At 39.7% G+C, this 144,179-nt stretch overlaps 5 protein-coding genes across 11 annotated transcripts in view; 1 reads left to right on the top strand and 4 right to left on the bottom strand.

Annotated features, from left to right (window-relative positions):
* Nucleotides 1-1,305: 1,305 nt before the first annotated feature.
* On the top strand, nt 1,306-18,370 carry LOC129709719 (palmitoyl-protein thioesterase 1-like). The gene is made up of 9 exons (XM_055656248.1): nt 1,306-1,464; nt 3,648-3,757; nt 4,925-5,052; nt 5,148-5,218; nt 6,648-6,750; nt 11,472-11,562; nt 13,977-14,075; nt 15,612-15,683; nt 16,730-18,370. The coding sequence occupies exons 1-9, from the start codon at nt 1,344-1,346 to the stop codon at nt 16,850-16,852; spliced, it is 918 nt and encodes a 305-aa protein (XP_055512223.1). The 5' UTR covers nt 1,306-1,343; the 3' UTR covers nt 16,853-18,370.
* Nucleotides 18,371-21,450: 3,080 nt separating this feature from the next.
* On the bottom strand, nt 21,451-56,966 carry cap1 (CAP, adenylate cyclase-associated protein 1 (yeast)). Of its 3 annotated transcripts, none has more exons than XM_055656245.1 (13): nt 56,836-56,966; nt 48,804-48,912; nt 46,926-47,026; nt 45,552-45,629; nt 38,455-38,598; nt 36,756-36,841; nt 34,981-35,086; nt 32,898-33,087; nt 29,960-30,132; nt 29,153-29,276; nt 27,798-27,880; nt 25,884-26,024; nt 21,451-23,627 (listed from the first exon to the last, which is right to left on the bottom strand). In XM_055656245.1, the coding sequence occupies exons 2-13, from the start codon at nt 48,901-48,903 to the stop codon at nt 23,544-23,546; spliced, it is 1,410 nt and encodes a 469-aa protein (XP_055512220.1). In that variant the 5' UTR covers nt 48,904-48,912; nt 56,836-56,966; the 3' UTR covers nt 21,451-23,543. The 3 variants fall into 3 exon arrangements, with proteins under 3 accessions (XP_055512220.1, XP_055512222.1, XP_055512221.1); XM_055656247.1 differs by lacking the exon at nt 56,836-56,966 and adding an exon at nt 56,789-56,807; XM_055656246.1 differs by lacking the exon at nt 56,836-56,966 and adding an exon at nt 56,657-56,793.
* A 5,242-nt stretch (nt 56,967-62,208) lies between these two features.
* LOC129709720 (RNA-binding protein 24-like) lies at nt 62,209-72,773 on the bottom strand. 3 transcript variants are annotated; one of them, XM_055656250.1, is made up of 5 exons: nt 72,647-72,773; nt 72,248-72,408; nt 67,608-67,731; nt 64,401-64,452; nt 62,209-63,316 (listed from the first exon to the last, which is right to left on the bottom strand). In XM_055656250.1, exons 2-5 carry the CDS (start codon nt 72,404-72,406, stop codon nt 63,061-63,063), a joined length of 591 nt encoding a protein of 196 aa, XP_055512225.1. In that variant the 5' UTR covers nt 72,407-72,408; nt 72,647-72,773; the 3' UTR covers nt 62,209-63,060. The 3 variants fall into 3 exon arrangements, with proteins under 3 accessions (XP_055512225.1, XP_055512226.1, XP_055512224.1); XM_055656251.1 differs by having other exon boundaries at nt 72,617-72,753; XM_055656249.1 differs by having other exon boundaries at nt 72,248-72,652.
* Nucleotides 72,774-78,284: 5,511 nt separating this feature from the next.
* tekt2 (tektin 2 (testicular)) lies at nt 78,285-94,511 on the bottom strand. Of its 3 annotated transcripts, none has more exons than XM_055656252.1 (11): nt 94,101-94,511; nt 92,768-92,829; nt 92,026-92,201; nt 86,413-86,538; nt 84,460-84,665; nt 82,728-82,871; nt 81,909-82,023; nt 81,223-81,330; nt 80,193-80,336; nt 79,780-79,859; nt 78,285-78,630 (listed from the first exon to the last, which is right to left on the bottom strand). In XM_055656252.1, exons 3-11 carry the CDS (start codon nt 92,179-92,181, stop codon nt 78,417-78,419), a joined length of 1,293 nt encoding a protein of 430 aa, XP_055512227.1. In that variant the 5' UTR covers nt 92,182-92,201; nt 92,768-92,829; nt 94,101-94,511; the 3' UTR covers nt 78,285-78,416. The 3 variants fall into 3 exon arrangements, with proteins under 3 accessions (XP_055512227.1, XP_055512229.1, XP_055512228.1); XM_055656254.1 differs by having other exon boundaries at nt 94,055-94,511; XM_055656253.1 differs by having other exon boundaries at nt 93,858-94,511.
* An 8,079-nt stretch (nt 94,512-102,590) lies between these two features.
* LOC129709722 (protein argonaute-3) overlaps nt 102,591-144,179 on the bottom strand; it is a 112,453-nt gene continuing 70,864 nt past the window's right edge. The window contains exons 7-20 of the mRNA XM_055656255.1: nt 141,021-141,108; nt 138,361-138,508; nt 136,988-137,107; nt 135,570-135,692; nt 134,398-134,427; nt 132,157-132,290; nt 131,825-132,009; nt 129,918-130,077; nt 125,476-125,566; nt 120,746-120,940; nt 120,038-120,172; nt 119,780-119,881; nt 116,517-116,716; nt 102,591-114,302 (exon numbers count right to left, since the gene is read on the bottom strand). Coding sequence (XP_055512230.1) covers nt 114,194-114,302; nt 116,517-116,716; nt 119,780-119,881; nt 120,038-120,172; nt 120,746-120,940; nt 125,476-125,566; nt 129,918-130,077; nt 131,825-132,009; nt 132,157-132,290; nt 134,398-134,427; nt 135,570-135,692; nt 136,988-137,107; nt 138,361-138,508; nt 141,021-141,108 — 1,820 coding nt within the window. The 3' untranslated portion in view covers nt 102,591-114,193. The remainder of the gene's footprint in view (nt 114,303-116,516; nt 116,717-119,779; nt 119,882-120,037; nt 120,173-120,745; nt 120,941-125,475; nt 125,567-129,917; nt 130,078-131,824; nt 132,010-132,156; nt 132,291-134,397; nt 134,428-135,569; nt 135,693-136,987; nt 137,108-138,360; nt 138,509-141,020; nt 141,109-144,179) is intronic.

The following is a 144,179-nucleotide window of genomic DNA, read 5'->3' on the forward strand; positions in this document are numbered from 1 at the left end:
AGAAAGAACTGCAGATGCTGGAAAAATTGAAGTAGACAAAAATGCTGGAGAAATTCAGCGGGTGAGGCAGCATCTATGGAACGAAGGAAGAGGTGACATTCCGGGTCGAGACCCTTCAGACGTTTGTGGGGGTGGGGCGGGAAGAAGAAAGGAAGAGGTGGAGACAGTGGGCTGTGGGAGAGCTGGGGAAAAGAGGGAGAAAGCAAGGACTACCTGAAATTGGAGGTCAATGTTCATAACGCTGGGGTGTAAAATACCCAAACAAAATATGAGGTGCTGCTCCTCCAATTTGCGGTGGGACTCACTCTGGCCATGGAGGAGGCCCAGGACAGAAAGGTTGGATTTGGAATGGGAGGGGGAGTTGAAGTGCTGAGCCACCGGGAGATCAGGTTGGTTATTGTGGACTGATTTGGGGAAACTATTGAATGTATGTACAGCCTCCGAGAATGTCGGATGGAATTTTGTATGGATCTTGTATATAATTATTTCTCGTATAAAGTATATTTTGAGAATTTAAAAAAAGTTATTGTGGACTGAGCAGCGGTGTTGGGCGAAGCCATCGCCAAGCCTAGAGCAGCTGACACCTAGAGCAGCGATGCAGTAAATGAGGTTGGAGGAGGTGCAGGTGAACCCCAGCCGCACCTTCTTCTTCTCCTTGCGCATGCCGTGCACAGCCTAAAGTTGGAGGACAACTTGTTCTATTTGATCTTATTTGTTTGTGCACACCGGGTTGATTGCATTTGCCGAAACAGGGCGGACCACGTGAAGGTTGCAATCTCCCACCCCACCTGCCGCACCTGGAAAGACTAGTTAGGTCCTTGGATGGAGTCAAGGGGGGAGGTGAAGCGACAGGTGTAGCATTTCCTGCGGTTGCAAGGGAAAGTACCAGGGGAGGGGGTGGTTTGGGACGGAATTGACCAGGGAGCGGTCTCTGCAGATCATCGTTAATTTTATGTTTAAGAGGGAACTGCAGATGCTTAGAATCGAAGGTTACACAAAAAAGCTGGAGAAACTCAGCGGGTGCAGCAACGTTTTCGGGCTGAAGAAGGGTTTCGGCCCGAAACGTTGCCTATTTCCTTCGCTCCATAGATGCTGCTGCACCCGCTGAGTTTCTCCAGCTTTTTTGTGTAACCATCGTTAATTTTATGCTCATCTCTCATTCATTTGATCTATATTTATCGCCGTCTATATCTCTAGTTTCCCTTTCCCCTGAATCTCAATCTGCCTGTCCCACTGCGTTTCCAGAGACGCTGCCCTGTCCCACTACGTTTCCAGAGACGCTTATTGCGGATCTTTGACGCTGCCCTGTCCCACTGCGCCGCCGCATCACATGACCCGGCAAGATGGACGCGCAGGCAGCAGGGTTGTCGCTGCTGCTCCTCCACTTCACCTCCGCTTTGCAGACACAACCATGGACAGTCCAGAACAACACGCAGCTGCCCGTGGTCATATGGCACGGCATGGGTAAGATAAACGAGGTCGCGGTCTAAATTGCGCCCAAATCGAATGTATTTAGCAAAGGCGCTCCCTGTCTCTGGGAAGGACACAGAGTGCTGGAGTATCTCAGCGGGTCAGGCAGCGCCTCTGGGGAACATGGAGAGGTGCTGGTCCTGGTCCTGGTCCGGACCCTTCTTCGGACTGTAGATACAGTCTACAGACTGTAGAACTGCAGATGCTGGTTTACATCACACAAGACACAAAGTGCTGGAGTAACTCAGTGGTTCAGGCAGCAACTTTGGAGAAAAAGGACAGGCGACGTTTCGGGTCGAGATCCTTCAGACTCTTCTCCAGAAGGGTCCCGATCGGAAACGCCACCTATCCATGTTCTCCAGAGATGCTGCCTGACCCACCGAGTTACTGAGCACTTTCTGTCCTTTGTGTATTAACCAGCTTCTGCAGTTATTTGTTTCTGCATTCTCTGCGAGTTAAGTCTACCCGGAAACGAACCGTCTGTCTCTTTCGCTCTTTACTTCAATTCCATCATATAACATATTTTATCGCAAAAGTGTTTAAAACGTTGCGTTATATGCTCGATATATGCTTTAGAAACGTTCTAGATATCGGTCTATTATAACTGTTACGGATATTTTGCTCAATGGGAGCATTAAACCGTTTTCTGTGAGGCTGTTTTGTTCCTTTAAACTTCCGCCTTAGAGTCAGGCAAATCCTATTAGAGAGTAATCACGCGTGGTGACAAAATACAAGGGATAGCTTCAATGTAGGGACAAGGAAACTTAATCTAATTTTTTGCAGCATCCAAAAGATTAATCTGCAAAACAATTGCTCCTTTTAAGTTTTTTGATGTGGCTTTGCTGCATGTGAAACCAAGTGAACATGCAAATAAATTATAGGAGCAGAATTAGGCCATTTGGCCCATCAAGTCTATGCCACCATTCCATCATGGCTAATCTTTCTTTCCCTCTCAACCCCATTCTCCTGCCTTCTCACTGTTACCCTTGACACCCTTACTAACCATAGATATCTTTGGTAGAATGTAAGTATTTCAGTTTATTTATTTTTGGGTTGCTGATTAAGGAAAAGGATATGAGGAAGGAAACATCAACCATGTTTTTCCCTTGTCCATGTATCTGTACACTGTAAAAGGGTGGTGAAAGGAGAGGATGATGGCACCAAGGTTGATTTGAAGCATAAGCGAGTTTAGTGACTCAGTCAATCCTTCAATACGAATCGGGACAAAGAATTCTTTCCAAACTGGCTCATGACATAAGTTGATTCTCAAATCCAGGAATATACTATGTCTTGATTAAAAAAAAACATAGAAATATGCTGGACTTGTAGTATGGAAGGATATAATATTACAGCAAAACTGATCGTCTGCTCAGGGCTCCGATGCCAGGCTAGCACAATTGTCAATGTGCCTTGTTCCTTGTATTGATAATGCAACACACTTAATTCACCAACAAAATGCAAACTACTGGAAGAACTCAGCCTGTCAAGTAGCACCTATGGAACAGACAGTGTTTCAGGTCGGGTCTTGCATTAGAACTAGGCAGAATTGGCTTGACCCAATCCTTGACGATCCCTTTGCTTCCACAGATGCTGCTTGACCTGCTGAGTTCTTCCTGCAGATTTTTTTTGTTTTTGCTCCAGACTTCAACATTTGCAATCGCTTACTCTTGCACAATTTTTTTTCCAGTTATTTCATAGTCAAATAGTAAAACTGGTGAATTAAAGGGGGTGTGGTGATCATGTCCTGTTGAGTGAGATGCTGAGTTATTGATATCTCTGAATAGTTGGATAGTTGATTATTGGAGTTTTATTTTATTTTATTTTTGACACTTGCATAACTAGTCAAACTGTTCCTTTGGAATATGCATGATGCTACTTGGACCAATTGATACACTTCAAACGATCAATCCTGCTTGAAGTGTCCATTCAACATTATTAGAACAAAGAATATGTAATTGCAATAAACAGCATTGCTGCATTAAAGTGGAAGTGACAATAACACTAATGAGGAAGATTGGAAATGGTTATGTTGATGCTGTAATATGGGAGGAAGTTTGTGAACTTTAGATAAGCCATTTGGAATGGCTAGTTTCTGCAATTTTTAATGAAGACGTATGCAAAATTAGCTCTGGTGATACTTCAGTACAGTCCTGAACTGTTTTGTACAAATTAACTAGGTGACAGCTGCTGCAATCCTCTCAGCATGGGATTCATCAAGAAACTGGTGGAAGAAAAAGTTCCCGGAACTTATGTTTTGTCTTTGGAAATTGGGAACGGTATTACAGAGGTATGTTTGAATGAGAGAATGAATTGTAAATGTAGTCCAATTTCTTTGAAATTCTTTTAATGGTCATGATATTGGGATGGATCATTAAAGATCCAGAGACAAAATTAAATCTTCCCATAGTAACTAAATGGTTTAAGTTCCATTAAATATCTTGGAAAGATGTTTTTACAATAATATGACAGGTTGATTAATTTAATTCATGGTTCTTGTTTAATCTAATCTGTATGTGAATAATGCTGGAGCCATTAGCATACTTCTGAACTCCTAGCAAGCCATACAAATCTAGGGCAACTTGGGAATGTCACTGAATACTTCAGTAAATAGATTCAAGAACAGTACATGGTGCCATAACTGGTGGCATACGACGTTGAAGGACGAGCAACAAGTGAAGGCTGCAAATTAGAAGTGATGATCTAGTCCATTTCAGATGTTTGCAGTAGGGTCTCTGTTCCTAATCCCAGTCCAGCTATCCCAGTACAAACTTTTCAATAAGATATCTGTCCGCTTAGTTGAGATGGAGCTCAACTGTGTTTCCTCATTTAATAGTTCAATGCCCAGTCCCATTCAACTGTGCTTTAAACTGAAGTTCTTTAGTATGACCACGTAATTCAGATACTAGAGTATTCACTAAATTTTGCTCAAGAGTCTTTCTTGGAGTAAAATTTTAATATACCTGGTTTTAACTGGTCTTTACAAATATCTGTTACTTGAATTATACTAGATATCTGTTGGTCAGGGTTTGATTGTGGGAGATTTAAGAGCAAAGTCTTGATTAATGGTAATACTGGACTGTGGAGTCCAGTATTAAAGGATATAGGTTTAAGGTGAGAATGGATAGATTTAAGAAAGCTGGTGGGTAATTGCTTCATGCAGAGTGTGGTGGATGTATGGAACAAGCTGCCTGAGAATTGGTAGAGGCAGGTACAATGGTGATGTTTAAAAGACATTTAACCAGGTACATGGATAGACATGGTTTAGAGGGATATGGGCCAAAGCAAGCAAATGGGATAAGCTCAACTATAAAACCATGTCAGTGTGGATATGTTAGGCTGACAGGCCTGTTTTCATGCTGTATGACATGATAATCTAAATGTGGATTATTCTTCTCTACGGTTACAATATAATCCTTCATACAGATCTCTAATTTTGACCTTTTTCTTCAAAAAGGACGTGGAAAACAGTTTCTTCATGAATGTAAATGACCAGGTAGAGCTGGTGTGCAATATATTATCCAAGGACAAGATGCTGCAGAACGGATATAACGCAATGGGCTTCTCTCAAGGAGGTCAGTTTCTGTAAGTATCCTATCAGTTAAAAGTTTAAAAAGCAGCTGTTTGGTTTGTTATTTATTTCACTAAAGAATCTAATTTTGTATTTCTACCCATCACAGAAGGGCTGTGGCACAGAGATGCCCCTCTCCTGCCATGAAAAACCTCATCACATTTGGAGGCCAACATCAAGGTAATATTTAAGGGCCCTATTCATTGGCATATTTGTATGAAAAACGTATTAGAGTGAGAGGTTGCAAAATCCTATCATTATTACATCTGTAGGGGATACTAGATAGGTAATTATAGAACCCTGGTTAGATTATTACTTAAAATTGTGCTACCATTCTAATGTTTTGCATTCATTGTTGTATTTATTTATTGTGATCATCATTATCATGTATACTATTTATTCTGAGCTTAATGTGAACAGGGAATTTCATTGCACCCTGGTGTAAATCAGCAGTAAACTAAGACAGTAGGGCGGCACGGTGGCGTAGTGGTAGAGCTACTGCCTTACAAAGCCAGAGACCCGGGTTCGATCCTGACTACTGGTGCTTGTCTATGCGGAGTTAGTACATTCTCCCCGTGACCTGCGTCTGTTTCCTCCGAGATCTTCGGTTTCCTCCCATACTCCAAAGACATGCAGGTTTGTAGGTTAATTGACGTGGTATAAATGTTAAATTGTCCATAGCGTGCGCAGGATAATGTTAGTGTGTGGGGATTAGTGGGCCGAAAGGCCTTTTTCCGCGCTGTATCTCTAAACTAAACTAATGTGAAATCTGAATTAGAATGCAGCTAGAATATTGTACATTGACCGAGTGTCCCCATCTACAGGAGGAGAGGATCTGCAGTTCTTGCTTTGGAGAAAGTGCAGTAAGCATTCACCAAATTGATTCTGAGAAGTGGGTTGAGGAAAGTTGCCTTTTAAGAGAGAATAAGTAGGCTTGGGCCAGTACAATCTTGAGTTTAAAAGAATTGGAGGTGGTTTCATTGGTACTTAGAAAATTCTCAATAGGATAAATACAGGCATTTGTTTTCCCGTGGTTGTGGTGAATTGAAACTGGGAATTGGTCACACAAAAAAGGGTCCTCCATTCAGGACTAAGATGAGAACATGTCTTTACCTGGCAGTAGTGAATCTTGGGGAATTCTATATCCATGATTACTGTGCGGAGGTTTAGTTAACAAGCAGATTGTAGACAGATTAATATACTTTTATTGGATGTTAGAATTGATCAATGTGGTGTTACTTTGGAAAAGTGGTGCTGAGATAAAAGGTCAGTCTTGATCTTATCTGAACAATGCAACAGGGCTATATGGCCAACTCCTTGTTATTGATTTTGTTCCTACTGCAAATTCAAATGTGTTCGGCCCCTAAACAGAATGCACCTGGCTCATCAAAAAGCTGACCCTCAGCATCCGAGAGGCAGCCAGTGTGTCAGATTGGCGTTGAGAGGCTGGTAGGGCTTGGAAATCTGCTGCAGAGACTCTGCCTCGACAAGCTATTACAGTCTGTTGCAGGCAGATTCTGACTTCAGGTTTTAAATGCTGAAACTAAAATAACTTTGCATTTTCCTTTCAAACGGTACTAATTCTATTTCTCCTAATCTTTCTTCACAGGTGTCTATGGTTTACCTCACTGTCCTGGAGAAAGTTCCCATGTCTGCAATTGGATAAGAAAAATGCTGAACTGGGGTGCATATTCAAGTCCAATTCAAGAGCAGTAAGTAATAAGCAAAGAATGGGGCTAAGGGATTAAAGCCTGGAATATATTAGAAGTTTTGAATTTGAGTTGGTAAACTTTGACAACAGTTAAGAGGCCATTAAAGGTGCAGTGAAAGTAATTTAAGGGCACTGGAGGAATGTGATGTTGTGATCCTTGGGTAACGGGTAAACATTCGTTGACTGGTTCCACTTTTATTTTTTAGAATTGCATGGGAATTGCACATAACATAGAAACAGAAGATAGGTGCGGGTGTAGGCCATTCGGCCCCTAAAGCCAGCACTGCCATTCAATATGATCATGGCTGATCATCCAAAATCAGTATCCCGTTCCGGTTTTTTCCCCATATCCTTTGATTCCCTTAGCCCGAAGAGCTAAATCTAACTCCCTTGAAAACATCCAGTGAAATGGCCTCCACTGCCTTCTGTGGCAGAGAATTCCACAGATTCACAACTCTCTGGGTGAAGCAGTTTTTCTTCATGTCAGTCCTTAATGGCCTACCCCTTATTCTTAAACTGTGAGCCTGGTTCTGGACTCCCCCAACATCTGGAATATTTTTCCTGCCTCTACCCTGTCCAATCCTTTAAGAATTTTATATTTTATGTTATAACATTCGTCAAATGTCATTACTCTAACATTTCAGATTTCATTATGAAACAAATCCATAGTCTATTTATTTACATTTCGATTTCTGCCCAGGTCCTCAGCCCCTGATTGTGACTGTTTGCAATGCATGAGCAAGTTTGATAAAGCAGAGATGAGTAATTATTCAGATCAGCAAACATGGCTACACAACCTAGACCTGATTATTTTGAAAGTTATTTTCAGGCTACAATGAAATTCTGCATGGAATTGTTTAATCCTCAGTTGGCAGCTTTCAATTTCCTGGTCCAACCATGGATGTCCAATCTAGCTACATCTCAGTCCCACACTAGGATATCCTTGCAGCCACAATTGCTTCCTCAATGAAGGCTCAACCAGTAGCCCTTCACCGCCATTTTTATTTACCTGGCTGAGCTCATTCTTACATTGAATAACTTCTCCTTTACCCCCACTCACTCTCTACATCAGAGGTAAAATGTAATCTGCATGGGTCTAAAGTAAGCCAGTATATTTTTGGAGTTATTTAAGTTAAGATGGAGCTCCTTCCTTCCTTAGCACACTGACCAGATTGTTGCTGCTTCCTGCACTCATGCGGAACTTAATTTAATTAGTTTTTCTGCCAATTTCCTTTCTGCCCTTGTTTTGATGTGGTCCATATCTGACTCTTCCCATTTCTTGACTTCTCTATCTCGGGAATGAAGGTAGGCTAATAACAATAACACAGCAGGCCCATAGACACCACAGCCATCTTGACTATAATTGGTTTCCCAAGTTTTTCCTATTTCATTGTTGTAATGAAGCCTTCTGCACCAGTGCCTTGGATGGCTCCCCTTTTCTTTAACCATGGCTTACACTCTACAATAGTTGACAAGAACCAAGTCACTTTATTTCCCATGATACTTTCCCTGTCATCCCAGCAGAGCAATGAGGTGCAACTTATTTTAGCCTTCCACCCTTCCACCCCAGATGTTCAATGGATCAACCCCATTATTTCCGCCATCAGATGCAACTCCCCTCCAAGCATTCCAAAGGGATTGATCACTCTGACCCCCTGGTTCTAGCATCTTCATGAGCCATCTCCTTTTCGCAATACTTTTCCCGTACAACCTCTGGGAGGCAACACCCGCTCTTCACCTTGTCCCTTCCCAACACAGAAAAACCCAAAAAGTATTTTTTAGGGGCGAAACAGCAATTACCAGCACTTATGCTTGTTATTGGTACTACAATATGGGCTTTTATCTTGGAGAACCCGTGCTGAATGAGTGGCTGTTTACAGCATATCTCTTCAATCTGCATCGACAACCAGAATTTCCAATTGCCTTTTTAAATCTTCATCGCACATCCACGTTAGCTCCCACACAGTTCCAATCAAGCCCAAGAACAGCACATCACCCTCTATGAATGTTTAGAAACATAGAAACATAGAAATTAGGTGCAGGAGTAGGCCATTCGGCCCTTCGAGCCTGCACCGCCATTTAATATGATCATGGCTGATCATCCAACTCAGTATCCCGTACCTGCCTTCTCTCCATACCCCCTGATCCCCTTGGCCACAAGGGCCACATCTAACTCCCTCTTAAATATAGCCAATGAACTGGCCTCAACTACCCTCTGTGGCAGAGAGTTCCAGAGATTCACCACTCTCTGTGTGAAAAAAGTTCTTCTCATCTCGGTTTTAAAGGACCTCCCCCTCATCCTTAAGCTGTGACCCCTTGTCCTGGACTTCCCTAACATCGGGAACAATCTTCCTGCATCTAGCCTGTCCAACCCCTTAAGAATTTTGTAAGTTTCTATAAGATCCCCTCTCAATCTCCTAAATTCTAGAGAGTATAAACAAGTCTATCCAGTCTTTCTTCATAAGACAGTCCTGACATCCCAGGAATCAGTCTGGTGAACCTTCTCTGCACTCCCGCTATGGCAATAATGTCCTTCCTCAGATTTGGAGACCAAAACTGCACGCAATACTCCAGGTGTGGTCTCACCAAGACCCTGTACAACTGCAGTAGAACCTCCCTGCTCCTATACTCAAATCCTCTTGCTGTGAAAGCCAACATACCATTCGCTTTCTTTACTGCCTGCTGCACCTGCATGCCTACCTTCAATGACTGGTGTACCATGACACCCAGGTCTCGCTGCATCTCCCCCTTTCCCAATCGGCCACCGTTTAGATAATAATCTGCTTTCCCGTTTTTGCCACCAAAATGGATAACCTCACATTTATCCACATTAAACTGCATCTGCCAAACATTTGCCCACTCACCCAGCCTATCCAAGTCACCTTGCAGTCTCCTAGCATCCTCCTCACACCTAACACTGCCCCCCAGCTTAGTGTCATCCGCAAACTTGGAGATATTGCCTTCAATTCCCTCATCCAGATCATTAATATATATTGTAAATAGCTGGGGTCCCAGTACTGAGCCTTGCGGTACCCCACTAGTCACTGCCTGCCATTGTGAAAAGGACCCGTTTACTCCTACTCTTTGCTGCCTGTTTGCCAGCCAGTTCTCTATCCACATCAATACTGAACCCCCAATGCCATGTGCTTTAAGTTTGTATACTAATCTCTTATGTGGGACCTTGTCGAAAGCCTTCTGGAAGTCCAGATACACCACATCCACTGGTTCTCCCCTATCCACGCTACTAGTTACATCCTCGAAAAATTCTATAAGATTCGTCAGACATGATTTACCTTTCGTAAATCCATGCTGACTTTGTCCAATGATTTCACCACTTTCCAAATGTGCTGCTATCCCATCTTTAATAACTGACTCTAGCAGTTTCCCCACTACCGATGTTAGGCTAACTGGTCTGTAATTCCCCGTTTTCTCTCTCCCTCCCTTCTTAAAAAGTGGGGTTACATTTGCTACCCGCCAATCCTCTGGAACTACTCCAGAATCTAAAGAGTTTTGAAAGATTATTACTAATGCATCCACTATTTCTGGAGCTACTTCCTTAAGTACTCTGGGATGCAGCCTATCTGGCCCTGGGGATTTATCGGCCTTTAATAAGAGTTCTAGGCACTTGGATTGAATTTAGTTTTGGGTAAACAGCCATTCCTATTTGTGAGAAAGAACAACATATTTCTGGTGTGAAGTCACCACCTGTAAGAGTTCTGGCATATTGCTTTGTTCTATTGATTGGCCATGTCTCCCTCTGTTTGCACTCTACATAGCTACATAGATACATCAACAATAGGTACAGCAGTAGCCATTCGAGCCAGCACCACCATTCAATGTGATCATGGCTGATCATCCACAATCAGTATCCCGTTCCTGCCTTCTCCCCAAATCCATTGATTCCGCTAGCCCTCAGAGCTCTATCTAACTCTCTTTTGAATGCATCCAGTGAATCGGCCTCCACTGCCTTCTGTGGCAGGGAATTCCACAAATTCACAATTCTCTGTGTGAAAAGGGTTTTTCCTCGTCTCAGTTCTAAATGGCCTACCCCTTATTCTTAAACTGTGGCCCCTGGCTCTGGACTCCCCCAACATCAGGAACACGTTTTCTGCATTACCCTGTCCAATCCCTTAATAATTTTATATGTTTCTATAAGATCCCCTCTCATCCTTCTAAATTTCTGTGAATTCAAGCCCAGTTGCTCCATTCTTTCATCATATGATAGTCCTGCCAACCCGGGAATTGATCTTGTGAACCTACGCTGCACTCCCTCAATAGCAAGAATGTCCTTCTTCAAATTAGGAGATTAAAACTGCACACAATACTCCTGGTGTGGTTTCACCAGGGCCCTGTACAACTGCAGAAGGACCTCTTTGCTCCTATACTCGACTCTAGATAGATCAGCTATGGTTAACAAACATTCGTCATGCTCTGACAGCAGCAACATTGCTTGTTGTCATCTGGATAATTTTAGCCTCCACCTGATCGCAAAGAATCCTTTTCTTACCCATTTCACAACCTCTTTTCTGCAACTTTATAATATAATTCTCATTTTTCCAATTATATGAAAAATCATTGACCTGAAAGATTAACTGTTTCTCACCCCCATATATGCAGCCTGACCTGTTTGCGTATTTGCATCAGTTGTTTATATTTAATATTTCTAACATCTGGATTTATCTTACTTGAAAGTCTGATTGTTTATTATTGCTTTCCTGACAGCTTGGTGCAGGCTGAATACTGGCATGATCCCTTGAATGAAGAGCTCTACAGGAGCAAAAGTGTTTTCTTGGCAGACATCAATCAAGAAAGGGTAGGTATTATTGGAATAAATGTTACCAATTGTCTACCTCAACTGCGTTGTTAGGCATCTTAGACCATGAATTGTATTCAAGAAATGTTAGTAGAGATGTGGCATGTAACCTGTAGTGTTGCCACTATGCACCGCTATATCAGTATTCCAGATAGCCTGTCTTCTCATTGAGTCAGTTTTACTGCACTGCACTATATTCAATATCGAGTAGTGTCAAGACTCGAGAATGTTTCAATTGTCATAGATCAATTAATTTCTTGCTGCAACTTGCAGGCATATTAGTTTAGTTTATTGTCACGTGTACTGAGGTACAGTGGAAAGCTTTTGTTGCATGCTAACCAGTCAGCGGACAGACAATATATGATTACAATCGAATCATCCACAGTGCACAGATGTATGATAAGGGGAATAACGTGAATAACATTTAGTGCAAGATACAGCCAGCAAAGTCTGATCAAAGATTAAAATATTAAAATGCACCAGCATAAATATATACAATTATCAGGCATACTAGATAAATCAGACCATTTTATTTATCCAAGCCAAAGGATGTAGTGCAATCTTAATAGTACAAAGCCCTTAGTATTTCAGTGCCTAGGGAGGGTTGTGCAGAGTGATTAATATCTTGAAACTGGTTCAGAGCAGATTTACTAAAACCATAGCTGAGATGGGTGGAATGCCTTGTAGGTAAATATTGGACGAGTAGTATCAATGAATTAGAGTAAGAGGGATTGATTGAAACAAAGAATTTGAAAAATTTAGAGGGTGTGTTTCCTTATGTCACTCTTTAAAAATAAGAGTTCACCCATTCAAGTTGCAATTTGTTTTTCCTGAGGACATTATTTAGAACTGTAACCATAGAAAATAGGTGCAGGAGTAGGCCATTCGGCCATTCAATATGATCATGGCTGATCATCCAACTCAGTATCCTGTACCTGCCTTCTCTCCATACCCCCTGATCCCTTTAGCCACAAGGGCCACATCTAACTCCCTCTTAAATATAGCCAATGAACTGGCCTCAACTACTTTCTGTGGCAGAGAGTTCCAGAGATTCACCACTTTGAGGCCTTTGAGGAAGAGACTGAGTTTTTAAGAAAGATTCTTGATAGGCCAGATGGAGAGTGGGCATAAATGCGAAATTGTGGTTATGTAGGTATGTTACAAAACTTACCTTCAGCGGCGCTGTAATTCTGCCACTGACAGTGTGAGCGATATTGGCGTGTTTGAGGGGGGGGGGGGGGGGGGGGGGGGGGGGGGGGGGGAGGGGTTAAAACCGGGTTTTTTCCCGACCTGGTCCTGAATTATATTTGTTGGAGCGCAAGATTTTGTTAAAGAATCGTTCCTACGGCCATTCTGTGTGTTTTTAAAAAAAATTCACCCGACAAGTTAATCGCTGGAACGATTTTAAAAGTAGCTTCTGAAGCCGTCAATGTCGACAACTGGGACGGATTTTATGGAGGACCAGGTAAAAGAAAGTAGTTTATTATTATGTATAAAAGTGTTTCTTAAGATGTGTTTAATTCACATTTTAAGTTGTGATACGGTGATGGTGATATTCCCCTCCCCCCCCCGAAGAACCGGCAGTGTATTTGCTGCAGATATAGGGGTATAAATTCACCGCAACCTCAACGTTCTAAATGGTCCCGTTGCAGAAAATCCCACTCGCAAGCTGATTTAAATGGCCATTAATTTACAAGTATTAAACATTAAATTCCTTCCAATTGGCCTATAAAGCCATGACTATGAGATTAAAAAAATTATGTTATATTATGAATTCTTGCGTGAATGTCATTTGGACACTTAGGCCATTTAAAAGTGTTAAATCTATTCTTAAGAAATGGATAGATGTTTAGATCTAGTAATTGAATTTTGTAATTAGCTACAATTAGGTAACTAACTAATTATATGCTTTAATTTCAAGTCATCCAAGTAAAATTTCTTTCAGTTCTCTTAAATTTTAAGAAAGTTATCGGCCTTTAAATGTTCTCGATCACAGCTTTTGTGTTAAGTCAATGAAAAAGCATTAGGGAACAAGATGCCAATTTCCGAGTATGAAAATGGCCATAACTTTTTTTAATACTGAAGATATGAAAGTGAATTAGGTGTCAAATTAAACTTCATTTTATGCTTTATCTGATGGGATAAATTAAAGACTTGATTTTTAAAATCTCAAAATTTTGTAACATTGCTAGGTTATGGTCAGATTAGTCCTAATTTCATTAAATGACACATGAGAAAGAAGGACTGAATTTTTGATCCCAATTTGATTGCAGCAGTTAAGTTTCAAAGTGCACTGGCGCAGTGAGGAGCAAATTGCACTTGCATGCCTGTATCTGGGTTTAAAATGAACAAATTGCAGCTGCATAGCTTTATCTGGGATTAAAAGAAGAACACACTATTGCTATTTGTTGCAGGGCATCAATGGAAGCTACAAGGAGAATCTGATGAAGCTGAATAAGTTTGTGATGGTGAAATTTTTGAAAGATTCTATGGTTGTTCCAGTTGATTCAGAGGTGAGGATGGAGCCTTTTGACTTCTACTGGTAGTCACCATTATAGTTAAAAATGTGGTTTTATCATATCATTCCCATGGGCAGTTTTTGTTTTTGAATGTTTTGTCATTTTTCCATAGCTGCATTGAAACTAGCTGTGGGAAGTTTCCATACATACAAAGATAGACCTTTTGCAATGTAAATAAATTAAACTGGCCTTAGTCTTTTTTCCCCCTCCTTATCTCCCCCCCCCCCCCTTCTCCACAAAAAAACCCAATCTAATAGACTCAGACATTGGTCAGCTATTCATCTCATAAGCTCGGTATCTAACGTTTTCTCGATAACCAACCATTTTGTTTACACTTTTCCTGCTACTCCAACAGTGAAAACCCACATATGTTCTCTTTATACCTTAATTGAGCCCATTTATTCAGCTGCTGCTTTCTACCTCCCATTAATCTCAAATGTTGCTTTTCCTAGTTTCTCCTACTTTTAGTTATTAACTTCCTGATCAGTAAGGATGTCAAAGTCTACGGGGAGAAGGCAGGAAAAAGGGGTTAATGGAAAAATGATCACTCTCATCCATTCTCAGTAAACTGATCAATTTAATTTTGTCTTTGAAGTGATCGTAAATAGTTCTCTTCCCTAATGTAATGTCATTACCTTAAGAAATCTTCCCCAGCACCGCCGACAATTTCCCCTTTCTCGTATCATGACTCTTTATCCATCTCTCTCATTGCCTCCTCTTTGAATTTCTCCAGACTTTAGCATCGAAAGGCTCCAACAATTAATAAAACTTTATAAAATTGTAAACATTCTGTTTAATGGGACATTTTCTCGCATTCATGGCATAATTGACATGCGTGCTTTGAGCTACTTTTCAGACTCCATCATCTCTCCCTCTACATCTTCCAGGTCTTTCTCAATCTCTTCTCCAAACATTTGGTTACACCTCCAATTGCTGCCATCTTTTGTCTTTGCATTTGTAGGTTCAAATATTCCTTGGTATATTCCATGGTATAGTTTTCTCCTCGGTTACCATACTATACAAATCACGAAACACTTATTCTGTGCTTTTTTGTTGTTTTTGTTCCTTTATCTCCATTTACACCATTTCTGGTTATATATTCTGCTTAAGTGGTGTAGGGGGAATGTGTAAAGAAAAGTTATTGCAAAACATCATAGTTGGAAAGGGAGTTTCAGCTAGTTAATTCTCGGCAGACACAGTAATCTGTTACATACAAGGCAGATCTTTTGTGTGTCAGTGTTATCTCTGTTTAGCTAACCTGGAGCTGAAATGCTTTCTATTCTCCACCCTCAACTGCAGATATAGCTAATGAGCTGATGGTTCAGGTTGCCCAAGAAGTGGCGGTATCCATGTTAAACAGATGAACAGTTTGAAAGCTCCACAGTAGGAGCCATTTGAAAGATCTATTGATCATCTTGGAAAATATAGGAACAATTTTTAAATGTTTGATTCCGTTACTGAAAAGTTGTGACGCATGGTCAAATAACCTTACTGTCACTTTAATTAAAATTTAGTTTTAATCTCTTCCAGTGGTTTGGTTTCTATAACGCTGGCCAGGCCAAGGTCACGTACACCTTACAGGAGAGTGATCTTTATCATGAGGTAAGAATCACAATGTTACTTGAGTAATTTATAGAAGAGGCAAATTGGGTAGATGTCCTCTCCACCAGCAGACCTTTGGAGATGGTGGAGTAATAGAATGTTCCCTTCTGAAGTCTTTATTTGAATTTGATTCCAAAATTGTGTGAAATGGATCTGATTAGCATCAAATCTGAATTAAAAAAGACCTGCAAATAGTGTGATGCCCCAAGATGTTGAATTGAAGGCAAACTGTGGTCAGAGATGGAAAACTGGCTTTGAAACAATCATAAAAATGGATTTCACGTATTAGAAGGGAAAAAATGAGTAAAAGTGGGAGTTTCCGAAATAAATAAAGATAAGAACAGCATTGAAACTTTAAAATGATTCCTATAAAATAAAGCTAAGATACTAAGAAAGGCACTAGTAAAGCCAAGAGAAAGTTAGCCAAAAAATGAATGATAAAATGTTTAAGTGTTGGGAATGGGATAGACCTCTGGCAAGATGTCAGAACTGCTGTGTCCAATAAGTTGCACTGTCACCTGATCTGTGGGGCAAAATGTTGAAACATTTTATGACCACATAACTGACACCACTTCTCTCTGCCCGAAGGGAGATGAATGGGTAATTTCCTCTCATCAAACATGAACTAGGGAGAGGATTGTGGACATAGGTTTTAATTTCACCATTCAATGAAAAGGAGGGTATTGTATATGTTATCAAAATAAAGACAGAGTGGCTGAATGGATGATTCCAATACATCTACATTTTCTAATTGGAAAGTTAGTGGATGCACTGTTCCGGTAGTTGATATTGGGCTACTTCTATTAACCAGACATTATGATCTTGATCAGCTGAACTATGAAGCATTATCTAATTTGATGAACTTGGGGGGGTGTGGGCAATGTATAACATTAGACCTTTTTCCATGAGGACTGTAGTACTTTTGAACACTTAAAATTATCCAAACAGTTTTACAAACTTTGATTTTATCATTCATTGTTGATTTTTTTTAAACCTGGTGGTTTTGCAGAAACATCAGAGTAAATACATTTTTGTTTTGCCTAAAGGATCGATTAGGATTGAAAGTGATGGACAATGCAAAGAAACTGGAATTTCTAACAGTGGATGGGGATCATCTTCAGTTCTCAGAAGAATGGTTCATTACCAACATAATTCCTTATCTGAAGTGATTCTTTTACAAAGCTATTAATTTTCAGCTAATTGAATTGTAAAGCACTGGGCTACTATCTGTGTTTAAATTACAACGCTTTGCTTATAACAAAACCTACTGCAGTTTTCGGAAGCAGAGCAAGCACTTTGACTCCCTCAAGAATGAGGGCTTGTGATTGTCAATTCTGCTTGGCAGGCATGAATTTTCAGTCTGTTCATTTTAGAAGCTGAAAATCTCAGTGCTGACTGCAGACAAAGTGAGTCTGGAAATTCATCTGCATTTTCCTTTCACATCTAAAGAAAATCTATGGCTATCTAACGGCAAGTTCTTCTTGATCATCTAATGTTTATATATATATAATGGTGTGACAGCGCCCTGACTGCAGTCTGTCCGTCTTTTCTTTCTTTTTGTCCCGTTAGTTGTATGTTTTTGGTTTTATTTTGTAGATGTGTATATGTGAGAGAGTGGGGGAAACTTTTTAATCTCTTCCCTGGACGGGGACCCAACCGTTTCCCTGTCGGGTCTCCATTGGGCCTAAAACCATGGAGCCGGCGGCCTCCTACCGGAACCGACCTGAGGGCTCCAGTCGTGGAGCTGGCCGACTTCAGAGGTGGAGAGCTGTGGTGGCGCGTGGCTGCGACCCGACTTCGGAGGCTGCAGGCCCGGTGGACGGTAACATCGGGAGCTTGCAGGTCCCTGGTGGGAGACCACCTTTCGGAGCTCCCGCAACTTCACCCGCCCGAATAGCAGGGTCAAAACGACCCGGAGCGGGGCCCTAACATGGGAAGAAGAATCCAGAACAGGGAAGAGACTAGAGAAACAAGACTTTTGCCTTCCATTACAGAGGTGTTTGGAGACTCACTGCGATGGATGTTTATGTAAATTGTGTTAATTGTGTGTCTTGGTTTTTTTTTAATGTTATGACTGCAGGAACAAAATTTCGTACAAACCAAGTTTGTATGACAATAGATGGTATTCTAATTCTTCTAAAACGCATGCACATATACAATGAATAAGAACAAATGTTCAAACAGCTGCCAAATGTTTTTAAACATACCAAGAAATGAGACTTCAATGTTGTAATTCATCACTGAATTACTACGGTTTAAGTTAGCATTTCAAAGCTAGTCTTGTGCCACGGGGTGTAGATTAGTGTACTATAATCAAAGCAAAACTTGGCAGTCAGAATTTCTGTACCTTGTTATCCCTCAGCTACTGCCTCACCTGTTTAATTTTATAAACTATTGAAGCAAAATGTTTCTAAAGCTAAACATAAATGTGAAATAAGTAGATGTGATTTAGAATGCTTTTTCATAATTGAGGTATTCAAGAATATGAAAGTTTTTCATACTTCGCACTGAACAAAAGCATTTACTTCACTCAAGTACAATGGTGAGCTGCGTTATTGAATCACTTACCACATGTTCCATTGCAAAGGATGGATAAATTATGTACGTGATCTACGCTAACCTGGAAGTGAATGAAGATTAATTATATTGGTGTAAACAGTGCAAAGATTAAAAGCTGATTTAATGAATTAAGCAATTCTACAAATTCCTTTGTTCTTGTTAATAATTCATATTTTTCTTCTCCAAATAGTGCTTCAGTGGTGGGTTTAACTAGACATCATCATTGCTTTTGTCAGTTCCTCAATCGGCACAGAGTATCAGATACTTCTGAATCTTGACCTACTTTAAATTTAGACCCAATGCAATTCAGCAAATTAAAATTTCTTTAGGAGTGTTTTTGGTGCAGGGTGAAAATACACCATTGCCAGATCTAGAAGGGATTCAATTTTATCAAAATAATTCTTTACACATTAACCCCAACAAGATCCCCAAATCTGAGGAAAAAATAGAACACCAACAAGACAATAGTGATGTATGTTCTGAATTCCTGTTTGTGGGAATCAATCCATGGGTGATAGAATTGGCATTATATCTGAACTACCAGGACAGCACTAGTTAGTAAAACATAAAAATACTAATTTAAAATGTGATAAACCTAAATTGATTTAACTTGGATGAACAAGCTGAACTATATCCATAACTAGGTTTAGTGTTAAGAATGCCCTTCAACAACTACTGAGTACATGTATCTTTGGAAATATAACCAAAACTAACCTGCAAGAAACCAGTAGCTATTTCAGTGGGATGACATAGAAGCGCAGCGGTAGAGCTACTGCCAAAGATCCGGGTTCGATCCTGACTACAGATTAGTACGGGTGTCAGGGGTTATGGGAGAACGGGGTTAAGAGGGATAGATCAGCCATGATTGAGGGATTAGACTTGATGGCCTAAATGGCCTAATTCTGCTCCTATCACTTACGATTACATGTGCTTGTCTATGTTCTCCCCGTAACCAGCGTGGATTTTCAGATTCCTCTCACACTCCAAAGGGATACAGGTTTGAAAGTTAGTTGGCTTGGTATCAATGTAAATTCTCCCTAGTACATGTAGAATAGTATTTAGTGTGCAGGGGTCGCTGGTCGGTGTGGTCTGTTAGCGCCTGTTTCTGCATTATCTCTAAACTAAATGGGGGGGAAAGTGTGAATGTCTATGGCACTTGAAAAATATCTAAATTAGTATTTGATGCCCATTTCTGGCCTAATGCACACACTACCCCATATGAACTCTATTGTTGCATCTTCTGTCATCAATAAAGTTTGCCATTTGCTGGAATTCATGGCACAATGCCTGCTTTATTTGTTTCTGATAATAGCAAAGGAAATGCTTGTCACCACACTAATGCTAATGTTAGGAGGACTGCAGAAGATATTCACCAGCGTGGTATGGTTATGAGAGACTGGATATCTGTGGAGGCCAGGTTAGTGGATATGTTTTAAGGCAGAGCTAGATAGATTGTTGATAGGTGTCAGAGGTTATGGGGAGAAGGCAGGAGAATGGGGTTAGGAGAGAGAGATAGATCAGCCATGATTGAATGGCAGGGTAGACTTAATGGGCCGAATGGCCCAATTCTACTCCTGTGACATAGATAAGCTGAAATAGTTCTCAGTGGAGCACAAGAAGCTGAGGGGTGATCCAATGGAGGTTTATAAAATTATGAGGGGCATATATAGGATAGATAGTATTTTGCCAAGCATAGGAAATTCTAAACAAGGATAAATGTTTTACGATAAGAAAATATTTAGAGGAGACCTGGGGAACAAGTATTTCCACAGAGATTGGGGGTGGGGTATATGGAATAGCTGCCAGAGGCAGTTTTAGGGGCAGGTATAATCATCATCATAGTATTAAAAACGATTTGGACAGATGCATGCATAGGAAAGGGATATTGGGCAAATGCATGAAAATAGGTCTCAACTGGAATAGCCAGGTTCAGCTAAAGCAGCAAAAAAAAAACAACAAGTACATTATGAAATTTGGAGCAGGGAAAGGAAACCTATTCCTAACAGCTTTTCAAAAAAGAAAATAGACCAAAAGTGAGAAATGTGATAAAATCACTTTCACATTGCAAAGGAATGGATCACTGCCAACATAATTATTTGCTGAAGTGATCATTCTACTGAGTCAGCAGCTATCATATAATAAATAGGTTCATACATGTAATTCCACCCTTTTGATAAAAGCTCATTTCAAATTACAATCTCTTTGATCGATTGATAAATCCAAGATACAACAAAGATTTAGAGGAACCATTGGACATAGAAGATATGTCTTTGGACAGAACCTTCACAAAGTGGAAAGTCTCAAGATAATTTCAATGTTACAAACCATTTTACAACAGCTCCTTTGTAATCGAATCACAATCCTTTACATCCTAAAGCAATCTTACAGACTCCGCAGAGCTGATTAGCCACAACATGGTAAAATCATTGAAACCAGTCTCCATGGCTGCTTGGAGATACAAGTTGATACATCTATTTGATTCCCAATTGTGTTTACATATCTCTTCATTTTAGATCTGGCTTTTTCAAAGAAAAAACATTACCAAAGCTTTGCGTTTTGCCTTAACATCAATGTCCAATTTTGAAGATGTTCATAAATAATATATTTGAACCATACAAATTTAAAGACCAAGATCAGACAGTATTGCCCTGAATACAGGCAGGTTGCGATCTTAGTAAACTGCAGCTTAATGTAACGTTAAAGTGTTACCTGTGCATGTCAAGAAGCTATAGCATTGAAAAACAAAACAAATTGAGTTTAACTTTTTTCCCCCCATAAATTCTGAGTGGGTATTTATTTAATACTTTAAATTTTCGTGCAACACACCTCTTGACAGTGACTGTTTTATAGTTTCTTCTTACAAATAAAAATGAATTCATTATATTGATGGCGCCAATGATCGCTTACAGCGAGGATCATTGACATTGGTTAGCATTTTGCTGAACAAAGCTTGCTATAAAAGGATGTAGTTGATTAATGCTGTGTCGTTGAGACTGCACACATTCTTATTCAAGTTGATTAGCTCTACCAAATAGGAACCCAATTGATATACAATATTAATAGCTTTTGATTACGCAATTATTGTTAATATAATTTCTCATAACAGGTCTACTTATAAAGAAGCTCATAATTTCAATTCCTCCACCCCAGGTTTCACACCCATGGACAGTGATCTATAACGTTGAACAAATGAAGAAAACAACACAAATTGTAACAATTTAGAAGCGAGTTGGCAAATTTTATTTTGCAGTTTAATTCCTGATTTACTTAAGATAGCATAGTAACCATAAGTAGCAAGAACTGAGTTTGATCCCCCTTGTACATAACCGAAAAATTAGCAAATTGATACTGGAACATTGATATCAGGTTTAGAAAATACAATACAGTAATTTATCACAGCAATAGAGGCTGTTAACATCATTCTGCGGGTAATATCCTGCATGATGGAGGGACAATAAATTGTTAAGAGTACAAGAATTGCTTTGAGCAAGTTCACTTTAAATGTAAAAAGTCAAATGCATTTCTCAAACTAATGGCAATCAGTTCAGTTTAATTTAACTTAATCTTAATTAAACTGCTACAATAGTTAATAATTTACAGTAGCAGCTTTGCAATCCAACTGTAGCCATACGTAATCGCAGCATATTCACTATCTGGTAAATTCCCCACCTCTCAATGTGCAAACGTACTAAGATTGCAAAATAGCTCCACAGATCTCATGCATGTGAATACACCATAATCAAGAGTCCAGCGGTCCATTTAGAAATTAATATACATCTTGTAAGGCCCCAATTATTTCCCCACCTATTAGTACAACGTTGATATCTTTGAAAAATAACTAAAAATTAAGCTTTGAGCCACAGAATATGAAAACAGAAGCACTAAAAAGGAATGCTTTAACAATCTGGCATAAATGTTCTATTATATACCAGTGGAACATTTTAAATTGGAAAAAAAAGTGATCATACATTGTGCAACCAGTGCTGAAATGTTAATAACTAGAGAATATTGTTTTTAATGTCTACTGAAACTCAAATTAACATTGTATAGAGGAACCAATGAGTAAATAATGGGCATTGGGATCATTTTTAGACATAAATTTACAGAAGAAACCCCCAAAACATCTGAAAGAAGACACCAAAACCTAATATTCAATATAATGATGCAAATCAGATCTTTTATCCAAATCAGCAGGAATTAGACCCTGAGAAAAGATGAGCAAAGTTTAATATATTTTTGGAAACAATCGAGGACAAACCACATTAGGGTCCAAACCGCATCTTACAACCATGCTAGAAATAAAACCCAGGCCAATGAAGTTGTCAAAGTATAATTGTGTTAAAGTGATGTGCAAATGATAAAAATTAAGAAACAATGCAGTGTGCATGTTCACTGGAAATCCGCATTTGGTTTTGAAGCCATGGAATGTTTTACAGCTACAGATAGTAACCCACCCGTACCCACATCTAATTTCTGCAGGAATTAGACTGATATCGTTTTTAGAATTTCAAGTATAGATCACAAAATTGGAGAGCTATATGCACAAAAATAAATTCAGGATCTCGACCCCTCACAAGTTTTGATCTGGTTCATGGAGGGAAGTTCTTACCCAAGAATGGGTAACAATTGTGCACGTTAGACTCTATATAATTTCAAAGGATAAAAAACAATCTTAGTAGTGCAGTGAAGAGAATTCCACCCTTTAAGTCAAAAGCACAAGCAGTCCCAAAGCCTAATTAATCAAAGCAAGAGGCACAGGGTAAGTAGAAATTCAAAAGTAATTGTAATTGCGTATTAGAACTCATCTATGCCTATTTGGCAGGACTTAAGATCAGTCTGGGATACTTGCATTACAAATTTTAGAAATAATTTCTTTAAGCCAGTGTGAGAGGAAATAGAAAAAGCCCCTCTCCTTGCCCAGCACAATTAAGAGCTGAGCAATGTTATTCTAGTAAATTGTATTTTGGTACACTATACTCACTCATAAAAGCTCTTTCCAATTGTTTCCATCTCTACATTGTTCTAACCCCATAGATTCACAAATATACACTGCTAGATTTAACAAGACAGCAGTAATCATCCATCTGCTTTCGGCCATTTCATACTGGAAAGGGCAATTCCAGTATTGAGGTACATGGCAAACCAGAATAGGTAGCTCTTGAGTAGAGGGATAGGCCAAAAAAAAAAAAAGGGGTGAATTGTGCAGAAAGTTAGCTTGTTGCTTCTACAGATTAATCAGGCTCATGACTAGCAACATCATTAAGACCATGCCTGTGGGTTAAAGTCCCCAGGATCCATCGCTTAACAGCTGATTTCAGTAATTGTAGTCGCCAATCTCTGCCCATTCCAGACAGACTTAAATTGTTCTGGGACAGGGTATTCCACCTGTAAAACAAAATTAAAAATGAGTGAACAATTACTAGAAAAATACTTGATTTTAACTACACAGTTTCACGAAGAAGAATTCCCCTGGCTCCGAGTATGTCCTACACCATCCCAGCATCATGGCATTTCATTTGGCTCAGAACACACATGATTAACAGATAAAAAGCCACTCACTTATACTGCCATTTAGATTTGGGTTTTAAGTAAAACAAGCTTAACCACACTTATTAAGTCTCCTTGCCTAGATTAAGGGATAGAATTTTACCATGAAATTCTAATACCAATTAATCTGATGTTCTTCAAATTTTTGGAGCTTCTGTTTCAGCATGGAGCATGTCCATTAATTTACTTTTTAAATATTTCTGCTTGTGTTCCAATTCTGGAGCATGTAGAAGGCTCAAACGGAACCTAATGCTCAAGTATAGGAGTCAGGATGCCACATTACTGTTGAATAAACTACTGCTTAGGTTGCACCAGTCAGTTTGATTTGGAGCATTGTGTGTCATTCTTTCAACCATGTTATATGAAGGATGTTTAGTTTAGAGATACAGCGCGTAAATAGGCCCTTCAACCTGCCGGGTCCGTGACGACCAGCTATCTCCACACATTAACACAGCCCTACACACATTAGGGACAATTTTACACGTAAACCAAGCCAATTAACCTACTTTGGAATGTCGGAGCAAACTGAAGATCTCGGGGAAAAAACACACACGGTCACGGAGAGAACGTACAGACAGCACCCGTAGTCGGGATCGAACCCGGATCTCTGGCGCTGCAAGGCAGCAACACTACCGCTGCGCAACTGTGCTGCCCTTAAATGTGATGTGTTTAAAACAGGAGAAGCAGAAAAAAAAAAAAAAATCAGAGAAGTGCTGCCTGGACTGGAGGGCTTGAATTATAGACTGGGACTGTTTGCCCAGAGTGAAAAAGTTTGAGGGATGACTTTCTAGAGGATTATAAAGTTATGAAGGGCATGGAAAGGCTTGATTATCAAAGTCTTTTATGCAGGGTACGGAAATCTAAAATTGGAAGGCACGCTTATGAGGTGAGAGGGGAAAGGTTTAAAGGGGATCTGAGGGACAGGTTTTTCCACACAGAGAGTGTGACGGGTACAAGGACCAATCTGGCAGATAAGGTGGCAGAGACAAGTGCAATTACAACATGTAAAAGACATCTGGACCATCACGTGGATAGGAAAGATTTAGAGGGACATGGGCCAAACAGAGGTCAATGGAATTAGCATAGAAAGGCATCTTGGTCACCCTGGATGCGATGGACCAAAATGGCCTGTTTCCACGCTGCAGGACTATGAATAAATTGCTTCTTCAAAGTCTCTCTATGGACCTGCTCCAAAGACCTCTCCATAGATTATGGTGGCAGCATAAATTCTATTATTTCCCTCAACTCCATTTCTTTCAAACCTCACTATGATAAATCCATACTATTGCCCGCTTATGCTATCACATCTAAGAGTTTCATTTACCCCAATTTTTGTTTCAGCATAATTACTTGTAGCATATATTAGATTCAGTTCAAGACTAATGACAGTACTGTTCCCTCTCTTCACTCAATTTATTTTTAAAAACCATTCAACTCTAAACCTACTTTCCAACCTTGCCCCCCTCATCTCATTTGTTGTTCTTCATGACGTCACGTGCAGAACTACTTTCAAGTTCCTGACTAAATCAATAAAATGTACTGAAAATTTAATAAAGACATTCAATTACAACAATTGCATCTAGCTGTACAATATGACAATATCAGTTATAGTAAGCAGAAGTCGTAATCTTTGGCATTTCACAAGCAGATCAATTTAGGCAATTATGCTGCACGTTTTGTCCTTGTTAATATTCAACATCAAATGGTCTGTGGACGATGAGGTGAAATTGACTGGTTCACCTTTAAATCTTGAGGGCCTACTGAAATAGAAGTGTTTCTGGCCTAATAAGAGTCAAAACGTATTAATCTGAAATGTCCAAAAGAATTAACTATCAGCAAGGAAACACAAATCAATGAACATGGATTACATTTTGACATGCAGGCTCCTTCCCCATTGTAGCAATGTGGTCAAATAAAAAAGAGTATTATTCCAAACTGGCTTTCTTAATATATCACATTTGCAATGCATTAGAGGGACGAGGAAAGAAAGATAAACTTGAAAGCAATAAACCTTTGCTCATTGTGTTCTATGGGATACTGAGTCACTCACATTAACATTTAAAAAAAAAAAAGACTTGAGTGAATTGTACTTACAAAGTCATCCTTGTCAGGAATCAATATGTTCATCTCAGAGGACTTGGCACTGACAATCTCACAAGCGAGAGAATCCTTACTAAGGTAGATATGGCAGCCATCGGTCTTATTAACGGAGATAGTTGGCACATTACCCAAAACCTACAGAAGAAAAATTACAGAACCACATTGAACATGGGTTTTGCACAGACTGCAACGTACCAATGAGAAACAATCAAGAAAGGTGGCATATTTGAAAATGTAAAACTGAAGACAACTAAATTAGCTACAAAAGCTTCTGCGGTGTAAAAAAAGGTTGGTGAGTTTGGTTGTGCATCTACTTTATTCAATAGAAAATTGAAGTTTTCCTTTATTAACGATGAAAATAAGACCTTCAGACCTGAACATTTTGCAAACTGATATATTCAATTCAAAAATCAGCAAAACAAAATTCCCACTTTAATTTTTACCCTGGATGTTTGCAGGTAAAATGATTCTGTGATTGGATCACTGCTACCTGCAAATATTTGATGCTATACGTGCATGCTATCATCACATTGTGTAACTATTGCGGATGTGACCCACTAATGAAAGGAACTTCGAGACGATATTGGATCATATTTAGTTATAACTACATAAGCTTTAAACTGCATATGTAGGAAGTCACTATCTTTCATCTTTGGGCATGCAGCAGAGACAAAATTGGAGATAAAAGCTAAATCTGAAGACTAACATAAATACATTATTTTCTCATGATGGCAGTTGGTCCTCTTTGCATTGCCAAGCAACATTTATCTTTCATAACATTCTTTACTTTTAATAATAAATCAATGACCCAGATTTTGATTATATTGACAATAGAATTTTAGAGTTTGCATATCCAGTTAAACAGAAACCTGCAATCCGCAATAAGTGATGTTTGCTCCTTAGTTGACTGCTGTCAGAGATGGCTATAAATTGATGAGAACTTAAAGCTATAAACTAGACACTCCCTGTGACATGCCCCTCTAGTACCGATGCAAGACAGTCATTTCAAAAACATGGATCAAAGGAGTTGTGGAAAGCTGAAGTTGACTGCCACCAATATATTTGTGAGTACTAACATCATTTTAATGACATGTGTTGATCCCTGGGAAGAGATTGATCCCTGGAATGGTGGGACTGTCACATGAGGAAAGATTGAAAAGACTAGGCTTATATTCACTGGAGTTTAGAAGGATGAGGGGGAGGGGGATCTTATAGAAATATAAAATTGTAAATGAACTGGACAAGCTAGATGCAGGAAAAATGTTCCCTATGTTGGGCGAGTCCAGAACCAGAGGCCACAGTCTTAGAGAGTGGTGCATCTGTGGAATCCTCTGCCACAGAAGGAAGTTGAGGCCAGTTCATTGGCTATATTTAAGAGGGAGTTAGATGTGGCCCTTGTGGCTAAAGGGATCAGGGGGTATGGAGAGAAGGCAGGGATGGGATACTGAGTTGGATGATCAGCCATGATCATGTCGAATGGCGGTGCAGGCTCGAAGGGCCGAATGGCCTACTCCTGCACCTATTTTCTATGTTTCTATGTAATAAAGGGGATGTCATTTAAGACTGAGGTGAGAAAAACCTTTTTCTCCCAGAGAGTTGTGAATTTATGGAATTCCCTGCCACAGAGGGCAGGGGAAGCCAAATCACTGGATGGATTTAAGAGAGAGTTAAATAGAGCTCTAGGGGCTAGTGGAGTCAAAGGATATGGGGAGAAGGCAGGCGGTGCTGGCTCGAAGGGCCGAATGGTCTCCTCCTGCACCTATTTTCTATGTTTCTATGTGTTGGAGGGTGTATATAAATATCAGTGAAAAAAATTAAATGAATTGATTTTCACCTCCAACCAGTTCACATCTAACATCAAATTCTTCCAAATAGATATGGGTACAGTAGCTATGTCGTTTCAATTACCTGAATTTTCACATCTTTAGAATTAATGACCTCCACAGTTCCAACAACATGTTCAAAAACAAGACCCATCTTTTTACAGTTATCTGCAAAACAAAAAGAAAGGATATTCATCAGGCTATACAAAGCTAATTATAAATATTAAGAACATTCACTCTCATTTGCATTCAGGAAGTCTTCTATGTACAGTGTAGAGGCTTACACGTATAGAGGCAAAAGCATTTTTGCATAATCTTCTGTGATTACATGGTTGGACACATTCAAGCAATGTATGTTAAGGTGCATGGTCGCAACTCTAATGATATACTGAAGAATGTCAGGTAATTCAGCAGGCTTCATAATTTTACTTGAGTAGCTCAGTTGTTCACTGAATAAGTATGCAGATGTGCAGGGAGATTTTCAATCACTAATGTAGCCCAACATTGTTGATGTAAACTTATGTATAAAATGAACTGGTATCATATTTGACCAGGGCGGCACTGTGGTGTAGCGGTAGAGCTACAGCGCCAAAGAGCCGGGTTCGATCTTGACTACTGGTGTTTGTCTGTACGTTCTCCACGTGACCTGCGTGGGTTTTCTCTGAGATCTTCAGTTTCCTCCCATACTTCAAAGAGGTACAGGTTTGTAGGTTAATTGGCTTGGTATAAATGTAAAAATTGTCCCCAGTGTGTAGGGCAGTACTAATGTGCGGGGGGATCACTGGTCGATGCGGACTCGGTGGGCCGAAGGGTCTGTTTCCATGCTACATCTCTAAACTAAACATGAAGAATACAGTAAAATGCATTTTTACATAAATATGCAAATGTTTTATATTATACTAGAAAGTTGCAAATAAAGCAAAAAACATGTATTACAAAAGTCTAGGAGCACAGGAAGCTAATAAGGCATGAAAAAGATAGAAAACCAAACTCTTGGGAAAAAAAAAGAATTGTAACATCTATTTGATATTTAATTGGGAGCCAATCAAGCAAAATATTAGTTTCAACAAGAGATAAGGTGAGAGGGCAAAGTCATGTAGAATGGAAATGAATGGTTAACTCAGGCTCAAATATAGAAACATAGAAATTAGGTGCAGGAGTAGGCCATTCGGCCCTTCGAGTGCCAAATATGGCACCAGAGTGCCTAGCTCAGCTTCAGTTTCAAAGGAAAGGGTGCAGTTGTTGGCTACAAAGCAGAGTTTGTGATAGGGACCAACATGGGAGGAAAATCACATTGTCATACAGGTCTATTAATTGGCTCACTTGATGAAAGCAAAGCAGATTATTACATTTATTTTCATTGATTAGTTTGGTGGTAAAATGTGTCTCAGGCTCTTAAAAAGTAGTTTGAAGATTCCATCCTTGCACATTTCCACTTACCGATGGTGATGGAGTTGATCTTCCCTTTGATGGTAAGAGTAGATTGCGTACATTTATAGACATATACAACCTGCTTCAATACAGTGTCCTGAATAACCAGGTTACTCGCATTCATTTGGTGTTCCTAGAAGCAGAGCACAATGTTAAACCATTTCACAAATAAGGTGGAAATACAGTTCATGCGGTAAAGAGAAAACTTAGTTATTCAATTCATGCATAATCGCTGGCTAATAATTCAGTGTTGCACAAAGACGCTTCTCAATTGTAAAAATATGACATTCTATCCAGAGGATATATCTGTAGACGCAGAACTCCAGATTACAAGCTCCCAAAAAAATGTTGATGTGCAACAATGATTGCCCGACTTATTTTCAGTTCAAGCCTAATCGCTCCTCAGTGAGGGGGAAGTTCCACATTGTCAGTCACCCCAGGGTTGCTCAGTGAAATAGCCATTGTTGAAATGTGTCCATTTTCCCCATGGCTAATTCAAATTTTAGTCCCATCCTTCCACAGGCAAACCTCCAGTTGTTGAGTTACTAGATGATCAGACACAGAGACTGGACAACTTTTCCACATAAAACTGTTCCTACTCACTTTATCCTGCACTGGGCAACTATCACACCCCAGACCCCCCACCCCCCCCTTCTACTCCCACAATCCTCAAATACAAATCAGCCAGAATGTAAAATCTCTCGACTCTTTCACATCAGCTCTTCCACACCACCCACTTCCCCCAAGCACAATCATAAAACCTCTCGCTATTCTAATGCTTCATTTCCAGGATACTGAATAAACTTTGTGACTCACCACTACCCATTTCTTGCCTTCAAGTTTCAGCACGGGTGGTTCTTGTTTGGCTGCTGGCTTCACTGTTGGAGTAGGCGTTTTGAATGGCTTTGGACCAGAAGCAAAAGGTCCAGCTGAAGTTTTTAATGCAGGATTTTTGTGGGTTTTATTGCTATCCGGTACATGCTTCAGCCCTGAGTTAACAGAATTTATAATTAGAATACTTAAACGACATTTGGACAGGTATATGGTAAGTTTTAGAGTGATATGGGCCAAACCCAGGTAAATTGAACCAGCTCAGAATGACAACTTGGAAGAGTGGGGCCATAATGTCAGTTTCCATGTTGTATAAATCTATGACTGTTTACAGCAGAATCAAGTTGTGCTTTTCTGGAACATTTTAGTTCATCACCTGTTTAATGCAGCAGACTGATAAACAGGTATTTAGAAGAGGAGAGGGCCAGATTAGGGACCATTTGGGGATGGTTGAGATAGTAAATAAGTACTCAGGATATCATCCTTGACCAAGGAAGACACTGCCAGATGTCATAGAAGAGGTGGAAGTGAAGACTGCTAAAAATTGATAATGGCCTGTTATTCGAATAGCTGAATATAAAGGAAACGAGTCGATGTAGATGGGATCTCAGGCATCGCGAGAGAAGGGAGGACATCGTAAATGAAGTTCATTTTCTTCTCATCATTAGAGGACAGTGTCCAGCGATTGCAGAATTGAAGAATCATCGGTATGATTCAGAATCTCCATTCAATGACTAATTCAGTTAAGTGCCAGTCCCACTTTCACGACTCAATTCATGACCTTTTTTACCCGTGGACATTTTTCATCATGTTAGAAAAACACCCCGACCTACTTGATGCCACAGTGCCTACGACTAGCATCACGACCTACCTACGACCTTGTGACGACCATGCTGCGAGTACTAGTCAAGGGCAAACTCGGCAGAGGTCGTGAAAGTGGGACATGCCCTTTAGGACAACCTTAGTTTAGCATGCAGATACAAGGAACTGCAGGTGCCAATTACAAGAAAAGGCATAATGCACTAGAGTAAGTCAGTGGGTCAGCCAGCATCTTCAGGGAACACGGACAGGCAATGCTTCACATCAGGACCCTTCTTCAGACAGTTGGGGGGGGGGGTGGGGGAAAAGCTAGAAGGTGGGGTCAGGATAAAGTCTGGCAAGTTATAGGCACATATAGGTGAGGATGAGGGAGTAGGAAGCTTGATTGGCAAATTGATTGGACAAAGATGAGGAAAAAAAAGTGCAGACAGAAAACGAGGAAGACTACGATAAAAATGTGGATTTCAAATATGTCCGAAATGTTACACCTGGAAGACATGAGATTCCTCCTAGCAGACAAAGCAGACCATTTCCAAAAGATTTGGTGTCCATTTATCGACTTATTACAAGTATAGGGTGCAACACAATTTTGAAAATAAATGGTTTGAGGACCTGGTGAGGGGTGTGTAAAGGTAAGAAGTAGGTATATCCCTTTTATCTTATTTTACTTTCTTATATCTTTTCTTTCTTTTTTGTTTCTTGGTTTTTTTGGGGGGTTTTCTCCTTGATCCTTTTTTTAAGTCTCTTTTTCAGGTTTTACGTTTCTACAGGTCTCTCTTGATCACTCTCACGCACTTACTATCCTATCTAACTCTCTCTACTTTCCTTCTTTTTAAGGTTTAAAATAAGAAGTGGTACAGGAATTGTATTATGTTACCCTTGGCTTATATAGTTGTAATGTACATTACTTCTAATAAATAAAATATATAAAAATAAAAATAAATAAAACGAAGAAGCGTAAAGAGAATAGGGTAATCGCTAATTACTCCTAGTAATTAATTACCACTCAAGGATGGCAATTGCTAATTACTCCCAATGCCGTGTGCTTGTGTGTGCGGACAGGACGCCGAATTCATTTTTGCCGAAGGACGAGAAGCCGAAGCCAATATGCCGAAAGGACATGACGTCGAACAGCTATGACGCCAAGCTGACATGTCCATTCGGAACTTCATGTCCATTCGGGGTTGGGGTTATCTATTTATCATTTTGGCTCCTTGTCCGTTCGGCGTCATAACTGTTTGCCGTTTACTGACAAGCCCTTTACAAAGTCAACTGTGCGATTCCTCCCACTTGAATTATTTTTAAAGGATCAAACAAGAGCTCCCATTTGAAATGCACTTCTATGAGAGTTGTCAGGATCAACCACTTTCTCATTAAATTCCTGTTAGCATATCAGCCAGCTATTGACCACTAATATGAACTGAATTCAATTTCGTTAACATTATTTTAAAACAAATGTTAATTTCTCAAAAGTACAAACTCCCTGGTTTGGTGTAGAGAACACAATCTTGGATTGTTAGCTCATTAGATTTGTGAATAAAGAAATAAATTTTAATGCTAAAATTGTCAGTTTTAATAAATTAAAATGATTGGGATTTTGCAAACTGCACCCACAATTTATGTAGGGAAGGGTGTAGCAGAGAATGAAGTGGAAGAAGATGAGGACATTTAAACTTTTATTTAATCCAAATAGTCACTTAGATACCTAGTTACTGTTCATTAGACTTCCCATAAAGATAATGGATACTGCATTTCCCCCCCAAGGAAGTAACCATATCTTTACCAACAAGATCGATACAAAATGCTGCTGCAGTAACTCAGTTAAGTCCAGCATTGTGTCTGACCTGCTGAGCTACTCCAGCATTTTGTGTCTATCTTCGGTGTAAACCAACATCTACAGTTCCTTCTTACGCTCTTTACTAAAAGTTTTGTTCAAGATAAATTCTCCTTTCTATCCACCCTAGCCTCAAAAAGGGATATGCTTTGGACAATCTTTCCTTTTTCGGATCCAACTGTCGAAGAGTTCAGAAATATCGGTAGATATTTTCGCTTGTTTTGCTTTTAGAATTAAGTACCAACAACAAACTCGCTGTACATTACTTACTACTAGTAACATCAGTTCCCTTATTAAGGTCAGCAAACAGAGCCGTTCGTGAAATCTCTGTGTCGTCTGTAGAAACCACAGAAGCACGTGCAGGTGGTGGTCCAGGAGGTGGGGGTGGTCCAGGAGGTGGGGGAACAGGAGCTCCTCCAGACGGTGGAGCAGAACCAGCAGAGACAGTTGCTATCTTACCCTGAGAAGATGAAAACGAGACAGAGATATACTTTTCCATACCATATGTCAAGATAAAACTGCTGAGATAAGATTTAGAAATGTCACCATATCAAATCCAACAATTTCTTGCACTTGATAATAAAGAGTCTTCTAAATAGATTTTTTAATCATATTTGTAACAAATTAAAAGAGCCCTTTTGACCCATCAGGTCTTTCTTTGCACGTTCCCCTGGTGAGCAAATCCCATTCCCCATTGTCTTATTTCCTTGAAATCTTTCAATTTATTCTCTATCAAGGATAAGAAAGTTTTATCCTTTGGGCCAAACTCGAGAAAATGGGACCATCTTAGATGAGGCTTTTTGGTCGGCATGGGCCGAAGGGGGCTGTTTCCACGCTGTACAAATCTGTAATTCTATCCCATTAACTCGCCTTTGAAATGTTTCCATTAATCAATAATAAGGGATCATTTACAGTAGCAAATTAATCGTTGGGACGTGGGAGAAAACCCAATCACACAAGGAGTGAATACACAAATTGTATATGGACAGCACCCTAGGTCGGGATTAAACGCTGGTCCCTGCAGCTGCAAGGCTGCTGCACCACCGCCACAAAAACCTTTAACCTTTCAAATTCAGACAAAATTCAGACTCCTGGACAAAATTTGCCTCAAAACCCTCTAAATAAATATTCTATCACCCTTAAATTTCACAATTTGGGATTAATGGTGGTACTGGAGTGGGTGGGACGTCAAAGGAAGATAACTGCTGATCAATTAAGTTTAATGCTCACATTTTCACTACATTCGCCAATTTGAATTTATACCCCCTTATCAATAATACACAATGGAAATGAGTTTTCCTTATTCATCATTGTACCTCACAACAAAATTCCCAGCTACCCTCATTATTTCCTGTTCAAATCCAACCTCAATATCCATCCCATCTATTAGTTTATTTGGCCCATTTAAAGTTCATTGGAAGTTGGATGAAAATGAGGATTGAGCTGGACATTTGCAAAATACAGAGGTCGAGCATAGTTAATGGTAATTTTTATTGTGCAATTGTTAAAATTATACATCATTGCATACTGATATGAGTAAAGAAAACTAAAGCTGATTAAAAGGCACTTCCAATGAAATCCTGGGCACAATGAAAACAATTGAATCTGTGTTTGTTTCTGTGATTAATAAACTACTCTACACAAATGCATGTCTTGGAAATAGGCAATTGAGAAAATTATGTTAGAGCCAGACCATCTGTTGGAAGAAAAAAAAAAATCTAGTAACAATTATTCTTTCCCCATTGTTTTCTATTTATCATTATTAAATATTTATATTTTTTGCTCCTCACAGGACCCTATTAAGAAAGAATTGAAAGGTAGACACATACATCTGGAGTAACTTAGAAATGGATCCTGGAGTTACATTTTTTTTACATCTCACCAATTTCAACCTCGGGTAGCTTATTTCATACATCATACCTCTTCTACAAATGGCAATTTGTGCATAGTTTACGTTGAATCTTTGTTGAGAAAATAGTAACTCCCATATTCTTCAAGTTGAATTCAAAGTATTACAGATTTATAAATAATCTTATTCCAATTAATAATATTTATGCAATTTATTGTACTTTCCAATGCTGTCATGTCTGGAGGGAGAGAATATATCCCCGGGGAATGGCCAGCTCCCATTTCACCCAAGCTTCCATTACCTTCAAAATGGCAAGTATAAATCATTGGTTAGCAAAGACTACATTCAGCACTGCAATATTCGCAGACACTGGCACAACTGTAACAGGAGCCGATATCAATGACCTGCATCATCCTGGAATGTACAACTCCATATAGTAAAGACACAATCTAATGAACAAAACAATTAAAAACAGAATATTAAAAAAAAAAAAAAATCACTCACAGCTTTGTTCCACGAAACCCCCGTGGTGTGGTTTGCTTTGATGTAGGCCTGAAGTCCAGACCAGAAACTTATGTAGGCCTTGACCCACTCCACATGCTTCTTGTTACTGAAATGTTAAGATGATGTTCATTAGTCTAAGTATCACTGCTTTCTGTGCACCTCTTTCTTTTTGTGTACCTCTGTATGAGATTTATTACATTTCTCACAAAATATGTCAGGGTAGCAAGAAACAAGGGGAGCTTAAGTCAAAAAAGGGTTTATGGCAAAGGTAAAAGGCACCAAGACCTGAAATGGAAGCCATCAGATCTTCCCATAACTATCATGCTGTATCTATCGCTATCTCCAGATCAATGCTGGCTTCCTCTGGAGCTGTTGCTTATGGTGAGGGAAAAAAAGTCAGAGCTTTGGAGTTGCAGTTGTTAGGTGGGAAGAATATGAACAGAATGAACTTTAACGTCTACTTTTGTTACCGATGTACCCTACCTTCTCTTCGTAATTTAGTGAAAAATGTGTCTTTCATCACGGCAGCTCACTCAAACTCCCTCTTCCCCCTCTTCTAGTGTTGCCTCACTTTTACTCTAACTTCAGAGGTGTAATTTTCAGAAGCAAGTGTGGAGTAGTCTGTTTGCACAGCAGGCTGAAAGCATGGTAATTGTTATTTGTGAGACAATTTAAAATGGTTTGTATACATAAATTGGGTAGAGGCAACATGGACATTTATTACAGATCATCCATGATCTTGTTAAATGGAGGAACAGACTAGAACGTTTAAACTTAATTTATCCTAAAAAGACAATCAACTTGCACAAACAAGCAGGAATTACAGACAATTTTAGATAATCAAGAATCGAATGATATTTAAAAAAAAGAAAAAATAGTTGTAAGGCGAGATTACAACGTTGCTGCCATTTTGATTTCAAGATCAATGTAAAAGGTTAAAACAAAAATCTGGCTCTCCAGTTGTATTTATTCACAGGATGGGGACATCAGAGGCAAAGTTACCAAGTAAGCTAATGCCCGAATTGGTCTCTGAACTATTTGGGTTACAAGGTCATTTCAGAGGCCAGTCACTGTGCCTCAAGTCACACAAAGCCCAGGGCAAAGATGATAGATTTTTGTCCGAGAAAGTCATTATTGAATGAGATTGTTTTTTACTTCCTCAGCATTTTGATAGTTTCATGGTTAGCATTTGTGATACGAAATGAAACAATTGTTTTGGCATCCCAGAGAGAGACGGAAACATTTTAAGATTAGATAATTCATTACAATTCACAAGAAGTTGTTCAGAGCTGCACTGGGAATAAATTGATCACCAACAAAGACTCAAGTAGTTGGTGGATGTAAATGGAAAGATGCTTCATGCATTGGGAATTTACAGGAGAAAAATACCGCATATTTTGGAAATATGTTTAAAACAAAACAGAAAATGTTGGAAATATTCAAGTCTAGTGGAATTTGTGGAAAGAAATGATGCTATCTAACGTGTTGAATATTTCCACAATTTCCTACCTTTCCAATTTTATGACTAAACCAATCCCAATTTTTGATTGCAATTACAGAAAGCATCAACTTGAAAAACATCTGCATGCAAGTCTGCATAATTTTTTATAAATCATACTTGGCACAGAAATTAAGTACAGCTGTGAGATTTGCAGCTAAATTATATGATTGGGATGTTGAAAACATGCAAAATTTTATGCAGTTTTCAGAAAATGAGACTATGAAAGTATTAACAGATTCCATTAAATGCAAAAGAATGTAAATGGTACTCATACGTTTCTTTGTACTCCTTCAGGACCCTATTGGTGTAAAACATAGCAGCATCTGTCATCTCTTTAACATAAGGGCCAGGTTTTGGAGTCTACAAAGAAAAAGTAATTTCATTAATTTCAATGCCTCTGATTTTATTATTCTTATGTCAAAATTATTTCTGCCATCAAGATTTCAAAGAATTTATCAAATGCACATTTCTCAAACACTTGCAACCTGCCTTTATTTGCATAGGAGCCACCAATGCCAAGCAAACATGATTAACATTGTCATTTTCACAGGAGCCAGTTACAAAGATGTCACAGATGAAGGATTCCAACCCAAAATCTTGATCTTCCATTTCCCACCAGATACTGCTCGACCCACTGAGCTCCTCCAGTAAATAGTCTGTTGCTACAGATTCCAGCATCTGCAGTCTCTTGCGAGTCAGTATTTATGCTGACTAGTTTAAGCACTTCAAAGTTACTCTCCCCTCATGAATCTTATCTTTGCTGATTTACGGTAGTGTAAGCATCAGGTTTTAAATTCTTAGGGGTCATTAGGACCCGAGTGTTGGGAGATTCTACATATTTATATTTATACAGATGTATATGCCAACAATTACGAGGCAGTTTCTAAAAGGCAACATCAGGAAATCTGCACCATACTTTTTTTGATTATTCAAAAGAAATGTATCCTGCTGACAGAATTAAGTTTGCTCCATACTAGATCAACAATTGCATTACTTGAACACATTCCAATTCCTTTTGGAGATATCCAACACCACAAATAGAAGGTAAAATTCAGCACCAACAATACCCAAATGCAGCTACAATGTTAACAATTTGTTTTCATTGTACTCATTCTCCTCTTCAGGCTGGGCAATCTCTTCCATCTCATATATTACCCAGCAAGTGACTCCACAACCGCTAACATAATCGCTGTACACACGTTTCAAGTCGAGACCCTTCTTCAGACTGATAGCACTGACTATCAGTCTGAAGAACGGTCTCGATCCGAAACTTCACCCATTCCTTCTCTCCAGAGATGCTGCCTGTCCCGCTGAGTTACTCCAGCAATTTGTGTCTACCTGCGATTTAAACCAGCATCTGCAGTTCTTTCCTAAACATAATCGCTGTGCCAGTTTGCAACACAGCACTGAGTAGTAAATCAAAAAGCCAAAAGTTCACATACAAAATAAAAGCTCCTTAACAAGAACACAGTAGAAAATAATGTACATATGCCATAGTTTTTGCTGTGTTCTTATTAAGGAACTCGCTATCCCCTGGGAAATGCTGCATGTTTAAATGAACAAGCACATACTTATGGAGACAATACTTATCATATTGTAACAGGTACACAAATGCTACCAGTGCAGATCCCACTCCCAGCAGCTGACTACACCTCCCCCAACGCAAATTTGGTTCTATTTGTCTTTTTTTCCTTTCGAGCCAGCTTCCACCTATCATCCACCTGCCTCTGTCTCCAACTCCATCGCTCCTGCTTCTGACTACATTTGCCTGTAATCCTCACCCTTCCTTGGCCCACCTATCATCTACTGGCCCATCTCACCCCTCCCCATCTTAATACCAACTAACATTCTTCTTCATTCTCATTCCTGTTGAATTATTTCAACCCAAAGCATTGACAATTCCCCTTCCCTCCTATTGATGCTGCACAATTCCTCCAGTTGTTTGGTTGTTTTTTTTGCAGTAAAATACTTACAATTGCCAGCCATCCAAGACCAGGAATGCTTTCACTAATTGCTGATAGATGATTAAACTGCTTGCTTCCACGATTTTTCTCTCTGAATTCTTGGATCTGCACAATTTTATTGGACAGTGGCTGCAGTAGTGCGGTCAATTTAGCCTGAAGAGACAAAGCAAATAAACATTCCTATAATTGCAGTAAACATTGCAGAATGTAAAAGTCTAAAGTTTACGACTAAAGTTTCTGAAAATGTTCTCTTCCCGAATGTGTGTAATGTCAATGTCAAAACACATTAATTTATTTCAGTACTCGGAAAAGGTGGATACAGAGATGGATGGAAGTGGGAGAGACTTCAACCTTCAGGGGAAAAATAACATCATTCATAGCATCCAGCACAGCAACAGGGCCTTGTCAGTATGGTATGCAGGCTGCTCTGCTGCAGACAAGAAGGCACTCCAGAGAGTGGTAAAAACAGCAGAGAGAATCACTGGCTGCCCACTGCCCTCTCTGGAGGACATTGTCACCTCATGCTACCTCATCAGAGCCACTAAAATCATCAAAGACTCCACACACCACCTATTTGAACTGTTGCCCTCTGGCAGGCGTTACAGGTCAGCCAAAACACGCACCTCCAGACTCGGAGACAGTTTCTTCCCCAAAGCAGTCTTCACACTCAATATGAAAAAACACTGAGCATTATTCATGCTGCACTCTTCCATGCTGCTACCCACCTCGCACTTTACTATCACCATGTGCAACACTGATTATTTATTTATCATGATACCTAGTTTTATACCATTGTTTTTAAATGGTGTCCTGTGTTTTTATGTTTGTATATTATGCACCAATGGAGTGGCAATAGTAATTTTGTTGTATGCAGTAATTACAATGACAAATAAAGGCAATTTCAATTTCAGTCCAACTTGACTTCTTCATCCAAGCAAGTTTCATTTGCCCGCAGTTGTTCCAGGTACCTCTAAACCTTTCTGATGTGTCTTGTAAATGCTGTTAGAGTACCTATCTCAACTACCGCCCCTGGAAGCTCATTCCATATACACACCACCCTCAGTGAAAAAGTTGCCCCTCAGGTTGCAATTAAATCTTGCCGCTCTCACTATATACCCATGTCCTCTGATTTTAGATTCCCTTACCCTGTATGTGTATCCACCAAATCTATGCGCCTCTATGACTTTATACATCTCTATAAGATCACCCCTCAGCCTCTGCACTCCAAGGAATAGAGTCCTATCCAGCCCAACCTCTCCCTACAGCTCAGCTCCTCTAGCCCTGGCAACATCCTCAATTCTTGTCTGCACTCTTGCCAGCTCAATTACATCATTCCAATAGCAGGGTGAATGAACACACTACTACAAATGGGGCTTCACCAATGTCTTGTGGTCTGTAACAATGCCCCAACTTTTATATTCCATATCTTGACCGACAAAGGCAAATGCCTTTTTAAAAAAAAAACCCATCCTATCTACCAGTGAGCCTCTTTCAGAGAACTCTGTACCTGTACTCCTAGATCCCAAAGTTCTTTAACATTCTCCAGGACCCTATCATTCACTGTGAAATCAGACTAATCACTAGTTTGGAAAACAGATTGTTGTTTCTGGAGTGTCAGAGGCTGAGAGGAAACCCAATAGCGGTATATAAAATTATGAGCTGCATAATGTAGACCGTCAGAACCTTTTGCCTCCCAAGGTACAATGCCAAAGACTAGACGTAGTTTTAAAGGTCAGCAGGGAAGGTTTTAAGGAGATGAGTGCAGGACATTTTTTAATCTTTCCTCCCTCCTCCCCACCACCACCACCAATGGAGAAAGTTGAGGTGCCTGAAATACACTACCGGGCCGTGTGGGGGGCGGTTGGAAGCTCCCTTACTCTATCGTACTGAGATTGTCAGCAGCTGTCAGTTGCAATCTCACCTTTCCGTGAAAAGGGGGGGATCAAGTAACATTTCACAAAAAAACTAGGATGATATAAATGTCAGAGTTGCTGTGGTTTGGAAAACATGCCAGACTGTGTTTTGGGACGTCCTGAAAAATGTGAAGGGCACATAAAAAAATATTTTATTTGCAGTAGATTAGTCGAGCTCAATATTTGGCCTAATCAAGGGCCGCAAACCAGATCCCATGAACGTGTTTAACATCTGATAAAGTTAAATACAGGGAATTGCCTGCATAAATGCATCAAAACCCAAGTAACTTTTCATCATTACTGTAAACTTTCAGTTAACGACTAAATATATTTGTTATCTTCCCTTTTAATGTTATCGATTTCACAAAAAGTTCTAAATCGGTAAAACAGGCATCAGTACATGAAATACTCTCATCAAAAATGGCAAAATAATTCTCTCCATACCCTTTTAATGGTTCCAACAAATATTGACTTTAACATAGCATGGTGAGTACTGTGAGAAATACACAGTAAACGATAATACATTATCCATGATAAAAGGAGCACGATGCAACTCAAACCATGCATACTACAATGTGTGAAACACAATTTATGTCAACTCTGAGCTTTCATACTGCCAGGTGTACAGCAATACAAATAAATCTGATTATAAATGTCTGGCATTGGGCCATATTATTATTCTCAATAGTGTTCATTTGCAAGAATCTCATTGATTCTGCTTTCAAACATCTTGCCCAACCCCCCATATAGAGACTAGTTTGTAATAAATGCAACAGATTTTTCAACATTTCATGAGCTTCTAGAAGCCACTTTGAATTACTGTGGAGAAAAATCAGATCGCATTTTGTACTTTCTTTCTGCTTTGAGTTCCTCACAATCTTCTTAAATGTTTTAAAATTATACTGTAATTGCACTATTTTCCTGCAAACTCTCCTGCAAACAATCAAATTAGAACTACAGGTTTATTAAAGCCAACCTATTCAAGGGCCACCCTGGTCATTCTCTCTTCTCTCCCACCTCATCAAGCCAAACATACATTTGTCTATAATGGGTGAACCCTTATTCTAAACTGATCTCGATTCTACATTCTCCCATTAAAAACATTCTCTTGATCTCTCTTTCCATGAAATGCCAACAAATACAAACCCAATTTGCTCATTCTTTCCTCATGAAACAACACCTTCATCTGGGGGATTAATCTGCCAAACATTTTCTGGACTGTTGCCAATGTAAGCATATCACTCTTTGCAGAACTATACACAATAGTCCAGGTGAGGTGATGTCAACACCCTAAATTAAACTGAGATATTTAATATCAGTTGTTGGGAATAATTGTTTTTAAATAAAACCACAACGCTGATTGTTGACACTTCTTTGCATTATCATTAACTGGTGGGCCCAGGGTCACATATACCACATTTTAAAGTCTTCCATTAATTTGCTGTCAAACTAGCTAACACCTTTGCAAATATTCGGTCTCACCGTCTCTGTCCAAATATTTACTTCTACTGTGAAAATAATCACTTTGCACTAAAGCACTCATTAGGAACCATTTGAGGAAACCTTATACTTTATAATGCACTTGCAAAATTAATGCTCTTTATCAATGAGAACATGAAAGTTGTTGACAAAGGGAGACTTGAAATTAACTGCATCAGAAAGCAATTTATAGACAATTATGACTGCAGAGCATCATTAGCAGCTATTTTTAATCTTGTGTGGCACCTCAATTAGTCTCTGGTGGAAACCTATGCGAGGACAAACAACCAAACATCTCAGCATTACTGCACATTAGGATTTCCATAACACAAAAAAAATAGTCTACAAAATACTTCAATTACCAGATTCCCTATGAAGTATAAATTGAAGCAAGACACAAACAGCTGGAATAACTCAGCGGGACAGGCAGCATCTCTGGAGAGAAGGAACGATTCCCCGCTTCTGCTGTTGATTCCTCATGCCAAATAAATGAAACACTTCAGAAAAAAAATCAAAAAGTAATAACTGCAATTCAGGAGTTTCATAGCTCCAGCAATCCGACTTCTATCTACCCACTCCCTCTCCCAAATGTGAGAGTCGTACATTCTACCAATAACCAAATAATTAATTTCCCTGTGTATCCCATCCCAAAGACATTTGGGTTAATGAATTAATTGGGTATTTGCCCTTAGTATTTGAGGTAGATTTTAGGGAGGGATCATGTGGAGCATAAAATGGGATGTGTATAAATGGCTGCCTGATATAAACTCTGCGGGCCAAAGGGCCGATTTCTGTGCTATATGAATCCTTACTTACACAGGCTAATGCTTAATCATTGAAGTGCTGGTTTAAATAGTGCCCCAGAATGTCACCTATCCAAGTTCTCCAGAGATGTTGTCTAAACCAGCACCTGTAGTTCCTCGTTTCTCACATTTTCCAATAGTCACACTTTGTTGCCTTTATGAAGTTGATGACATATGATATATTGTGGTTCTGCATCCACAGACAGATTTTTAGTCCCTCAGTTAAATGCTGATTTATCTGTGATCCTAGATATCCATTAACTCTGTTCAGCATTACTGGTTAATACACTCAACATCCTGGCCTCAGGTACAATCATTACTTAGATGACATAGAGATGCAACTCAGCACATTGGGTCCATGACAGCTCCCAAAAGCAATCGCAATAGTCCCATTCTGTTGCCTCGTTTCCCTAGAGCTCGGCAATTTGCTCCCTCTCTCTCTCCCCTAATCGTCAGCTTCCCTGTAATGGTTGCCACTTTGCTAGACGGTAGGTAAAACAATGAACCTACCAGCAAGTCTTTGGTAGGTTGGAACACCAAATCAAAACACACAGTAACAGGAAGAAAATGCAAACTCCATCAGGACTGAATACAGGCAACACTCTCTCCAAAATGTTAATTGTAGAAATATTATAATTTTGGCAATGATTTCCCAAATTCAGCACAGCACAAGAATCAAATTGACCCATCATGGTCAAAGTGACTAATTGTATGCTGAATGGCCTGAGGGCAGGCAGGTTAGAAATTTAGATGTGTAAATTTGATTAGTGCTACACATTTGAAAAGCTCCCTTTACTGAAGAGAAATACAATTCCAACTATTTTATGGGCACCAATTGGTATACACCCAAAATTCAGGTCAGTTCATGTTGTGCATCTGTTGGAATTTAGTACCAGGCACATGTCAAATGACATCAGGGTTTTCTTGGAAATACACGGCAGAAGCCATGGTCCTGTCCCAAAAAACATATTGTGATCCAGTTTATCATGCAGAATTACAAGATATGCAAAAAGTACATGCACCAGTCATATGCTCAGTTTGTATATTTCTACATCATTATTTGAGACAATTATTAAGGCAGGTGGTGAATACAGTCTCCATTCACTTTTAAGATTATGATTGGATCCGGTGGTGATAGCTTTTCCAGATTTACAGATGATGCAAAACTCGGAGATGTCGTGAACTGCAAGGATAAAAATAATCCAACAAAACAGGCTGTTGGAAACTAGTAGCAGATGCAAGTTTAATGCTGCAAAATGTGGCGTTACATTTTCATAGGAAAAGCAAGGATAATCAACATAAACAAAGTGACACAATTTTAAAAGGGGTACAAGATCAAAGTGATGCATATTGTTCACTAAAATTGGAGGACACATTGAAAACACAGATTGAAAACACAGTGAAATGCACATATAGAATTCTGGGCCTTATAAGCAGAAGCAGAGTGCAAATGTAATTCATGATAAACCTCTGAGACACCACACCTTAGGAAAGATGTAAAGGTTTTGGAGTGGCACAGAACAGATTTATCAAAATGGGTTTGCTGATGAGATTGTGAGAATATTGATGAGAGATTTGAAAATACCTATAAATAGAGAAAAGCTATTCCTGTTTGGCATAATTGTTAAGAGCCAGAGGATGTAGGATGAAGAAATTGGCAGAAGACTCATATTTGGAAAAATACAGTAAGTGATTATGGTCCAAAATCTTCCGCTTAGGAAGTTGTGGAGGCTGATTCAATTGTGGTATTTAAAAGTGAGCTGCATAAGGATCAAAAAGGAAACACTTTGAAGGAGTTTGAATTTGAAGGTATCGCAAGGCTCGGTGCTGGGACTGCAGCTATTTACAATATACATTAAAGATTTAGATGAAGGGATTAAAAGTAACATTAGCAAATTTGCAGATGACACAAAGCTGGGTGTCAGTGTGAACTGTGCGAAGGATGCAGGGTGATTTGAACAGGTTGGGTGTGGGCAGATGCATGGCAGATGCAGTTTAAAGTGGATAAATGTGATGTTATCCACTTTGGTGGCAAAAACAGGAAGGCCGATTATTATCTGAATGGTGTCAAGTTGGGAAAAGGGGAAGAACAATGAGATCTGGGGGGTCCTTGTTCATCAGTCACTGTAATTAAGAATGCAGGTACAGCAGGCAGTGAAGAAAGCAAATGGCATGTTGGCCTTCATAACAAGCAGAGTTGAGTATAGGAGCAAAGAGGTCCTGCAGTTGTACAGGGCTCTAGTGAGACCACATCTGGAGTATTGTGTGCAGTTTCGGTCTCCAAATTTGTGGAAGGACATTCTTGATATCGAGGGAGTGCAGAGTAGGTTCACGAGGTTAATTCCCGGGATGGTGGGACTGTCATATTTTCCCTGAATGCATTCAAGAGAGAGTTAGATAGAGTTCTTATGGATAGCAGAGTTAAGGGATATGGAGAGAAGGCAGGAACGAGGTACTGATTGTGGATGATCAGCCATGATCTCATTGAATTGTGGTGCTGGCTCGAAGGCCCGAATGGCCTACTCCTGCATCTATTGTCTATTGACTAAAGGGAGAGGGCAGGAGAGCTAAGATTAGCTGAATTAATCATATACGGATACTGGCTGAACAACTTCTAATCTTGTGTGTGGACTCGATAAGAAGTGCAACACTTAAGTAACACAAACTGGAACCAGAGCCAAAACCTTCCAGCTCAGGCAAGACGTTCATCACTGAACAATAGCTGACACTTACTAATGGCCTGTTGATTGCACAGAGAAATCTGTGCAGTACAGCTAAGCAAAATTTGACTACCTATCAGACACATATAGTATCATCACATCACATTCAAAACCAATTCAAATGCAATGGTAATAAAAACAATTAAAATACAATTACTGCAACTTGACAATTATTATAGAAAACAACCTACCTCTGGAGGTTGCTGACATTGGGAAGCTGTTACCAGAAATCCTCTCTGGAACTTTAGAGCTTCATTCACCATGTTAGCCTAATTGGAGAAGAAAACGTGTTGAATACATAGCAAAATCATTTCACCCACACAAACCTGAGTTTAGGTTCAAACAGAACTGTTTTGATTCATTATTTTCACAATTAAAATTTGCCTAAACTCCATGCAAAAGCAATCATTCAATATTCATTGATCTTAATTAACAGATTCTGCCAATTGCCCGATCAACTCACAGCCAGTTCAGAGTAATTGCATAACTCACTAATTTTATTGTGACCAACTCACCTTACATTCCCATCAATGACCCCAGATTCTAGAACTATATATCCACCAGGGGCACTTTATGTGCGGCCAAATAGCTCACTGTCTTCACCTCTTCCTTTCTTTTTCCCACCCCCACGTCAGTTTGAAGAAGGGTCTCGATCCGAAACGTCACCTATTCCTTCGCTCCATAGATGCTGCCTCACCCGCTGAGTTTCTCCAGCATTTTTGTCTACCTTTGATTTTTCTAGCATCTGCAGTTTTCTTAAAGATTTCCTTAACATGTACATTTATGTAGATATATTTGAAAATTCCAAAATAAGGCCATGGGCCAATGAAACAGGTAGATTGATCTGTGGATAGCAAATCAGCAGATAACGGAAATCAAGTGTACAGTGCACCAATACTGCAATTGTTTACGATAAGTGAATCGTTAATTAGCATCAATTTTTCTAGTGGATAGTGTTGATGACATACCATTGACTGAAATGGAGATAAAATTGTACATTGTGATAAGCGGGGTTGGGAAAATTCTGTAACATGGACATTCTTTCCACATTGCTTTTATGACAGTACCAATTTTAAGACCACAGGCTCCAATAAATATCTTATACCACAGCAAATCAAATCATCATAGATTCAAATATTGTCCACAATACTCAATCACAGTGGTATTGTGGGCATTTTACTGCAAGTATGTTTTACTTTACATGCAAAGTATTACCTATGTTTTAATTGTAAGCAAGTTGCATTGGTTTTTCTTCTCCCTGACATCAAGCAATTCAAGAAATTATTTTTCTGGATTTCAATGTAATTGAACTGCAGACTTCCTGACAAATTGGCTTATTTATAACGACAGGGTCAAAGCAAAAGGTTTAAAAACAATGTTTTAAATAAAGCTAATCATGGTGACTCCACCACACTTTTCATCCTTCCTTACTTTATATAATAACACAATACACAAAATCAATCAATATGAAAATAGATGCTATGGGTGAGCTTCTTCCTCATCATTATCCCATTATCAGGAATATTGTGACATAGCTACCTATAATGTAAAGACAAAGCACTCACGTGTGTTGCAACATCGCCACCAATTTCTATGCTTAGTTTATAATATGTTGCCATTGGCCCAGCAAGGAGCTCATCAAATGCTTCAACATAGGGAGCAACCTCTGTAAAGAAATAAAAATATTGTTAGAGGTGACGAAAGCAGCATTGTCGTAGGTAGACAAGTAATAATGCACAAAAGTAGATGTTACAAAATGGAGGATAGTTACATAATATGTTATAGAATAGAGAACCAAGTGGGTTGTGGTTTTTGACCACATTTCATTTCCGTGGGCTTATGTACATAACTGGCAAGCTAGGCCTCCGTTATTAGATGCGAGGCAGTTTGAGCACAAGATCATAGAATATAGGATTATGATTCTTGTTCAGGACAACAAAATGTCTGGTTTACATTAGGGCGAGACCCAAGAACTGTTCATCAACAGTCCATAAGATGGTAGGAACTTTTCTTGTAAAACGCCTGGATGGGTGTGCATATAATATAGGTTGATATTACTGGTTTATAATAAACTGCGTCGAGCTGGAAATAATGGATTCCATACAGTTGGTTGCCAGAGATTTGTTGCAACTGACTCAATATATAGTCGTACAGCGTGGAAACGGACCCTTCGGCTCAACTTACCCACACCGACCAACATGCCCCATCTACACTAGTCCCACCTGCCTGCTTTTATCCCATATCCCTCTAAGCCCATCCTATGTATCTGTCTAATTGTTTCTTAAATATATAAACCTTGTGGCCATCATTCTTATGTCCAAGACACCTCACATGCCCTTCGTCTTTTTAATGACTTCCGCTTTCCGAGACCCCACCCCCTCATCTTTACTATGGATGTTCAGTCACTCTACAACCCCATCCCCCACCAAGAAGGCCTTAAAGCCCTGTTATTTCCTCGATCTCAGAACCATCCCAATTTCCCTCCACTATCACTCTACTCCGCCAAGCTGAGCTGGTCCTCACCCGCAACAACCTCCTTTGACTCCCCTCACTTCCTCCAAGTTCAATGCGTAACTATGGGCACCCGCATGGGCCCCAGCTATGCCGGCCTCTTTGTAGGGTATGTTGAACAATCCCAGTTCCAGGCATACACAGGCCCTATGCCAGAACTCTATCATCATTGACGACTACATCGGTGTTACCTCCTGCAGAACTCATGGACTTCAACGTCACCACCAATTTCCATCCTGCACTCAGATTTACTTGGACCTTCTCCGACACCTCCCTCCACTTCCTTGATCCCACTGTCTCCATCACAGGAAATAGACTATCGACAGACGTGTATTACAAACCCACTGACTCCCACAACTATCTTGACTATATTTCTTCCCACCTGCTTCTTGCAAAGACTATCCCCTACTCCCAATTCCTCTGTCTCCACTGCATCTGCATCCAAGATGAGGTGTTCCATACCTGGTAGGGAACAGTGGTCCCCCTCTCCCCATTATAGATGAGGCCCTCACTCATGTCTCCTCGGTACCCCGCAGCTCTGCCCTTGCTCCCCCTCCCCTTAGTCGCAACGGAGCATGCTACTTATCACGATGGAAAGAACTGTTCACCTCAAAAATTCTCAACTTTTTTTTCCACTGTTGATTTCCTATCCTGCTTTTCCATACGGCATGGCGTCAATTGGCATCACTGGCAAAACCAAAACTGAACTAGTAACCATTGCAGTCAATCCGTAAGAGATCTGTATTAATAGAATGGCATCCATGCAACTACACTCCAGTTAGCCTTAGAATGATCCAGCCACAGTCAGATCATGCAACAAACTCAAAGCAACACACAGCCATACATCTTAACACTGACAATTCATTTGCATGGCAGAATAAAGTGCAGGATAGAACTTCATCCTTTAACATCAAACAATTGTTTTTCTTTACCATCGGAAGAACCAACTTCATTTCCACCAGATGGTTGTAATGTCTCCAACCGCAATACTGCTTTCTCCAGTCTCTGTACAAGAGTTTCCATGTTAGCCATTGTTCAAACCTAGTGAAAAAGGGGCAACAAGTTAAACAATGCAATAGTCAAATATTATTTAATATATTGACCTTTTATGCAATAGGCACACATTTTTGCAATAACTGACGCAAAGCAGTATTTCCTACACATTTCTAACATATGCAACATTTTAGTAGAGCCTGCTTCCTTATTTTCATTAAGGCAAGTACTTTATGCAAAAACAGTACTCCAAAGTTTATCTAGGCTACTTTTGATGATTTATTTTCAAGCCTCCACTCAAGATTTAATAGCAAGGTCATATAAAAATACTTTACAGAAATATGTCTCAAATGTTACATAGCTTGGGGTTTTGTGAAAACTTGCAACTTTCAAGGAAAAAACATCTAGAACATAGTACATGAACAAGACTGTTGGCCCACAGTCCACATACCAAACATGATGCCAACTTAAACAAATCTCCTCTGCCTGCATCTGATCCCTATATTTCCATTCTCTACATATACCATGTGCCAATGTGACCAAAAATTAATATTTTTGATCTTTCATTTCAAAAATGAAAGGCCACATTTTTTATTTGATCTTCCATCGTGCTGTTGTCTAGGTGTCTGTAGCGTACATATAAAACATCCTAACCATTGAGTATTCCTGGCATAGCTCCTGGCTAACTAATTATAACAAAGTAAGATATATGCATGATCACATAGTTAAAAATTGCAATGAAATATAATTCTGCTATTGAGCAAGTGAATCACTAAATTCATTCACATCAAACAAAAGCTTATATATCAATGATCTTGCATCTTTAGGATATGTCTGCCCACCATACTGGTGTGGTCCAAACCAACTCTTGCTCTGAATGTACAAAGCCTGGCAATTTTTATTTTACACATTTAGTGATAACTCTCATCATGACTGTATGGCTTTCCTTTAAGTGCTACAGTTTCCTCTCACATCCTAAAGACATACTGGTAGTTTAATTGGTGACTATTCAATGTACTTCGTGAAGATAATTGACAAAAGAATAATAGATGAGTTGATGGGCAAGAGAATAGATTAATGGTAAATAAAAAATAATGGGATTTCCCCTATGGTTCATGCTGCTTCACACACCAAGTACAAGATAAGAAATCACCATCAACAGCATTTCCATGACTTGGATTTCTATAAAAAGCCTGCTGCAAAGCAAATCTCCAACATAAAAAGAGATCCCTCTACATTTTCCACAATTATAGAATAATTATTTACGAGAAAATATATTTAGTACCTTGCGTTCAATGTAGCACTTAAAACGGTGATTATACATTTCTTAAGTGTACTCCATTTTATGAACCACCAATTTAAACATTTTGAGACTTCCTGTTCAAATGGCTGTGTAACAACCAACATATCCTAATCAGTACAAAGTACACTTTATTGGAAATGACTCATTTTAAGATTGACTCAGTACTTAAGGACCATCATGTCAAAATGTTTTAATTTTTTTTTGGGACTTACATCTCACTGTAATAGTGACAGTTTGAGTGAAATACTTCCATCTTTAAAGAAACAAATGACTGATTTAAAAACAGGAGGCATTGAACTGAGGATTTTGTTTGTGCATAAAATCCTCAGTTCAATGCCTCTTGTTTTTAAATCAGTAATTTGTTTCTTTAAAGATGCAAGTATTTAGCTCAGACTGTCACTATTGCAATGAGAAGCAAGTCCCAAAAAGAAAAACTTTTTGACTTGTTGGTCCTTAAGTACGCGAGAAGATTGAATTGAGGATGAACATGATTTGTCCGTCCGTTAATGGAAACATAATTGATACACTGGTACCGTTCTGTTCTTTGAAGTACCATTGTTACATTTTGTGGATCAAGGGAAACCAGCAAAGTGCAGTAAAATCTCAAGATTTCCAGAAGGCCTGTGACAACATGCCACGTCAAAAGATATTGCAGAAAATAACAGCTCATGCCGTTGGGTGTAGCATACTGATGTGAATAAAAGATTGGCTGGTTATCAGGGAATATAGCCATAAATAAATCTTTCTCTGCTTGGAAAGATGAAACAAACGTTGCTCTACAGGATTGCGTTTGATCCCATTATTTGACAATTTATGTAATGGCAGATTAGGACACTGAGGATATTATTATTTAAATTACTGAGGTGGTTGCGAATAGAAGATATGGATGGGTTACACGAATGGAAGAATATCTAGTAAATGGAGCACAGTGGAGGAAAATATAACATTTCCAACCTTGGCAAGAAAAATAAAGCATATTATTTAAATGATGAAAGACTGTACCGGACTTTATGTGTTCAGTTTCCAAATGGCATAAAGGCAAGTAATTAGGAAAGCCAAATCTTATTGTTAATTATAAGGACACTTAAACGCAAAAATAGGGAAGTTAGTTTTGGTTGTATAGGGCATTGGAAACATTGGATACAAGTCTATCAATTGGACAAATGGTCGACTTGTGTTTGCTACAAACCCACCGACTCCCAAAGTTCTTAAGAAGGAACTGCAGATGCTGGAAAATCGAAGGTACACAAAAATGATGGAGAAACTCAGCGGGTGCAGCAGCATCTATGGAGCAAAGGAAATAGGCAATGTTTCGGGCCGAAACCCTTCTTCAGACTCCCAAAGTTCCCTTGACTACACCTCCTCCCACCCCGTCATAAGACCATTACACATCGGAGCAGAATGGCACCATTCAGCCCATCGAGTCAACTCCACCACACAATCATGGCTGATCTATCTTTCCCTCTCAACCCTTCTCCCCATGACCTTTGACACCCTTCCTAATAAAGAACCTATCCATCTCCACTTTAAACATACCCAATGCCTTGGCCTCCGCAGCCACCCATGACAATGAATTCCATAGATTTACCACCCTCTTGCTAAAGTAATTCTTCCTCATCCCCATTCTAAAGGTACATCCTTTTATTCTGAGGCTGTGTCCTCTGGTTCCAGACTCTCCCATTACTGGAAATGCCCTTTCCACGTCCACTCTATCCAGCCCTTTATTATGTGGCAGATTTCAATAAGATTACCCGCTCATCCTTTTAAATTCCAGCGAGTACAGGGAATTCAGCCCAGGCCTTGTCCCACCCTCACCTCTTTTCCAGTTTTAAGAATGGACCTGACCCGAAACATTGCCTCCGCAGATGCTGCCTACCCCATTGAGTTACTCCAGGACTTTCTATTTTGAACAATATGTACAGAATCAAGGCCCTATTTCATGTATTGAAAGCAGTTCAGAATCTAACACTTGTTTGGGCAAGCTGGGTGCTGAGGAATGATTGGCAGGCTAACAATGTACCTGTTCGAATTTAGAAAAGTGATTGAGGCTTGACTGAACCTGAAGATCTTGAGGCAGCTGATAGGGTCAGATAGATAATCTAGAAATGCGTTTGGCCATTTTAAACAGATGAGGTCACATTTCTTTACAGGTTCTGAATCTTTGAAACTCCTTGCCTCAAAGGGCAGTGGAAGAAAGATCTGAATATTTTTAAGGTAGTGGTAGATACATTCTTGCAATGTTTAAACATGTAGACTGGAACTCAGAGCTAAGGTTTTAATCAAATCAGTCAAGATCTTTTAAAATAGTGGAGCAGATGGGAGCCAAGTGGCTTACTTTTAATCCTAATTCACGCATTTGCATGTTAATTTGTACGTCCAACATTTTTAGGAACCAGGAAGTCTCACATTAAAAAAATCTTCGGAAAGGATGCTTCTGTATTCCTGTGCCTCAGTTAGTTATTACGTGGACAAACTTCAGAAATTGCAGTATAGTTCAAAACTGCGCTCATACATCAGAGGATGGAGCAGATATCAGAAATATACAGGATGTGTTGGAAGGAACTGCTGATGCCGGTTTAAACCGAAGATAGACACAAAATGCTGGAGTAACTCAGCAGGACAGACAGCATCTCTGGAGAGAGGAATGGGTGACGTTCCAGATCGAGACCCTTCATAAGTTGGTTAAAGTTTTTCAATCAAAAAACAACTGAAAAACAGGCCGGTCATACAATGACCACTGAGATTTAATAAGATGTAATATTCTTAAAGAAACAGATATTTATGAGTTTACATCAGCTAAACACCCAATTTTAGAATCAAACAGTTCTACTGGAAAACTACACTTCTCATATCTGTCAGTTCAGCTGCTGCAATGTCAAAAGCAGAAGGAAGCCCTGTATGGTATTGCAACACACTTGGGGTATGGTCAATACTTTAAAATGGTGTATCATTCAGATTAGACTTGCTTGTTTGACTAATATTTAATGTTATGTTAAAACTCTACTTGAGTGTCTTGTCTGAATTAAAAGTACAAGCCAAATTAATGATATGGAGTGAACATAAAATAATTGCTCTATCAAGAACATATTGTTGTGCATTTAGGATGCTGACAAAGTAATAAAGGTTAAAATTCTTATTCACTATATTGGCCTTGATTCAGCATCTCTGTATGCTTGCCCTTACTTGCCATGGTTGGAACATGTTGATCAATTTAGGCTGAGGTATTGGTGCACAATACATATCATAGACAATAGAAGGTTAATTTCCAGGATGGCTGGACTGTCATACGCTAAGAATGGAGTGGCTGGGCTTGTATACTCTGAAGTTTAGAAGGATGAGTGGGTATCTTATTGAAACATATAAGATTATTAAGGGTTTGGACACGCTAGAGGCAGGAAACATGTTCCTGATGTTGGGGGAGTCCTGAAACCAGGGGCCACAGTTTAAGAATAAGGGGCAAGTCATTTAGAACAGAGATGAGGAAACACTTTTTCTCACAAATAGTTGTGAGTCTGTGGAATTCACTGCCCCAGAGGGCAATAGAGGCCGGTTCTCTGGATATTTTCAAGAGAGAGCTAGATACGGCTCTTAAAGATAGCAGTCAGGGGATATGGGGAGAAGGCAGGAATGGGGTACTGATTGGAGATGATCAGCCATGATCACATTGAATAGAAGGCTCGAAGGGCCGAATGGCATACTCCTGCACCTATTGTCTATTGACCCAATAGGAAAAAGTTTCTGTACCACGTAGAACACTTGTGGAACACCTAGGCATGAACATTTCACCCAAACTTCTGCGATGATTCAACCATTTAAAGATTTCTGCTTCAAATAACTGCTTACATATTCCCAACCACATTTGAATGAAAATCCTATATGCAATTTTTTAAGAACACAGCACTTTGTCTGTCACATGTCTGTCCACAACAAACACACCTCATTAAGAATGGCTTCTGTTCACAAATCTTTTTTTTCTGGAAAATGTTCACAAAATACCTAGAATTTATTGAACAAGCATTTTTATGACTTGTAGAATCGATTCATAAAATTGTACCAATGTTCAAATTTTATCTGGAGAAAGAAAAGGTTTGCTCAAAACAGTATCTATCCTCTTTAAAATAACATTTTGCATCAGCCAAGAACTAAATAAAGATATAATTGTTACGGTGGAGGAGTTTGACCACAAGTTTGTCTTGTTGAAATCTACTTCTTGCCCGAGTCAGCAAAACGTTGCGCATTTATGATTGGATCACAAGGCAAGGGCATCCAATAGCTTAGTTGAAAGCATTTCAGACATGCACCACGGCACAATAATACAATTTGAAGTTTAGCTTCCTGCTGAGGAATATTTTAGAGCATAGGACACTTGAGGATTGAATATAAATATTTTACCAAAGCTTCTATGATGAATCAACCATTGAAAGATTCCTGCTTTGAATAACTGATTACATGTTCCCAACTACATCAGAGTGAAAATCCCAAAGTTTTATGCACAGCATTATTCAGAGATTTCACAACACAGCATTGCCACATGTCCATTAATGTTATTTTGAAACCTTGTGGAAGAACTTGCATACAAAATGCAAGCTTACAACCTCTACCAAGGGCAGGGCTTCAGCCATATGGGAACACAATGTTCTCCTCTAAGTTGCGCACCATGCTGACCTAGAAATATACCACCAATCCTTCATTTTTGCCGTTCAAACCTCTGGATCCAGTTCTCCAACAGGATTGCATGAATACCTTCCGAGGGATGAGTTCAAGGAAGTAATTCATCACAACTAGAACTGCTAATGCTATTCTCACCTTCCATTGCTGGAAGAGATTATTCAACAATAAATGCTGAACTTGCCAGCAACACACAATCCAAAGAGGTACAAAAAAAAACTCCTCTAAAAACAGAATACATTTTGAATTGTGTTTTAAAACCTGACACCATTAGAATAGGAAGTTTATTTTGTCAAAACGTAATGAATTTAAAATTTACTGAAGAACTCTAACAGTGGCCGTGAACACCAAAACAGAAATTAATCGGATTTTTACTGGATAAACACATTGCCAAACTACTAATTTATAATATGTATTGTGCACCAACTCTTCAGCCCAAATTGATTAACACATTCCAACCATGGCAAGTTAGGGCAAGCATACAGAGATGCCGAAGCAAGGCCAATATAATGAAGAAGAATTTTAACTCTTTATTACTTTGTCAGCATCCTAAACCCACAAAACCATATTCTTTATAGAGCAATTATTTTATATTCACTCCATATCATTAATTTGGCTTGTACTTTTAATTCAAATAAAACAAGACACTCTAGACTTTTAACATAACAAGAAATATTAGTTTTCAATAAACTCAATAACTAGTCACCACAAGCTTTAGGTTAACGAATTACACAGGTTCACCATCCTCTAAATAAAATGTTCACCTCCCTGGTCCTATACATCTCAGCCAGGGAAGGATGGTCCCCGTCAACTCTTTTAATAATTTGTAGGTTTTGATGAGATCCATTTATTCCAGTTCTGTCTTTTGTCCAATAAGCAATTCTCAATTAACATTGGTATATGTTTCCCTATTTCATGTGTTTTGACTTTGTCAATCAACTTTCCAAAACACAAACTCACCAAATCTACATGTTTTCCACTTATCTATTGTAGAAGTTATATGCTCAAAGAACTATGGCAGATTAGTCAAATGTAAATTTCCTTTAAAAAACCATGTTGGGATGGCAAGGTACTTTGCTGTCATATCCATGTTGTAGATTCCAGCTTTTTCTCCTCCACCGACAAGTTAATTGTTTTGTTTTGTCTCCCTCCCATAATATCAAAACCTAAAAAGATACTTTACAAACTATCGAATTTGTCTAAAGAAAGCTTTCAAAACTGTAGATCCTTGAGATTTAAATGACTTCCAAAACCACCAATGCCCCAAGAGCTACTTTTTTTGTCGAACAATTCAGTTCCTTATTCTCAGACATTGATTCTCTAATATATACGAACCATTCATGCCGAGAAGTTGCAAATCCAAAGACAAATTTCTTAGCAAATTAAAGCTTTTACGAACAAATGTTCCCGTATATGACATTATTTATAAAGTCAGACAATATGTCATTGCACTGATTGACTTTCTCGAAATCAACGTCCTTTTCTGCCATTACCACACCATTTGATTTTAAATGCCCTCAGAAGATTACGGCAATCGATATCAAAAGGTTTAGCCTCAACAAATCCCTAATGATTCCAGGATAACCTTTACTCTTGGTAACACGAACGCTCGTGGAGAAATGTAACATACATACAAACACAACGCCTCCTCACGGTGCCGCCCTGCCCACGAACAGGAAGTCAAGCAGCCAGCAATTCCTCTGCAGACAAGTTCAATGTTTCAATATAGATGATATTTCTGCCCCCTCCCCATACCTTCCCGTCACCATGGAAACTCCAGCACCACCTCACCCCCTTTGACGCTCGCACGTCCTGGCTTACCTGGGGAAGACGGCAAACAACAAAAAAAGAAATAGGCACAAGTATGCACCTACTGAATGCAACCGCTGATTAATAACCCCGAGCACACACAATAACAATGCTGAGCTGCACGAGTGCAGTTCAAATACAAACTTTGCCTGCGGCCGCAGATAGAGAGAGACTAAGCTCAGCGCTCTCACCGTCAACGAGCAGTCGCTCCCCTGCCGCCAGAATCCACCCCGGAAGTGGCCCCACAACACCCTGCGCGGCACCGGCCGCTTCGGCTTCTTCCACTATCTCCTAATATGGAAGAAGCGGCCGTTGGGCTCGAGGAGCCGCCAGGACGGTCTCCGTCGGATGTGAGTGGAAGGGCGGTGTTTCAGTTGCTTTAACCCACCCCACAGTGCGATATAGCTTTCGGCAGGCTTTGCTGTTATAACCCGAACGTACAAAGTCCAACCCAGCGCCGGGGTCCGGGGCTGAGAGGTGTGCAGAAGCTGGCTGGGTCGGTGCAGCCGTGTGGACCGTGCATAGAAAATAGGTGCAGGAGTAGAGGCCATTCGGCCCTTCGAGCCTGCACCGCCATTCAATATGATCATGGCTGATCATCCAACTCAGTATCCCGTACCTGCCATCTCTCCATACCCCCTGATCCCATTAGCCACAAGGGCCACATCTAACTCCCTCTTAAATATAGACAATTAACTGGCCTCAACTACCCTCTGTGGCAGAGGGTTCCAGAGATTCACCACTGTGTGAAAAATGTTTTTCTCACTTCACAGCAATGACCCTAGGATCTAGGATGTTTAAGAAGGAACTGCAGATGCTGGAAAATCCAAGGTACACAAAAAAGCTGGAGAAACTCTATAGATGCTGCTGCACCCGTTGAGTTTCTCCAGCTTTTTTGTGTACCTAGGATATAGGATCTTTGCTTCACAGCGTTCTCCCCATTGCACACTGAGGGACAGCAACCTCCTTGTCAACAACTGTCAAAGCTTGTCGCTGGAGTCAAATGTGTTTTATTGTCATATGTCCCGAACAAAAGGTCTCGACCTGAAATGTCACCCATTCCTTCTCCAGAGAGGCTGCCTGTCCCGTTGAGTTACTCCAACATCTTTTGTGTCTATCTTCGGTGTAAACCAGCATCTGCCGTTCCTTCCTACACAATAAAATTCTTACTTGCATATCCCAGAGGGAAAAAAAAATGTCTAGCTGATAAAACGCCAACCTTGTATATAAATAGCATGTGCAGTGAATGGCTACATTTGAGTACTGTCACACATTTGCAAATGATTTGGGGGGAGGGAAGGATGAGAAATAAACAATTTGCCCTAATTACGTCTACTTCCACTTCAGCTCGAGCATCTCAAACTTTTTAACAGGCTCAGCAGTTCCCGTTTATTACTGTAGCAACTGGAGCATTATTTGCGTGACTATTTTGTAAATCGTGAATAGTTCTTTATTCAGAGTATATTTTAAAGTAAAATAGGTAAATGCTGCTCAAACAGAATCTGTAGAGAGAAACAAGTTAACATTTCATATTGATGACCATATTTAGACAATTCCACAACGAAAACAATTATTAAAAAAAAAAAATGTACCTTAGAATTGTATTTACAAAGGGTTTTTCACAATCTCAAAACCTCCCAAAAACTTTGCAAACAATTAGAATTTAGCCGATCCAGAGACCATTTTACTTGCACTAAGTTCTCAAGAAAAATAGAAGCTACAGTAACTATTTATACCTCAAGCTTGCACTGTCATGCGGTAAGGTTAAGGCTGATTTTTTTTTTTTAACCTTGGTGCAGCACTATATTTATATGTGCTTTTGGGCGATAAGCATGCATATTTTAAGCTCTTTAACAGAATGTAGACAATACCAGCAAGGTTAATAATTAGTACTCATTGCCAACTGAAATATTGTCTTGCTTGTGAAGTGGTGTCAGTGTTATTTGGGACATTTCTGGGATCTGAATCATGACATTTTAGAAGTAGTGATATATATGAAAATTATATTTCCCTCCGGGGATGAATAAAGTTTTATCGTATCGTAAACTTTAATATCTGGAACAATAATAAAGGGAAAAATGAAGGACTTTTGTAGTATGCTCAGAAGAACTTATTGACTTTCATTTTTAGTTCAATTAATTTTTATTCCAAAAGGAAGCATTAAATGGATTCAATTGTGCTATTCAAAAACATTTGAAAAGTACTGAAAAGAAAAAGGCAGGCCTACAGAAGTGGAACAAGTCGAATTGGCCTTGTATACAGTCAGCACACGCTAGTTGTGCCAAATTGCCCCCTCAACTGCTGTTATAATCTGTGGTTTCCAAGGCAAGATGTTGGATGCTCAAAGGAATTTTCCTGATGGTGGTCTCCCATGTGCCTTGCCTGTAAGGATGGTACAAATTGAGAACCAGGGAATTCCTATCAAAACCTCAATTGCTACAAGGCATTTTAACAATGGTATACGTTGCAGTCAGTGTGCCAGTGGTGGAGTGACTACATTTTCATGGTGGTAAAAAGAATATCATCAAGCAGATTGTTTTACTGTGGATGATGCTAAGATTGAGGTGGGAGATTGCAACCTTCACGTGGTCCGACCTGTTTTGACGAATGCAATCAACCTGGCGTGCACAATCAAATAGAACAAATTGTCCAACAAATTTAGGTTGCACATGTCTTACGCAAGAAGATGCTAAGATTGGTGCAATGAGTACTGACGTCTGCCTTATCAATGGGAACAATGTGGAGAGACACTTAAGTTTCTTGCTGCAGAATAGCTAGTAATTATATGGCTGCTCTATACTGGTTATCATATAATTCTGCTGTTGTTGCACTAGTCACATGCAGAATGGCATGTAATCTCAGTTTATGCAGACCAGCCCTCTTGCGCCAATTTCAAAGAACACACGATTTGAATAGAGAATTTGAATTTTGAAAAAGATGTTTGTACAATAGGTTGTGTACTACACACTAATTACAGTGATCAAGTTTCACTCTGTCACAACACCAAGAGAGGACATCAAAGCACAGAAAAAGGCTCTTGGACCACCACATACACGCTGATCTTTTTACTCATCTACAATCATCTCATTTGCTGCACAAGTACAATATTCTCCTGCCTTTCCTATTTAGATATTTTTCCCATGGCTCTTAAACATTAATTTTTATCTAATATTACAACAAAATTGGTGATGTGACAATGAAGAAGAGACAAAATGCTGGAGTATCTCAGCAGGACAGGCAGCATCTCTGGATAGAAGGAATGGGTGATGTTGCGGGTCGAGACCCTTCTTCATACTGAGAGTCAGGGTAGAGGGAAAAGAGAGCTATGGAAGGATAAGGTGTGAAAACAAGTGATCAAAGGAGAATGTAGGATAGATCATTGTTAACGAAGGTGATAACGAAGCATACAATGTAAAATTTAATCAGGACAGTCAGACTGGTCGGAGAACTAAGATGGGAGAGGGATGGAGAGAGAGGGAAAGCAAGGATTACGAAGTTAGAGATGTCAATATACTGCCGGGTTGTAAGCTGCCCAAGCGAAAAGAAGAAGATTGTTTAAAGCTACAACAGAATATAGATCAGTTGGATTGTTGTGCGACGTGTTGGCAGATGGAATTTAATCCTGCCAAGTGCAAGGTGATGCATTTTTGGAAGTCAAATGGGAAGAACTTGTTCAGTAAATGATAGCACACTATGGGATGTTGATGATCAGAGAAACCTTGAGGTCCAAGTCTATAGTGGCATGAAATGACATGGAAGTCTCTGGAATAGTTAAGGTGGTGAATGGCATGCTTGTTCAGTGATCGGGGCATACAATATAAGGGATGGGATTTTTGCTGTAACGACAAAACATTGATTGGGCTTGGAGTATAATGTGCAGTTCTGGTTTTGACAATTAAAAATGCCCCCAAATTCTGTGAAATCCTTCCATTCTTCTGGCAGTTCTGAGGAAGGGTTACATTAACCAGTTTTCTGATCAAGGAAACTCCTTGGCTGGTTGCGTTCTCCTAGCATTTGCGTTTATCAGATCCAACCTTTACGCAAGCAGAATACAAGCATCTAATAACCATAGCATGCTATCCATTTATTACATGTCGGTTTTCTTTTCTAAATGATCCTCCCTTAAGTCCTCCTTCAAGCTGACACTACTAGATAACAATCACACGTCATTGTCTACTTTTCTCCAGGCATTCCATTGTTATTTGCAGCATCACTTCTCTGATACATAACTGTCTTAGGAAATCTCGTACATGTGGATCTCTATTACACTCTCCCCTCATATGTTAAGCTTATACTCCAAAGCAATGGTCGACAGTTTAGATTTCCAACAATGCTGTCTGTTCTTAGAATCACAATCAAACTGATACAACATACAGAGGCCATTTGGCCCAGAGTCCACATTAACCATCGCGTCCATTTTTATATTATTCCTACCTCAATCTATTTTATTCTTCTTACATTCCCGTCAACTCCCTCTAGATATTTGGAATGTGGCCAGGACTGAACCCTGGTCACTGGAACTGTGAGGTAGAGGCTCTTTAGTTGCGCTGCAGCTAGTCAAGTAGCTCAACTCATTAGATTAGACAAACCCAAGTAATCTAGAGAAGAGATGAAATAGGTAAAGAAATTGGGATATGGGTACAGCCTAGGAGAAATCTAAAAAGATCCCAAGACTGAAACCGTACTTCAAAAATCCAATTGTTTTTGTAGCTAATTTGCTTGTAATTTAAAACATTATCAATGTGTACAAATTAACTTTGAAGTTGAGTTTCTATATTTGGCATAGTGATACATAGCCTCCATCTATCCTCTCTCTCTCTCTCTCTCTCTCTCTCTCTCTCTCCCCCCCCCCCCCCCCCCCCATATCCATAACCCTCAAGAAGCCAGTGAATTTGATAAAGCCAGGGTGCTGATAGCTGAAAATTGTATTACATATGCATCTGAAATTGCCCTCTTTTAATTATTTTTACACAGGGCACACTCGATGTTGAAAGTTAGATGCATGCTTGAACCCCATTGGAATTATTTGGGAACTAGTAAAAAATAAATAAAAAAATCAGTGCACCCAGTTCTTGTAACACTATTAAATGCAAAAACTGTACAAATCCTCTTTGGCAACTATGGTTCCTTACATTTCACAGTACAGAGTTCTGGTCAAGAGACCTTATCTCGAGAGGTAATGTCATTCAACAACCCGAAGATGGATCCATATTCCATGTTCCAGATGCATTTCGTTGTCTCTGTACTGTACACTGACAATGACAATTAAAATTGAATCTGAATCTGAATCTGAATGATGCAGTAGGTTTCCTCATTTCTTGTAGACATCCTCATCTTACCTTTTTCCAAACAACAGTGTTACGCAGGCGTAATGTTATGTCCTACTGCCATTATGGATTAGTTAGATATTTTCACAGGCAGCAAATTAGATTCAAGATCTGAATACATCTTACATTAGGTTATCTTTATAATGTACACTAAACAAATCCTTACAGTTACAACTATGTGGGAAAAGGAGCACTTATTGTATATCCCTATCAAATAAATAACAGCTCTGTTAACTAAGTTTATAAATATTCCATTTACTGGGTAATTTATTATTCAGAGCAAAAAAAAGTTTTATTCATACAGTGATTCCTGGTGCAAATACTTAGAGAAATAAACAGTGTTGATCAATTGTGTAATTTCATAAATGACCTGAACTTTATTTTCTAGGTATCAGGTACCGTGGACTGGCTGGATGCATGGCAGATCCAAGCGAAAGAATTCCAAAATCTTTCCACTCATGATATAGAAATTCTGGTCAAAGTATAAAGTTACAATTGTATAAAAATCCTGAGTCAAGCATGGGATTGCAATGTAACAATCCCTTAATATTGAGGTCTGTATCTGTATGTAAGCATTTGAAAAAAATCCACAAAAATTGAAGAATTTAGTCGATTATTATGGTAATGTTACATTTTCCCCATTTGTCATTGACTGATTTTACAGTTTGACATCACAATTTCCCTTCAACATTTTGCTGGTGTTAATTGACACTAATCTAGTGGGTGGCTACCCACTTAATCCTTATAGCTTGTTTTGTGCCAGATAATAAATACGTTTCCAGTACAAAATCCTTCAATGCTGACTTTTACCTTTCAGATTAGAAAGGCAACAAAGATTAGAAATACACAAAAGTTTTTATTTCCAAGAGTCCTGGAGTGAGGGGCGGGCAAGAAAGAGGAAAATGAACCAGCAAGTATAACAATTTCTGGGACTTCCCTCTACTTTGGATTCTGTAAGAAATTTTTAAAAGTACTATTCTCAATTCCAATACAATGGCAGTAGGTCCAATTGTTACAGCTTACACGTGAACCCGCAATATTAGAAGTTCCTTTGATTTCAGGCAATGCTGCATGAAAGCAACCATAATGCTATCGTCTCTGAAGACCAGCTGTATGCAATATTGTTGGCTCATGCTGACCTTGGCTTAAATTTGGAATTCCAGTCTGTAATGGAAGTTGCACTGTGTAGGCGTAACCAGGATTGGGATAATGAGAAGAAATCGGGTAGAGATGTTCATATGCTGGATACTGCGTATACAGGGCTACATTGGAATCCAGATATGAAGTGGAGGGCAGAACCAAGCCAGGTTGAAGGATGGTCTGTGGGTACAGGTATGGCCCAACTCTGGAAAAAGATTGATAAAGATTGATCAGAGTACTAATAATATTCAATAGGATTTAAGAAAAACATGCAGATAATATAAAACCAGTTAGATTCTGTAATTAACATTTAAAGAAACTCCTCAATAAAAGGTATTTTCTAAGATTAATCACTTACTCCAGGAGTTCTATTTGAAAGTTATTGACATGATATGACTGCGAATGTGCAGAATGGATCACTGCGGGTGACGGTGGGGGGGAGAGGAAAGAAAGGAATGACGATCAGAAAAATAAATTCTGAGGGATTAGGATAGTGTGGTGTGCACAAGTTAATATGAATACCAAAAGATCAAACCAACTATTCTCAAAAGATCAAAGAAACATGCAGCACTAACCAGAAGTCCTGTCTGTGAGGACTAAATACATTTGCTTTTGCTTACTCGGATTGACCAAGGTTTTCCTCCAGCTTGGTACTCTAATGGATGATTTCCCTTTTCCTTAGGGAGAGTTAGTGCTCTTTACCTGCTGACAGCAGGATGCTTACTCTGAACTCAACAAGCTTGGAGTTAGGAATTGTGCCATGGTCACTACTCAATCCTACAGAACTTCAAAGCTTTATTCAAATTCATAGTCCAGATATTATAAAGAGGGAATAGCCATTTGGGAGAGATTCTGATAGCTTGGAACAGTACTTCAAAAATCAACACCTTCACAGAATAAGGGGAAATGTAGCAAATTGAAAAACATTTGCTTTTGCTTAATATGTGAACCAAGGTTTTCCTCCAGCTTGGTCTCAGAAAATATACTAATGGATGATTTCCCTTTTCCTTAGGGAGAGTTAGTGCTTGCATAAGCACAAAGCACTTCCACAAATTAATCCAAGCAAGGTTAGAAACTCAGTGATCAAAATAACTATTGCTCCAAAGTAATAGTAATTTTACCAAGAGCTGAAATGTCCCAATTTGTTTTGAGTTTCGTTAAGTCTATGTATTGAGTTGATACCATTGTATAAATCTCGTACAACAGATTTTAAACAAAAACTCTATTTTCTTACGTACCAATACATTGTATTGTCGGATAAGCGCACAGAAAGGAACATGCTTACTTACCCATAAGGTCTCTGCATCAGAGCTGAGTGAACTTGTTGTAGGCCAAGACTTCCTGACATGCAAGGGGAAGAGAATTTATTAATAAATAAACAAGTTCTTTGTTAACCTGTGCAGAGATTGTATTTAGGCCAGGTGTGTTCAACCAAAGTACAAATAAACATCTCATCTTGACTAGATTCAGTTTGTTTCTTCATATTGAATGCATTGGAGATCTTGATTATTATTCACCAACATTCTATTTAGCACCAGCAGTTATGATGGAACTGGTTTTAACTGTGATACTTCTTGCACTCTGATCAGATAGCTTGTTGCCAGTTGGGTGACTTGCCTGCTAGAACCATGGAACTGTTGTTATACAGTGTACTGAAAGCAGCACTGTGGCTAGTAGCGGTACTACTACCTCACAGCACCATAGACCTGGGTTCAATTCTGACTGCATGGAGTTTACACGTTCTCCTTCTAACTACGAGGCTTTCCTCCAGGTGTTCTCTCGCATCCCAAAGATGTTCTGACTGATACATCCACTGGTCACTGTAAATTGGCCCTGGGGTGTAGGCGAGGAGTAGAATCTGGTGGGAGTTAATGATAATGTGTAAAGAATAAAAAATGGGATTAATATACAATTAGCTTAAATGGATGGTTGATGGTTAGCAGACTTGGTGCGCTGAATAGGCTGTTTCCATGTTGTTTTTCTCTATGACAGTATCTCAGTAAGTCATGAAAGAAGATAAAATTTCTAGCAATAAGCAATCTAAAACCCAATCAGATAGAACACAAGACATGAACATAGAAATGGGAAGAGTCTAAGTGAACAGAGTATCTCCTGAACATACAGATATTTAGTTAAACCTTACAAGAGTTTTCACTTGCATTCTCTTCCCACATTTCCTTACGTCAAATCTACACCAGTTTGCAGGGTAATCCTATCAATCAAATCCCCCACGTATTTCTCTGTAAATCTTTAGCCCATTAACTCGCCTGATTCTCCCAACTCCACCTCATTTACAGTAGGCAATTAACTGCACAAACCAGCATATCTTTAGAAAGTGGGAGGTAATCCACCTGGTCTCAGTTCACGAACAGAGAGACAGCAACGTCATTGTTACTGAACCATTGTGCGATGCACCAGTATACTTTTACCTATTTTCAGAAAATGGATATATCCTGCATTAACAGCTCTCCAACACTACTGCCATGATCAGGTACAGTATGTTTTCGCTATTTCACCCTGCCAAATGTTCCTACTCTCAGAGATGTGAAACAACAGGTACTCTAGAACAGAATCTGAGAATAGAACAAAACCTGTTGAGTAGGGTTGAACAAATCAAACCTGTAGTCTAACTCACGTTTTCTGGATAAAAAATCCTTGCAGTACTACTACTGAACATTACTATGTTCATTATTTCAAATAGGGTAAATAGCAACAATTTGGGAATTGTAACATTGCGGGGGAGCAATCGTCAGTATTAGTGATTATCGTGGCTCCGTCAACCATTTGGTCTGGTTACGGGTTGGCAATGTATGTGGCCTTAACAGCACCCCATTTAAAAAAAATTAAAAAAATCAGCTGGAATTTATTGTACACAACTAATATCCAATAAATGACTATAAGCAGATATGATCTTTTACAACGAAAGCTGCTGCAAGTTAGAGATCAAAATGGTACAAATCGTTCTCGGGGTTTCCAGGATTTGTTTGAAGAGAACTGTTTCCGAACCAGGAAGTACAAGTAAAAAATTAAATAAAAGGAGGAAGCAAAATAAAGATAATAAATGTTAAAAGGTTCCTCAAGCTATTAAAATCCAAAGCATTTATCTCACTTCGAAAAGTTGATTTTCAGGGGATGATGGGTTTAGACTTGTCAAAAAACTCAAAAAGGGACAGAGTGTCTAAAATAAGACAGGTTTCTCAGTCTGGTTCATTCCATATCTAAATTGCAAATACAGGAACAATGTACTTGAATGAGGAATCGATCACATTGCTATCTTTGGCTGGCCCATTTTTGTGCATCTCAGACAACATTGTGATTTTGTTTTCATATGGACTGTACTTTAGCAGTTTTCTAATTTGCATATAAAATTGCAAGCATTGATGGTTCACTCTTGCTTTTAGAACTAACTTCTGGAACTTTATTTCAATTATACACACATACATATACACACACACACATATATCTACACACACACATGAAATAAATTGATTTATTGAGAATAGTCTTTGTGCTTTATTACCAGTTATATTTGATGAAGCTAAATCACATTTCACACTGTAGGTTAATTGGCATCGGTAAAGATTGTAAATTTTCCCTGGAGTGTAGGATAGTACTGGTGTATGGGGATCGCTGGTCGGCACGGACATTGTGGGCTGAAGGGCCCGTTTCCACGTTGTATCTCCAAACTAAACTAAAGATCCAGAATCAGACAGTAGGGAATTTTCACAACCAGTAAAATCTCATGGATGTCAGGATTGGACTGCCCTGTTCCAAACAATATCCAAAAAATGAATGTATGTGGACAGATCAGGATACAGCTGAACACTAGAATGATTCTCTATATTTAGTTGAGTAATAGCATGGGAACCGGACAACCTCCTGCAAACAATGAAGGAAAACATCCCAGTTTACTTCAAGGGGACAGACACAGATCATTGGGAAAATAAAAAATCTGCTTGAGAGAAACCATACCCAGCTTAAATTGCCCAATGCTGGACCTATTACAAGCATGAGGTGCAATAGTAATTTTAAAAACAAATAAATAAATAAATGGTATCAGGACCTGGTAACGGGAGGTAAAACAACAAAAACAGACTTGGTTGGTAGTCCCCTTTCTGCGGAGTTTAATGTTATAATAGAGCGATTGTTCCTACTTTCTTTTTCTTTCTTTTCTAGGGTCTACTTTCTTACTTTACTTCCTTCTCTAACTTCTTTTCTAAGGGCTTTCTTTTCCCAACGCTCTTGCACTTCACGACTCTTGCGCACTTTCTTTACTTCTATCTTTTTCTTAAAGCTCAAAAAAAATGAAGCGGTACAAAAAATGTATTAAGACATATGTGTTGTGTAGTATTGTAATTTACCGTACTTCTAATAAAAATAAAATTAAAAATAAATAAATAAATAAATTGCCCAATGCCACCCACCAAGCCATTTATTACCATTTCTGTCCCTCTAGTTTTGCACAAAATTAGCTCCCCAAGGACGTTAAAACATACCTGAATGTACTGTGCGTGGTTTGGCACCAAGATAAGCTAGGTTTACGTTAGTCTTTCTTCCATCAATAATGGGATTAGGATCTTTACATGCCCTCTCTGCTGCAGCCCAATCTGCCATGGTGACCTGTGATTCAATCAATAGGGTTAGGAGGGAGCAGGAAATATAAAGAAACATTGTTTTAAATTTTAGGGATTAGTTCAAGCAACACTCAGCACCAAGACTCTGGGTTTGGCCCTAACCCAAGGGCTAAACAATCAAAATGCAAACACCACTGCTTGGCTTTTCAATACAGGCAACTCTTGCAGGTATAAGGGTTCAAAGAGTAGCACTGGATTTCCAGTACTTCACAGTGGACATATTTCCCAGCCCTGGACTCCCCTTCCAGTAGAGGGCTCTCCATAGTTAGTGAACGGAGGGGTTGCGCATACCTCATATCTGACGCTTTAGTGTTGTACCATTAATGAAGCAAAGTGGAATCCATAGGCATGCAAGAGAGATAATGTTGTTTGGGGATAAGGAAACAAGGAGAAGGGGAATGGGATAACTGGTCCATTAATCATGGCATTAATTTGACCAGGTCATCAACTTCCATTTAAAAAATGCAAGTTCACACAAATATTACTTATCTTTATTTCACATTCATATTTTAAGTTAATGGCTTAAGCGATGTAAACAAAATTGCATTAAAAAAATTAATGCGATATTTAAAGTTTTCAAACAACCTGAATATCTTAACCATTTAAAAGGACTTTCACAGCACAAGCTGCCAGGGGCTCCCAGGGCAGTGTTGGGGAGATGCAAGACCTGCATAGGGGATGGCTATAGAACTACAGTCAATGCTGTTGGGAGCCTCATGGCTGCAAAAGGTTAATGCAATTGTAGGAGCTATGCAGTGTTGGTGTACGGGAAGTTAGAAAACAACGATCATAAGGAGAGGGTTGAATCTTATACAATCTGGCCCATTGGGGAAAATATGGCACCAAATAATAATCATACTGAGGCAATCTGGTTATTTGCCTCACAGAACTGAAACATTGTGGCCAGTTGGAAATCGCTATCCAGTAATGACTAATTCAGTAGGAAAGAACTGCAGATGCTGGTTTAAATCGAAGATAGACACAAAATGCCAGAGTAACTCAGCGGGACAGGCAGCATCTCTCCAGAGATGCTGCCTGTCCCGCTGAGTTACTCCAGCATTTTATGCCTACCCAATGACTAATTCAGCATGGTTTGAAGATTATACTATTTCCCATTGAACCACAGGGGGTTACAGCAAAGAGGTAGAGCTTGTGACCCATGTGTACACCAGCTTCTTGCAGAAACGCTGCACAACTAATTAAACTGCAATACCACTGCACCCTCTTGCTTCAAATATCCTATTTTAGCACGTAGAAACAAGGAACTGTAGATGTTGGTTTACACGAAAGGACACAAAGTGCTGGAGTAACTCAGCGGGTCAGGCAGCATCTATGGATAACATGGGATAGGTGCCATTTCGGGTCAGGGTCCACCAGTCAGAAAAAGGGCACAACATGCTGGAGTAACTCAGCGTGACAGGCAGCATCTCTGGATAGAAAGAATGAATGACGTTTCAGGTCGAGACCTTTCCTCAGACTGAAGAAGGGTCTCGACCCGAAACATCACCTGTCCATATTCTCCAGAGATGATGCCTGACCCACTGTTATTTCAGCACTTTGTATTTAAATTTTGTCACTTTGTATTTTAATACCATAGGATTATATTATTTTTTTTTTAATGATTTATGAGGAAACCGAGTTGAAATTAAAGATTACTATCTCACCATGAAGGTCTATGAAGCAGCAATATCATATATAACAGATTGTGAAATCATTGCTGTAATAATTTAAGACTTTGCTGGTTCCACTTCACCCGATTTCTCTATTGCATCATGAAGTACATTTTTGTACATACTTTGAAACGAGTTAATAATTTACAAGATAACCTATAGCTCTTGATCTATGTGACACCAATTCATCAATTAAAGGATATTGAAGTTAGCCTGTCTCGTCAAATTTGGGTACATCAGAATTTGATCCAAAGATTGTGAAGAGTACAATAGCAGATAGATAGTTTCACAGGACGAACAGGTTCAATGAGTGCAAGAAATTATGGATTAAATCTTTTGGAAATAAGGATATGAATATGTCAAGTACACCCAAGAGCACCTGGCAGGGGCATTAGCAAATAAATGGGGGTGTCTGAACAATATTAAACCATATAAAGACACAAGGTACACACAAGGATGCACAAAGGCAATTTTAAATGTGGAAGATTTTAGTTAAACTGGAAAAAATAGAATAGATAAATTACATTGCATAGTCACTAGAGATTATGGTTCTCGCTTGGAAGACCGATATAATTTATGACGACTTCTTCTTTGCCCCCTGTTGCTTCTCACAGAAAAGGAAAACGCTAAAGGACATTTTGTTATCTTGAAGAATTATCAAAGGTGAATAAAGATAGATTTGCACTGCATAATTTGTGAGCATTGAATTTAGAGATAAATGACAATAAAAATGTAAATGGAGAGATGCAGTTATTATGAAGAGGGTAGTTAATATGCCATTGCAACAAACTGTAGAAATATTACTCTTAGTAAAAATGTATTTGAAAACTGTTTAAAAAATAAAACTATTAAAGAGGCTGGGAAACAGGCAGTGGAACAAGATTAGAATATGGCTCGGGAATAATCATCTACAGTGATGGGCAGAATAATTATACATAATTTGGTTCAATTACTTCATTGCTTCTAACACCAAGTAAAAAATTTGCTGTTTGAACCTGGAAGATTTCCTGTATTACAAAACATTTTATGGACCCTGTACTACAGACAGAATACCAGCTCACCACTTGATTTGACGACTACATGTTTATTCTTTATAAAATTAATTGTAGTTGATCATCTCCATTTTGCATGGAAGCAACTGGGCACATCCTAATAATCATTCTGCCACTTCTACCTCCTTTAAATAATAATTATTTTTAAAACTTGTCTCAGTACCCCCTTTTTGCCAAGCATAATTGGCCATTTTAGGATTTAGTTGGTTCCAAATTCCATCCTATCAAAATGTTACATTCTCGTAGATTTTTAAAACATATTTCTCTATTTTTGCCAGTTTTGAAAGAAGTTATTCCATCAATAAAGCTAAACAGCACAGACACAGGGCCTTCAGCCTAACTCATCCATACCAACCAGAGCTAATCCCACTTGCCTGGGCCTGTCCTTCACCCTCCAAACTTTTCGTATCCATAAATCTGTCTGTATCTTTTAAGTGCTGTAATTGTACCCAACTCTACGTCTTTCTCTAGCAGCTCACTCCATGTAAGAACCACCCTCTGCGTGTAAAAAACTACCCCTTAAACCTATGCCCTCGTGTTTTAGACTCCCCTACTCATGGAAAAGACTGTGGCTATTCACCCTTCTATGTTCCTCATATTTTTATATCTCTCAATATGGTCACAATCAACTTCTTACACTTCAGGAGCAAAAGACCCACCCTATACAGCCTCTCGTTATATCTCAAAACCATCAGATCCGGAAACATCCTCAAAGTTTTTTTGTAACCTTTCCAGTAACCTTTCATAGCATCACGACCTGAATTAAACACAGCACATCAAATGTGGCCATACCAACATCTTACGACTTCCTGTATTCTATACTCTGATCCATAAAGAAGTGTGCCAAATGTGTTCTTCCTGGTGCTATCCACCAGCAGCATAGAACAATGTATCAGCACCCCTAGTCTCTCTGTTCTGCAACACTCTCCTGGACCTACTGTTTATTGCATAAATCCTGCCCTGGTTTGGTCTACCTATCCTAATTAAACTCAATCTGCCATTTTTCCAAAATTAAATCCACAGACCTCTCTTCACCCCTCCCCCCAACATCACCATAGTTTATTATATGGTGTTTTGAGCAGCCAGTTTCTTTTCATTCACATTGTTGTGGATTGGCCTCTGAACTACATCCAACAGATCCCCCATCTGTTCCTTGATCATCACCGATTAAATTTTGTACAATAAACAATTTTAACTACACCTTAAAAATGTGACTACTTAGGCTTCTTCTACATCGAGGCTGTGAAGTTTGGGAGACTATAAATTACCCCTTGTTCGAGAGGTAGAATTTAGATGGGGGGGGGGGGGAATTGGTGATAATAAAAGGGAATAGTGCAGGTTTCATGCAAGTGAGTGTCTGATGGTCAGTGCAGTCAGTGGAACGAAGGGTCTGTTTATTTGTACATTTTAGACTGCGTATTTTCAGCTTTTCTTTAATATTTTTAGCATCCCTTGTATTTCATACAAGTCTAGGCCACGTGACCCAAAACTCGTGTCTGCGTCTGTATTCCTCGACCTATTTTGTGTCAATTGGCTAAGAGATCACGCAAAGTAACGTGTTGACTGCCTCACCTGGTTACTCCTTGGTGGCATCGGCTAAGTAAATACACAGAGAGGAGGTGGGAAATGCAAATGTGTGTGTGTGTTGCACTAACATTAGTGAAGGGCTTGTCAACAATCTCCGTTGGGTAGCACCAGAGCTACCAAGGGAGATTTAGCCACCGAACTGGCCTCCATGGGCCTTTGACCCCGCTGCCCTCTTAACAAATTCGATACTCACAAACCCGTATCCTCGAGAACGCCCGGTCAACTTGTCCGTTATCACCGCTGCTTCTTCAATCTCGCCGAACCGCTGGAAATAGCGCCTGAGTGACACCTCATTGGTGTGATACGGTAACCCACCCACAAAGAGCTTCCGAAACACCCTGTCCTTATTCATAACTGGCATCGGGTGGGTGAGGGGAGAAGAGGCACAAGAAGATATCATGAAACAATTACATTTTTTTTAACAAACCCACACAAGAACTGTGAGATGATTGTCAATAATTAACTCGTTATTGTAATTAATATCATGTTTGGGGGGGGGGAAACAGAAAGCGCTGTTTTTTGGGGGGTTTTTGCTATGAACTGATCTCGCAAATAGACACACTTTAGAGTAAAGGTCTGCGTCGCCACTCACTGCCCGGGGTAAACACGAGTCCGCTGCCCGATTCACCGAGTCTTTGTCTCGCCACTCGCTTCTCCTCACAGTTGCTTTTGTTTCTTTGTAACTCACAATGTAGCCACAAGGGAGCCGGGGAGCCCGCCCCCCGTCGCCCCATTGGACAATCCGCCGCCTGTCCCCGCCTCCCCGACCCTATCTACCACGCTATTGGCTGCTCACCATGTCCATCACCGGCACGACCACCTACTTCCTTTTACCGGCAATCAATTCACAGCATCCAAATCGGATTTAAACTCACACACCCTACAGCTATCAAATAATAACATGTGCTGGTTGATCCTCGGTTATTTATTGCTGATAACTACATAATATGTTTAACATCACTTCTATTCCCCCCCCACCCACCCCCTATATGTAATGAGCATGTGGAAAGTGGAGGGTGATGGGAGAGCGCTGACGCCGTCTGCTGGAGAGAGGGGTCACTGGAATATTATTATCAATATTATCTGGTCAGTGGGTCTGGTATTCCGGATAATTTATTTCATGATGCTGTCCCCACCCCATCCCAGCCAATAACCCTTTCTGGCTTAAGCCCTCCCTTCACCACCTCCAGTTTAAATTCCATTTGGAATATTTTGGAGGACCAAGAAACCAAGAACCAAGAACAAGAACCAGCCCCCAATTTCTTCCCAGCTGCGAGGCTACGGTGTTTTATCGAAGTCATTGTTCGTGGTTGAGCCAAACTGGCAGTATCAGTGGTAGACAAAAATGCTGGAGAAATAGGCAACGTTTCGGGTCGAAACCCTTCCTTAAGACTGATGGGGGGGGGCGCAACATCAGGCAGTATCTATCAGTGGGTCATTTAGTTTAGATCGGCCGAAGTCAGCATGGATTTACAAATGCTTAACTAATCCTTATGGATTTTTTTGTGGATGTCACTAGGAAAATGGACAAGCGACAGCCAGTAGATGTAGTGTACCTGGACTTTCAGAAAGCCACATAAGGTCCCACATTGGAGATTAGTTGGCAAAATTAGAGGACGTGGTATTGGGGGCAGTCACAGTGGCGCAGCGGTAGAGTTGCTGCCTTACAGCAAAATGGAGCGCCCAGTGACCCAGGTTCGATCGGCGCTGTCTGTACGGAGTTTGTACGTTCTCTCCGTGACCTGCGTGGGTTTTCTCCGCGATCTTCGGTTTCCTCCCACATTCCAAAGACATACATGTTTGTAGGTTAATTGGCTTGATAAATGTAAAAATTGCCCAGTATAAAATTGTCCAACTTCCAGTATAGTCCCTGGCGGACTCTTTGGAAGGTTCAAGGTACAAGGTACTGACATGGATAGAAAATTGGTTGGCAGACAGAAAACAAAGAGTAGGGATTAACGTATCCCTTTCAGAATGGCAGGCAGTGACGTGGGGTACCCCAAGGCTCGGTGTTGGGACCGCAGCAATTTACAATATACATTAATGACTTAGATGAAGGGATTAAAAGTAACATTAGCAAATTTGCAGATGGCAGTGTGAACTGTGAGGAGGATGCTATGAGGATGCAGGGTGACATGGACAGGTTGGGTGAGTGTGCATTTATCCACATGACATGCAGTTTAATGTGGATAAATGTGAGATTATCCACTTTGGTGGCAAGAACTGGAAGGCAGATCTGAATGGTGTGAAGTTAGGAAAAGGAGAAGTACAACGAGATCTGGGTGTCCTTGTTCATAAGTCACTGAAAGTAAGCATGCGGGTACAGCAGGCAGTGAAGAAAGCTAATGGCATTTTGGCCTTCATAACAAGAGGAGTTGAGTATCGGAGCAAAGAGGTCCTTCAGCAGTTGTGCAGGCCTCTAATAAAACCACACCTGGAGTATTGTGGGCAGTTTTGGTATCCAAATTTGTGGAAGGACATTCTTGCTATTGAGGGAGTGCAGCGTAGGTTCACGAGGTTAATTCCCGGGATGGCGGGACTGTCATATGTTGAAAGAATGGAGCGACTAGGCTTGTATACAATGGAATTTGGGATGAGAAGGGATCTTATTGAAACATATAAGATTATTAAGGGATTGGACACACTTGAGGCAGGAAACATGTTCCCGATGTTGGGGGAGTCCAGAACCAGGGCCCACAGTTTAAGAATAAGGGGTAGGCCATTTAGAACGGAGGTGAGGAAAAACATTTTCACCCAGAGAGTTGTGAATCCATGGAATTCTCTGCCGCAGAAGGCAGTGGGGGCCAATTCTCTGAATGCTTTCAAGAGAGAGTTAGAGCTCTTAAAGATAGCAGAGTCAAGGGATATGGGGCGAAGGCAGGAACGGGGTACTGATTATGGATGATCAGCCATGATCACAGTGAATGGCAATGCTGGCTCGAAGGGCCGAATGGCATACTCCTGCATCTATTGTCTATTGAATCCCGACACATCCACATTGGGGCGATGGATACCTGGTTGTCATTCCCACAATTGAAGAAATGCAATTTTTTAGTTGCCCAGATCAGCACATTCAAGATGAATTGGCTTTCAAACTTAAGCCCTACAGTTTTCTATGGTCTTTTAAAAAGGTTGCACGAATTGCATGTTGTACAATTCTTCAACAATCTCCAGGCTTGGGTGAAAAGTGCCAAGAGTTACTGCAGAGAATTTTCGAGAGAATGACATCCCAACTTGTGGGTGGAATGATTAATGTATAATGATATTTAAAAAAAAAACATCAATATTCCCTGCTCACCATAGACCAGAAACCTAAAGGGACCAGCTTCATAAATAACATACACGCAAAAGTAGGCTCCAGTCTGAAGCATGTGACTTGCCTCCTCTGAGTCATTCCACCTTGTATGGAGTATAAGTCAGCAATGCAATGTAAAACTCTCCATTTCCTGCAGCACTCAAGAAGCTTAAATGGCGCCCAGGACAACGTAATCTACTTCAGTGAAACTCCGCCCTAACCTCTCAGCATTCACTCCTTTCCCCATCATCTGTAAGATACCCAGAAATAACTCACCAAAGGTATATGACAGCTTCCCAAATCTGTAAATTCTAACTGGAAGGACAAGAAAATGCAAGGAAACCATTAACCACACACCATTAAGATTCGAACATACTTGCACACTTTCTTTGGAACTGGGTCAAAATCCAAGAATATTTGCCCAGCAACACTTTAAGTGCACTTCCACTACATGGGCAGCAAAAGGTTTAGGTGACTTCACTTCAAGAGCAGTTCAGTACAGCATTGGAAATAAATACTGGTCTTGCCAGCTTTCATCATAATAAAGGTCGGTCTTTTAAAGTCCTTGCTCATGTGACTTCCATTTCTTATACAGGTTTCTCCCTTTGGCTGTGGCTGGTGGTTGTGACTAATTTGCCTTGCAAATATCCATATTAGGCTATCTACGTGAAGAAAATGTATTGTTCCAGCCATAGCCAAGAAACATCACTTAGCATATTTGTTCCATAAAATGTAGTCTCTTTTTTCTGATTTTTTTAAATTTATTAGCGATTTCAAAAGACAAGAAACTAAAAGACACACTCCGCCCTCTGAACTCTTTCCATTCATACAGGAAGTATTAATGTTTGTAGCAGTTGAGAGCTTTATTCATTTTAAATTAGGGCACTTGCTCTGTCCATTAGAAAACAAAAATAATGTTAATGTTATTTAATTTTTCCAGAATTAAATAAGAATCCTTATGTATTTCAGAGATACGATCAGACAAAAAAAAAAGCTTAAAGTGACAAAAGGATTTTTAGAAAGAAAATCTAAAGAATGATTAATTTTAAATCATGGGACTAAGATACCTGAAAGCATGTCTGCCAAATGCAGAATTATACAAAAGCCAACAGAATCAGTTAAAGAAACTCTTCAGAGCGTAGGAAGGCTGTGGACGTTTACAATACAGGGAGGGGAGAAACTAGGGAGGGATTTTGAAAGTGAATGAAGCCCAAGATTTTCATTGGTCTATTTCAAAAGACAGCAAACCTACTGTAAAGGGAGAAATTCAAATATAATTTGCAATTGTGGTTAGTGCCATTTGTAGCTGCACATAACCTAACCTAAACAGTATATCAACAATGCAATGGGACAGAGCACGTACTTGGTGCTGCTTGACTAGCGGAGCGTTTCCAGAATCTGTAGTACGTTGCTCTGGGTCCTGATCACATAGTCACGTCCCTTTTGCTTATGTCTTTTTTTGTTAAAGAGGGCCAAACAAATTAATGACAGAATTAGCAAACTGATGCTGGGCTGATGCCATGTACTGAGCAAGGACAGCGAGCTGATGAGAAGCCAAGCCACATGACAGCAATCAGATGGCCAGATGATATAAGAGTGGTATAAGAGTCTTTTTGATGGTATAAGAGTATTTTTATATATTCATCATATTTATACGTTAGAATCATGGAGCACTATATCTTGGAAATGCAGCCTTTATACCACCAAATCCACATCAACCATCAAGCCCCCATTTACAAAAATCCCATTTTATTCTGCTTACATTCCTATCAAACCACCTCACAATAGCAGCAAGTAACTAGTCATGGTCAGAGAAAGATTGTGAAAACACCACAAAGAGAACACTGGAGGTCGTTTGTGCCTGGGTCACTGGAAGCATGAATTAGCAGATGACAAACTAAACCACTGTCTATCCCTAAATGTCTCTTAACAAAGGAGGCACTTGAAAATCAACAATTGAGCCAAGATCAATAAGGAAAGCCTTTTTCCTTCCATGAAGGACATTTATAAAGCAGATATATTTCTGCATAATCTGGTAGTTTCACATAATTATGATGATCTTTTTAATCCCTTTAAATGTACAAATTATTTAATTATGTTGCTATATTAAGAGTTGAATTTGCATCTGAATTAACATCCAGAACTTTGGGTGCTCTTTTATTAACTTAATTACAATGCACTTATAAGGCTGGTCATCGCTAACTGACTTCTCAATCAAAATGGTCTGGATGTTGGTGGGAACCAGGTCCCTGGTGTTAAAGTTGATCCATTAAAATATGCTGCTGCAACTAGAATGAGCAGAACAAATAATGTGGGAGAAACCATGAATTGACACCATAACAAACTTGTAGGATAACGTGCTCAGGGAAGAAATAACTTTGACAAGGAAAGTATTTTCAAACAAAATATAAAATTTTTGTATGCAGTGGTATCTGAGAAATAGAAGAAACAAAATAGTCTAAAGCTTTTCTGGCAACTTATGCAACCTAGAAGGCAAAAACAAAATTTAAAACAGCAACAGGGAACGTTTGCTCCAATAACATCAAAAAAATTAAGTTTCAAAAACATGTGCAGGTGGTCATCCAACACCTATCCAGTCAGGTTTATATATAATCCGAGATAATCTTGTCTGGCCTTTTCAAACGTGTGATAAATGGACTTACTAGCCAAGAAACACCATATGTTTGATATCTCTTCACTCATTTTCCATAATAGATCGCAAAAGAGCAATCAGCGAAGTAATGCTCTAATTATATTTCTACCCCATCTCCTTTCAATTTCAATGACTTTCTGGAATCAATTGTTGACTGAGCAACTCCGACAAGCCAATCTAATGCCCACTGTTCTTATACTAAGACTATGTTTGTAGTTGCATCACATCATATCTTTAAGTTCCCAATTATTTTTTTCTCTTATTTAACTGTGAACATGAATTTACTGAGAGATTAGGCATTTTTATTTATTTCCTTGGGTGATTACAGCATGTGTAATTCATACTTATCATTGCAAGAGAAACATCATTACATTACACAGGGATATTCTCCTTTTTGTACTAGATTCAATGTGATCATAATAAATCAAGTTGTCTGCATTTAATATCTGAAAGTTGCCGGTTGGGTGTACGGGTGAAACTATCCATCTTTGACACATATTTCTCAGGTGGAGTTGTGAGTTTTCGTCTTATATCCATGCTCCTGGTATCAAGGCAGAGTGAATGGGTCTTCAAGGCGATGTCTTCTTGCACTCGTGCCAGCTGTTTGTAGAGAGCAGTCAAAGCATCCCTGAAGCAGAAGCCGTGAAAACGTTAAACATTCCTCGTCACTGAAAGATTTTTTTGTTTCATCTGTCCCAGGTCAGGTTCAAATTAACTAATTTCACAATCTCAGCTACATTGCAAAGTGATTTAAACCAAGTAATCGTTACCAGAAATACAAACCATTCTTAGCAGATGATTTATACCATAGAACACAGAACACACAGATTGCATCATTCTGCTGTTTTGCATTTGTTATTCTACTTATTGTTGTATCTATCATTCATTACCATGTACTGCTAACTCTGTGAGCTTCATTTGAACAAGGAATTTCATTGCATCCTGATATATATGACCATAAACTAATCTAAAAGTACACACTGGAACTGGCCTTTCAGCCCACAATGCCTGCATTGACCATAATGTCAAATGAAACAATTCCCACCTGCCTGTACATGGTCAGAATCCATATTTTAAGAATACCTTTGTTACACTCCAGGCCGTTTGTTCTTCAGGATAGAAAATACAGGCAAATAGAGGCATGCAACAAATACAATAAATTAAAATTCCCCAAAATATTAGGACATCAATAGAAGCTGGCATGGACACTGTCATTCATTGTGATCATGACTAATCTGGCCTATATTTTTTTCTTGTGTGCCTGTTCTCCATCACCCTAAGTTCCCTGATCTTTCAAAAAATATATCTGGTTTCTCTTTAAATACCTCTGGTGATATAGAGGCTAAATTGGGGGTAGAGAATTCCAGAGATTCACCACCCTCTGCATGAGGATGTTCCAGTACATCTGTTTTAAATGAGCAGCCCTTAACCTTCTAACTCTGTCCACTCATTTGGGATTCTCCAACTCGTGGAAACATCTCGACATTTACCCTGTCATGCTCTCCAAGGATCATATATTTTTCAATAAGATCAACCCTCAATCTTCTAAATTCCAAAGAATATAGATATTATAAATATAAGGTATGGAATAAGTGTACCATTTTGGTTTTGAAATTATTGAGAAAGGGCATGGCATGCATATACTTGAGACACTTTAAAATCTGGAAGAAATATAATGAGTATTTTTGGCACCTTCATCGTGTAACTAAAAATGGAGATCTTGTTTTATGTGTGGAAGATGGCAACCTAATCAGCAAGTAGAGAATACAGAACTTACTGAGATTGTGCAAGTTTCTGTTTGAGGGCAGCAATGGTCCCCTCCAACTGGTGTACCTCATCTATCAGTCCATACTGCGCCTGTGGGGAAAAAAATCACACGTGATACTTGCGGCATTTTCATCGATTCACATTATAGCCAATGAAGATAGTTCTCTCTCAACTTTACCCAAATGTAGTTTGCATCCTTTCTCTGCACATTTAACTGTAATGATTGCAATATGGGAAAAGAATCATCCTACTGGTTATACTCATTAAACATATCCACCCATGCTTACAAGGTGCGAGGGATTCAGCAGCCGATGAACAGGCAACCGAAGAGACAAAAGGTTCAGTCAAAAATAGGAATAGAATCAGTGTTAAATGTCCTAAATGAGATTGAAATATCACAACTTAATAAGCCTTTATTCTTACTTCATCTCTGGTGAGATCAACATTGGGTCTGTAGGTACGAGCTTCAAGTCTTGTGTGAGCCACCTTCAAAGGAGCAAGCTTAGCTCGAAGATCTGCTTCAAGACGTCGAATGTCCTCTTCAAGATCTGCAATTTCCTCCAAGAGCTGAATGAGAACATTGACATAGAAACACATGATTTATGGCTTCACAAGATTTTCTAACAAACAGAATAAGTGGCCTCACAAGGTCTTTCCTTTTGTTTGTGAATGTGGTATTTTGTGGGTGACAGGCATATGTTTCCTTAAGGTATAAACCAAAAATAGAGAGGAGTGCAAGGCAAGGGTGTAAGAAATGTGCAGTTATATTCAGAAATCACAAACTTGCTGCCTATATGAACTGTGCTTCTTCAACTAATCTTATACTGAGGGCCAAAATTGGAAAAATAAATAAAAATGTTCAATTCAATGTTAGTTTCCTACAGAAATTAAAATGATAGGGTAAGAAATATATATCTAAGTGTGAGACAGAAAAGAAGAAGGAAAAATATTAAAATAATCAAAATGGAAAATGTGTGTTTTTGGTTCTAGAGAGGTTTTGTTATAATAGTTACATTAATATTAAAAGATAAATAATTGAAAGGTAAATCCTTAGCTTTCTCAGTAAAATAGTCTTATATTAAAGTTCTGCAGATCCGATTTGTGAAATTGGTTTGTATCAAATTGGCTGATCCAAAGCTATGAAGCAATCTTGAATATAGAGTTGTCCCTTAAGAAACCATACAATTGGTATTATTACAAATGGTTTTGATTATATTTCCCTTATTTCAAGACCCAATTGCAATCTATGGGGTATTATATTATTATGAAAAGACCGTAATATTTTAATCAGTTGTTATAGACCCAGTATTGATATCCAATTTGAGTACCAGTATAGAAAATATTCTTTTGACATTTTTACTTGAGAATCTCTATAAATGAGAAATATATATGTTTCAAAAAGGTTAAAGTACAATTAAATGAAAAAGTTCCAATATAGAACAAAGTTCTTTACATTTTTCTCCTGCCATTTTAATTCACTAAGGGCTTGTTCAAATTCATGAATTCTCTTCCTGAAGGCAAAGTCAGTGGCAACTCGCTGTGCCTCCACTTCATTATCAGTCTGCAAGGACAAAAATCAGGAGTCAAGTTACGGGTCATTTCATTTTACACAATGTCAATTGGCCTCTTATCCTTTTCTAAGACCCCCTTCACACCCCGTCTGACTTTCATAATTCATGACTCTGTTGTTTCATAATCTGCTGATTGGGGGAAATTTGCTGCCCAAAACATAAACATTTCTCTCCTGCAAGGTTTTATTCACAGTGTGAATATTTTAATGCCTAACCCTAGAACCTTTCTTTCAATTTTTCATTCTTTATATTCCAACTTTTATACACATAGTATTAATTGAAGAAAGAATGACAATCAAGCATTGTAAATAGTTATAGTGATTACACCACAATCTGTGAAATATCTATTACCACTACCAATAGAATATTCACTTAGAATGCAGGGTGGTCACACTATAAAGAGATACTGTAGAAAATGAATTGATGCTACAGGTTAAGGACCCTGATTTATTTTACCCAAGCTCATCAATTAAGAGAAGATGGAACCTAGGCAGATAACTTTGACAAGATAATCCCTGCTTTTGCATATCCCAGAAATAGAAGATAAGAAATTCTCATTTGGACTTACATATTTAATGGTGGCTGCAATCGCTTCACGAAGATTAGTTGAAGCATTCATCTCTGCTTCTGCGCGATCCTTGTTGTAACGACTGAACATATCCCATTGCTGGATAGTGGTGGACCTACCCAAAGCAGGCAACAAAGAAAAATGTAGTTCTGCAGTGTTGTCATAGAGCACATAAGGACATCAAAGGTTATGGGGAGAATGCAGCAGAATGGCCTTGAGATGGAATAATAAAATAGCTATGAACGAATGGTGGAGCAGACTCGATGGGCTGAATGACCTAATTCTGCTCCTATTTCTTATGGCAAAAGGCCCTTCAGCCCCACCTGTCCATGCCGACCATGAAGCCCCACCTAAGCTAGTCCCATTTCCCTGCATTTGGCCCATAAACATTTCTTATCCATGTACTTGTACAAGTATATCAAATGTTGTTATTGTACCTGCCTCAAACACCTCCTCTGACAGCTCATTCCATATACCCACTACCCTCTGAGTTAATAAGTTGCCCCTCAAGTTCTTATTAAATCTTTCTTCTCTCACCTTAAAACTGTTTTTTGGTTCTTTATTCCCCCATCCTGGGTAAATGACTGTGCATTCACCTTATCAATTCCCCTCGTAATTTTATACACCTCTATAAGATCATCCCTCAGCCACCCGGTAATAAAGTGCCCAATATCTCCCGATAGCTCAGACACAAGTCCTGGCAACATTCTAATAAATCTTCTCTGTACCCTTTCCAGCTAACTGACCTCCTTCCTGTTAAGAGGGTGACCAAAACTGAAGACTATAATCAGAATTGTAAAACATAAAGGTTCTTCTTACCCAGGAGGGATGCGCAATGGGTTTGGTTTAAGTGAAATATTTGTGGAATTATTGTTGAGAGATAGAGCAACTCCGTCAATATCCAAAGCTTCCTTTTTATTCTTGACGTCAAAGATCAGCTGCTGACGTGCTTCTATCAACAAGCTGCAAAAGAACAGAAAGTACCTTCCGTCAGTAGATCACATCAGCTGAGGATGAATTAGTCATAGAGTCGTAGAGATACAGTGTGGAAACAGGCCCTTCGGCCCAAATTTCTCACACCGGCCAACATGTCCCAGCTACACTAGTCCCTCCTGCTTGAGCTTGGTCCATATCCCTTCAAACTTATCCTATCCATGTACCTGTCTAACTGTTTCTTAAACATTGGGATAGTCCCAGCCTCAACTACCTCCTCTGGCACCTTGTTCCATACTCCTACCACCCTTTGTGTGAAAACGTTACCCGTCAGATTCCTATTAAATCTTTTTACTTCACCTTGAACCTATGTCCTCTGGTCCTCGATTCCCCTACTCTGGGCATAGATTCTTTGCATTTACCCGATCTATTCCTCTCATGATTTTATACACCTCTATAAGATTCCCCCTCATTCTCTTGTGCTCCAAGGGATAGAGACCCAACCTACTTAACCTCTCCCTATAACTCAGACCCTCGAGTCCTGGCAACATCCTCGTAAATCTTCTCTGAACCCTTTCAAGCTTGACAATATCTTTTCTATAACATGGTGCCCAGAACTGAACACAATACTCTGAATGCAGTCTCACCAACGTCTTATACAACTGCAACATGACCTCCCAACTTCTGTTCTCAATACTCTGACTGATGAAGGCCAATGTGCCAAAAGCCTTTTTGACCACCTTAACTACCTGTGACTCGGCCTCCAAGGAACCATGCACCTGTATTCCTAGACCCTCTGCTCTACAACACTCACCAGCGGCCTACCATTCACTGTGTAGGTCCTGTGTAGGACGTTAGACGTTCCAAAATGCAATACCTCACACTTCGCTGTATTAAATTTCATCTAGCATTCCTCATCCCACCTGGCCAATCGATCCAGATCCTGCTGCAATCTTTCACAACCATCTTCACTATCTGCAAAACCACCCACTTTTGTATCATCAGCAAACTTGTTAATCTTGCCCTGTATGTTCTCATCCAAATCATTTATGTAGATGACAAACAGTAACGGGCCCAGAACGGGACCCTGAGGCACACCACTAGTCACAGGCCTCCAGTCCGAAAAACAATCTTCCCCCATCACCCTCTGCTTCCTTCCATTAAGTCAATTTGCTATCCATTCAGCTTTCTCTCCTTGGATCCCATGCGATCTAACCTTCTAGAGCAGCCTGCCATGCAGAACCTTGTTGAATGCCTTTTACTTCATGCATTCGGTTGGAAATGTGTGTATATGTCAGCCAAAATTTCTAACTGAAGGAGTATCTCATATGGAAACAATAAACAGAAAAATACTTGGATAATATTACAGTAAGAACCTGTCCAACAGGAGTTCTACCAGGTAGATTTCAAATAGCCTAAAATTTAGATGTTGGTATGGAGAGGAGGAAAGTGGAAGATGGGATAATAGGCAGATGGTGGAGTAAGAGAGACTAAAGTTCTAAGGACAAATGTCAAAACTGGACAATGTTGCATCAATGGACTTTATTCTTGCATCAATGCAATTGTCACAAACAATCAGAAATACAAATAAATAAAAGCCCACTGATGCACAACATACCAGAGTTGTTCATGGGCTTCACTGATTTTCTGCTGAAGAGCTTCCTTCGAACCATCAATCACCTCAACTTCCTTAAGAAGCTGTTCGTGCACTTGGTCTGTCACAAGATCAATGTCCTTCCGACCTTCCCGTAGAGTTAGAGATTCAATGGCAACATCCAGATTTAGATTCTTGGCTTCTAAAGCACGCTCTGCTTCTTCCTTACTCTGGAAGAGATTGCCAAAACTGTTCAACTGTACTAAAACCTATTCAGATTCAGCAAAATCAAACTGCTGGAGGAACTCAGTGGGTCAGGCAGCATCTGTGGAGGGAATAGACGGATGACATTTTGGGTTGGAACCCTTGTTCAGACTGATGGACCAAGGGGGGCAGAAAACTGGAAAAGAAAGTCTGGCAAGTGATAGGTGGATTCAGTGAGTGGGGAAGGGTAGTGATTGGTAGCCAGTGGAGTAAATGACAAAGACTAGAGGTGAAAACGAGACAAAAGGGTGCCAGACAAGGAAAGGTGTGAAAAATGAAGCCAGAGGGTGGGAAATATGGGACTTGAAACCAACCCAACTCCCTCTCTCTTTCCCTGGTGTGTACACATTTCTCCCATAATCGTTCAGGGATTTCAACTGGGACTGCAGCTTTCTGAGAGTTTACTCTCATGAAAACATGACTTCTGCACGGTATGGTGGAGACGCCCCTCAAATAAGGGAAGGTATCCCACGCCAGGGGGCCACATGAGTGGCACGGGTGGGGGACAGTTTTGTGGAATTTAAAAGATGTATAAACTGTATTGAACAATTTGTATAGCCTCCGAAAATGTCGGATGAATTTTTCGCACGGTTCACACATTGTATATACTTATTACTTGGACAGGGGCCACATGAGTGGCACGGGTGAGGGATAGTTTGGTGGAATTTGAAAAATGTAAAAAAATTGTATTGAACAATTTGTATAGTCTCCGAAAATGTTGGATTATTTTTTTTTCCGCATGGTTCATGAATTGTATATGTTTACCAATTGAAAAAAAAAAAAAAAAGACTTCTGCCACCAAGATGTATGGGACAGAGCCACTAGGGGATTGGTGAAACTTTGTTTGCTTGTTCAAAACAGGTGTAAAAGGTGTTGAGCTCATCCAGAAGAGATATGCATTGCCAGAGATCACCCCTGACTTGTAGCCTGTGGCCTGTGTTGGTATTCAGGCCCTGCCACAGAAACAAGGGACTGCAAAAAAAAAAGACACAAAGTACTGGAGTAACTCCAGTTGGAGACATGGATAGGTGGCATTTCAGGTCAGGATTCTTCTTTAGTCACCTGGTATTGAATTGAACCTCTAGTTTGTTCTGGCATTCTTTCGCAGCCTCCCCGATATCCTTACGGAGATCATACTTGACATTGTACTGTATAATGTCATCCTTCTTGAAAGTCTTGTTTAAAGGACTTTAACAGTCCTCCCTTCACATAAAAATATAAATAGGGCATTCTCTGTGATTAGAGTGAATAATTTAGATATATTACGTGGCTCTGGATAAAGAAATCTCCAAACAAATATTTGAGTTGCACAGAAAGGTCAATCTTAGTTTTGCAGCAATGAGATTTTTGCAATCAATTTCCATGCCTTGTCTTTGTGATGTTGTGGAGCAGTGATAAAGGAAATGAACCTTGATGATAGAGCAACAAACTAGTGTCTCAAAAGGCCCTGCCAATCTAAAAGGCAGAACCTCACTTTTAGAAGAGCTTGCAAAATTCCATCTGATATTAAACCTGATTAACTAAACTATTTGTTGTCCAATTTTGCCTCATTCACATTGCTCAAATATTGCTTGTGAAAGCTCTCAAATGCAGTAATTTGAATCTACACCTCTTTAGCACAGAACATGTAGCCCAAATGTATTTGGTTCCAAAAAGAAACATTCAGAGAATAAAATTCAAAATAAATATGAGGAGACGGTGGTATAAACTTACTTTGCTTAAAGCATCTATCTCAGCATTAATGTCGCAAAGAGCTATCTCCAAAAGTTCTTTCCATCGGTCCACCTCATCCATTCGCTCAGCGAGCCTAGTGCTGTTATCTTCTTGATCCCATTTTGTCTGCAATAAATAATAGATCTCACAGTTCCAATAGATTGATAAATTCAATTGGATCATAAATGTTAGATGTATTTAGCTTGGCCGAGTGGCGTCGTCATCGGGTCCTATGCATTCTAAATAAACTTTTCCAAAAGACAGCTTTATTTTAATGTTTCCACTCAATAACCTTAGAGACACTGTTCCAAATATGAGTTTTTCATCAAAGGCTGTGAGGATAGATGGCAATGGAATGAAAAGGTTTATTATGTTGCAATCCAAGAAAGCAATGTTTGAGCAGTTTACCAAATAATTAAGCAATTGCCAGGATATTAACCATCCATGCTTTGTATATGCATGGCAGAATATGTACAGTGGTTACTAAAGATTGTGATATTTTGTGAATCCCATTCCTAATCTATAGGTTAGTATATTGGACAAATTATACATATGCAAGTAAATTTTGGTAAGGTTGATTAGAAACATAGAAATTAGGTGCAGGAGTAGGCCATTCGGCCCTTCGAGCCTGCACCGCCATTTAATATGATCATGGCTGATCATCCAACTCAGTATCCCGTACCTGCCTTCTCTCCATACCCTCTGATCCCCTTAGCCACAAGGGCCACATCTAACTCCCTCTTAAATATAGCCAATGAACTGGCCTCGACTACCCTCTGTGGCAGAGAGTTCCAGAGATTCACCACTCTCTGTGTGAAAAAAGTTCTTCTCATCTCAGTTTTTAAAGGATTTCCCCCTTATCCTTAAGCTGTGACCCCTTGTCCTGGACTTCCCCAACATCGGGAGCAATCTTCCTGCATCTAGCCTGTCCAACCCCTTAAGAATTTTGTAAGTTTCTATAAGATCCCCTCTCAGTCTTCTAATTTCTAGAGAGTATAAACCAAGTCTATCCAGTCTTTCTTCATAAGACAGTCCTGACATCCCAGGAATCAGTAATATTAGTTATTAGTTATTAGATTAATATTAGTTCTAACACAATAGTAGTCTAACTTTTCTCACTTCAGTCTAAAATTATTTTTTTACAACTAGCAAATCTGCCCTCAGTTAAGTTAAGCTGTACTTCTTCCAAGGCCAGTTAATTTGGGTCACCATGGCAAGCAATGTATGGATCTGCTTTCAGGATGTAGGCCGTTATCTAAATACTGCTACCATTAACGAGAGCCAAATAGCCCAATTGAAAAAAGAAAAAAAGATATAGCAGATGTTCTATGTTATCCCATTATCATTAGATAACTTTTGAAAGTATCTATTGCTTTATGGCTAATTATCCCTTTCAACCTTCTCAAAATCCAGCGAGGCAGAAGAAATCAGCCATGTTGTTTCATTTGTTTAGGAATTATATTACTACCAGAGATAATTTCTTCGTTTTTCCAGTTACTTGGAACTAAAATTGCTGTGTCTTTCTAATTAAATCATGGTCTTCAATATCTTTAAATGAAAAATAGAACGAAGGGATCAAAGAAAAAGAATAAATGAACAAATGAATCAACATTTATTTCGTGCTATTCACAAATCATGAACTCAAAAATTGCCTTAAAGTTATACAGTGCCCTCTATAATGTTTGGGACAAAGCCCCATCATTTATTTATTTGCCTCTGGACCCCACAATTTGAGATTTGTAATAGTAAAAAAATCACATGTGGTTAAAGCGCACATTGTCAGATTTTATGAAAGGGTATTTTTATACATTTTGGTTTCACCATGTAGAAATTACAGCTGTGTTTATACATAATCCCCCCCTTCAGTGGCGTAGCGTGGGGGGGAGCCAGAGGGGCGGTTGCCCCGGGCGCTAAATTTTTAGGGGCGCAAAAAAATTGTTGGATAAAATGTTTAAAATAAAATTAAGAGGCCCAGGGAGCCGTTGTAGCGAGGAGGGGATACCTGGAGCTGTGAGTATAAAAACAGCGCGGGGCTTGCTTCTACAGAGGCCCGGGGAGCCGTTGGAGCGAGGAGGGGTTACCTGGAGCTGTGAGTATAAAAACAGCGCGGGGCTTGCTTCTACAGAGGCCCGGGGAGCCGTTGGAGCGAGGAGGGGATACCTGGAGCTGTGAGTATAAAAACAGCCCGGGCCAGGCCGCCGCTGCCACAGCTCCGAGGCCAGGCCGCCGCTGTCGCTGTCCCCGCTCCGAGTTCTGGTCGCCGCTGCCGATGTCCCAGCAGCCATTGCCAGCCGCCAGCTCCGCCATTAGGCCTCGGCGCAGGGGGAGACGGGGGATACGACAAAAGAAGTCGCATCCCCCGAAGGAAGAGACCAAAAACGTGTTCCTTCCCCTTCCCTTTTCCCCTTCTCCCCTCTCCCCTCTTCCCCCCCCCCCCCCCCCCCCGGCCCCCCCCCCCCCCCCCCCCCCCCCTGAATGAGGAGGCGCAAAACTTTAAACTGCCCCGGGCGCTCAAAACCCACCCTACCCCACTGCCCCCCTTTTAGGGCAACATACTGTTTGGGACATCCATGGCTTCACAGGTGTCTGTAATTGCTCAGGTGTGTTTAGATGCCTTCTTAATGCAGGTATAAGAGAGCTCTCAGCACCGAGTCTTTCCTCCAGTCTTTCCATCACATTTGGAAACTTTTATTGCTGTTTATCAACATGAGGACCAAAGTTGTGCCAATGAAAGTCAAAAAAGCCATTATGAGACTGAGAAACAAGCATAACACTGTTAGAGACATCAGCCAAACCTTAGGCTCCCCAAAATCAACTTTTTGGAACATCATTAAGAAGAAAGAGAGCACTGGTGAGCTTACTAATCGCAAAGGGACTGGCAGGACAAGGAGACCTCCACAACTGATGACAGAAGAATTCTCTCTATAATAAAGAAATCTTTATTCCGACAGATCAGAAACACACTTCAGGAGTCACTCTTCAGGATTTGTCAATGACCACTGTCCGCAGACGACATCATGAACAGAAATACAGAGGCTACACTGCAAGATGCAAACCGCTGGTTAGCTACAAAAATAGGATGGCCAGGTTACAGTTTGCCAAGAAGTACTTAAAAGACCAACCACAGTTCTGGAAAAAGGTCTTGTGGACAGAGGAGACAAAGATTAACTTATATCAGAGTAATGGATATCATTAGCAGGATAAATGACTCTAAAAATGTGCTTATTGTGGCCTTGTCAAACATAAGGGTTAGCACTACACGCTACGAATCCCAGCTGTGGAGACATTGGTATCGTTGTCTCGTTGTAGGACATTGATCATCTTTTAATCTGGATTTTTAACTTATGTATTGTGTTTTTTTTTTATAATATAAATTATGATGTTTTTATGTGATATACCAAGATTTTATATGTATTTATGATATTTGATATGCAATGCATTTTTAATGTAATGTTGCCCCTTGTCTGGACCTTGAGTCTGTAATAAAGTTTATTATTATTATAATGGCAAGAGCAAAGTTTGGAGGAGTGAAGGAACTGCCCAAGATCCAACGCATACCACCTCATCTGTGAAACACGGTGGTGGGGGCGTTATGGCCTGGGCATGTATGGCTGCTGAAGGTACTGGCTCACTTATCTTCATTGATGATACAACTGATGATGGTAGTAGCATTATGAATTCTGAAGTGTATAGACACATCCTATCTGCTCAAGTTCAAACAAATGCCTCAAAACCCATTGGCCGGCTTTCATTTTACAGCAAGACAATCATCCCAAACATATTTCTAAAGCAACAAAGGAGTTTTTCAAAACTAAAAAATGGTAAAAACTGAAGGGGACTACCCCCAAAACAAGCATAAGCTAAAGATGGCTGCAATACAGGCCTGGCAGAGCATCACCAGAGAAGACACCCAGCAACTGGTGATGTCCATGAATCGCAGACTTCAAGCAGTCATTTCATGCAAAGAATATGCAACAAAATACTAAACATGACTACTTTCATATACATGACATTGCTGTGTCCCAAACATTATGGTGGCCTGAAATAGGGGGGACTATGTATAAACACTGCTGTTATGTCTACATGGTGAAAACAAAATGTATAAAAATGGCCCTTATTAAAATCTGACAATTTGCAATTTAACCACATGTGATTTTTTTCTATTACAAATCTCAAATTGTGGAGTACAGAGGCAAATAAATAAATGATGGGTCTTTGTCCCAAACATTATGGAGGACACTGTAGATTTTTATCTGTGAGGTATCATATCCTTAATTATTATTTTGTAGCAAAATGTCAAAAAACACTTGTACATAAGGTTCCACAATTATCCAAGAAACTGATAGCACGCACTCAAATGGCTAAATGGCAAATTGACTCAATAACTGTCTTACATCTATATTTACTCTTATGAAACATATCATGACAAAGGATCTTCATACTGGTCATACTTCATATGGACAATAGAGGGATATTGGCCACTTGCAGGCAGATATGCAGCGTAAATTGGCATCATGGTCGGCACAAACACTGTAGGACAAGAGGCCTGTTCCTATGCTGCATTGTTTTATGGTCACCAAATTCATCAACAAATTTAGACACAAGTGTATTAAGAGAATGAGAGAATGAGCAAGAGCAAGAGGGCGAGAGACTGGAAGAAAACATTAGCTATAATAAAGTGAAGAATTTCAGTTTCTGATCATACACAATGATCTCAAAGTGTAAATAGACATTGGTCTCTCAGCTGTGAGGAGAACCCACAGGGATGACACATCTTACTTTTCCAAAACCGTAACTTACAAAAGAGGGCAAAATTAAATTTAGATGTGAAAATGAGCAATCTTCTGTAAGGTGGTCATCACTTTTGCATTTCTAGGGAAGCAGAGTAATGAGTAATTGTGTCATCAAGGGTGCAATAAATTGACCAGGATCCTATTATGAGCATCAAATGAACAAAAGCTTGCATTTATCTATAGACTTTCTGTGGATTTTTGCATTCCAACTTCTGACGATTAATTTGACAAATTTGCAGATAACTCTGGGAGATCCAGGTCATGTGTAAATTAATCAAGTAGTCTGCATGCCCAGTCAGAAAGCAAAGAGCCAAACAGATTCTAAATGAAGAAGTTTGAATTTAAAAGCTTTTATATTCTCTTTCAAGGCCTTAGAATATTACAAAATAACTGTAGACAAGGAACTGAAGTGTTTTTAATACCTGAGAAAACAGACATAGTCTAAACTTAATGTAATGATGACCACAGAACCACTAGATTGTTGTAAAAACCTAGTTCACCAATGTGCTTTAAAACACTGCATCTGATTGAGAATTCTCCTTGGCAGACTTGGATTGGGCTCTTTTTGTTTAGTTCCACTATATCACTCAGGATATAATTTATTTGTTCAGTTTGGGAGTATTAACGGCAGGGCCAGCATTTACTGTGGACGTGCTGGGATACAGACCATGTGCAAGTTGATGTGCAGTTTAAATTGGCATCATGATCACCATAGACATCATGTGCTGAAGTCCTGTTCCTGTGTGGTACTGTTGTATGTATGCACGTATGAATAATCATTTCAAAAAATGCCATGCTCAAATCCAGCTTTCATTCCTACCTGATTGTTGGTTTCATTTCGCAGGCTTCTACCTTCCTGCCGGATCTGATGGGACATATAACGCTGTCTTTCCGAATTGGATGAGATCTGGTTATTGTTGGCGAACCAGTCAGGAACTGTGTATCGCTGAGCTGACTTTAAACTCAGAGTTGCCATTTTTGCCTTTGTGAACTCAACTGAAAGATAAAATTCAGATTTACTGTAACAATGAACTATGGTTGATCATTATTCTCCTCTCTTAGTGACAGTGATATGTTTATCCTCAGCATGCCTCCAGAAAAACGGTGACAGTGGATATTTACATGGCACCCTACATAATGAAGTAATAATCATATGGATAACCCAAAATCCAAAACATATCCAGTTCTGGGGAGGAGTCCTTGGTTTGAAAGATTGACCCTGTTTCTCTCTCTCTACAAATGCTGCTTTTTTTTACCTAGCATAAAAGTATATTGTGAATAGTAATGTTGATTAACTCTGAGATTTACTTATTATCCATGCTACGGTACATTTATTTCTAACTTTCCTATATCCACACAATATATCCACACACTATTAAAACTGGAAAATACAATTCCGCTTCCTTTTCAGTTATCTCAAAATTAGAAACTTTTTGTTCCTTCTCGACAACAATTTATATTAAGAAGGTGTTGACCTAAAGTTTTCTTAGTGATTTATCATCTGCAAGGATTGAAAAGTGAGATAAGGGGAAAGGTGAAGGAGAGAAAGGCGATGAACTCACAATTATTCTTCCAATATTCTCAGTTAGAAACAAAATGCTGCGCTCAGCAGGTCAGGCTGCATCTGTGGAAGGAAACATCAGCAATAAGTTTTTATATGTTTCAAAGTATTTTACAGCAGATTAATTGCTTATTAGGTTTAGCTGTTATTAATGTACAGATAAAAGTAGAAACCAGTTAAGTGATCAAAGGCACTGTTAAAGGAGATGTAAATGGAGATTGTAAATGAGACATTACACACTTGTGACTTTGAAATAGTCTTTAATACATACTCAGACTTAAACAACACATAAATAATGACTGACTCCAGTCTGCTACTGAACTGCGCAAAGGGAGAAGTGGGTGTTATTATAAATGATACCTAAGGCGGGATTAGTGGTGCTGAGGTAGCTATATGATTGGTTGCATGCATAAACCATCTACAGAGATGTTCGAAGGAAGATAATTGTACAGTGCACAGTTGTATTGGACGAAGATTCCACATTAATACGTTACTGGAATTGACTGGAAATCAGAAAGCGGAAGGCTAACATTTCTCTTCTTCCTACAATCCAGACAATTAGAATCCAGACTTGAATCCATTCAACAATGGCTTCCTAAATAATAATTTTCTTTCAGTTTAGTCCTGGTGACGTCCTACACATTAAACCTCAATGTTTTTTTAAAATTTTTAATTAAGTTCATAAGGTCTTCTTCTTCTTGCATATGGCGTGCACAGCCTAAAGTTGTAGGACAACTTGTTCGATTTGATCTTATTTGATTGTGCACGCCAAGTTGATTGCATTCATTGAAACTGGGCGGACCACGTGAAGGTTGCAATCTCCCACCCAGTTCATAAGGTCATAAATGATAGGAGCAGAATGAGGCCTTTCGGCCCATCAAGTCTACTCTGCCATTCAATCATGGCTGATCTATCTCTCTCTCCTAACCCAATTCTCCTGCCTTCTCACTGAATTCAGCAGTCCCAAAATTCATATACAACTTGGATAGGTTTCATTCATAATCATCTGAAATACAATTACCAGCAAGCCTGTTCTGGTCTCACAAGTGCATTTTTCCTGCAGAGTCTACTGGAAACAATCGATAACTTACATTTCCTCTTTGCTTTCTTGTTCCAGCCTGCTGAGGACCTGACTTTTTTCTACTTCATACTCGGATATGGGAAGGCCCGTGGGAATTGTTTTAATATCTGAAGTTTTAAACCATTTTTCTACAGCACTGGAAAGTGCTGATCGTGTCATTTGTCGGTCGGAGACAAGAAGAAGAAAATAAAAGTGGCTATCACTGACCCGCCCTGGAGTAGATTCAAACATCAGATTGCAAGGCGATGCTTACCCAACGGGCCCGGGTTGTTAGCTCAGCCCTCACAGCCCGACTCCATGAAGCGGCCGCCGGCTTCTCTTCGGTGCGTTCCAGTCGCTCCGTCACAAACACCAGCAGCGTTGCCCGGAGACGCCTCCTTCGCACCAATCACACAGGCAGCACCTGGACAACACAACCATGACAACTGAAGGGGCAACAATACCACCGCCGGACACGTGGCCGCTTCATCAATCATCAATCATTCATTCGCCTTTGTTAAAATGTGTCAAACTTAGGAGAGAATTTCAGTTTGAACACATTTGGCTGAGATCCTCACTCTGCTCTCCGGGGTTAGCGCGTCAGGTGGTCGCTGTGCAGTCACCTGAGGAGGAGAGTCGTTCAAGGAAAGTGCTTGAACTTCGGCTCTATCTTCTAAACTAAAATTAACACCGAGGATCGCGAAGCGGATAGGCATCGCGAGTAAAAATCACCATGGAAACATTAGCGAAAACATTAACACTGAAACGAGAATACACGCAGTTGGTTGAGGTGGTGTGTGGGATGTTTGTTTTTCCAGGCATGTGTGGTATGATTATGTTTTTCTCAGGCTGTATGTACCTCGGGTCGACTTATTTAGTCATACAGGATGGAACTGCCCAAATGCCGATTTGCCCCCATCTAAGCTAGACCCATTGTTTGGTCCATATCCCTCTAAATCTTTTCTATCCATGTATCTGTCCAAATGTCTTTTAAATGTTGTTACTGTACCTGCAGTTCTTCAAGGAGGCTTTGGGACATCTGTGAAAATAGGACTTCAGTGCTGGGGTCATTGGTCTGGGAGAGGACATCTGGTCACGTCTTTCCAATGAATTTGAAGGATTGTGCAGATTCAGCACGAGTACCTGCTGTAGATAGTCCAGGTCTCAGGAATACATGGAGGAGAAGGAGCACTGCTGTCTGGTAGATCATGAGTTTAGTACCAGATCTGTGCAATTCATCATCAAAAAGAAGAGTCGTGGTTAAGGAGGTTCTCAAGATATTCTTTCCAATAGGTATTGTGTGCTTCTTAGTTTCTGATAAGTTCACCCCTGTTCCTGGCGCTCAGCAAGATGGGCTCATGCGTGTTGGGACTTTGGATGAATTTCACAGCACTGAAGACGTCACACATACGATGGCGGTCAGTGAGTTACCAGGCCGCCTCTGCTCTGTCTGCCCACATTCTGTTCTTTAGTTCAGAGGATTTCTGCTGGACATCTGCCTTCAGGTGCCTGCAAAGCCATTCCCTTTCCTCTGAGAAAGGTGGTGCCTCACACCCAGGAACTTATATTTAAAGTTAACTAGGTTCTCATTACAAACACCAAGAATCTCTACAAATGTCCCAATTGTGGCAGACTTCAGAGCATCTGTGGATACTTAGTGTCCCCTATGGGCGAAAAGTTGATAGGAGTTGGTTGCGACCGGCTACCTTTGTACATCTTTGACTGTGATCTTATGGTACTGCTTCTGTTGAAACTTATTGTTTGGGGTCAGGTTGATGGAGAGCATAGAGTGGATGTTGCGATGATCATCAGTGCCCGTCTTGACATGGCTAATGTGGACATCTTTATGGTCAATCATACAATCTATGGGATGATGACATTTGTACTCAATGTTGTCATGACATTTTGTGCTTGTTGTGGTAAGGCCACTCTCCAAACATTTTGTCAAGAGTAGGACCTTGAAGATCCTCTTCTCCACTCCTTTCATGCTGCTCACTCCTTGCCAGAGGATTGGATCACTTCTCACTCATGCTTTGTGATCATTTAGCAGGATCTGTTTGTCTCCCTTTGGGATGTACACCAAGATTTTTTAAAGGCATGAGCATGTCTTCCTTGGAACTTTCTGAATCTTCTGTGGTTGAGACAAAGGCACTGATTACTGCAGTGTGTTGGTTCTATGCTAGAGCGAGCATACGGTGTTAATTAATTCCAGAGGACGTTGGCGAGATACTGATCAGTTAATTCTTGACGATAGAACTCACTAAATGAAGACGGTATATCTCCTTCAGTTTTCCCCTCTAAAGGTGTACCTTATTCTTCTGATTTGAAATCTCCTGCCCATTCTGTCGCATTCAATGCAGTGAAGATGTTCTTGAGATGTTATAGGTGTTCAGGCCTACTGGGATTGTTCATGTGGATGCTGAACTTCATATTGTAGGGTGGCTGTTTTCTGTGAGCAGTTTCTTTTAAAGAGGAGTGGCTGTTTCACAGCAGCTTCCACAGGGACTTCACAGAAGCAGGTCTTGATACCGCAGAAAAGTGATCTAAGGTGATTGGAGCCCAGAAAAGGACACAAAGTGTGAAGTAACTCAGGCGGTCCTTGGTGAACATGGATAGGTGACATTTGGGGTTAAGACCTTTCTGAAGAAAAAGGTCTTTTCTAAAAATGTCACCTATCCATGTTCTCCAGAGATGCTGTCTGACCCACTGAGTTACTCCAGCACTTTGTGTCCTTTTGTGTATCAACCAGCATCTTCGGTTCTTCATTTCTACACTTTGACTGGAGACCAGGCTCTGCTGCACAGGAGTTGATGTTTCACATTAGTGAGCACACTTCTAAGGGTCACTTAAGATGTTCACATTTTCTTGCTCAAGCTGAGCCAAGGCATAGGAGACTTCCCTCTCAGCTTCTTACCCTCTTGTTCAATTCCCAATATACTCCCAGTCTGAGCTCCACCATGTGCTGCACCCTGCTCCAGATCTCTGCTTCTGGAAGTACAACTAACCACACTAGTTCTTAACGCTCTCTGGTTAGGGTCCCTGCCAAACACCTACACCTTTGCAACATTGGGAATCAGGTCTCAATAGCCTGTTCTACTTAGCAAGCAATCTCCTCAATCCCTGCTCCATTGCAAGATGTGGATAAGTGAGATTCCTATCCCTGTTGGTACAAAACCATTTACATTTTCACCAGCAAGAGTTTTGTGGAAAAATAATTTACAGAAAATCCTGGTTTACCCTTTATATTCATGGAACTGGCTTGATTAATTTAATAATATAGATAATTGGTCAAATAATATTTCAAATCAATTCAAAATGTTGACAGGGTCTGTGGATTGTTTGAATCACACGTTATAGCCTTCTCTTCAAGTCTAAAGCTTAGAGATTTGTTGCACTGGAGTTGCATTTAATGCATAATTACACAGTTCAGGTAAAGGCCAGTGAATGCAAGTCATGCACTATACAAATGAAATCTTGGACCATGCATGGTTGTTGGTTAGCTATTTATTACAAGTTTTTCCACATTTAATTACAGCATTCCATAAACTCAGGGCAGCTTTACTTGTTGGCTGCTGCAACAGCAAAAAGATTTGTACTGGAGCAATTTTGATCAACAAAACAAAGAAAATTATGGAAATATGTGTCAGGCAGCATCTGTGGCAAAAGAAAATGTTTCACACGAATGACCTTGCTCAGAATATTTCCAATAATTGAGAAAGATTGGAGAGTCTTGGTGCTCTCTCAGACCAATCTGAAAGGGGGAATTTAAACAGTATCTATCTTGACACTTCCAACAGATTTAATTTTGTAGACTTCTTAACAAGCACCTGGTCTATATCGTGTAAACATCTGAGAGTAAATACACCTTACAATTGCAAGGAAACACAATGCATTACTAGGGATACTGTAAGTGAAAAGAATAATTAGGCGATTTCCTCAGGTCCAAGGAAGTTTTTGTGACTAGAATTTTCGGTACAAAATGAGTCCATTCTACCACTAAATCACAGGTAAAACATAGTTGGCAAGCCAGCTTCAACATACGCTAGAAAGGCATTTCTAAAATTGTTGTTCTTCCTCATCTTTCACTTTGTGGGCATCACAAAAGATTTACAGGATGCAATTAGAAAGACAAATTTGGGATGATTCAGTTTTCATTGTATTTAGGACGGAGTATATAGAAAGTCATGACAGCACCGTCTTTAGTGAAATCCAATCAGAAATTTATGCCAAATTTTGTTTTCTTTACTTCCAGGAGGTAATTGCTTTAGTCACTGGATTCTGGAGGTTGTCCCTAAACAGATTAAGACTCATCTTCAACAGACATGGAGAGAATCAGAGATGATTCACTGAAATACAAATGATTCTGAACGAGGTTAATAAAATGCACCATGAGGCCGTTTCCTCCTGCTGATGGGTCTGGAACAAACAGGAAAAGTCTCAGGATAGGGGGCCAGTTAGACGACAATGTGATACCAAGAGGAATGTGTTTACAATTGTAACTATACTTTAGGGTCAGATCAACATGCCGATACTAAGAAAATTCAAAGGATATGGAGACTGAATAGGAAAATGGACTTGAGGTACAAAATGAGTGTCGATCTTGTTGAATAGCAAAATAGGTATGACAGGGCATAAGGCCTACTCCTGCTATCATGTCTTTATAATTAGCTGAGCAATTTCATTGAAATTGGCAATCACTCCTAATGGTGCATTGGACATTTCTGGCACCATAGAGTGATAGTGTGGAAATGGGACTTCGACCCAACTTGCCCACACCGGCTAACAATGTCCCAGCTACACTGGTCCCACTGGCCTGCGCTTGGTCCATATCCCTCCAAACCTGTCCTATCCATGTACCTGTCTAACTGTTTCTTAAACAATGGGACAGCCCCAGCCTCAACTACCTTCTCTGGCAGCTTGTTCCATACACCCACCACCCTTTGTGTGAAAAGGTTACCCTTCGGATTCCTATTAAATCTTTTCCCTTTCACCTTGAACCTATGTCCTCTGGTCCTCGATTCCTCTACTCTGGGCAAAAGACCCTGTGCATCTACCCGATCTATTCCTCTCATGATTTTGTATACCTCCATAAGATCTCCCCTCATCCTCCTGCACTCCATGGAATAGAGACCCAGCCTACCCAACTTCTTCCCTATAGCTCACACCCTCTAGTCCTGGCAACATCCTTGTAAATATTTTCTGAACCCTTTCAAGCTTGACAATATCTTTCCTATAACATGGTGCCCAGAACTGAACACAATATTCGTAATGCGGTCTCACCAACGTCTTATACAACTGCAACATGACCTCCAAACGTCTATACTCAATACTCTGACTGATGAAGGCCAAAGTGCCAAAACCCTTTTTGACCACCTTATCAACCTGCGACTCGACCTTCAAGGAACCATGCACCTGTACTCCTAGATCCCTCTGCTCTACAACACGATAGGCACAATGGCGCAGCGTTAGAGCTGCTGCCTTACAGCGCTTGCAGCACTGAAGACGCGGGTTCGATCCCGACTACGTGTGCTGTCTGTAAGGAGTTTATACATTCTCCCTGTGACCGCATGGGTTTTCTCCTAGATCTTCGGTTTCCTCCCACCATCTAAAGAAGTACAGGTATGTAGGTAAATTGGCTTGGTAAATGTAAAAAATTGTCTTTGGTGTGTGTAGGATAGTGTTAATATGCGGGGATCGCAGGTCGGCGCGGACTTGGTGGGCCAAAGGGCCTGTTTCCAAGCTGTACCTCTAAACTAAACCATTTACTGTGTGGGTCCTGCCCTTGTTCGACATCCCAAAATGCAACACCTCACACTTCTCTATATTAAATTCCATCAACCATTCCTCCGCCCACCTGGCCAATCGATCCAGATTCTGCTGCAATCGTACACAACCATCTTCACTATCTGCAAAACCACTAACTTTTGTATCATCAGCAAACTTGCTAATCTTGCCCTGTATGTTCTCATCTAAATGATTGATATAGATGAAAAACAGTAATGACCCCAGCATCGAACCCTGAGCCACACCACTAGTCACAGGCATCCAGTCTGAGAAGCAACCTTCCGCCATTACCATTTGCTTCCTTCCATGGAGCCAATTTCAGCTATCTCACCTTGGCTTCCATGCGATCTAACTTTCCAGAGCAGCCTACCATGCGGAACCTTGTCAAATACCTTACTGAAGTCCATGTACACAACAACTACAGCTTTGTCCTCATCAACCTTTTTGGTCACATCTTCAAAAATGTCAATCAGATTTGTGAGACACGACCTCCCACGTACAAACCATGCTGACTATCCTTAATCAGCCCTTGCCCATCCAAATGCCTGTATATCCTATTCCTCAGAATACTCTCCAGTACCTTCCCAACTACAGATGTTAAGCTCACCGGCCTATAGTTCCCAGCATTTTCCCTGCAGCTTTCTTGAAAAGAGGTACAACATTTGCCACCCTCCAAGTCTTCCAGCACCTCTCCTGTATTTAAGGACGGATCATAAATTTCAACCGGGGCTCCCGCAATTTCCTCTCTAGTTTCTCACAATGTCCTCGGATATATCAGATCAGGCCCTGGAGATTTGTCTACCTTCAAACACGACAGTAACCCTGACTGCTCTCAAGACACTTCCAGTGAATGCTCCAATTTCCTCCATCCTACTGTCTTTCTCCTCAGTAAATAGAGGACCTTGCCCATCTCCTGTGGCTCCACACACAGGTGACCGCTTTGATTCCTGAGAGGTCCCACTCTCTCTCTAGTTACCCTTTCCCCCTTATATCATATATCATATACCTATTAAAAGTCTGATCTTAGATGTGTGTATGTTTGTTCGTGTGTGCATGTTTGTTTGTGTATAATCACATCTTCAAAAATATAACATGCTAAACAGTAACATTTTCACATGTTCCGGTAGAGATTTTCCATTCCAAAATCGCCTTACCTGAAAAATTCATCCTTTATTTCTCGAGTTATTAATGACAATGTTGAAAAATCTGAAAAAATGTTGAAAAAAACCGACTGTCTTCTTGCTCACACTGCGAGCGACGTCACCCCCCGACCACTCCACCCCGTACTCGGGCCCTGCCTGGAGCCGGGGGCGAGGGAGTATTGCCCTCGGGAACCAGCCCTCCCCTGTGACGATGCACCTCCTCCCCACCCCTCAAACTCTACCACTCTCCTTCTCTGTTCCCTCTCTGTCCCCCACGCCTCCCGCGGGGGCCCATCAAGTCCAAAAATCTACTTATCTGAAAATGTCATGCTTTATTTCTCGACATTACTGAAAATTTTAAAAAAAAGACAAAACTTTGATCATTGATGTTCTGCTCATTGGCATGAGTAACGCTGGCTACACATGCCAATGTCACATGTCAATGAAATGTTGATTTAAATTAGTCAGTGACACTGTTTCTTGAGTACATAATGTGCCATGCAATGTGCATTCCACCCCACATGCTAATTTTCAAATAACCACATTTTCACAAACTCCGCGTCCTAAAGCCAATTATTTTAAAGCTCCAATTCAAGTGGACTTACAGTTCCATATGCTGGTTTTAAGACTTTATTCCACGTAATTACGACCATATATTTGGCACAGCCCATCTTTTCTGTCACATTATTCCATTGTTTACATCTATTGCTTTTAATTATTTTCTCCCCATCAAACATTTACTTCCAACTTATTTTTTTGCAAGCCTTTCTTCCATTTTTGTGTACCCCATGGATAAACTATTATTCTCAGGTCATTTTAAACAAGGTAAAATATGTTTATATCCAGTAATCTGCTGAAAAACAAGGATTTTGGAGAAGAATCAGACTAGAAAATGTTAGCAGCAAGCTATTTAATTTGACAGCGTCAGTCATAGTCAAACAAAAGACCTACTGGAAGGTTATTGAAGTATGTATGATACCTCAATACCTCATTTCAACAGTCTCAGGAGCATAGTGGAATAAGAGCAACCAGGAGTTTATCTGTGAATGGTTAACCATACCTTTCTCAATATCCAGGCGAATTTTATAACTTAGTTTAATTGATTGTAATTTCCCTCCTTCCAAATGGTACAGCAGCCGTTTGTTGCATCTCTTCTGTGGCATGGTTTACTTGATGGTTCAACCACTGTAGACCGACACACACTCACTCCATTCTCTACAATGGTCTGTTCATTTATAGTTTTAGTCTTTTGAGATAAAATGGTTTATTTTATCTTAACCTATCAATTTCAGATAGAGACAAACTGTGGATGCTGGAATATGCGGCATAAGACGAAGATCTGGAAGTCAAGCAACATCTGTGGAGGCAAAGGGATGATTGATGTTTGGGGTCATGATTGCCCCGATTGCATTCACATCAATCACTTTACATCTTCTTTCCTGCCCCTTCAAAAGCTTCCCTAATAAACTCTCACATATAGGTTTTCAAATACTTTTACTCTTTAATCTCATTTGCAAATACGTGCTTTGTTGTGAATTTTTTTTAAAGATGATGTTGAAGACATGATATAAAGTTGCAATTGCTATTATTACCAAAATGAGATCTGGTTTACTTAGTGGTGGAATGAGATGGATCAAAGACATGTTTTGACACTGAAAATGTCTTTTAGTCCAGCACTCAACTGGATTCAGCTCGGAATGGAAACAAAATGTCACTGTCTAAACCACTGCATCATCTCAGAGCTTTCAGTATTCAAATATGTATATACAAATTTAAAGCTAAATGGAAGAATTAAATAGACACAACTGTAAGAAAAAGCAGACTTGCTTGAAACTCAATGTAATTGAAATAAATTTTTATTGAGGACAGTAACACTGAACAAAAAGTTACAAAAAAATTACAATAGATTTAGTCAAGGAACCTATAGGATTTTGGTATCAAATCTTTTTTGCTATACGGTTGATTTGATTTTCAATACATAATTAAGACTGGGAAACATCCCACTGTGTGACAGCGTGGGACAAATCACAAGATGTTGTCACTAAGACAATGTCTAATTGCTTGTTGAGAAATCCTTCTGGATTCTCTGGCTTGTAAAGCGCAAGCTGTCAGGGGAAAGATGCACTGAATAGCAAATGTTTCTAGTAACAATGAAGCATTCTTGCAGCAAAAATAACTATAACAATCACAAGTTCTCTTTTGGGGACATTGCAAAAATATTTTGAGCATATAAATGTACAATGGTTATGTCATTTACCAATTTCTTTTAAAAAGAAAATATTTGTTATTAAATACATGGACAAAGTAAAGCACAGATGTTTCTTGCGTGTAGTTTGAAAAACAAATTGCTGCCCTGTATGATTTTTGGATCATTAATCTTTTCAGTTGAGATAAAATAGGAAGTAAAATCCCTCCCCATTTCATGAAATAGGGCCAAAATGGTCCTGAATATTTTCACAGAAATTTCAACTGGCAATCATTCATATATGTCTAGTGCAGAAAAACATCTGCACACAATCGCATGAACAATTTATTTTGCATATTTATTGATGGAAATTTTAAGTCAAAACTTAACGTGACAGGAAAATTCAATTTACCAAAACATAAATGGGGGAGAATACCTCGAATTATTTCAACACTGAAAATGAGTGCTATGATTTTTGAGGGCAATCAAAATGTTTGCATACGTACACAAAACTTTGGATCAGACTGTCCACAGACAACAAAATCCAACTAGTAACTGGCAAATACATATGCATTATAACAATAAATCATGCTCATTTCTTTTTTTTACAAGAATGGACTGAGTAAGATATTACAAATTATGGACACATTTAGAAAAATAACTGGATAACATTAACCCTCTTGAGGACTGCAATAATAATTCTGCATCCATTTTAGATTACAAATCATCTTATTCATATAATACTTGGAATAGATGTTATGTGGCCCTATGCATTTCTCATTCATAATGTGCATCACATGGTAGATATCTAAAGATGGTTTGAAGGCATTAAATATTGATGCATATTTGGAAGACTAAAGTATATTCAGTCATATTTGGGTAGTTTTTTTTTAAACCAAGAAGCTAAGTTTAAACTGCTGAATAACCAATTGGAGTGTGACAAGCTACTGTAGTTCAACAATGACAAATATGCAACTGTTGCAACTTCAACAGCGCAATGATTCAGCAACATCACAATGGAGCTCCAGGGATGATGGTCGCCTAATAATGAAAATTGCGGATAATTAAATAGCATTTAAAAAAAGTCCATTTAATGCTCAAGAAGGTTAATGCAGGTTATTTCCATGAAAGTTAGCTTTGAAGAGTCACATATATTCTCCAGTCTAATACAAAAACTGAATGCAAACTATACACAGCAAGAAACGCTAGGAATGCAGTTTATCCCACAAAGAAAGATCCAGTAATTCTTCAGTTTCATAGGTATTAATTGGATGATCTTCTCACCCTTGCTTAGCTGTTTCAGGTAACATTAGCAGCCAGATTATAACATGCATGTTGGGTGACAGTGGCCGATCATGTAATTGATGGAAATTTATCACAATTTTTATTTATTTCAAAGGCAGAAAATAAACTATTACATTTATAAAATGAAGATTTTCTTGATGTGCAAACCTGCATCAATTCAGTGAAGATGTATTGTAATTCACTGACATTATATAAGTGCACTGATAATGCACACTGTGCTAAGACGGGTATCACAGAAATGGCTTGCCACTCCTAAAAGGTGAACTTTCAAATGTGGCCAGTCAGTCAGGGAAACACTCACTCAACATCAGGCACTTTTCTAGGGAACACTTGGCTGCCAAGTCACCCACCACAGCTGGTTTTGAAACAGAACTAGAGTTCAAGGATGACCAGAGACTTAGAAATAGGACCACTGATCTTTTTTTTGGCTAAAGACTTATGGACCATAGAAGTGGAATTTTTTTTGATTTCACATGAAAACTGTTACATTGTCAGAGACGCGATTATGATTCAATGGCAGTAAAATAAGTTATCTAATTGGTTAAATTAATGTTTGTGCTTGATAAAAAAATCAATATTGTTATTTGATTCTCTCCCATAAACCCCAGCATGGCTTTCTCAGTTCCCAGAGTATAACATTGACTCACCATTGACCAACCACAATGCTGACATTATCAGGTAAAGGAAAAAAAAGACCCTCAGTTTTAGTTATGTGCACCAAAGTTGGATTTTTACTCATTCAAAAAGGTCAAATCTCTATAGTTAGTTATAAAAATTAGAAAAATTGCTATACGGCATGAAGCACATCGGAGGTCACTTTGGATTAATGGATTGGAATTTGGCCATTTGACCAGGAGAATGTAACTAAAAGGGAATAAACAGTATAATAGATTAAGATGAAATACATAGGTTGCCTTCATTACATGACTTGCAATGGGTTCTTGGACTGCTTGTAAAGATTGTTTCACTGCTCTATTTCAGTTAAAACTAGATGTGGCTGGAAAATACCAAAGTGTTTATGACACAATCACAATTATTGGAATTCATTAACAAGAGGTTGTGTAGTTAAATATTGAATCTCTAAAGAAGTAAAGTTATTAATAATCTTATCTTTATCTTTTGCAAGAATTGTTCACAAATATCTTATAACCCTTTAATGAAGGCCTGCGATTCAACGTCAGTGACCTCAACACACTAATAAAATACAACATCCAAAAATAATACAGATAACACAAAATTTCAAATCTCCACTCATCTGCTCTGAAGAAAGGCATCACGCAATAGCAAATAATCTCCCTCTAAACATATAATTGCAACACTAATGCATGTTACCTTGCAGTATGCTAAACATGAGTAATAAGTTAATTCTTAGAAATAACCACAAAATAAAGGCTCATCTTTTCCATTATAAACCCAATTTCGATAACTGCTATTAAGACAATGTTTTAACATTTTAAAGTGTATTGTCAAGCATGTGCAGCAGATATAATGTAACCAAAGCAGTATTTTCTTTTGCAGCATATGAAGGATATTGAGGTGCAGTGTTTTTATTTTAATTCCAAGCTTCCTTATAACAGAATGCTCACCATACACAACCAGCAAATCTACTATTTTTTTTATCTTTCATTCAGCCTTCTCAGCTAGGAAACTGTGCAAGAATTCTCCTTGAGGTTGATACAAATGCTGCTCTGTGCTAGGCTAGCAGGAGGCACACTTCTTTTGAGCTCACAAACATTAATTTTTCTACTCCTCCTCCCCATGATACGACTCTTCTAATAAAAAACTAAAAGTAAATAAAGTTGGTGAAAAGTTTCATTTCACACTATGACCCAACATCACCAACCACTGAGGTTCTGATCACAAAAGGATTAAAATACAAATTAAATAAATTCCTCTTCTTTTAAAATCTTAATGAAGAACATTTTACCCAACTTAATACAAGCAACACACAATGGACAATTTCTTCCAGCTGGCTCAATTTTGATCGAATTTTCTACATTTCATTTTTCCACCATTTCCACAATGTACATTTCCACCAACTCAATATAAATACCTCCACTAATACGTAGGAAGCTGGCCAAGCAGAAACTATACAATTATAAACTAATAAATATATTCATGGGGAATGGTACAATAATTAATTAACCACTCAGTTCAATATTTTATTTAATAATGGACAGCTGGGAATGATGTCAAGGCATCAGAGAGGGCCCAGGTTAGGATTATCAGAGAGCTCTAAGGAATAGGATATTTCATGGATTATTCAAAATAGAGGATTTTTGATAGAGCAAATAGGGAGTGGTATCTATGCGTGTAATCTAAGAAAGGGACAACGTTGTAGTATAGGTCTAAATTGGATTGGTTTTTCAAGAGTAATGGCACAGATGTGATGGAACAATATTTCCTTTCTATGCTTCACTATTTTATCATTTCAATGTAGTGTACTGTAACTTGGTTTTGATGATTCTTTGCTTTTTGTTTATTACTACATTTTAAACTATTTAAAAAAAAGATTAATCCAGCAAAACTATAATTAAATCATTGGAAATCTAAAAGTACTCATATCTGCTAATAGAAAATATATTAAAAAAATACTTCAACTGTGAATCCAACTACACACCAAGACATTGCGGGATAAAGGCAGCCAAACAGATCAAGAAATTGGTTTATAATATGGTGTTTTCACTTTAATTTGATAAATCACATCACATTATGTTAATAATTTGAAGGGAGGTTAGTTAACAAGTTATTAATGCAGTTTCCTCAGAATAAAAAAAATGCCAGTTTCTTTATACAAGAAATGATAAACAAATAATCCAATTAGAACAAATTGGAATAAATCATTAAAATACATAGCCACTTCCTTTAAACCATTTCTTTGTAAGAGTATTGAACTTATCGTATCTTGCTCAAATTGCCTTTATTCGTGTGTAGTTCTGGAGCAAAAAAATTATCTCAAGCCAGAAGTAGTGACTCCGACCCAATTTTCTCCTCTTTCATGTTGAAGCCAATTCTAGAACTCCTTTTATGATTCAGCTGAAATCACTTGACAGACATATAATCAATGGGATCTTGCTGTTCTGGATGGCTCAGCTGCTCACTATGCTTTTGCAGGAATTAAGATATTGATTTGATAAAACACCATCAGATAACAACATCCGATACAGTATCAGGTGATACCAGTACATCAGATTTAAAAACAGTGTCAACTTGTTTAATGAATACAGCATTCAAAAAGCACTACTTTTGAATGTACCATTCCAAACAAGGTTGATTTTTTAGTTCTTGGGTCTGGTCTTTTGAATTAGAAGCAAACAGTGCGCCAAATACCATATGTAAACGTCAATGAATTAATATTCCTTTCCTGACTATCTAGCTCCACCAGTGAGCACATTTAAGCATGTGTTAAAAGGGTTATTTTGCATTACTATACAAAATTATAAATGGTTCCTTTGTTTTAAAATAAAAGATTTTATGAATCCACCTCCACAAATATAACATTCATAAAATGCCAGGGGAAACATGAGAATCATGTGTCTACATTTACATGTAAATAGATGCTCACTATTTCACAAACTGTATCGTGTCTTCCAGGAGTTCCATCTGATTCGCGATCTAACATAATCTCTAGCTGGGAAATAAGATGATATAGGCCTAATACCAGAAACGACACAGAATGTAGTCGGCCATCTAGAAAACAAATCTATGGCTAAAGTAACAGATGAATTACAAACATAACAGACTTCATTCTGTATACCACTTAAACTTCATTACATTCATTTGGCCTGTATTAATCATCCATCCTTCAAACTTTGGGGGAAGGAGTTGGATGTGGGGTGGTGGTGAGGAGAATTGGGCATCAACTCAACAGTCATTGAATTCTTTACACAGGATTATAAAGCAACATAGTTAATTTATAACAATCACAGCTCCCGTTCTGGGTCTTTTTTCTGATTAGGTTGTGTATTGAGAGTGTTCTTCAAAGCTTTTCAAACTATAGTCCCCATCTTGGTCCTGACTGAGAAGAAACTGTCATTAAACATATCAGCTACAGGATACTATCAATATTCTTGGCATTATATAAAACGTTCAGCCACGTAATGAACAACAAATCTACAGCACCAGCTTCTGTAAAGGCACTTTCTAAGGACTGTCCTTCAAATATTAATTTAAATGGATCAGCTTTAATGCTGAAACCACCTCTTTCCTTTTGCAAAAGACCAGCACAAATATCAGATTTGTACCATTAGAGTTGGTGCCTGTACCAAAACTGTATGGTACAAGTACTGGACCCATACAGCACAGGTGTTCAGTAAAAATCAGATCCAGCTTTTACTACAGATGTAGTGGTATAGATATTGCATCTAGTAGCACCAGATCTGTACTGAGATCATTCCAGTACACTAAAACAATAAATGCTATGCTAGCAAATGTCCCCATGTTACTACAATAACTATTAGTGAGAGGTACCTAGATGCAGCATGTATTACTACCTTGCCAGAACCAACACAAGATTGACATAACTCCAACGTGATGGTACTGATATAAGCAATGAGTCAGATTTGCATTTGAAGCAAATCTATTGTCTTGCTGCATAATCCAGTACAAGTTGCTGTACATCAGTACCGCACATGAATCAGCAGTCAGGGTACAGAAAATAACAAAAAAAAGGGCTTGGAAAGAGCTGGCCTGATTCAATTTTTATGCTGGTCAATTACTACATTCTTCCCTTCACTCTTGTAAATAGGAATTGTGAGCATAACTTCAATTCCTAGTGCAGTTATTGTCTGACACTGATTAACAAATAGCAGCTATCGGTCTCACTGCCCTCCCAACGCTGGTACATTATGAAGTACATTTGCAAATGCAGTCGGCACTTTTTGCAGGCATTTACAAACTGAGCTGATGGGTATGGTACAGGGACACTCGCCCCTCCTGACAGAAAATCTCTATTTTACAGAATATTATTTCAGAAATACCTGACCAATAAATATGCAGTACAAGGAAGCATTTGGTTCAAATGCTATGTTGTAAATTTGCAAGAGCAGCATTACATGTACATTATTATTGTACATTGTCCAAAGTAAAGAGTGGTGTTTTGAATTGTAATCCAAACTTGGCATTGGCTCAATTAAATTAACCATTGAGATCAATTGGAACATAACAAAGGCACCAAGTATCATACTGGTCTTGGTTTGGCATGACTGCAGAAGTCTCCTCCCTCTCAAATATAATTCACAAGAAGATGGCAAGTTAACATTAAATTACGTGGAGTTAAAATTAAGCATCGTACATCCTTAGCAGTGGGCACACAGAGGCACTAGAACACCTATCTGCATGATTGTGGATTCTTTCAAACTTTGCCTATTCACTGTTCCCATTATAGTTCATGATTGAAAGCAGTTTTGATCATCCATTTGAATTACCAAAAGTTCTTTGCGATCTATTGCTAAAGGCTAGAAAACCGTGAATTAACTTTCTTAGAATTTTGTCTACTACCAAACTAAATAGTGAATGCAAGGAAGAAGGGTTGTAGGTAATCATCACTATGTTATAAGAACTGGGGATAAAATGATCATATTTTATCTTCTGTGAATTTTCATTTGATAGAGTTTGGCAAATTATCTGTTGATACACATGTTTCCAAGGGAACCTCCAGGTTACAGAATAAGATTTGCAGGATTTTGGTTTTGCTCTCTATTGTAAGTGAGAAATGACATTCATTCCGCTGAAATCAGTGAACACAATTTGCCAATGTAGTTTTAATTTTAAACTTTGCTTCCTTTGTGAAATATTTTTTATTCGATAATCTAATAAGCAATTGACCTCTCCATGAAAAGATCCACTCTTAAGTTTATATTACTAACCTGCATTTGGTGGATATTTTGTTTCCCTGTGTCTAGCATTGTCCTATTTGTCCATCAAGGCACTTTTTGATGGAGAATGTAATGAAAGATTCAATTGATGTAGAAATTGTATCTGAAGACATCATGTCTAGATAATGGTTTTAACAGCAGAGTAATAGCTGGAACTGTCTCCTAAATCTCTGCTTCATTAATATTTTGGAAGAATATTAGTATATATCAGCAAAGGAGTTCCAAAGAAAAATTGTCCTCAAAACAATTCTCCAAAGGATAGATTTTTTTTTAAACTAAGGGAAGATTTCTTGAATTGGGGGGTGCTCCTGATTAACTATATTTATTTGACGCCTCAAATTATCTACTCTCAAGTAGTTTTACTTTACTCATTCTCAAAGCAAAATTCATGAAGCGACATAATCTAACCAGTCATTTGAAGAGTCACTGTTAAAATTCAACAACGTGTGATTATAAAAGCAACTATAAAAGTATCAGAGGCATTTTGATATTTTTAAGATGTTCTAACAATCATGTACAACTAGAGCTGCAACAGACCAATTTGAAGAAGAAAGAGATTCCTTTTAATTAGCAGCATTTAAAAACTAAATTTAAAAACTATTAGAATTAATTTATTAAAAGCTCATTATGTTCCTCTCAGGCAAATCACCTTTTGTTTCATTGGAAACAGCCAATCCTTTCTTTTGGTATTGTAAACTAGGAACTGAAGACTAACTGATAACAAAAGTTCCAATCTACCACAAAAGGCAACAAGATAAATTTGTAGGAATGGTATAATATGCACTACAGTTGTACGATCAACCAAGCAAAATAGAATCATAGTAAGAATGTGTTCCTTACTCAGATGCATCATAAATCAGTAAATGATTGAAGTTCAGTGTAACTAATTATTTTACAGCTGCATTCTTGAACACCAGGAACTCAATGGAAAATAATTAACCATAACTACAATTGGAAAGTACATGCACACTAAAAATATATACTTATGTTTCTAAAAGGCACAAAACAAACAAGTAATGTGCAACTCTTTCACACAAAGAATAGCTAAATAAATGCATACTATTCATAATTTGTTTAATGTCCAGAATGAAAGGCTGATTTTTGAGTGATGTTAGTTGTTATTTGTTGTTAGAAATTAACAAACACATCTGAAGTTTCTTAATTTAATTCAGATTGTTCAGCACCATGAATTAATAGAATATGTTTTTATGAAGTTGCTGGACTTCAAGCTTTCAATACTGTGACCATGCCTGAAGAATCAGTTTGGACTTCTGAACTCCACTTTAAAGTAGGACTATCCTTTGAAAGTTTAGGCACCATTCGCAGTGTTAGCCCTTCCCACAGTGCCCTCCATAATGTTTGGGACAAAGACCCATCATTTATTTATTTGCTTCTGTACTCCACAATTTGAGTTCTGTAATAGAAAATAAATCACATGTGGTTAAAGTGCACATTGTCAGATTTTATTAAAGGCCACTTTTATACATTTTGGTTTTGTCAATGGCCACTGTCTGCAGAAGACTTCATGAACAGAAATACAGAGGCTACACTGCAAGATGCGATCCACTGGTTAGCTGCAAAAACAGTATGGCCAGGTTACAGTTTGCCAAGAAGTACTTAAAAGAACAACCACAGTTGTGGACAAATGAGACGAAGATTAACATATCAGAGTGATGGCAAGAGCAAAGTATAGAGGAGAGAAGGAACTGTCCAAGATCCAAAACATACCACATCATCTGTGAAAAATGGTGGTGGGGGTGTTATGGCCTAGGCATGTATGGCTGCTGAAGATACTGGCTCACTTATCTTCATTGATGATACAACTGCTGATGGTAGTACCATAATTAATTCTGAAGTGTATAGACACATCCTATTGGCTCAAGTTCAAACAAATGCCTCAAAACTCATTGGCTGGCGGGTCATTCTACAGCATGACAATGATCCCAAACATATTGCTAAAGCAACAAAGGAGTTTTTCCAACCCAAAAAAATGGTTAATTCTTGAGTGGCCAAGTCAATCACCTGATCTGGACCCAATAGAGCATGCCTTTGATATGCTGAAGAGAAAACTGAAGGGGACTATCCCCCAAAACAAGCATAAGCTAAAGATGGATGTATTACAGGCCTGGCAGAGCATCACCAGCGAAGGCACCCAGCAACTGGTGATATCCATGAATTGCAGACATCATGCAGTCATTGCATGCAAAGGATGTGCAAAAAATACTAAACATGACTACTTTCATTTACATGGCATTGCTTTGTCCCAAACTTTATGGTGCCCTGAAATAATGGGGGGGGGGGGGGGGGGGGGATATGTGTTAATTGCTGTAATTTCTACATGGTGAAACCAAAATGTATAAAAATGGCCTTTATTGAAATCTGACAATGTGCACTTTAACCATATGTGATTTTTTCTATTACAAATCTCAAACTGTGGAGTACAGAGGCAAATAAATAAATAAACATTATGGAGGGCACTGTATATTTAAGAGATGAAGAGGAATAAACTGAAAAATATTTTACTTTGCTTTATGAGCAACTCATATTAAACAAGGACTCAGCTTTTCTGAAAGGGTAGGAAAATTCTGCAGTGAATTCCATGTTTTCATAAAGTTCGAGTTCTTTTTACTAACAATAGAAATTTTCATGTAGAGGAGAGGCGATTTTGTAGGGCTGCAGCATTTTGTATATTGCGGTTCAAGCCAGTGCAATGACAACCGTTAGATAAAATATGCAGTTCATGAGGTTTTACAAAGTGCAAACGACATCATGAGATTTGTATCAATGACACATTAAACTGTTTTATGAAAAATTTCAAAATAAAAAAAATCGGTATATCTTAAAATGGAATGACTGAAATAAAACAGAAATATTTGAAAAAAATTCACATTTCAGTGATTAGATGTGTAAATTAAATAAAGCAATGTCCCAATAAAGTAATATTAAAACATCCCAGCCCTACTTTTTTTTTGCATTCATCTTTTTCTTATTAAAACTGATAAGGTTCTGAAGTGCGGAGGTGTCCACTCTCCCACGATTATAGTGGTACAACTGCTGCTCCAGAACAGCGTAGGACACGGGCTTTCTTACCAACCGCTTATTGCACTAACGGTAGCAATGTTCTGTCAGTATACAACACGGTTACATTCCAGAACTAAATAGAATTGATGCTACTATACTTTAATGTAAATCCATATTAAATTAAGCATTATTTTTTCTAATAAATATAGGATGCTAAAACAGAAAACATCACATTTTGTTGTGAGCTAGCAAGTAAACAGTAACAAAAAGCAGAAGTTTCTACATTAAACATAGCCCCATTTCTTGGAATTTTCAAAAGATCTTATATCGTCAATAATTAAGGGTTATCCAAGACATGGATATTATCTTCTATACAAAATTCCACTGCACTGTTTATGGTGCTCAACCATAGCTAGTAGCTGAGTTCAATAATCTGTTGATTTAACTCACTAATTGATGAGTATGCAGAATTTGAAAAGTGGCATGGTGGAGGTGGACTTTTGGATCTTATAAAGCATTGGTAGTTATTCCCTAGAATATTTTTTTTCCAGCAAGTCTTCACCTCCTTCTCCAACCACCCACCTTTCCAAGTTGAAGACTCCAAGCAAATGATTGGACCTCTGAACTAATTAGTGACTTGTTTTGATATCCAAGTTTTGTCAAACATTTTTCTTTGTCCCATTTTCATGTTGCATGACTTTTGTGCTGCCAAACACTGAGGTAAAGGCAAAAAGAAAACTATACCGGAGAAAAAAAAAAAGGAAAGACACAGACACAAGGTCTGACGGAGCACGCACGCACATGCACACACCCACACTCGCATACACACACACACACACACACACACACACACACACACAGAGCAGTTGGCTGGTTTCATATTGCATAATAGTGCTATGATCTTCGTAGGTAAACAATCTCTTTTCGTCAGTTTATGAAATTATTGTCCCCACACAGTGAAAGTTACAGTATGGCTGGAGACATGCCCGTAAACTGACCCCACTGGAATTGCAGGCTGTGATTTTCGGTTCCTTCTGGAGAGAATTTCCCAAACTTAAGCGAAGTACATAGTGCGCAATGTGTCCTGGTGAATCTGCACAGCCTTGGCAAGAGCCTGAGGGTCACGTCCATTACTCTGACCAGAAATGTGACTGCCTTCAGCACTGTGAACAGATGGAGAAAGATAATCAGAACTGAACAAATGTCAATATGTACTGTCTTTCAATATTTAATAATACCATTATTCATATGGACAAACTTCAAAACAAATTGTTTGTGCATATACATTACACTGTGAAGTAAATAGGCACAGTATCCATTATCAGTAGAGCAAACGCTAAGTTGAAGACTCTGCCACCTCACAAAATTATGTTATTTTTATCTAGACATAGAAATATACTGGGCTTACTTCATTTGATTCAAGTTTTGCGATCTCTACGTTAAACTTAGTACAAATTAATAACACTGTTCCATTTGTCTTTATTTCCATAAATACTACCTTGGGAGAATAGTCAATGCGATTTTCTTGGAATGATTTACTAATTGCTTCTTCGAACTGTAGAATGAACATATTAACCATATAACCAATAGAAAAAAATCACATGTGGATAAAGTGCACATTGTCAGATTTTATTAAAGGTCATTTTTGTATATTTTGGTTTCACCATGTAGAAATTACAGCTGTGTTTAGACATAGCCCCCCCCCATTTCAGGGCACCATAATGTTTGGGACACATGGCTTCACAGGCGTTTGAAATTGCTCAGGTGTGTTTAATTGCCTCCTTAATGCAGGTAAAAGTGAGCTCTCAGCACCTAGTCTTTCCATCAACTTTGGAAACGTTTATTGCTGTATATCAACATGAGGACCAAAGTAGTGCCAATGAAAGTCAAAGAAGCCATTATGCGACTGAGAAACAAGAATAAAACTGTAAGAGACATCAGCTAAACCTTAGACTTTCCAAAATCAACTGTTTGGAACATCATTAAGAAGAGAGTGCACTGGTGGGCTTACTAATCGCAAAGGGACTGGCAGGCCAAGGAAGACCTCCACAGCTGATGACAGAAGAATTCTCTCTATAATAAAGAAAAATCCCCAAACACCTATGCGACAGATCAGAAACACTCTTCAGGAGTCAGGTGTGGATTTGTCAATGACCACTGTCCACAGAAGGCTTCATGAACAGGAATACAGAGGCGACACTGCAAGATGCAAACCACAGGTTAGTCACAAAAATAGGATGGCCAGGTTACAGTTTGTCAAGAAGTACTTAAAAGAGCAAACACAGTTCTGGAAAAAGGTCTTGTGGACAGATGAGACAAAGATTAACTTATATCAGAGTGATGGCAAGAGAAAAGTATGGTGGAGAGAAGGAAGTGCCCAAGATTCAAAGCATACCACCTCATTTGTGAAACACGGTGGTGGGGGTGTTATGGCCTGAGCATGTATGGCTATTGAAGATACTGACACTTATCTCATTGATGATATGACTGCTGATGGTAGTAGCATAATGAATTCTGAAGTGTATAGACATATCCTATCTGCTCAAGTTCAAACAAATACCTCAAATCGCAATGGCCAGCGGTTCATTCTACAGCAAGACAATCATCCCAAACATACTGTTAAAGGAACAAAGGAGTTTTTCAAAGCTAAAAATGGTCAATTCTTGAGTGGACAAGCCAATCACCTGATCTGAACCCAATTGTTATGCTGAAGAGAAAACTGAAGGGGACTAGCTCCCATAACAAGCAGAAGCTAAAGATGGCTGCAATACAATTCATGGATATCACCAGTCTTCTCTGGTGAAGGCCTGGCAGAGCATCACCAGAGAAAACCCAGCAACTGGTGATGTCCATGAATCGCAGAATTCAAGCAGTCATTGCATGCAAAGGATATGCAACAACATACTAAATATGACTTTAAACATGATATTGCTGAGTCCCAAACATTATGGAACCCTGAAATGAGGGGGGGGGGGGGGGGGGGGCCGGACGACGACGACTATGTATAAATACCACTGTAATTTCTACATGCTGAAACTGAAATGTATAAAAATGGCCTTTGTTAAAATCTGACAATGTGCACTTGAACCACATGTGATTTTTTCTATTACAAATCTCAAATTGTGGAGTACAGAGACAAATAAATAAATGATGGGTCTTTGTCCCAAACATTATAGAGGGCACTGTATAGAAGATATTGCCACAGAAGTTCTTGTGTTTTGAACCACTTACAACTCAAGGGGGTCACATAATTGTAATATCTGCCAGGGCATTTTTAATTGCATTTATTGCTTCTTCAAAACGAAAAATCCACACTCATGTACAGCAGTATTATCAGCAGAGTACTTATCAAACAATATGACTAGATTGAGCATTACCTGTCATGCTCTTTGTCCACCAAATGGTACCTTGCTCTAAATGCCACTAGATGTGCATAATACGCTGGTGCTGGGATAGACACAGAGCGTGTGCAACGCACATACGTGTGACACAGTTGATAGGTAAGGAGCTGAAGCTCATCCGCAGAGAAGCAGTTGTCATCCCACAGAACATGATAGTGAGAGGGGCGACTTGTCCCCTGAAACAGAAATAATACCGGAACATTTTAATTAGATCCTCTGAGAAAAAATGTTCCTTTCAGACTGGTTTTCTTAATTATCTAAGTAGCATGACCTACATTACATACTGGTAAACATTAGAAGGGGTTACACAAACACTGAATAGCAAACTCAAGTATAGAATATTTCAGAGATTTAGGTGCACAAGTGCATAATAGGCTGCTGTTGAAGGTTAGACTGGATTGGATCCAGGGTGAGCTAGCTAAATGGAATCAGCTTCATGATAGGAAGCAGAGGGTAGTGGTAGAATTTCAGTTTTTCAGATTGGTGCCTATGATGAGTGGTGTGCCTCACAGACCTATGCGACAAAATGCTGAGAACTATATTCTGCATTCTGTATCTTTCCCCTTGCTCTACCTATTATAGTTAAGTTCTACTTGATAGCATTTATGTATTATCTGATCTGACTGGATAGCATGCAAAACAAAGCTTTCAACATACCTCGGTACACATGAGGATGATAATAAATCTAAAGCTCAAAAGCAAAGTCAGTTTCCTCATGTCCTGGCCAATATTTATTATTAAGAAATGACAGTAATTTAATGGAACTTTGTGTGACTCCATCATGTGTGCCGCGGGGTGGGAGATTGCAACCTTCACGTGGTCCGCCCTGTTTCAATGAATGCAATCAACCTGGCATGCACAATCAAATAAGATCAAATAGAACAAGTTGTCCTACACCTTTAGGCTGTGCACGCCATATGCAAGAAGAAGATGTGTGCTGTCTGTTGGATTGCTTAATATTACACAGTTAGTATACCTCAACAGCTACATCTTAATTAGCAATAACGCAATTTGGAATATATCATGGTCACGTTCAACACCATTTAAAAACACAATCTTTACAGTAAAAAGAAACCCATTGTAACAACATTTGTTCAGATACAATTCTTTGTCCTTAAAACTCAAACGTTGTGAAGTTGTGATCAGGCAATATGGCAACAGAAACCTTTTGACAAAACGAAGTAACGTACAAGTGAATTATCTCATCTACATCCTTTAATTTTTCAAAAACGTACATAACTATTAGAAAAGTTTAAGTTCACAAGTAATTTATTTATTTTGTTTTTAAGAAGGAACTGCAGATGCTGGAAAATCGAAGGTACACAAAAAAGCTGGAGAAACTCAGTGGGTGCAGCAGCATCTATGGAGCGAAGGAAATAGGCTATTTCCTTCGCTCAATAGATGCTACTGCACCCGCTGAGTTTTTCCAGCTTTTTTGTGTAAGTTCACAAGTAACTTCCTTTGCTTTCATGTAACTTTATTTAACTTTTTGTTAACATACATATGGTGAAAAGTATGAAGCCTATTTCTGAACTCCAGTAGCATATAAAGTTAAACTTTATGATATTGATCAATCATCTGCCTGGGTTTCAACAACTAAGTTACAGAGATAGGTTGAATAAGTTAGGTCTTTATTCTCTGGAGCGCAGAAGGTTAAGGGGGGACCTGATAGAGGTCTTTAAAATGATGAGAGGGATAGACAGAGTTGATGTGGACAAGCTTTTCCCTTTGAGAATAGGGAAGATTCAAACAAGAGGACATGACTTCAGAATTAAGGGACAGAAGTTTAGGGGTAATATGAGGGGGAACTTCTTTACGCAGAGAGTGGTGGCGGTGTGGAATGAGCTCCCAGTGGAAGTGTGGAGGCAGGTGGTCGGTGGATATAATTGAAAAATAAATTGGATAGGCATATGGATGAGAAGGGAATGGAGGGTTATGGCACGAGTGCAGGCAGGTGGGACTAAGGGGGAAAAAAAAAAAAAAAAAAAAAAAATGTTCGGCATGGACTTGTAGGGCCGAGATGGCCTGTTTCCGTGCTGTAATTGTTATATGGTTATATGGTTATATCTGTCCTTGAATGCTCAGTAAGATGCTCCAGATGGATTTTGCTATTGAAGACTTTGCTTGCAAAATGAAAGCCAAGGAAGCATACTCAAAAGACAAAGATTCAGCTTGTAGCAGCTTTAATATTATGTGGCACATAACTAAATAGTGCTAGGGGGCGCCGTCCTGTAGGGTATGGCTGCCCAGCCTGCAGCTGTCCGTCTTTTCATCTCTTTTTTTATTTTTAGTTAGTTAAAGTGTTTTTGTTCTGGAGGTCTAGACTTTTTTATATGTGGGGGGGGGGGGGGAAGTGGAAACTACCTTTCAGGGTCCCTACCTGGTCGGAGAGGCAGCTTTTCTCCAGGCAGCACCGTCGACCCGTCCTCGCGGCCTACCAGCGGGCCTGGAGCGGCGTTTCCCGAGGGGACCGCCCAGAACCTCGGCTTCGGTGGCGGCACAGCGCTGGAGCGCTATCGCAGAGCGGGCGATGCCTTGCCCGGGTCACCGCGCTGGAGCTCCGGTGAACTGAAGACCACCGAGTAAAACATCGTGGAGCTGCGGGTCTGTGGAGCGGCCAGCCGCGGGCGGCTGCGCTGAACTTTTCACTGGGAGTCTGGGATCTCGCGACGAGATTGCCAGTGGTACGGCTCCGTCCGGCGCGGCCTTGTTGGCTTCGGGAGCCGCGGTCTCGAGTAAGGAGGCGGCCGTTCCAGGTGTCCCATGCAGCTGAGAGGATTCTCCCGACGCCGGAGCACCATCACCCGGCGAGAACGGCCTGGAACATCGGGCCTCTGTAGCGGCGACTGCGGAGGCCTCAATAGGCCTGACTATGGGTGACATGGGGATGGGGACTGGACTTAGTGCCTACCCTCATAATGGAAACCATTGTGGGGCGATGTTTTTTATGTTAAAGTTCTTTATTATTGTCATGTTTGTATTATTTTTTTATGTGCTGCATTGGCAACAGGAATTTCACTATACCTAGGTGTATGGGACTAATAAAGAAACCTTTGAACCAACCAAACGTTTGAACCTATCCACTCACTTCTGCAGTTTTCTATCCTTTGTCTTATTTGAATGAGATTCATAAATATTGGAACTGAGAAAAACATATGATTGCATTTATGTATTACAGGAATTATTCTCAAGATCCCCGAGAATAAAAGTTTTAACGTTCTCAGCACAGTATGCCATACCTGTATCCCAGCGTGGCTGCAGAGATAAAAATCAAATTCATATGGGTGGGTGATATCTGTATCTACCGTGGTTCCTGCTGGAATATTTCCACTTCTCCCAACCTTGGAAAAATGTAAACAAAATTCAATAACCAAACTCATATAGACTACAAGTGCATTAAGGCTCACCTTATGGACAATCTTTAGGATTCAGTCCTATTTAACAAATTCAGTTCACATCACACAATTCTGCAAACCAAATAGAAAACATGTTCTTACCCTTTCATTCTTATCAGCACAGAATAATCGTGTATGATGCCGTTTCTGCACCACTATATAAGTAATACCAGGTTGATAGTCTTTCTCCAGGCTAATGCATGCTTCTCGAATCGCCAAAAGCTCGCAATACAAAACCTACAGCACAAAAGGCAATTGAGTACAATTCGCAAGAAATGCTTGAGTAAGTCTAGTTATTTCAAAAAGATCAAGTACGGTGTTACTTCCAAATTGAGTACATGGATGAAAAAATAATTGCATTAATCCTGAAATTAAAAATGGAAATACTCAGATTGAGAGCATTTGTGGAAATAGAAATAATCAACTTTTCAGTTCAGATATTGCATTAGAACTGAGAGAAGAAAGAAATCAAACTGGCTTTAAATAGTAGAGAAGTAGGTAGGTAAAACAAGGAAATTATCATGAAAATGTGCAGGCCAAGAGAAAATAAATGATACAAGTATGGTGATGACTCCTTACTCACGGATGATCTGCCTAGAGAGGCAAGTAGGAGAAAAATGAAAGCAGGAGAGATGAAGGAAAAAACAAGTTATTTCAGATTTTGAGCATCTGCAATTGTTTACCTTTTGATTTGTTCTGAATTGATTCTAATTAAGTTTGAAAACAAAATATTTTTTCCACTCTGACTCATAATTTCAAGTTTTCATTCATTCACTTTTAAACACAGCATGCATTGACAAAGGGACTCACCTGACGAAACTGCCCTTCAGAAACTCCATCACGATAAAATATAATTCGGGTCGGCTTAAAACGTGTTGATTTGTAAAACTGTATGAGAAGTTCTCGAACCATAGATGCTAAATCTTGAATGATCTCCTGTCGTGGTCTCTGTACACGCACAGTGGCACAGTAACGACTAGGATGGGCATCCATACTGCCTACAACCTGGAAAGAGATGGAACAATTAAATGTGGATTGAACAATAGCTAAAAAGTGAAAGTTCCACGAGTTGAACATGATAGGAGTGGGTGGCCACGGTGGCGCAGCGGTAGAGTTGCTGCCTTACAGCGCTTGCAGCGCCAGCGACTCGGGTTCGATCCCGACTACGGGCGCTGTCTGTACGGAGTTTGTACGTTCTCCCCATGACCGCGTGGGTTTTCTCCAAGATCTTTGGTTTCCTCCCACACTCCAAAGACGTACAGGTATGAAGTTTCATTAGCTTGGTATAAATGTAAACTGTCCCTAGTGTGTGTAGGATGTTGTTAATGTGCGGGGATCGCAGGTCGGTACGGACTCAGTGGGCCGAAGAGCCTATTTCCGTGCTGTATCTCTAATCTAAACTAAAGTGAAGGCAACTTGGGTAAATGACTTAAATATTTCATCAAGATTATAGTTGTGATATAGCTATAGAGAAGTGTTGAAGGCAACTCTTCTCCTGGATACCTGCATACACATTTCAGATGCACGTGCAGCCAATGTTACTACCTGGTTTTAAATATTTAAAATGCCTGCTCCTGTTTGTGATTCTTCATCCATGCACAGTGCCCTCCATAATGTTTGGGACAAAGACCCATCATTTATTTGCCTCTGTACTCAACAATTTGAGATTTGAAATAGAAAAAAAAAAATCACATGTGGTTAAAGTGCACATTGTCAGATTTTTAATAAAGGCCAAACCCAGACTCCATTTTTATACATTTTGGTTTCACCATGTAGAAATTACAGCAGTGTTGATACCTCACCCCCACATTTCAGGCCACCATACTGTTTGTGACCCATGGCATCATAGGAGTTTGTAATTACTCAGGTGTGTTTAATTGCCTCCTTAATGCAGGTATAAGAGAGCTCTAGTCTTTCTAGAGACTAGAAAGGGAATACTAGTCTTTCCATCACCTTTGGAAACGTTTATTGCTGTTAATCAACATGAGGACCAAACTAGTGCCAATGAAAGTCGAAGAAGTCATTATGAGACTGAGAAACAAAAAATAAAACTGTAAGAGACATCAGCCAAACTTTAGGCTTGCCAAAATCAACTGTTTGGAACATCATTAAGATGAAAGAGAGCACTGGTGAGCTTACTAATCGCAAAGGGACTGGCAGGCCAAGGAAAACCTCCACAGCTGATGACAGAAGAATTCTCGCTTATAATAAAGAAAAATCCTCAATCTTCAAACACCAAGACTTCATGAACAGAAATACAGAGGCTACACTGCAAGATGCAAACCACTGGTTAGCCGCAAAAATAGGATGGCCAGTTTACAGTTTGCCAAGAAGTACTTAAAAGAGCAACCACAGTTCTGGAAAAAAGTCTTGTGGACAGATGAGACAAAGATTAACATATCAGAGTGATGGCAAGAGCAAAGTATGGAGGAGAGAAGGAACTACCCAAGATCCAAAGCATACCACCTCATCCGTGAAATACAGTGGCAGTGGTGTTATGGCCTGGGCATGTATTGCTGCTGAAGTTACTGGCTCACTTATCGTCATTGATGATACAACTGCTGATGGAAGTAGCATAATGAATTCTGAAGTGTATAGACACATCCTATCTGCTCAAGTTCAAACAAATGCCACAAAACTCACTGAACGGCGGTTCATTCTACAGCAAGACAATGATCCCAAACATACTGCTGAAGTAACAAAGAATTATTGAGTGGCCAAGTCAATCACCTGATCTGAACCCAATTGAGCATGCCTTTTATATGCTGAAGAGAAAACTGAAGGAGCCTAGACCCCAAAACAAGCATAAGCTAAAGATGACTGCCAGACAGGCATGGCAGAGCATCACCAGAGAAGACACCAAGCAACTGGTGATGTCCATGAATCGCAACTTCAAGCAGGCATTGCATGCAGAGGGTATGCAACAAAATACTAAACATGACTACTTTCATTTACATGACATTGCTGTGTCCCAAAGATTATGGTGGCCTGAAATGGGGGGTGACTATGTATAAACACTGCTGTAATTTCTACATGGTGAAACCAAAATGTATAAAAATGGCCTCTATTAAAATCTGACAATGTGCACTTTAACCACACGTGTTTTTTTCTATTACAAATCTCAAATTGTGGAGTACAGAGGCAAATAAATAAATGATGGGTCTTTGTCCCAAACATTATGGAGGGCACTGTATAAATACACATGGTGTCTGAATGCTGCTGTCATTCAATTTCAGTATCAGAAAAAGAGCGGGCGAATTTAAAAGGTAAGCAGAGGATTACTGGAGCCAAAGATAGACACAAAAAGCTGGAGTAACTCAGTGGGACAGACATCATCTCTGGAGCGAAGGAATGGATGACGATGTTTTGTGTCACCCATTCCTTCTCTCCAGAGATGCTGCTTGTATCGCTGAGTTACTCCAGCTTTTGGTGTCTATCTTTGGTTTAGACCAGCATCTGCAGTTCCTTTCTACAGATTACTGGAGCCAGCTAACTTGAGTGGTGGGACAAGTAAACGTTAACCAGTGGATTGGTTATGAGACCAAAATTGGCTAACTGAGTACCAAATAAAAAGGTCATTTGTAGCGGCATGGCCTATTGGGAGTGAGGCCGTGTTGAGGTGAAGTGCTGAGTGGAGGGCTAATGTGAGTCTTTGACTAGGAGACTAATGGAGAGGCGGATGACAGGATAAGGTACAGTTTGTTAGTCTATGAGAGTCTTGTGTTTTTTCTTTCTTCTTTCGGTTCAGTACAATGGTGAAGGCAGGTAAAATGGTACATCGCTCCTCCTGCAGGCTGTGGGAAGTTAGGGAAAGAGCTGGCGTCTCTAGAATGGTGTTGCCACCCTGGTGCCAGGGTCCAGGATGTCTCAGAGCAGCTACATGAAATGAGGGTGAGCAGCCCCAGAAGTATTTGTACATTCCAGCATTAATGACACTGGCAAGAAAAGGGATGAGGTCCTGCAAAATGAGTGTAGGGAGTTAGATAAAAGGCTAGTGAGGGTCAGAACAGGAAGATAGGACAGGTGAATCTATGGCTGAGGAGTGGGCGCAGGGATTCAACATTTTGGGCCATTGGGATCTCTTCAGGTGCAGAGGTGACATGCACAAGAGGGATATGCAACTGGAACGTTGTAGCCATTACAGAAACCTGGTTAAGAGCAGGAAAAAGAACGCCTGGAAGTGGGACGCTTTTAAAGTGTGCCGATAGGAGGTCAGGACAGGCATGTTCCTATAAGAGTGAAGGGCAAGGCAGGTGAGTGTAAGGAAGTTTGGATGACAAGAGAAATTGAAACTATGGGCAAGAATAAAGAGGCATGGGACTGGTAGGGGCAGCTGGGATTGTGTATTCCTGGAGGAGTATTGGGATCTGAAAGGAAATCAGGAGGGCAATGGGGGCAGGCGAAGGCTCTGGCAGGTAATATTAAGGATAATCCCAGGACATTTTATGTACATTAAGGGAAAGAGGGCAAGCAAAGAGAGAATTAGCCCCATAGGAATCAAAGGTTATCCCTGTGTGGAGCTGCAAGAGATGGGCAGGGTTCACAATGAACATTTCGCCTGTTTTTACTGTGGAGAAAGACGTGAAGACTGTGGAATTTGAGGTGGGCGAGGTTGAGCAGACTTGGACTTCATTCCAAGGAGAATGAGGGGTAATCGTATAGAGGTGTATAAGATCATGTGAGGAATAGATTGGATAAATGTCAGGAGAGGCAAATGGCTGAAGTGGACATGGGGTTAAGGTGGGGAATTTAATTGGAACCTGAGGGATAACTCTTTTACACAAAGGGTGGTGGGTATATGGAATGAGCTGCCGGAGGAATCAGTTGTGGCAGGTACTATCATAACATTTAAGAGGCATTTGGACAGGTACATGGAATGGATAGGTTCAGAGGGTTATGGGCCATGTGCAGGCAGGAGGGATTTGTGTTGATGGGGCATATCAGTTGGTGTGGACAAGTTGGGCTGAAGAGCCTGTTTCCACACTGTATAACTGACTGTGTGGCAAATGGAATGAGCTGGTGGAGGAGGTTGTTGAAGTAACATAACAATATTTAAGATATATGGACAGGTACATGGATAGGAAAGGTTTAGATGGATATAGGCCAAACCCAGGCAAGTGGGATTATTGTGGATGGGGTATCTAGAACGGCATGGGCAAGCTGGCCAGAAAGGCCCGTGTCCTTGCTGTATGACTCTATATAGATCTCGATCCTGCAAATATATTGAGTGGTTCAGCATAACAATGCAAATGCTGAATAACATATTGGTAACTGACACATTTTGGTAGATAATTTCCCACCCACCCATCAGCGTAATCAGAGCTGAGCTGTCTTGATGATGACAGGTTTCTCTGCTAGTTATTCAAATTCCAAATGATGTTTGGTAAATTGATGTGGCAAGTGGGAAAGTGCAAGTAGGCCCCTTCCAACACAGACACTTCTCAAAAGTACACCATTGATAAGCAAGCAACTATATTTTGCTCTATTCTTTCCTCACTTACACAAAATTCTTGTCAAAATGTGTTTGTATAAATACTTACAGCAGCGATTGAGGGTTTCTTGCCATCTCCAGCTGGTGGATGTGTAACATCAGCTCCCAGAAAAATCACAGGTTGCTGGAACACGGATGGTCTACAAATGTGAAATAATTGTGGGGAAAAAAGTGATTTATTTGAAGTAGGAAAGACTGAACATAACTATGACTTTTGTTTTTTAAAACCTCTGTGTGATCAGAATATAAATGAATTCTTGCAAATACAAGCATTAAAGAAAAACATTATTAGACTAATTCAACCCATTCACCTTTACCACAAACTTAATTTCATGGTTGAGATTGATATCCTGCTTGAAATTAACTGAAGGAAAATAGTCACCTCTCCAAATATCAAATTCATAATTTATGGGATTATTATTCCTACCTCTGTAATAATGCCAGACACATCCAGTCTTCAAAACTCAATGACAGCTTGAATCTTTAGATTTTATTTGTGGCTCAGCTCAGGAGCGCTTATCCCCATTAAAAAAAAACATTCAGCCAAACCAGTCAATTTTTAGTTACTAAAGGCAATACATTGGGTAATTCTCTTTGCAACATTGCTGGAGGGAATTCCATAATTGCACTACTTCCATGCTGAACATCATTGCCATTTTCATTCTTGTCATCAAAGGACTGCAAACTCAATATATGCAGCTAGGTTATCATTTACCTTGTGTCACATCAAGGATATTTTTTTTAATGATTACAATGTTTATCAAATCATATCCAAAAACCACCAGCAAACACTTCTTGTAAGGCTGGTGAAAGTGTAACAAAATTCTCATTGCAAGAAGCTCTTTTGTGAACACAAATGGTTCATCTGCTTGATTCAATATGTTCCCCAATTACACAAATTCAAGAGTGATGTCCATTTCTTATCGGTTTGTTTTAATTTTAATTGGTTCCCACTAATGACATCTACAACTGCAGATTGCATTTGAAAAATTACTATGTAGAACGTAGGCTGTACTTTTTCTATATCCATGACTCTGTAGCCAGGCACAGCTCCAACACCATCTATATGTTCGCCGACTATACTGCCGTGGTTGGACGAATAAGGGGTAAAGATGAGTTAATAGCACAGGAGAGAGATTGAAAATCTGATTGATTGGTGCCAGAACAAAAATCTTGGTCACATTATTGACGGGACTGCAGTGGAGGGTCAACATGCTCATGTTCCTAGGCATGCATATCTCTGAAAACGAGACATGGGCCTGGCACATCCATGCAGAGAGTTGCTCAATACCTATATTTCCTCAAAAGATTGAGGAGATTTGGGATGTCAACGAAAATGTTATGAAACTTCAACAGATATATGGTAGACAGCATTCTGATGGGTTGCAGCACGGCCTGGTTTGGCAACTGGAATGCCCAGGATCAAAGAAGACTAGAGAAAGATAGACAATGCCCAGTCCATCACAGGTACCGACGACCCCACCTTTGAAAGTTTCTGTAGGAGGAGTTGCTTCAAAATGGCAGTCAATATCAAAGATTCATACCCTAGTGGCCAGACCTCATTCCACTATTGGGAAGGAGGTGTATACCACCAAGTTCAGGAGCAGCTTCTTCCCAGAAACGAGCAGGTTCATGAAGACTACACATGCCAACTTCAACAACTATTATCTTCTATCGAATATCATGGGTAGCACTAGGCTTCAGTTCTGTACTGTTTTAATACCGATTTCATGCATGGAGTGAGCCCAAATCCATTCTCACCAGTATTCATCAGAGAGACTCCTCCACAGAGTCCAAGTGGGGAACACTGGAACAAAGATCAGTACCGCACAGGAAAAGGCCTTTTAGTCCACCATATTTGTGTTGAACATGATGCCAAATTAACATAAACCCTTCCACCTTCAAGTGATCCATCCCTTCATAACAATCCGTTTACTTAAAAGCCATTATTGTATCTGTTGCCAGCAACACCACTGACAGAATGTCCCAGGTACCTACTACTCAGTGTGTACTTGCTTCACACATTTTCTTTCATAGAAACATAGAAAATAGGTGCAGGAGTAGGCCATTCGGCCCTTCGAGCCTGCACCGCCATTCGATATGATCATGGCTGATCAACTCAGTATCCCATCCCTGCCTTCTCTCCATACCCCCTGATCCCTTTAGCCACAAGGGCCACATCTAACTCCCTCTTAAATATAGCCAATGAACTGGCCTCAACTACTTTCTGTGGAAGAGAATTCCACAGATTCACCACTCGCTGTGTAAAAAAATGATTTTCTCATCTCGGTCCTAAAAGACTTCCCTCTTATCCTTAAACTGTGACCCCTAGTTCTGGACTTCCCCAACATCGGGAATAATCTTCCTGCATCTAGCTTGTCCAACCCTTTAAGAATTTTGTAAGTTTCTATAACATCCCCCCTCAATCTTCTAAATTCTAGCGTGTTCAAGTCGAGTCAATCCAGTCTTTCTTCATAGAAACATTTCAATTTTTTCCCTCCGACCTTAAAGCTTTGCCCTCCAGTGTTTGACAGTTCCACTCTGGGGAAAAGTTCTAACTGTCTACCCTATCTTTGCCTCTCATAATTTGGATAAACTTCTATCAAGTATCCTAAACCATCAATGCTCCAGAGAAAAGAATCCAAGAGTTTCCATCTTCTCATTATAGCTAATGCTGTCTACTCCAGGCAGTATTTTGGTAAAACGCTTCTGCACCCTCTGCACAATCACAAAGCCTCCACATCCAACCTGTATTGGGGTGACCAGAATTGCACATTATTCTCCAAACTCCAAATTAAAGTTTTATTGAGCCTCAACATGACTTCCTGACTCTTACACTCGATGCCCCAAACAATTACGGCAATCATACCGTATTCTAACTTTAGCACACTATACATTTGTGTTGCTACCTTCAGAGAGCAATGGACTTGGACACCAAGATCCCTTTGAACATATATGCTGTTAAAGTTCTGCCATTAATTCTTCTTATATTTAACCTCCCAGAGCTCACACGTCCATATTAAGCACCACCTGCCATTTATTTGCCATAAATGTCACTGATTTATATCCTGCTATATCCTTTGACAGTCATTTTTACTTTCTGCAAGGACACTAATTTTTGTGTTGTCTGCAAACCCATCGACATTTTCATCCAAGTTGTTTACATATACCACAAACCATTACGTTCCCAGTACCGATTCATACGGAACTCCACTGGTCACAGATCTTCTGCCAGAAAGAATAACACCCCTCCACTACTACCCTCTGATTTCTAAGGGTAAGTCAGTTCTGAATGAAACCAACCAAGTCACCATAGACCCTGTGCATCTTAATCTTGTGATCAATTTACCATGAGGATCTTGTCAAATTACTTACTGAAGTCCACACTGCGAACATTCAACTGAACACACTGAGTGGCCCTCCCTAGCAGAATATCACGATAATCAACTTCATCACCTCCTTAAAAAACTGTCTCACATAAGGCCATGCGGATGGTCTCTAATTAGCCCATTCCCTATCCAATTCAAGTAAATTGTACCCCTCCCCAGAATTTTCTCCAATAGCTTCTCTGCCACTGACATGAGGCTCACAGTCCTATAATATCCAGGCTTGTCTCTGTGTCTCTTCTTAAGCAACATTGACTACTCTCTGTCCTCCAGGACCTCATTGGTGGCTAGAAAGGATACAAAGATGTTGTCAAGGTCTCAGCAATCTCCTCTCTCACTTCTCTCAATAACCTGGGACGTTCATCTGAATGCTGTTCAAGAGATCCCACATCATCTTCTGCTTGATCTCAAATTGCCCTATATTAGTATATCCTGCTGATCTCATTATCCTGAATATTCTTCTCCTCAAGTGAGTTTATTGTCATGTGTCCCTGTATAGGACAATGAAATTCTTGCTTTGCTTCAGCACACAGAACGGTGAATACTCAGGTAATTGCTTTGCACGCTAGTACAAAATGCCAAGATCAATGATTTGTAGCTCAGCATAATATAAAAGGCTACAGAATAAACCTAAATTGTCTCTCGGCATTGTTTGTGTTCATTCAATTGGTTAACAAGAGAGCCTGATGCAACATCTCACAATGCACTTATTGTTTCAGGTTTATTTGTTTCAGATTTGCAAAAATGTTGCTCCACAATAACATAGTACACTGCAATTTACATAGACATGTACCAAGATAAATAACACTGAATTAGTCTGTGAACTCAAGAAACATAAAATAAACTTTGCCACAAAGCCTGTTGAGATGGCAAAATGCAACTTCTACAGTGCCGGGAACTTCAGTGCCATGTAACGCTAAGACTCAAATCAATAAATGTTTTGATTGTCAAGTCAATGTTCTTACCTTGATTACAGAAGATAAGGTAACTTCACGACAGGGAAGAAATAACTGACAAATATATTCTTATGCCAGTAAACCGAGATTAATATTACAATTATATATTTAATCACTTCAATTTATTTTAGCAAAAGAAACACCCTTACCGTTGATGTGGTACCAAAATGTTGTTGATTCCACCTAATTTCACATTAATCTTCAGGCAGAGGTTTGATAACGTCTGTGGAGATGTTTTAACAACATTCTTCACCTGAACACACTGAGTGGCCATCCCTAGTAGAGTATCTCCCACACGCTTCACTTCAGCTAAAAGAAAAGACAGTATATTACAAACATAGTATTTATTTTATTTGTTTAACTACCTTTAGGTCACAGCAAGCTACTGTTCATCCTCTAAATGCATGCACTCATCTTTTCAATTAAGCACAAAGGTGTGTGCATCCTCTCAGCTGGTCTTCTGGAGTATTAGAACCCGTAATAGGTGACAGGAAGGTCATGAGTTTCACTTGTAGCACTCTAATGTCCTGAATAAGATAGTGTTATCACACTTTTATTGATCAATGCTCCTTCATAAATAACTTTGTAGTCATTCAATAAACAAGAGGTACAGGAGTAGGCCATTCGGCGCTTCGGGTCAGCACCGCCATTCAATATGATCATGGCTGATCATCCATAATCTGTACTCCCAGTTCCTACCTTCTTGCTAATCTTCAAATTAGTTACATAAGCATCCATTCGAGCACATCTTATCACAATAATTTTAGACAGTATGTAAGTAGCACCCATTAGTAATTTGTTTGAGCAATTTTTTTTTTTAAATGCCAAGAAGCAATATGTTTTCAGTATGAAACACAAAATGTGAGAGCCTCGGTATTTACACCGTTCATGTCAACTGATTATAAATTTGGAAGAAATTCTAAGAACATTACACAACAAATATTTATTTTGAATAAATGTAGTAAGACCAGTATTTAATATTTTGTCTGATGCATTCTTCCAAAGGACTGCAGTTCTCATGGGTGTGTTCAGTTGCAATCAAATGCATGAGTAATACTCTGAGTTTCACCTCAGCTGAGCATATAAACACACATGCCCCAGGTGATGGTCATTTAACTCTAACATTTAAAACTAATACACAAGGCTGATCATATTTTATTTCCATTTATTATCTCAAACATTTAAATAATATTGTTAGTTATGACTAAACATATTATCAACAAAATAAAAGATTTACACAAAACTGAACTGTGCTAGACACTTAATTACCATCTAGGAATCCTTATGCAACTATTGGGTCACTTTTTGCTCACTATAAAATTGATACACCAATATAACACTAATAAAAAAATAAAACCACAAAAATAAACAGAGCACACTTAAAAAAGGGTATGAATGCCTTAATAGATAGACTTCATTGCTATTTAACAATGTTTTTCCTAATACATATTTATTACTGGATCTCTTACTAAATAGATGTTAAATCAATGCACAGTTAACTAAGTAAGCTTTGATCAGTTAAGAAAATTCAGACAAAGGGGAAATAAATTATTGCGGTAGACTCCATTGTTCAGTATTTTCCCCATATTTCTACAAGTAAATGGCTTCATTAGTGTTTTATAAATAATCTGTCATTTCTGATCGTGGACATGCTCCATAAAGATAATAGTTTCCTCAACTATAATAAAAATAAACGACTTACTTGCATCTTTAACAATTTATGTCAATGCTACATACTGATGCCAATGAAGCAATGATAACATGGTTGTAGAATTGATGGGAAAGAGGGAGCTAAAGTGGTTATGGTCACAGTGTGAGATAACTGTACACTGTAACCTCAATGTAAAACGTACATGTGGAATTTCAATGTTAGAAAATCTCCTCAGTTATGTCCAAATTGCATGCTGCCACACAGAGTCAAGCTCATTAACAAATGTCAGTCATTTGTTCAAGATATTTGAGGGGGATTGGTGTCCATGAAAGTATGCCAGGAAAGAATAAACATTTTCAAATTAGAATAATTAGGTATCCTGCAAATTTAGAAATATTTTATTACCATAGACCGGTGTCTTCCCAGGTAAAATAACAATAACAAGTTGTAGGCCTGAATACGTATTCTTCAGATGCCTGAACATTGGCTCCACACTATCAGCTCCTTGTGCGTATTTACAAAAACATGGCTGGCCCTGAATTGGCATTCCGGCGTCTTTAGATATTTTCCGTAGCTGGTCAGTGAAACTCCTAAAAAGACAAATAAATTAGGATGTCAACTTAATTCTGAAAAAGCACGACCGAGACTGGAATCCCATAAATTAAAGAGCTTTGAGCAGTACTTGGGAAAATCAAGCTGGTACTAAAAATGCAAAATTATAGAATACTATATCTTACTTAAGTACTTCTTCTCTACATTGTCTCTGTGCTGCAAAACATGCTATTGCCCACATTTTGATTTCAACCCCAGTATGAAACTGTTTCCCCCGCATGTCCCAAACACCATGACTTGGAGTAGCAACTGTACGATTCTGTGGAGGGAAGGGAAATAAGACAAGAATTAAATTATTTTGTCATTAAATGATCAAATATTGCTTATTTGCATAACGTTCACAAATAGCTACTTTTTTCAGTATGAAAAAATCAAGTTTAGCTAATTAATTGTAAAGATACCCAATGTTTAATTACACAGACTTGAGTTACATCCCTGGGTTGTTAACTTGAGTGGACAGAAATGGCATCATTAATATCAAACTACTAACTGCATGTGCATTTAAACATTTTCCTTATAACTTAGAGGCAGAAAAAGCAGCAAATTTTAAAGTAAATGTGTGAAATTGCAAGAATCATTTATTTTTGTTGGTTCAAGTTTCAAAAAATCATTTTGCGTTTCCCGACAGTGCAATAGTTTTCCACGTCATTATTTCGCATCTTAAACCAATTTTATCACAGTTATATTTAATGCATCAATAAATATCAAGTGTATCATTCTACATAAATAAATCATAAATGTAATAATTTCTTTAATTCACAATTTTGGATTAAATAGCCAAAAACCACATTAAAGCCTCTTGCTCTGGATGTGTCTACAATTAATTTATCTTGTTTTTCTAATGTATCTTTCACACGTAAGACCAAGAGTTTCTCATTTTCTTTGCAAGGAAGTGGATAAAAAGGTAAAAAAGGCCAAAGTGCTGGAGAAACTAAGTGGTTCAGGCTCCATATCTGGAGAACTCGAATAGGTGACGTTTTGGGTCAGGACCCTTCTTCAGACTGATTGTGAGGGCAGGAAAATGGAAGGGGCAGGACAAAGCCTGGCAAGCAATAGGTGGATACCGGTGCGGAAGGTTTCCGATAGGCAGATGGTTGGACAAAGGCCAGAGATGAAAAGACAGTGAGCGACAAAAGGATTGAAGAGTTGCAACTTGTGAAGCGAAGGAAGGAATATAGGTGAAAGGGGATGGGAGGGGAGAAATAGGTGAGAGTTCAGGTGGGGCACAGTGAAGAGAGTGTGGTGGCAAAGAAAGGGGAGGGGTGCGTGTGTTTTGTAGTTACCTAAAATTGGAGAATTCAATGTTCATATCGCTGGGTTGTAAGATACGCAAGCGGAATGTGGGTTGCTATTCCTCCAATTTCCATGTACCCTCACTCTGACAATGGAGGATTCCCATTTGGATAGAAAGATCAGTGTGGGAATGGAAGGAGTTAAAATGTTTAGCACTAAATGTTTGTAGGCCTTGGTGGACCGAGCACAAGTGTCTGGCGAAACAGTTGCTGAGTCTACCCTTCCACGGTGGCAGACTTGCTGCATTACAGCTATTGCAGCGCCTGGAGACACGGGTTCAATCCCGACTATGGGTGCTGTCTGTATGGAGTTTGTACGTTCTCCCCCCGACCTCATGGGTTTTCTCTGAGATCTTCAATTTCCTCCCGCACTCCAAAGACGTACAGGTTTGTAGGTTAATTAGCTTGGTGTATATGCAAATTGTCCCTAGTGTGTTTTGGATAGTGTTCATGAATAGGGATCGCTGGCTGGCATGGAATCAGCGGGCCGAAGGGCCTGTTTCCGCGCTGTATCTCTAAATTAAACCTTCCTTAGCTTCACAGTTCACAACTCTTCAATCTTTTTGTATCACAGCTGCCTTTTCATCTTTGGTGATTGTCCAACATGTACCTAGCGAAACCCCACTCACCTGTATCCATCTATTACTTGCCAGGCTTTGTCCTACCCTCCTCTCTACCAGCTTTCTTTTCTTCTCTCCCCCCACCCCCTCCCCCACAATCATTCTGAAGAAGGGTCTTGACTGAAATTGGCACCTATCCATGATTTTCAGAGGTGTCTGACCTGCTGAGTTACTCCAACACTTTGTGTCTTTATTTGTAAACCATCATCTGCAGTTCCTAGTTTCTGTATTAAAAAGGTAAAGTCAGTATGTTTTATTACATGTGTGTCATGGGTATAATTCTGATTGGTTTCTGCTGCTATTAGCTTTCATGATTAAATCCCAGACCGGCAAACATGCTGATAAATCCACAACTTATTCCCAGTTAAAATAAGTTATGGAGTTACTGCATTTTTACTTTAAGATGCATTCTAATCACATCTATTACTTAATTAATCTAAATTTTGTTACTTACAGTTTGTAATCTAAAATGACTTGGTTCCACCTGTAAAACAAAATTACCTCTGAGAATGTACCAGGAAATGCAATGAAATTATCATAATCATATGAACTGTTTGGAAAAAATAAAATTCAGCAAACAATCAATGATAACGATCCTTTGACTGCTACATGCTTACTAAAACACACATACACAAACAAACTAGGCAATATGCAAACTCAAGAAATACATAGAATTAAGGAAGAGAATTTATATCTGGTATTAAATGTTCACTATTTTTTTTCACCAAACTCTGATGACTGCAATTGGAAAAAACTCTAGAAACTGACTATTCTTGAACTATTTTTGTTTAAATCTTCAACTGTACTTATGAAGCAGGTTTAGAAAATGTTCAAGCCAAACATACAAGGTTAATCAAGTCAATACGATTAAATTATCAGCACATCTTTTCATGTGTACGGCAGAAAGATATTTTGAATATTGTGGTTTTGAGGACTTGGTATTTAAATAGATCACTGCATATTGCAGTACAAGGTCAAGGAAAGTTAGTACAAGGTATGGGTGCGACACAGGCGCAGTGGTAGGTTGCTGCCTTACAATACCAACTGTGTCACTGTGACCATGTCGGTTTCCCCCGGGTCCCATACAAAGACGTACAAGTTTGTAGGTTGACAGGCTTTAATAAAAACTGTATATTGTCTCAAGCGTGTTGTAGGACAGTGCTTATCTACGGAGTGATCACTGGTCAACGTGGGTTCGGTGGGCTGAAGGGCCAGTTTCCGTGTTGTATCTCTAAAGTCCATTTGTACTCTGATAATGAAATACGGACGCAGCTCTGGGAATTTCTCCACATACCACTCCGTCAAAATTTCCAACTTAGACAAGACTGATGATGACCAATACAACACCCGGAAGGAAAAGCATCCATCCTGTGATCTTACCCCATCCTCCCATACACTAAGAATGATGAACAACCACTAAGTTCTAATCAGCAAAGTCCAAAATGCATGCAAAAAAATTAAACCATGAATAGTTTAGTTTACAACATTACTAAGAGGTGCTCACAAAATATTGCAATGCTACCAGGTTTGCACATCAGAAATGTTCAATTTCCAATCATTCGGTTGGTAAAATTGTCAACTTCCTGTTTAGGCACCACAGATTTTGCAGGTATTAATATGACTTACCCTCCCCCCATACTGCAGCATGGGGGCTGGAAGTACTCGGCCAGTCACATGAGCCATTTCATCTCGAACTTTAAACTGAAACTCCTGGACAAAAGGATCAGCGTCATAGTTTGCATTTTTTACCTAAAAAGTAAAAAGTTATGGAATTAGAATATATTTCAACTGTAGGGGCGAAAAAAGCATTAAGTAACATGCACACAGGAGTTAACTTGGTTAAGAAAATGTCTATAGTTGTGAATAAATGATGCATAGACTAATAAACAGAAGTTTCTTTCAGTGAGATTTAGTTTTTTTTTAAATGTTGGGCAAACTATTTTTGTTTTATACCCAATTTATATCTATATTACTAAAACTCTGTTCTTGACCGGTTTCGGCTTTCTGTGCTGCGGTTTCCAAGAGTACGCCGCCACCTACGGCCGTCATTTTTGGCCACCTCGCTCAGAGCCCCCCTCCGCAGCGTGTGTGCCGAGGATTTTTCACGTCGATGAAAATTGACAGAGACATTAATGTTTTTACAACAGTCCCCATTCTCTCTGTTGCCCCCGCTGGAGGAAGGGGGAGCGACTATAAAACCAGGAAGTGGTGTGTGTCAATGGTGTGCCTCAGTCTCTGCAAGTGGTGTGCCTCAATCAGAGCTTTGAATGACACTCTCTCTCTCTCCCTCTCCTCTCCCTCTCCTCTCCCTCTCCTCTCCCTTCCCTCTCCTCTCCCTCTCCATTAGTGTGAGTGCAGGGGGGGGGGGGGGGGGGGGGGGTAGTTAGTGTGTGACGCTGCATGCCGCCTCCCCCCCCCCCCCCCACAACCACACGTTTGGGGAACAGACCGAACGGGTCTGCACTTGGTCTAGTTATGTTATGTTATAAAATTACACCAGTTAAGGTTGTAATTGAGAAAGACTAGTATATTGAGAATGCCACTGGAGAAAAGTTTTAGCTGATGACTAAAATAATTGTAGCAAGGAGTCATGGTGCAGGCCACAACAGGATAGACTGGGGATTTTACTAAAATAGTTACTATGATGATGAAAGAGGAAATAAATTATGAGGGTTATATGAAAGGGTGCAGGTGATAAAAAGGGCATGAAATCTTTGAATGTGTAGATGTATAATGTCAGATTGAACTTCATAAGATGAGACCCAAATGAAAGGAAAAAGCCAGCAGTCAGTACCAACGTGTAGATTAAAAAGTGAAAAGTTTTATGCAAGAAGCAATGGAACAGACTATGCTAAATTAAATATGTTTAAAACATCCAAAACTGCCACATTTAAACAGGATAAGACAGTTACAGATCATTTTAACATAGGTGAAAATAATTTAAGTACCGGTAAGGTGGTATCGCAAACATAGTTTTGGCCACCATCTTATTGGCACTGTACACGGCAGTACCAGCTTACAGGCAGAAACAATCCAAAACGTACCAATTTACTTATTTCCTCTTGTCTATCAGGTGCTGAGCGTGCTGTTGCTTTGATCATTGTTGATGTCTGATTGTCCGTCAGTTTCTTGATACAACGCTGCCCCGCCACAATGTTACAGACCTAATTCAAAAACCAAAATTCAGCTGAAGCACATACAAAGCAATTTCCTCAACTCAAATTGCAAAGTCAGTGGTGTGGCATTTCAGATTAAATGTTACGCTGAGGTCTTGTATGCTCACTAGATGGAAATTTGATTTGTATGATACTGTTTCATGATGAGAGAACTGTTTCTGGTTTTGGGATCAATATTCATATCTCAAAAGTCATTAGTGCACACATTGGCTGCATTACAAAAATAATTACACATTATTTGTCGCAAAATACTTAGGTATTTCATGAAGTTGTGAAAATCCTATGTGAAGATATTTTTCATTATATCTGTTCAATCATCTTATATTTAAGAAAGAACTGCAGATGCTGAAAAAATCGAAGGTAGACAAAAATGCTGGTGAAACTCAGTGGGTGAGGCAGCATCTATGGAGCTTATATAATCTTATCGCTCTTTTTGCATAAAGTTGGCCAAGTTCAATTTTTTTTTGTTTTAATTCCTTGCAAAGTATAAACAAGGTATAGCTAGACACACAAAAAAGGCCAGCCACATGCAAATAAATTGCTGACCAATAATAAGCATTTAATTAAGCTATTGTACAAATAGCACATGCATATAAAATCATAATTTAAAATCTATATTCTACTTTTGGTCCTTAATATGAGAGCGGGCAAACTGGCGCATAAATACTCCCCACCAAACAGATATAATTTGTGGATAAATATAAATTTTCATGGATATCACTGATTTATTTGAGCAAATTATGCTTCTGTTTTAGTATTAAGTCATGTAGACCCAAGGGTCACCAGCTTGATTGATATATTTAGATGATCTCGGCTGGGTCATTACCTTCTATAACTGATCTTTGTATTATTAGGGAAATAAAGATGCCTCCGGTTTAAAGTCTCAGCTGGAGCTGCAGATCTGTTCACATAGCCAACTTCCGCGGCCGATCGACAGTTTGAATTTGCCCCCTGTGACCAGGGCTCTGGAACTCCGGCCCGGCCTGAGCTGACAGATCCGTTCCCATAGCCGACTTCAGAGTCCGACAGAGTCCTTCAGAGTCTGGTATCTCGGCTCCTCGGCGGCCAAAGCAAACCATTCCAGTACCCTTCAAATCCTCCCAGAGGCAGTGACCTATGTTGGCCCAGCAAAATGGATAATCCAGCAAGGTTGTGGAACCAAGGATGCCGAAAATCAGTGGTGGACCCGTGTTATCCAATTCTCATCCGTACAGGATGATGTCCACCCATTCATCTCTTACCTCCAGTGGCAGATAGGTGTGTTTCTGCTCCTGTCCCACCTGCAGACAGGGTAGGTGTGGGTATTTTAACTGAAGGTTGTATTTCTGTTTGAAATATTGCGCCACAGTGCATTCCACAGTCTGTCCATTTTCCAGCTGTAAGGGGAACCTGGGAAACAATAGAAAAACACTTAATACAGGTGAACTGAAATCCAAATTCCCCAGCTAAGGAATACAATTGGAAGAAATTAGTGTAACCTAAATCTGCCATATTTCTATATAATCGTGCATGAAATCGTTTTCGCAAAAATTTGGCCTTTGGCATGATTTCACAACACATGGATCCTAATTTAGTCATATTAGCCCTGACCAAAGAGCTGATAGATAGATGAACAGTGTCAAATGCCTTTGAGTAAAAATTCAGAATTAGAGCTAGACAAAAGTGTTAGAGAAACTCAGCGGGTGCAGCAGCATCTATGGAGCGAAGGAAATAGTCAACGTTTCGGGCCGAAATCCTTCTTCAGACTGAATTAGAGCTGTTTTTTACCTTTGGATTATTCTTCTCTACAGTATTCAGAAATGCCCAAGTTATGATAAAGTGGTTAAGAAGGAACTGCAGATGCTGGAAAATCGAAGGTACACAAAAATGATGGAGAAACTCAGCGGGTGCAGCAGCATCTATGGACATCAGTCTGAAGAAGGGTTTCGGCCCGAAACGTTGCCTATTTCCTTCGCTCCATAGATGCTGCTGCACCCGCTGAGTTTCTCCAGCATTTTTGTGTACCTATGATAAAGTGGTGCCTTGTGACATTCCCCATCCTTTCAATTTATACATTTTAAAGAATCAATACATTTCAATTTCTCAGACTGATTGCAAAAATGTGGTATATTAAAAAAAAGAACATTCATGAAACCCAGAATGATCACAATTTGCCCAATTTTCTACACGTTTGCTTCATAAAATATACCCCAAATACTTGGGTTTAATAGCTGTTATTTTACTTTTATGTTTGTATTCTCTCTATTTAAAGAGATCTTGACCCGAGTTTTGCTATTAAATTCTATCAAATTATCTACAGCTATGAATAATAAAAATTACCAACTGAGCCCTGTATAATGTAAAAAAATAATGTATACATTATTTTGCATAGCCTAATGATGATAGTTGCTTTGGAAGACTAATAAGGAATACATATTAATTGTAAAAGCAGATGCAATTCTGAGGTTTTGCAATAGAATTTGAACTGCAGCTGAATTAATATTAAAGACATGAAATAAAATCCTTTGAATTAGGGGAACAATGCAACAGATTTTAAGTATACTCAGTGGGACAGGCAGCATCTCTGAATAGAATGAATGTATGACGTTTTGGGTCCAACCAGTCATGAATTTTAGTAGTAAGAATAAAGGCGTAGACTATTTTCTAAATGGGGAGAGAATTCAGAAATCGGTGGTGCAAAGGGACTTGGGAGTGCTGGTGCTGGATTCCCAAAAAGTTACTTTGCAAGTCGAATTGGAAGTGAAGAAAGCAATCTCAATGCGAGCATTTATTTCAAGAGGTCTTGTATACAAAAACAGGGTTGTAATGCGGAGGCTCTATAAGGTGCTGGTAAGGCTGCATTAGGAATATTGTGAGCAATTTTGGGCACCATATCTGAGGAACCATACTGGCACTGGAGAGGTTCCAGAGGAGGTTTACACGGATGATCCCAGGAATGAGTAGGTTAACCTATGATGAACGTTTGTCGGCACTGGGCATGTACTCAGTGGAGTTTAGAAGAATGAAGGGGGGACCTCGTGGAAACATGCACACTAGTGAACGGGTTGGATAGAGTGGAGGATGTTTCCACCAGTGGGTGTGTCTAGGACAGGAGGTCATAGCCTCAGAATTAAAGGACATTCTTTTACAGGACATTATTTGCCACAGAAGGCTGTGGAGGCCAAGTCAGTGGCTATTTTAAGGCAGTGATAGATAGATTCTTGATTAGTACAGGTGTCAGAGGTTATGGGGAGAATCAGGTTAGGACGGAGAGATAGATCAGTCATGATTGAATGGCGGAGTAGACTTGATAGGCCGAATGGCCTAATTCCACTCCAAGCACTTATGACTGTACGAGTTACTCCAGCATTTTGTGTCTATCTTCAGAGTAAACCAGCATCTGCAGTTCCTTCCTACGCAGGCTGTTAAGTATAACATATGGTTAATGCCTGCCCCAATGCCATGATTTAATGCGATTGCATTGATTTGCGACCTAGGAAGGAAGAGCTAATAACAGCAATTGCGAAGTACAAGTTTCTTACTAGCAAGATAAACTCCAGTGACATCATCAATATCAGAAGGGGTCCACAGCAAAAAGAGAGGTGCAGTTTCAAACAAGCCCGTGCATTACTTTGTCTGAAGAGTGATTATGATGGAAAATCTGAACCCAAACCTATAATGTGATTTTCTCCACGTCAGGGGTTTGAGTTAGCAATCCAGCCTGTGTAAATCGATACCCCTTACCTATGGCGCTCCAAGATGAAGACTTCATCACAGCAGCCAAACAGTGACAAATATTCAACTCAAAGAAAGATTAGTTTTCCGTAAAATATGCATCAAAAACGTAAATTCTATCCTATACAAATGTGACCTAGACTTTTGTATTTTCCTTCAAGTTTTGATATTAGGCCTTATAACTTACGTTTGATGACTGGCTGGTCGCCTGGTGACGTTGCACACACGGTACTTTCTCCTCATAGGTCCACAGTGAGTTACTTCAACTTTCAATCCTGTGAGAAGTTTGTCAGGAGAAGGCAAAATAGCAACTGTTACAAACCAATTTAACTGTAACCTCAATATTGGAAAATAAATGTAATCTCTCTCTTTCCTCTGAAACTATTTATTCATACTTGAGCTCTGCACATTTCAAAATCAATATCCCACCGATGCATCAGGATATATTTTCAAATCAGAAACACGCGTTAAGTCTGCAACTTCAGTTCACTTTAATTTATTGTCACGTATAATGAGGTACAGTGAAAAGCATTTTGTTGCGTTCCCACCAGTTAGCAGAAACACAACATATGATTACAATCGATCTATTTACAGATACATGATAAGGGGATAACATTTAGTGCAAGATAAAGCCACCAAAGTCAGAACAAGGATAGTCCGAAGGTCTTCAAAGAGGTAGATAGTAGTTCAGCACTACTCTCTGGTTATGGTAGAATGATTCAGTTGTCTGATAACAGTTAGGAAGAAACAGTCCCCAAATCTGGTGGTGTGCGTTTTCACAGTTCCATATCTTTTGCCTGATGGGAGAGAGGAGAAGAGGGAGAGGCTAGGGTGCGACTCGTCCTTGATTATACTGCTCGCCTTGTCGAGGCAGCAATCACTTTGCTTGGATTATACCACAGATTTCCCAACTGCCAGCGACAGATAAAAGAGCAGATATGTAGGAAAATCACAGAGGTTTATAATTATTCAAGAAGGAACTGTAGATGCTGGAAAATCGAAGGTACACAAAAATGCTGGAGAAACTCAGCGGGTGCAGCAGCATCTATGGAGCGAAGGAAATAGGTAACGTTTCGGGCCGAAACCCTTCTTCAGACTGATAGGGGGTGGCGGGGAGAAGGAAGGAAAAAAGGAGGAGGAGGAGCCCGAGGGCTGGGGGATGGGAGGAGACAGCTCGAGGGCTAAGGAAGGGGAGGAGACAGCAAGGGCTAACAAAATTGGGAGAATTCAATGTTCATGCCCACCGGATGCAGGCTCCCCAAGCGGAATACGAGGTGTTGTTCCTCCAATTTCCGGTGTTGCTCACTCTGGCAATGGAGGAGACCCAGGACAGAGAGGTCGGATTGGGAATGGGAGGGGGAGTTGAAGTGCTGAGCCACCGGGAGGTCAGGTAGGTTCTTGCGGACCGAGCGGAGGTGTTCGGCGAAACGATCGCCCAACCTCCGCTTAGTCTCACCGATGTAGATCAGCTGACATCTAGAGCAGCGGATGCAGTAGATGAGGTTGGAGGAGATACAGGTGAACCTCTGTCGCACCTGGAACGACTGCTTGGGTCCTTGAATGGAGTCGAGGGGGGAGGTAAAGGAACAGATGCTGCTTTTCTTGCAGTTGCAACGGAAAGTGCCCGTGGAGGGGGTGGTACGGGAGGGAAGGGAAGAATTGACAAGGAAGTTGCTGAGGGAGCGGTCTTTGCGGAATGCAGACATTGGGGGAGATGGGAAGATGTGGCGAGAGGTGGGGTCACGTTGGAGGTGGCGGAAATGACGCAGGATTATTTGTTGTATGTGACGGCTGGTGGGGTGAAAGGTGAGGACTAGGGGGACTCTGCCCTTGTTTCGAGTGCGGGGATGGGGAGAGAGAGCAGTGTTGCGGGGTATGGAAGGGACCCTGGTGCGAGCCTCATCTATGGTGGAGGAGGGGAATCCCCGTTCCCTGAAGAATGAGGACATTTCAGATGCCCTGGTGTGGAACGCTTCATCCTGGGAGCAGATGCGGCGTAGACGGAGGAATTGGGAGTGGGGGATGGAATCCTTACAGGAGGCAGGTTGGGAAGAAGTGTAGTCCAGATAGCCATGGGAGTCAGTGGGTTTATAGTGGATGTCAGTCAGAAGTCTATCACCTGCGATGGAGATAGTGAGGTCAAGGAATGGTAGGGAAGTGTCGGAAATAGTCCAGGTGTATTTGAGTGCCGGATGGAAGTTGGTGGTGAAATGGATGAAGTCAGTCAGTTATGTGTGGGTGCAGGAGGTGGCACCAAAGCAGTCGTCGATGGAACGGAGGTAGAGGTCGGGGATGGGGCCCTGGTACGTATTGAACAAGGATTGTTCGACGTACCCGACAAAGAGGCAGGCATAGCTGGGGCCCATGCGTGTGCCCATAGCTACGCCTTGTGTTTGGAGGAAATGGGAGGAGTCAAACGTGAAGTTATTGAGTGTAAGGACCAGCTCCGCTAGGCGGAGGAGAGCGTCAGTGGCTGGGTATAGGTTGCTCCTCTGGTCGAGGAAGAACTGGAGGGCTTTGAGGCCATCTTGGGGGGGGGGGGGGGAAATGGAGGTGTAGAGTGACTGGACGTCCATGGTGAAGATAAGGGGGTGAGGGCCTAGAGAGGGCCACAATCCGACCTCTCTGTCCTGGGTCTCCTTCATTGCCAGAGTGAGCAACACCGGAAATTGGACGAACAGCACCTCATATTCCGCTTGGGGAGCCTGCATCCGGAAGGCATGAACATTGAATTCTCCCAATTTTGTTAGCCCTTGCTGTCTCCTCCGCTTCCTTAGCCCTCGAGCTGTCTCCCCCCCACCATCCCCCAGCCCTCGGGCTCCTCCTCCTCCTTTTTTCCTTTCCTTCTCCCCGCCACCCCCTATCAGTCTGAAGAAGGGTTTCGGCCCGAAACGTTACCTATTTCCTTCGCTCCATAGATGCTGCTGCACCCACTGAGGGTTAAAATGAATAGGTTTTAGTAAGGGATTTCATCTTTCCCAGTATTAACTTAGATCAGATATTCCTATTGGTAAAGATTAGCCCAAAGGACTGAAGCAGATGAGATCCAAGGCAAGTTAGTAAATTGGATGCAAATTGGCTTAATAATAAAGACAGAGTGTGATGGTGGAGAGCTGCTTCGGTGATTGGGACCAGTGGTGTACCACAAGGATCGGTACAGAGGTGGTCGTGTATTATACATCAACAACTTATGCAACACTACATACATTAACAACGTAGATGGTGAGTGTAGAGGTATGATTAGCAAGTTACAAACAACATGAACATTGGTGTGATTGAGCAGGGTTGGCTTGGCCTTCAGAATGATATTGATCAGCCAGTAAATTGAACAGAACATAGGCAGATG

This window comes from Leucoraja erinacea, chromosome 26 (genome assembly GCF_028641065.1).
Source record: "Leucoraja erinacea ecotype New England chromosome 26, Leri_hhj_1, whole genome shotgun sequence".
NCBI lineage: Eukaryota > Metazoa > Chordata > Chondrichthyes > Rajiformes > Rajidae > Leucoraja > Leucoraja erinaceus.

Coding starts and splice junctions, on each gene's coding strand:
- LOC129709719 (XM_055656248.1), top strand. CDS start 1,344: ATGGACGCGCAGGCAGCAGGGTTGTCGCTGCTGCTCCTCCACTTCACC. Junction 5,219..6,647: donor ATTTGGAGGCCAACATCAAG/GTAATATTTAAG, acceptor CTTTCTTCACAG/GTGTCTATGGTTTACCTCAC. Junction 11,563..13,976: donor CAGACATCAATCAAGAAAGG/GTAGGTATTATT, acceptor TATTTGTTGCAG/GGCATCAATGGAAGCTACAA.
- cap1 (XM_055656245.1), bottom strand. CDS start 48,903: ATGGCTAACATGGAAACTCTTGTACAGAGACTGGAGAAAGCAGTATTG. Junction 38,599..45,551: donor AATGTCAGCAACCTCCAGAG/GTAGGTTGTTTT, acceptor TTGTCTCTTCAG/GCTAAATTGACCGCACTACT. Junction 35,087..36,755: donor CTGAAGGAGTACAAAGAAAC/GTATGAGTACCA, acceptor TTAACATTTCAG/TAACAAGAAGCATGTGGAGT.
- LOC129709720 (XM_055656249.1), bottom strand. CDS start 72,454: ATGATATCTTCTTGTGCCTCTTCTCCCCTCACCCACCCGATGCCAGTT. Junction 64,453..67,607: donor ACCACGCACAGTACATTCAG/GTATGTTTTAAC, acceptor CTTGCATGTCAG/GAAGTCTTGGCCTACAACAA. Junction 63,317..64,400: donor CTGATGCAGAGACCTTATGG/GTAAGTAAGCAT, acceptor ATCTTTTTCCAG/AGTTGGGCCATACCTGTACC.
- tekt2 (XM_055656252.1), bottom strand. CDS start 92,181: ATGGCAACTCTGAGTTTAAAGTCAGCTCAGCGATACACAGTTCCTGAC. Junction 81,331..81,908: donor TTGCAGCCACCATTAAATAT/GTAAGTCCAAAT, acceptor TTGTCCTTGCAG/ACTGATAATGAAGTGGAGGC. Junction 80,337..81,222: donor TAAAATGGCAGGAGAAAAAT/GTAAAGAACTTT, acceptor GTTCTCATTCAG/CTCTTGGAGGAAATTGCAGA.